This window comes from Sphaerodactylus townsendi, linkage group LG07 (genome assembly GCF_021028975.2).
Source record: "Sphaerodactylus townsendi isolate TG3544 linkage group LG07, MPM_Stown_v2.3, whole genome shotgun sequence".
Lineage (NCBI taxonomy): Eukaryota > Metazoa > Chordata > Lepidosauria > Squamata > Sphaerodactylidae > Sphaerodactylus > Sphaerodactylus townsendi.
The window spans coordinates 66,681,858-66,826,036 of record NC_059431.1 but is presented as its reverse complement, the minus strand read 5'-3'; the positions used below and the strand labels follow the sequence as shown (position 1 = coordinate 66,826,036).

At 40.4% G+C, this 144,179-nt stretch overlaps 1 protein-coding gene across 1 annotated transcript; it reads right to left on the bottom strand.

Moving 5' to 3' along the window:
- Positions 1-38,472: 38,472 nt before the first annotated feature.
- On the bottom strand, positions 38,473-141,292 carry CNTNAP4 (contactin associated protein family member 4). Its single transcript, XM_048503965.1, has 15 exons — positions 141,125-141,292; positions 140,307-140,413; positions 136,659-136,778; positions 125,606-125,803; positions 114,356-114,512; positions 109,004-109,131; positions 93,279-93,449; positions 83,744-83,962; positions 68,066-68,305; positions 66,191-66,415; positions 62,121-62,254; positions 58,734-58,821; positions 53,640-53,861; positions 52,927-52,998; positions 38,473-38,600 (listed from the first exon to the last, which is right to left on the bottom strand). Exons 1-15 carry the CDS (start codon positions 141,271-141,273, stop codon positions 38,488-38,490), a joined length of 2,343 nt encoding a protein of 780 aa, XP_048359922.1. The 5' UTR covers positions 141,274-141,292; the 3' UTR covers positions 38,473-38,487.
- Positions 141,293-144,179: the final 2,887 nt, after the last annotated feature.

Here is a 144,179-nt window from a genome sequence, read left to right as displayed (position 1 = left end):
CTCAGCTCCCCTCTCCCCACTAGCTATTTCCAACCTCATGAAAATTTGCTGTTGGGGTCACAGGGGCTATATGGGCAGCAATTTGGGTTGACTGCAAAGGGTGAGGAATGAAATTACCCCTTCCTCTTCTGTCATCCAAACTCCACTCACAAAAAGAAGCATGATGGAATCATTTTGGAATCATATCTCTGTTTCCTTATTCTGAAATGTATACATTTTAATGTTATTAATGTATAAATCAATCAGAATTAGACTTTGCTATCAAAGATATGCTGAGGTACTATTAAAAGCTTCTTCCCCTTACCATTTCACTAATAAAAATGTTGGTGAATGTTAGTTCTCAATTTTTGGAAATACATGGGTGAGTTCAAAGCTATCAGGGCTCATTTAATTCTTGCTACATATTGCAGAAACCATTGGCTTGTCCATTTAGTCAGTTTAATACAAATATATAGTTCAGATATTTAAAGTGTATTCGGTTAAAAAATGAGTTGTAATTTTCATAAACCAATTTTTCATTTGAGTAGAAGAGTATTCTCTGTTTCCTTACCAGCACCACAGACACAGAATGCTTGCTGAAATGTTAGGGAACCCTGCTGCACAGCAGAATAAATATTTGGAGAAGTCAACTGATGAATTGTTCAAGAAGGAGAATAAATAACTTATGTCCAGACCTCTGATGAAGGGAGCTTTGACCCTTGAAAGTTTATACTGTGAAAATCTTGTTTGTCTTTAAGGTAATACTGGGCTGGAATGTTACAAAAAATGATGGGTCTGTGATGATACTTATTAAGGATGAGTGGTCCTGGTCCTGGTACCTTGAGTGACAGTAAATTCAAACAGAATCAAACTCTGAGAAATCTACAGTGGGCAGTTGTGAGAGACCAGCAGAAACTGACAGTTGATAACTGAATGATAACGTGGACAGTGGTGACTATCAGCTGAAATGAAACACAGCTGCTTAGGATCAAGAAGAAGCCTGTGTATGAAGGAAGCGATTTGAGTGTGCTTCCCTAAGAGAAAACACTCCTAAGTGCAGGGAGTGATCCCTGATCAGTTTTAAAGAAGAAAACGAGATATGTGGGTATTTGTTCCTGACTCTGCAAACAGTAGACTTATTTATTCAAGAAGCTTAAGGATGTTCAACTTAGCAGTGATTGCCAAGGGTTTCCTATGTCAGTCTATATCAAAGGTATCAAGACCTGTCTGTGACAAACATTAGATATATCTTGATTACTAAATAGCTACTGTTTACAAATAGCCTGTTTCCTAATTCCTAATTCCCGTTGTTATTGTTTTGTTACTGAGTTTGTTTGCTGACTTTGTTTGGTCAAACCTTCCTGCAAACCTAAATTACCCTTTCACCCAAAAAAGAGACACAATTCTGAGTATCATTCAATTTGCTGCCCCATTCCAAGGGGTGGAGGATTGACTCTTGGGAGTAGCACATGGCTGAAACAGCAGACTCACCCTCCCCAGGCACTTGCCCTGGCAGAGGGATGATGATACCATCAGCACTTAGCCACTACGGCACTCCCTGGCCCTGGAACACAGTGCTGAATGACATGCCAACATCCCAAGGTTCCTGTTGCCACCAGCATAGTGGGAGCAGGTTGGGGGCATGGGTAGGGGAGGAGTCAACATGTTGGCTCCCTCCTGGCCTTTGTTGATGTTTCACCAGCAGCCTGAGCCTAGGCAGCATAAGTCCATTCAGTCCAATTGAGGCTTCTGGGAGATGGGAAACTGTTCAGGTCTCCCCATGCTTCTGGGAAGCCTCCATGGGAGCAGTGGAGTGGTACAGCATTGGCATTGCAGCCCACTGCCACCAACTTTGGATGGGGCTGCCCGCCTTTCATGTGCCATATTCTGACTTACAGAAAGAGTTTTTGGGGTGAGCTCCCAACCATCTTAAATGTGAAACAAGAAAGCAACAAGAGACAAGTTATAAATCTCAGGAGTGAAAGTGGTGGTTGGCAGAAAAGAATAAAACAGGAAGAGTTCTGTCATATGTCTTATCACCTTACCACTATACACTGGACATGCCTCTGTAGTTGTTCACAGAAAAGCATGAACACACATATGGATATTTTAGGGATGGGGTTTTTTTTGAAACCTGCCTAAAAGGCTAACACCTGGGCAAGCTAGGCAGACATTCAGAAAACACAGATCTCCATGGCTGTTCTTTAACCAACAATCTCAGCAACAGGATCACCAGTAGGATTTTCTAGACCTGCCAGTGTGCATTGTTAGTCACTAAAGGGTAGGATATATGTGTTTGTGTTAAGTGCCATCAAGTCAGGTCTGACTTATGGCAACCCTGTGAATTGACGTACTGAAATTTGGTAATACTTCTAGGTCAGAACAAGTGCATTATTCTTCTGATCTGCTTGGACCTGAACAAAAATGAGATTATGCTCTGGCCTCCTGTTGTCCCTATTGGTAGTTCTGTTCAGCATTAGAAGCATATTTGACTGGATCATAAGCAGCCATAAACACTGAGTACATTAAGGATGGAGTTGTGGGATCCAATGATGATATCTTGCCTGAAAACCTAGGAAAAATTGAAATGTTTTGTCTGAGCAGGGACTCGTAGCATCTAGTAGAAACTATGGATTTCAGCCACAAGTGAAAACCCACAGAACAGAGTTACAACTTAACAGAGTTACAACTAAAGGACTTACAGCCCAATTCAGTAGCCCTAGGTCAGTGGTGGCGAACCTTTGGCACTCCAGATGTTATGGACTACAATTCCCACCAGCCCCTGCCAGCAATTGGCCATGCTGGCAATTGGCCATGCTGGCAGGGGCTGATGGGAATTGTAGTCCATAACATCTGGAGTGCCAAAGGTTTGCCACCACAGCCTTAGGTGATTGAAGACGGCACTGCTGTCATTCTGCCACACCACCTCCAAAGGGCTTTCAGGCAGCACAGGGAGACAGAAAAAAGCAAGAAACCTCCCTGGCCACCTGAGAGCCCTTCATGGGGCTAAATAGACTTACACCACCCTTTTGAGTGGCATAAGCCCAGGGTGTGTCACTGCCCAAATAAGGAGCTCCATCTGCCTCTCGGCTGGCTGGGGTTTGAGGAAGCCCAGCCGGGAGGCAGAGGGAGCTCCTTATTTGGGCAGTGACATCAGGGGGTATCACTGCCCAAATAAGGAACTCCCTCTGCCTCCCGGCTGGGCTTCCTCAAACCTCAGCCGGTTTTGGTTTTCGTGGACTTTTCCTAGGTTTAGGTTTTCGTGGACTTTTTCTGGGCAAACTTTTTCTGGGTTTGAGGACGAAAACCGAGGCAATTGATGAAAACCGAGACAAATTTTGCCCAGAAAAAGTTGACGAAAACCGAAACCGATGAAAACTGAAGTCAATGATAACCGAGGTACCACTGTATATATAAGTTCATGTATTGTTTTTCTATGTTTTATTTAAAAAATCTTACATTTGTATGTGTTGTTTTAAAAAGATAAAAAATACAAAAAGAAAAGAAAAGAAAAGTAAATTTAAAGACTATTAAATGATTACATTAACTTAAAAGAAAAATATCTTATACTCTATGCGCTTGCCATAGGTGGGTTGTTTTTTCCCTTGGGTTTTTGTTATATACCTGTAGAAAAAAAAGTTTTTCATTATAAAGTCAATGTACATTTGTAAATTACATTAACAATTTATTGAAAGAAAAGTGGGCATCTCATAAGAGATTAACAGCACTGTGATTCTTCTAAATATATTAGATTAAGCTAAAATATCCCTTTTGCTGTCTCGTCCTAATCTTTATTCATGTCCTGTGAAGGCAATGAAAGGTTTATCAAGCACCATTTTTAAAACAAATTAATGTCTTTGTAGATATGTAAATCCTCCATTAAGTAGCTGGGCCATACATCAAGGAAATTTCAAATGTTTCTGTCAACTTGAGCAGCACTTTACAACTTATTAGCATACCAGTGATCTCTAGAAATAACACACTGTATCACAGGAGACATGTTATTAATGATAGAGGCCTTTTGACTACAGTTTTTCTGTGTTTAGAATCCCAGGATTCCTAGCAAATGCAGGATTAATTGCTATAATTCAAGGTATACATATCTCAAGAATTGTATGTCAAGGTCCTGGCTACATTGTTATCACAAAATCTGTAGCACTGGCATCTCCAAACCTCAACACATTCTACAGTTCCGAGCACAATGACATTAATTCTACTGTTTGGGAATCATTGTGTCCATAAGCCCACAGGTTCCCAATAGCATTATCCTGAAAGTGAAGAGAGCAGAGGCATAGGGAGGGGGGAGAAATGGTGCCCAGGGCAAAATGGCACCTGGGTGCTGCCCCTTGTGGACCTCCATCTCCTGTGCCCCCCTGTGGTGCCCCCATGGCACCCTTCTGGCAGTGGGTAGGGCCAGGCCTGCAGTGGCCCCTTCAGGCTGCTTGTTCATCCAGCCAGTGTTGGGATTCACCATAAAACAACCAGTTCAGCCGAACCAGTCCAGTTTGGAATCCCAGTTTGGAATCCCACCTCTGGCTACAGCCTGCTGGTGCAACAGGGTAAAAGACCTGTGTGTGGGGGTGTGGAAATGCAGAGATACTGTTGCAGTGTCCTGCTCAGTGTCCCAGTACTGAGGGTGGGCAGTGGTGGCCACATGCCAGTGGTTTCACTGCTGCACCAGGGTAAGTGTCCCAGGGAAGGCAAATCCACCTGCACAGACAATACACCACTCCCTCAGTGGATGAGGTTTTTTGTCCTTCCTCATAGGAAAGGTACTCCGAAAGGTACATCTCAATCATCTTGGTTGGCCTTTTCTGAACTTATTCTAGCTCTTTCATATCTGTCTGTCTGTCTAACCTCATTCATCAATATTTAAAGTCTGAATTTCTTTGTTCTAATGCAAATCATCTTGTACTTACTTGCAACATTGTTGCACACACAAATTTGTAGTAATTTTCCTAAAGTTCTTGATTTTCACCATCCTGAATGAAATGATCCCTGAGTATCACTTGCAAACTAGATCATTATACTGTTCACCTCCAACTCCTGATAATTTATGAACAAGCTAAATAGCACCAGTAATTGTACTGATCTTTGAAGGACACTACTGCTGTCTGTTGAGAGAACTATTCATTTATATGTATTTTCTGTTTACTTGTTGTTTAATCCATTTGTGATCCATAAGAGGATCTGTCCTACTCCATGACAACTAAACTTACACAGAGTACTTGGGGAGGTACCTTATCAGAAAGCCCTTTGGAAGTCTTTTGAAAGTATATGCCTGCTGTTTTTGAAAGTATATGTCTGCTGAATCACTCATCTACATACTATTAACATTCTCAAAAAATTCTTAAAAGTTGGTGAGGCAGGACTTCCCTCTGCAGATGCCATACCAATTTTTCTTCAGCAAGCTTTGCTTCTCTTTCCCCCCATAATTTGGTATTTAACAAGAGTTTCTACTTATTTATGTTGAATAAATATTGGTGTTACGGGCTAGCTGCTAAGGAAGGGCAGGAGACAGTATGCAGCTGGCAAATGTTTACAAACTTTATTAAGCAAGCTTGAACAGTCTCAAAGGCACCAGTCGAAGCACTGGTCAGAGTTCAGTCTAGGGTTTGCAAGAAAGCTCACCAGTCAACCAGATAATCAAAGTCCAAAGCACAAATCCAGAGAGTAAGTCCAAAGGGCAGAGTCCAGGGGTCGTTACCAAGAAGCAGGCTTTCCTAAGCAATTTGTAGGTCCAAAGCAGAGTAGCCGTCATAAGAACATAAGAGAGAACCTGCTGGATCAGACCAGAGTCCATCTAGTCCAGCACTCTGCTACTCACAGAGGCCCACCAGATGCCTTTCAGAGCTCACATGCAGGATGTGAAAGCAATGGCCTTCTGCTGCTGCTGCTCCCGAACACCTGGTCTGCTAAGGCATTTGCAATCTCAGATCAAGGAGGATCAAGATTGGAAGCCATAGATCGACTTCTCCTCCAGAAATCTGTCCAAGCCCTTTTTATTTTTATAAATTTTTTATTGTATAGAATATTCATACATTTGTTACAATCAATATCTTCATTTCATCTATACATTTTTCTATTTCCCCCCCTCCCCCCCTTTTCTATTGATTATTTTATGCAAGCAGCAGGAGATTCATTCTTCTTATTCTCTTATTCCATAGTTCTTTGTTAAATCCGGCTTCTTCCATCCATGTTTCATACACTGTCCATAATTTTATAATATCTTCTATCTTTTCTTCCCATAGTTTATTTTTTGTCAGTCTCTCAAAGATCTCTAACTGTATTTGTTCCCATATGTATTCCATCCATTTTGAAACTGTCCATTTTTTTTTATTATCTTTCCAGCCCAACTAACATCATGTGCTGCTCTAATCATTATTTTATACATTGGTTCAAAACTTCTATTCACTCTTTTATCGTCCATTATCCCCACAATTAATAAATCATTGTTTATATCAATTTTTACTTTTACTAACTGTTCTACATATTTCAATATATTTTCCCAAAACTTTTTCACCATTTTACATTCTGTCCACATATGAGTATAATATGCTCCTTTTTCTCCACAATGCCAACATTTGGGCTTAATCCTTTAATCATATAGGCTAGTTGTTTTGGGGTTCTGTACCATTTAAGTAAAATCTTTCTTTCTAGTTCCACATATTTTTCAAATCTTTAACTTCTTCATACTTTCCATGATTTTTTCTATTTTTTCTGCATCTAGAATATTTTCTTTCTCCCATTTTTGATTTAAAGTTCTTATCATAAATTCTTTATCTTCTACCATATACTTATATACAGATCCTATAATTTTCCCTTGTGATATTTCATGGAGTTTTAACCATTGAGTTATTATGCAATCCCCCTTTATTCTGAATTTCCTTAGTTTTTCCCATAAACCTCTTATCGCCAACCAATTTTCTCTCCCTCCCAGTTCTGTTAGATTTTGTAATGGTATAATTTCTCCTTCACTAACTAAATCAGACACTTTATGTATTCCCTTTTCTTTCAAGTTCTTTATTCCAAGCCCTTTTTAAAGCTATCCAGGTTAGTGGCCATCTCCACCTCCTGTGGCAGCATATTCCAAACATCAATCATGCATTGCGTGAATAAATGTTTCCTTTTATTAGTCCTAACTCTTCCCCCCAGCATTTTCAAAGTATGCCCCCCGGTTTTAGTATTGTGAGAGAGAAAAAAATTCTCTTTGTTAACATTTTCTACCCCATGCGCAATTTTATAGACTTCAATCATATCTCCCCTCAGATGTCTCCTCTCCAAACAAAACAGTCCCAAATGCTGCAGCCTCTCCTCATAAAGAAGGTGCTCCAATTCCTCAATCATCTTTGTTGCCCTTCTCTGCACTTTTTCTATCTCTTCGATATCCTTTTTAAGATATGGCAACCAGAACTAAACACAGTACTCCAAGTGCGATCTCACCACTGCTTTATATAAGGGCATGCAGTTTTATTATAAATTCCTTTCCTAATTAACCACAGCATACAGTTTGCCTTTTTCACAGCTGCCATGCATTGAGTTGACACTCCCATGGAACTATCAACTAAGACGCCCAAATCCCTTTCCTGGTCTGTGACTGATAGCACTGACCCCTGTAGCATGTATGTGAAGTTTGGATTTTCTTGCCCCTATGTGCATCACTTTACATTTTGCTACATTGAACTGCATTTGCCATTTCTTAGCCCATTCACGTGATTTATAAAGGTCCACTTGGAGCTCTTCGCAATCCTTTGCAGTTCTCACCACCCTGCATAATTTGGTATTGTCTGCAAACTTGGCCACCACGCTACCCACCCCTACTTCCAGGTCATTTATGAGGTGACGTATTGCCATCTGCAGAGAGCTCAGAGCTGTGATCTCCCCCCCCCACCCCACTGTGGGGTGGGAATTGTCTTAGCAGCCATGCTTCAGGGAACTGGTCCTGCTAGCTTCTCACAGATGGCAAGCAGCCAATCTAGCTGACTTTCTGCACTCAGCTAGGTCCAGGCGTAATCTTTGGGGACTGTTACGGCCTTAACAGGGGTAGGGGTTTTATTAAAGGGATTCTCCACCAGCTGCTAAACATATAACAGCACACATAGGATTTTAAAAAGTAGTGGGAATGAGCTCAATGCTATAGCCAGAGGGGCCAGGAGGAGATCTTTTAGACTGTATGATACGGGGAAGGAATTCTGGCAATGGATATCCCACAGAGAAGCAAGAGTCCAAATTGAATTTAAATGTTTTATATAAATTTGTTCAAAAATACAAACACACAGTAAGACATAAGGGCACATACATTCAAGTTCCTAAGATATAAAATGGTTTTAAAAGATAAATTGGATGATAGAAATGGAGGGGGGCGTTTCGGGGTAATACGTTACCTAAATTCAGCTGAAGAAGATCTTGTAGAAGGCAAGGATTCAAATGACCAGCATCTGAATCCAGGCGAAGGACGATATCGTGTCTCAAACTGACCAGAGACCAAGGGAAGCAGGCTAGGCTAGTAAGAGCACACATGTGTTGGGGTGAACTAAACTTTTATACCCTTTGCCCAGGTAAGGGGCGGAACAAGTGAGTTTTAAGTTTCATTTTTCTAAATTCTCTGAACTTCCTATGCTGTGTTTGGGGTGCTGAGGTAATTAGTCAGCTCGTCTACTGCTAAACCCATAGTGGGGCCAAAATTGCTTTGTTAAGCTAAACGAGGAAATGCTGAAAGACTCTTACGCAGATTAACTCTTGAGAGTCACTGCCCAGGATATACAGATTTAGCTGAGACATTTAGATCAGGATAAGGTGAATGGTTTAGGAGTCATAACAATGGGAAGAGGAGATGCAGAGAAGCAACCATCTGTTGATGACTTGGTTTCCAGAAGAGATAGGGAAATGACAGTATCTGATGCTAAAGTGGCTTTCCATATTCTTTGTCTTTAACAGTCTCTATAGCAAGGTGAGGTAATCAAGCACTCTCGTGACTCAAATGAGACCTCCAGGTTATGCTGGAGTAACTCATTATCTTAGCTTTTGTTAAAGTAGTTTTGACCTTTTGGCTGTGGTCAGGTGATCATGCGGCTACCTACACCCATAGGAGTGCTTTTGGCAACTGGCTTTTGCCAATATGATTTTAAAGCAGAAATATATATAAATAATATTCTGGGGGTCCTTTGGGTTGTTACAGGACACTGCTCTAAAAGGGGAGGTGAGCTGAGGGGGCTGCTTACTTGGGCTACTGGGGATGGACTCTGAGAATGTCCTGGATCATCAGAGGGCGAAGCAGATGGTTCTGGCACTGGACTGTCAGTGTAACATGATGTTTCCAGGTTGGGCAGCTGTTCCATCTCTGCCTCTTGTTCTTCAGGGCAGTCTGATGCTGACCTGCTGACAGCTGGTTCATCCTCCTCAGAAGTATAGCTGCTGTCATTCCTCGAGCCTCAGAACATTCCTTCACTGCTAGTGGAGAGATTGAGAGGGGTGTGTGGTGGGCTGCTTTCATCTTTGCACTCTGACAAGGATAGAGGGCTAGCCATTACAATTGGTCTGATTGGCCTGTAATTCCCTGGAACCTTTCTGGATTATTATTTTTTAAAAAAATCAGAATAATATTTTTTAAATCAGAATAAATATTTTCCAGTCTGGTATAAAGGCTTTTCTAGATATAGGCTCAGAGACCAACAGTTCCACACTTGCATCTCTTAGGAATTATCAGGTGTATGCCACCAGGACTTTGAGACTTATTAATTTTTAATTTGCCTAATAGTCTTAGAAATTTATCTCTCATAACCACCATTTGACGCCCTTCATACTCCATTCCTGAAAACAGACTTTTGTAGGTGTGTGCTCAAATCTACCACAGAGAAAACAGGCACAAAAATTAATTCAGTTTTACCATCTTATTTAAGAATCCCTTAATTCTTTTATTACTCAAATGCCTGAAGAACTGCTCATTTTTCAAGCATTTTAGCCATATGCCCTTCAGATTTTCTTGTCCTTCAGATTTGACCCTTTTGGTCAAAATATCTTTGCCAGATCCTGTCCTATTCTCTGTTCACCTAATTTGGACTAAACTTCCAGGATTCTTTTTAAAATCCTTTTTGGCTTTTATTTTGGATTTGGTCATTAACCATGTGGGCACCTTCTGGAGGTGATGGTATCTTTCCTAACTTCTATCTATCTTTAGCTCTAAATCACGGAATTTCATAAATATGACAGTACTAGTCACAAAGACCCTTGAAGGGAGAATCAAAAGACCTTCATCATGCTTGGAACCTGTTTAAAATCACCCCCCCACTGGATTGGATCCAGTCATTTTTTTTGTTCAGTTTTCCCAAGTTCAGTTTTGTTCAGCTTATCCAAGTTCTTATCTTTATTCTTTACAGGCACACCCATGCAGGTCCCATAATTCCCAGCATATCATTCCAGAAATCAAAAGAGTCTCTTCCACCCTTTACACCAGCGAAAATGCCTGATTCCAACACAGTTATTTCAATCAGTGAGGAAAAGGCAAATCCTGTGGACTTCTCCCCTTACACACACTAAATTTTCTACATCACAACAAATATGGAAGCCAGCAACTTTTTCAAGAAGGGAAATCAGAAGAATCTGATTTTCAGTTGTGAGACATTTCATGGTTTTTCTCTCCTTAGACAAACTGAGTAAAGAGCAAAATTTTGCCAACAGAAAATCTGAGGCCAACTCCCAGCTGATCCTTCATCAAGTGGAAGTCAGTCAGTGATGGCTGTAAGTAGTCTGTTCCTATAAACATGAACCAACAAGTTGCGAGCAGTCAAACAGTCCCTCGATCAGTTACTTGATCACCATTGGGAAAAGGACATTGGGAGGTATTTGAGCATCCCTAATTACTATTAAAACTAATTTAATGCCTTTGATAGAGTGGGGGTGCTTAATTTTTACTCTCTCGGCTCACAGTGTTCTGTTTCTGTAATGTTTATTGTTCCATCCTTGTCAACTTCACAAACAATTTTTCCTTACTTCTCTGCATTAAACAGACACACACAAACACACATACTTATCTGAAATAACTACAGAGTGCATATGTCAATTATGTGGCACACAAATAATTTTCAGGATTCTGGAAGGTCTAGTCAGAATCTCACCTATTCAGATCTATTCAGAATCTGTTTAATGGTGTGTACTCTCATGAATGCATACTCAGACTTGCACTGTATCATTTTTCTGTGCTTAGCACTTGCCTACCCCAGATCCCACACGTACCATCTTATGAGTAATTAAAGAAAAAAAAATCTGTTTTGACATAACTCAATAAAAATATTGAATATTCTGTATCATAATAGATGCTTCCTCGCAGGCCCCAGTAAAGTATACCTATTTTGCCCCCAACTTGAGGCGTAATTAGTGTGTATTTTCTCTTACTTTAATGAAATAGTGAACTTTACTGGGCTTACGTTTAGAAGTGAAAATCCATATCATGTCATGCATTAAAATCATTAATGTGCTCTTTCTTTTTCCTATGGGCCTTTTTAATCAGATTGATTCTTTCATAATGTAATCAGACCAAGCTGTGACTTAAAGCAACCTGAAAGATGCTGCAAAATGCTGCACACATAATTATGTAACATATTGTCTTCTGAAATGAAAAATGCAGTGTTGACATAAAGAACCAGTGTGTAATGTAGTGATATAACAATGATTATAGGCCTGTTTCTCTTCTCAGTAGTGATAATAAAATATTCTCTGCAGTGTTGGCTGGAAAATTGAAATATATGTCTCCATCTCTTATGCATGCTAATCATTCAGAATTTATTGTCGAAGGCTTTCAGGGCCGGAATCACTGGGGTGCTGTGTAGTTTCCGGGCTGTATGGCCGTGTTCTAGCAGCATTCTCTCCTGACATTTCGCCTGCATCTGTGGCTGGCATCTTCAGATCCTCTGAAGATGCCAGACACAGATGCAGGCGAAGCGTCAGGAGAGAATGCTGCTAGAACACGGCCATACAGCCTGGAAACCACACAGCACCCCATTCAGAATTTGTTTCTCACAGGCAAACAGGACTCTGAAACTCCTTGTGGGTCTAATAAAATGGTTTGGAAAGAAGGCAATACTAGAAGTAGCACTATCACTGAACACAGAGTAGGCCATAAACAGTGTCATCTGACTATTTTGCTCTCTACACTATTGGTATCTTACTAGCTTTTCTGAACAAAATGAAAAAAAAACTGCATTCTTCACTATTAATCTAATTCTTTGTGGACCTTCAGTAATTACTTGGCACATGACAGGTATGTCCCATTTTATTGTACCTTAAGGCCAATTTTGTATGCTGTCTAAAAGTTTCTAGAGATCAAAGATTTAAGAATGAAAAGAGGGAAATTATGTTAGAAATAAGTAACATTCCTTTGGCTTTGATCATTATTTAGCCTTCAGTTCCAGTTTGTTATGGTTGATGGATCAGTTTGGTAGCTCCTCAGTTATACCATATATTGAAGTAAGTCAGATGATTTGCTTATACAGCATTTGTAGCTGAGAGGAGCAGCATTCATTGAGTAGTTCATTGGTAAATACAACATCATTGCCACTGTAGTCAATTGCAGGGGAAAAACAAAACCAAAATCCTTATTTTATCCATTATTCTTTAATTGTCTTCCAGTTTCCTACCTATGAGCTTCACAACCCTTGTCAAATCTGTCCTAGACTGTCTTACCTTTGGCAGGTATGTTGACTTCTCCAGCTTTAGCTGCTGTACTGGTGGCAGTTGACAACTTAATAGTGACAGTGAGCATCTTCACTCATAGTGTCCAGACCAGTAGTAAGATACTCTATTAAAACCTTGGTCTGTGTTTCTACCTGAAGAGGACAGATGCATAGTGACCAGATACAGGTTTTTTCCAGGAAGATGCATAGTGACCAGATACAGGTTTTTTCCAATAGCATCGCACATTTGGAATACCTTCCCTATTTAGGCTCACCTGATGCCTACCCTTACTTTACTGTAGGTGCCAGGTCAATACATTATTTTTTAAGGAACAAAAAAGGGATTTCAAGGCAAAAGATAAGCACAAGTGGTTATTGTCTTTCTCTGCATAGCAGTTCCAGTCTGTCTTCATGGTCTATCCCTGATTACCTGTTGAGGTTTGATGCTATTGGCATAGTCAAGACTATTTCAACTGCAACATGCTACATTTTACTCATGATTTTAATGAAAGCATTTTATTCAACCCTTTTATTTTATGTTATAAGACTGACAACATTTTTAGCAGTATCATTATAAGTTGCTACGTGTTTGTTTCATTTATTGTTTATAGTGGCTTACTTTTAATAAATTATACTTTATTTGTAATGACAGGTTGAAATTGCTTTGTTCTATTGTTTTAGTTGTAAGTTGCCTTGAGCAGGTCTCTGGAGAAGTGGCATAAATATTTTCCAAATAAACAATCACACAAACAGACAAATGGAGAGCTGAAATTCTCACATTTGGAATACCTCTCTCTCTTTCTCTGAAGGGCTGCTGGGTAGCATGCTATGGAGGGATTGTGGTCTCCTTTGCTCCTCTTCTTCTTTGAGTAGTTGTGGTTGGGGACTCCTTGCTGAGGGGAAAAGAAGCAACGATTTGCAGACCTGATAGGATGTCATGAGAGGTATGCTGTCTCCCTGGGGCAAAAATCCATGATGTCACTGAGAGGCTGACAAGACTTGTTAAGTCCACAGACCATTACCTCTTTTGATCCACGTGGGGACAAATGACACAGCAAGATGTAGCTTTTGAGACACCAGAAAAGATTTTGAGGCTCTGAAGCTGAAGGATCTGGATGTACAAGTTGTCATTTCAACTCTACTCCCAGTTGAAAAACATGGCCCATGGAGAGAAAGAAGAATAGTGGAGGTGAACAACTAGCTTTGCAAGTAGTGCCGCCAGGAACAATTTGGGTTCCTGGACCATGGTCTGTGGTTGCATGAAGAGGGACTGCTGGCAAGGGATGGGTTGCACCTCATGCCTGTAGGTAGAAACATCTTTGCCAGGAGGCTCACAAACCTGATTAGGAGGGCTTTAAACTGAGTTACGTGGAGGAGGGAGGCAGCATTCAAACAAATAAGAGTTCAACAAATAATAGTGATAGCAGTCCAAAGGTTATAGAGAGAACTGAGTGAATAGGGCAAGAAGGCAGCAGCAGGAGGGAAAAACCTTAAAGAAGCAACCAGAAGAAATACAGCATAGGCTTTGATGTCTCTACACCAATGCACAGAGCATGGGAAATAAGATGAACTCAAACTCTTAACACAGCAAAACAAATATGATATTGTAGGCATCACTGAAACCTGGTGGGATGAGTCTCATGACTGGAACATAAGAATTGAAGGGTATAACCTATTTCAGAGAAACAGATCAAATAGCAAAGGAGGAGGAGTAGCATTATATGTAAAAGATTACTACAGCTGTGAACAGGTCCATGACTTAAATCCTGCAAGCCAGGCAGAGAGTATTTGGGTAAAAATTAATGGGGAGAAAAACAACACTGATCTCATTGTGGTAGTCTATTATAGACCTGGAACGAGCTGCATGGTGTAGTGGTTAAGTGCTTGCACTGCCACTCACACGGTCAGGAGTTTGAGCCCCCTGTGGGTCAGATATCCTGGCAGCTGGCTCATAGTCAACTCAGCCATCCATCCATTTCTTGGTCGATAAATGAGTACCTAGCTCATAGCTAGGGATTAAAGAATAACCGGGGAAAGCAATGGCAAACTACCCCACAAAAGCAGCTTGCCTATAAAATCACTGCTTGTGGTGGTACCTCAGTGTCGGATACGACTGAAGGGGAAACTTTACCTTCTCCCTGGTGGTAGCAGGCCATCTGGTTGGGTTGTTCGCTGCCCTGTGGCGAGTAGGCAGGAAAAGGCTCTTTGGTGACTTCCTGTCAGGTGTCTGTGGTGGTGCCGCTCCAGTATCTTCCTGCCTCGGTCAGAGTAGGCAGCACTATCCACAGGCTCCTAGGCTGGATTTCACAAAGCTACCTTTTCTTCCTTGTGTTGTTGTTTTTGTGATTCCCTTTGTGTGCAGTGTGCGTTTGATCGCTTTTCCCACTGCGTGCTGACTCGAGCTCTCTCCTTCCTTTGTGTTCCCGCCTTTTTTCTATTTGAGGAAGGAAGAGCTATGGCGCCGGGCGCCCCATTTTCTCCAATCTTCAAGGGAGCCCTTCTACCATCGCGGTAGAAACCACTAGGTCCAGGTCATCTCGGGATCCGACAGTCTCCTACACACAGCCAGCTGGGCTGATAGTGAGGGAGACTCTTCAGGAGCTGCGCAACAGCCGTAAGGCTGGGCGGGTTCGCTGCGCACTTTCTCCAGGCCTGCGCTGCTGGAAGACGCTGCACTCCGAGGGGCCCTTCACAGACGGGAAGCGGGCGGATCGGACCGCGAACAGCGGACAGGGAGATGGATCGTCGCTGGCGCATCGTTCAGGCGGCTTCAGGGCATCGGGCCTTCCTCCGCCTCTTGATGTCTGCTGCTTCGCGAAGCCTTTTCCCACCCCGCTCTTGTTAGAGCGTCTGAGGGAACCGCTGCAGGTCAGTCATGCGGGTGCTGACGGGAGAGGCGGCCTTGGGAGTATCTCTGCCTTCAGACTGGAGCCTTCTCCCCGCAGCAACTGGTCTCCTTACTACAGGGTCTCCATAGACCAGTCGGGCTAGTAGACATTTAAATGCTCGTGCCTCCCCTCAGACAAGCAGACGCAGATCCCCTTCCAGGTCCCGCAGGAAGAATCAGATTGCTTGATTATGATGCAAGTACTTGAGTGAAGGGGAGGTAGACCTGGACTCAGACGCCTTTCTGAGGGAGAGTCTTCACCACCAGTTCAGGCAGACCAGAGCCACAGATTATTTAAGGTGAAACAATTATCCACTCTTTTAGCCAAAACAATGTCGGCTTTGGAACTGAGGGTCTCTGAGGAGGCGGGCGATCCCAATGCTCCTGCCACGTCCAAGCCCACTAAGGGCTGCCCTAAAGGGATCTCCTACATCTTTTCCTTAGAGGATCAGGCTACTTATTTTTCCCCGCTCCCAGAGTCTTTTGCCCACAGTTCAGAAAAGAATGGGTCACTCCCGCTTCAAACAGAGGGTTTCCTCCAGTCTACAAGAAGCTTTACCCAGCTCCGGACTAATTTTTGAGAATGATTAGAACCCCTCTAGTTGACGGTCCCATCTCCTCACTGCATTCAGGGGGTCTGGTTTCCCGGGACGGAGAGGGTGATGTTAAAGACCCCATGGATCGTAAGGTGGAACATGGTCTCCGCAGAGTTCATGATGGTGTGACCATGGCAGCAAAAAATCATGGTTCTGGCAGCCACCGTCCCCACAGCTCCCATTCTTTGGCTCCAACGCCTTCTGAGCATCATTCCACCCGGAAAGCCAAGGCACTACAGAGAGGGGTGGAGAGGGGTAGTCATGGCCACCTCCTTCCCAGCTGATGCCACCCTAGATGCACTCCTAATCTCCTCTAGACCCACGTCTTCGGCATCAGTCTCAATGATTGCTCTGGCTAAGCCCTGGCAGGCTGACACCCTATCTAAGACAGCGGTGGCTAGTTTTGATTTTGAGGGAGGGACCCTATTTCGGTCAGAGTTAAATAAGACCCTGGTGGAGACCAAGGACCATAAATAAGCTATGCCACGGTCCGTCAGAGACAGGCCCAGGTTTTCTGCAAAACCTGCCCTCAAATCATTTCGCGACCCCTTCCACCAATCATCATCGGAATATAAGCAGACTAGCTGGCAGCCTCAGTGCGTCCTTCTGTAAGACACACGCGATTTTCAAGCAGCTCCAACTAGAGCCGGCAACCCATTTCAGACCGGGACGCTTCTGACAATAACAACAAGGCATGCTGACTACGCCAGGGTTCCAGTCAGTGCTCGCTCCTTCAGCCCCGATTGGCAAGGAAGGCGAAGCCAACAGACTAAAGCTGGCTGTCAAACATCTACTTACCATCAGAGCCATAGTACCGGTACCAAAATATCAACAAGGGATGGGAGTGTGCTCCCACTTTTTCACTGTTCCCAAAAAGAATGGGACGCCAGGCTGCATCCTCAGCTAAGACATGTCAATGCGTCATCTGCACAAATTCAGGTTTCGCATGGAAACCATCAGATCCACGGTTGCGGCCATCAGGAGAGGGGACATGATCACCTCCTTGGTTCTGACGGAGGCATACCTCCATGCTGCACCCATACACCTGGCTCATCATCAGCTTCCCCTTGGTCCCATGATACCAGACCTCCATTTTCAGTACATAGCTCTGCCGGGTCGATTGGCAACATCTCCCTGAGTTTTCACGTGAAGTCTTGATTGCAATTCCATTTCCTGCTCCTCAACAGTCAAGGGATGCATATCTATTCGTATCTTGATGACCTTCTCATCAGATCTTGATCTGAAATACAGGCTGTCAGAGACATGGAAAGGGTCCAACTGGTCTTATCGGATTTGTCATCACGTGAGCAAGAGTTCCTTGGCCCCTTCCCAACAGATGGAACACTTAGGGGCATTGATAGACACGTCCATTTGTACTCCCTTTGTACCTCGGGTAAAAGTCCAGAAAATCCAAGAGACCAGTCTTCGCACCTTGCGGGCAAAATCTTCCAACTTACTACAACTTGCCAGCTTGCTGGGCCCTTTGCTGTCCACAATGGACCTCATACAGTGGGGTCGAGCCCACGCCAGGCCTCTACAAGCCGTTCTACAGCCTTATGCAAAGCAAATCATTCTGAAGATAGATCGATCATTGAGCCTCCCCCCAGCAGTCCGTCTCAGCTTAAAATGGTGGACCATCCACCACAACCTCCTACAAGGTAAGTTTTTCGCCCCTTCGCAACAGATCCATATCCTTGTGGATGCCAGTCTGTCCGGCTGGGGTGCCAAACTGAGCCACCACCTGGCTCAGGGCTCCTGATCCGAAGAGCAGGCGCAGCTTCCGATCAACATTCTAGTAGGTCAGAGCAATATGATGGGCCCTGTAATCATTCAAGCAACTTATTCTGCAGAAGCACGTAGGGCTCCACGCCGACAACATCTCGGCGAAGTGCCATGTCAATCATCAGGGAGGCTCCAGGTCGCCTGACCTACACAGAGAAGCATTGCGTGTGATCTCATGGGCGGAACAGAATCTTGCATCCCTGCGAGCCGAACACATTCGAGGCTCACTAAACACAGAAGCCGACTGGCTCAGCCGGACCACGCTCTCCAGCTCCAAGTGGAAGTTGAACCCAGCAGATATCCAGACCATCCAGGAACGACCCGGAAAGGCGAAAATCGACCTCTTTGAATCACTCCACAATGCAAAGATAAGCATAGTCTTCACCAGAAACCATCATAAACAGGCGACAGCTTAATCGATGCGCTCTCAGCTCCCTGGCCGCAGGGGTTCCTCTTCTATGTTTTTCCCCCCGATCCAAGTTTTTCATAGACTACTCCACCGCGTGCAGTCGGAACGGAGGGAAATCATACTGGGGGGTCCCAGGAGGTCCTGGTACTCAGTACTCAAACAGCTATCTGTCACACCACCGTTGGTTCTACCACAACTACCAGACCTGCTCTCCCAGGGCCCCCTACTACATCCCGGCCCAGGTTGGCTCAGACTAGCCGCCTGGTGCTTGAGCGGAGACCGTTAAGAAAACGGGGTTATCCTAAAAGGGTCATAAAGGCTATTTTAGCTGCTAGAAGAAAGTCCAATCAGAATTTATGACTCCTCCTGGAAGGCTTATGTGCGGTGGTGCCGTAGAAAAAGAAGGGTCCCTTAATTAGCTTTCCTGCCGTACATATTGGAATTCCTGCAGAACGGGTTTGAGTCAGGGTTGAGAAGTTCCACCCTAGGGCGTCAGGTAGCTGCCACTGCAACAGTTCTACCTGGGACGAAGGGGATGCCTATCACCAGGCACCCAGACACCTTAAAATTCTCAAAGGGGTTTCTCAGTCCCAACCGCCAGTACAGCATCGCTTCCCTACCTGGCATCTCCATGGGGTGCTAGATGCACCTACCAAACCCTCCTTTGAACCTGTTCGACACATACATTTAAAATGGCTTAGGATGAAGCTTTTGTTCCTGGTAGCCATAACCTCCGCTAGAAGGGTATTAGAGATTAGAGCCATGTCAACTAATCCAAATTTATGCTTTTTTCCCAGACAAACTAGTGTTAAAGCTTGATCCCTGCTTTAGACGTAAAGTGGCATCTAAATTCCATTTGCAGCAGGAGGTGGTTCTGACAAAAAAAAATATTTGTCCGAATCCCACACACCCCAGAGAACGCCGGTTGGCATCACCTGGGATGTGAGGCTCTCTCAAGATCCCTTTCTGATACTGCATTTCAACAAACTCCGCAAAATCGGAGGTACTGCTTGTTAACATCAGCCCGCTTCAGATTGGCTTAACCTACATGGCCGCGCCTATCAGCTCTACTATTAAGGCCTGCATCCTTGAGGCCCATAAGGCCAGGGGATTCCCCATGCCCGAGTTACAGCCCACTCCACCAGGAGCACGGCTGCCAATGCGGCTCTCCTTTAACGATTCCCTGAAACAGATTTGTAGGGCAGCCACTTGGGCTCTCTACCCTCTTCATTCGTTAAACATTATAGACTGGCATCCATTGATGCCGTCCAGGGCTTCCTTTGGGAGGCCCATTCTAGAAACATTATCGGAGTAACCGAACCCCCCCCTTTTCTCAGGGCACTGCTTGGAGTTCCCAACCAGATGGTCTGCTACCACCAGGAGAATCCATTGGATACTCACCGTGAAGGGGTCTTCTCCCTGGTGGTCGCAGGCCATCTGGGCCCACCCGGTTTTTTGCTGACCGATAATGTGTTCTCTAAATATCCAGCTTTACAGTTTTTTATCGTTTACAGCCTGTTCTTTGTTGGGCTCTTTGGTCCCCTTTTAAATAGGATTATTCGTTTCCTTCGTGGTATGTTGGGCCGTGGTGTTGTATATTGTACTTTTGTTACGTTTGCCGTGTACTGTTACTCTCGGCTAGTCAGATACTGGGGTGGCACCACCACAGACACCTGACAGGAAGTCACCAAAGAGCCTTTTCCTGCCTACTCGCCACAGGGCAGCGAACAACCCAACCAGATGGCCTGCGACCACCAAGGAGAAGACCCCTTCACGGTGAGTATCCAATGGGTCGTTTTATTATAGACCCCCCCATGCTAGTCTGAAGAGATGGATGATGCATTCTTGGAGCAGATGACCAAACTTGCACAAATAAGAGAAATAGTAGTAATGGGAGATTTCAATTATATGGATATTTTCTGTGAGTCAAACTCTTCCATGACAATCAGGTCCAACAAATTTCTCACTTGCCTTGAAGACAATTTCATGGTCCAGAAGGTGGAAGAAGCAACAAGGGGAACAGCTATTTTAGATCTGCTCCTAATTAATAATGATGACCTGATTAGTAAAGTGGAAGTGGTAGGATCCTTAGGAAGAAGTGATCATGCTCTCCTGGAGTTTGTCATACAGTGGAAAGAGGATGCTGAGCATAGTTATACAGGCATTCTAGATTTTAGGAAAGCAGATTCCAGTAAGCTTAGGAATCTACTGGGTGTGATTCCGTGATCACAGATACTAAAAGAGAATGGAGTGTATGATGACTGGGAGTTTCTTAAAAGTGAGATCTTGAGGGCACAATTTCAAACAGTTCCAATGAGGAGGAAAAATGTGAGATGTCTCAGGAAACCAGGATAGCTGTCTAAAGAACTTTCAATTGAGCTAAGATTTAAAAAGGACACGTACAAGAAGTGGAAAAGGGGAAAATTACCAAAGAGGAATTCAAACAAATAACGAGGATGTGTAGGGAGAAAGTCAGAATAGCTAAAGCTCACATTGAGCTGAGGTTTCTGCATAGGAGAGGTTAAAAAACAACAAAAAAGGCTTTTTTTTGGTTAAGTGTCTACAGTAACAAAGGAAGAGAAATGATAGGATAGAGTCACTGCATGGAGGAGATGGCAAAATACTAACAGGGGATGGAGAAAAGGCAGAACTACTCAATACCTTCTTTGCCTCAGTCTTTTACCATAAAGGAAACTCATCCAGGGGATGCTCATCCCCTGGTGCTCATCCAGGGGAAAATGAAACAGAAGATACAGTAGGAAAAATTCAGCACAAAATAAATAAAGAGGTAGTGCAGGAATACCTTGCAACTTTAAATGAATTCAAATCTGCAGGGTCTGATGAGCTACATCCCAGGATATTAAAAGAACTGGCAGAAGTAATCTCAGAACCACTTGCTATAATCTTTGAGAACTCCTGTAGAACAGGAGAAGTCCCAGTAGACTGGAGGAGGGCTAATGTTATCCCCATCTACAAAAAGGGGGAAAAGGAGGACCCTAATAATTACCATCCTGCAAAAAATAGGGATTGCAGAAAAACAGCAGTTTTAAATAGCAACAAGAAAAGAAAGAGTGAGCTGCACCCTAACAACAAAATGAAGGGAAGGGAAGGAAGGAAGGAGGAGGTTGAAGGAATTCCACACAGAAGAGTTGAAGGAAGGTGACTGTTTCAAACATCTTTTTACTGATTGCCATCTTTGCATTAAAAATTCATACAAATAATATAAAAATCAAAACCACTTTGAATCTGAGATGTTACATTTCACAGAGAATTTTTTGGCAGGAGTTACCCAAATCTATTATTATTTTTTGAAAGCAATTAGCAAAAAAGGCTTAACAAGGCCCTTTATTACCTTCTAGAAGTCACTTCTGACAGCAAAGCTTCATTTTACACTTTGTTCATTTCAGCCCTCATTTTCCTATGGTGAACCAATAGCTTCCATGTTCCATCTTGTGCAACTCCTTTTGAAAAAGCAGTAAGGGAAAGAAAGGCATTTTAAGGAAATCAATGGAAAATTGGTCTTTAATAAAGATTGTTGTGGGGACATAAGAGCAACTGGTAGCTACTCTTGAAATTGCCCAGGTTGTAATTTCATGATACTTTGGGTAATAGACTTTTCAAACATGATCACACAGACTCTTTCAAACATCTCTGCTCTCTAAAAATAGAATGGATGTTAGTTGGTACTTGTTTAGTTTCTTTGCTTAACAGAACCTTTATAGTTTAAGTCACAGTGTTAAATCCAAAGTGGTTAAGGAGTCTCTGTTTTAGAATAGGGAATTAGTGAGAGTACACTCTTGGCTTAGCACAGGTTGGGCAAGCTGGGGAGAAATATTACAGGAGAGAAAATAAATGTTGACAATTTTATTGAGGGATTATGGGGGTGGGAATACACAAGCACGCAATAATCAAAGCTGTAGAACACAATACAGTCCTAGAATATAGCCACTAGGACTGTTCCTGAAAAAGATCCCTGTATGGGCTTGAAGGAGAGAAGGCTGCAGTTGGAGAAAATTCAGTTTTTTTTGAAAAGCATCTGCGTCAACCACACCTGAAGGGGTGAGCTTCTGCTTTCAGTTTTCTGAGGTGGGGAACATGCCTCCTGAATCACCATCTGGGTGGCAAGCTTTAAGAGCAAGACTCTAGAAGTTGGCTATGGGGCTGTGCCCAAGGGTCCCCTGAGCCTGGTCCTCCCTTCATTTTCTGGCTCCCTCTCCCAGACCGAGTGGTTACCTGCAGTGGGGAGAGAGAAGCCCACCGTGCCTGCTCTGCCCACGCTGAGGTGACATCATGGCTGAAGATCCTGCTAGGGCACCTGCCTCTATGTGGAATCCACCATAGTAAAAATCAAAGTTGTTTTATTCCAAAAAAGGAAGAGAACTAGTAAGCAAAGGATATGCTGTGATCTGCAAACTTGCACTTGTTCCCTCTGCATAATCCTGAATTTCTTTGCTGACAACCATGGTAGCAATGGGGGGAGAAAGGGGAAGAAAATCAGTCACCACTAATAATATACACATACCTGTAAGACATGTGGTTAATTGTGACCTTCCAGTAGTATACATTCAGAAAAATTAAAGTCCCCTGTGTGAGCCTACATAACTTATCTGTTGTAGCTTTTCCTACTTAAAAGTGCTGGTAGACTATGACAAGAGAAGGGACCCTCACATACTCACTGTAACACATTGTGGTTTGCAGCATGCTATTGTAATACTTGTTTAGCAGTGATATGTAGGCTTTGAATTACAAAGTAGAAATAATTCCATTAAAACTTTCACAAATCAGAAGTATTATTCTTTGTGTCATTTAGAAAAGATCAGAAAGTATAAAGCTGAAAGGTAAGCACCAGTTCTATTAAGCCTGCAAAAGATTATATGGCGAAGATAAAACCCTCCAAAGTACAAAAGTGCACTTCAAATCCTATAAACAGCACAATAATTACTTAAAACACTCGGAAGCCATCAATGCTCAGACTGTCGTGAGCTTCTTATTCACAATTCTTTCTTCTTGGTTCAGTGAACAATAAGCTTTCAAGATGGTTTCTGCTTCACTTACTGTCAACTTTTAAAATGGATGTTTGGAACAGTGTACTATGGGATAGGAGAGGATTAAACACCATTAATACATTCAGTTCCTATCCTTATATTATCTTAACAAAGAAAAACATTCTACCAGGTTCTGATGATGTGTTTTCAGATCAGAAACTCTTTGGACTGTTATAAAATGGAACTACTAGGCATGCGATGCTATTAGAACATAAGAACATAAGAACAAGCCAGCTGGATCAGACCAGAGTCCATCTAGTCCAGCTCTCTGCTACTCGCAGTGGCCCACCACCAGGGTGCCTCCTTTGGGACCCTCATTAATGGTGGGATGTGAAAGCAAATGGCCTTCATGCGGTTGTTGCTCCTGAATAATTAGGAAACACAAAGATGTACAATAAAGTTGATGAGCGGTAGACTCAGAATGAACAAGGAAAAATACTTAATTACACAAGTGATTAAAATATTAAATTTGCTGCCAGAGAATGTAACCACAGTCATAGACAGCTTTAAATGGTGATTAGGCATGGAGGACAGATCTATTAGTATCTACTAGCCTTTGTGACTAAAAGGAATTTTCATATTCAATGACAATAAACCTCTGAATCCCAGTGCCAGGAGGCAACATAAAGAGGAAGGCCCGTCAGTTTCTTGGACCATGTTGTTGGCTCTCCAGAGGGAACGTAAGGGCCATTGTGTGAGACACAATGCTGGATTAATCCAAAAAAAGAGTCTTCTTTATGTTCTTGTGTGTTTGCACTTCTTTTCATTGTTCCAACTTATAAAGCAGCAACCGAATACTCCGGGGGCAGCCGCTAAGCCTGCGAGGGTGAGCCAAGGGAGCAAAATAGGCTTACCAGGCTATGGCCTCGGACGGGCATGCTAGCAACAGGGGCATTGATTGGTTCCTAGCCGGTAAAGTGCTGCGGGAGGAGCCTTGATACATAAGGAGCACCTCACCCAGAGTCCTCGCCCTCCCGGCTAAGTGAGACTCAGAAAGGCATGGCACCACCCACCCTTCCCATGTTTAAGGGTTTGGGGTTGGGCTGTGGTTACCACTAATGCAGCCCGCAGTTCCTGGTATTTTGGCAACGGGAGTCGCACATCTGGGGAGAGAAAAGCGAGCCTCCGGCAGGTTCTCCCAGGCTTGTGTCTGCCTGTGGAAGGGCCGGGGTGGGGAGGGCAGGCTGGCAGGCTGGGCAGGCCTGGGTCAGCTGGGTTCCCAACACTCCAGGGGAGTGGGGAGTGGTCGGGCCGGTGAAGCGGCCATGGGCTTGGCTAGCCGGTGCCCTCGACACCTCCAGCAAAGCATGGAGAGGGATGGTTGGCGGTAGGCGTGGCCATGGGCTTAGCAACGGGTGCCCGTGTCTCCTCAGCAAGTGCTCGCGGGGAAGGGGTGGAAGCTGGAGTGCTGCTATCTCTGGGGCCTCTTCCCACTAGTTCCCAATGGAGATTGGGAAATTTGATGTCGCAATCTGCTTCGTCGCCCGTAGCTTCCTTTGTATATAGTTGATGTTTAATCATGTTATTGATATATTAATAAATTGGGCTGCAGCCCAATCCTTTTCCAGCCTGTCGTTGTTGTGTCTTTATTTGAGCAGAGAAAGGTCTCACCATCTCCAGCAAAGCACAGAGAAACAGTCAATGTAGCCTGAACTTCACTAAGTAAAAGTGGCTTGGCGTAAGTACCCACTACTGCTATTACTCCAAACCATTTGCTGACTGTGACAATAATTACACCAGCTGTAAATCCAAATTATTTGTTTCAATTCCCTTATTTTAAATGGCTGAATGGAGGATTCTAGATTTGGATTCTGTTCCAAGACACTGATTTGTAGTCCCATTATAACAGAGGTGCCAGATCTACTGCTAGCAAGTGGGGAATTCCTCCACCTTTGGTGCCTTGCTCTAGTGCCATTCAGTCAGTCAGTGGGGAACTTATCAGCAGTAAACATAGGCCAAGATCTCCTGCATTAGACCTCCTGGTTATGTCATTTCCGGTAAGCATCCGAAGGAATGTCATTACATCATTGACAATGGCAAGGATGGTCTGCTATTTGGGCAAAGCACTACAGTAAACTGACTTTTACCATAGAATTTTATCCAAATACCAGAACATCCTTGTGGTTATCAGTGATTTGATGACATCACTTTTGGTGCATGGTGGAAATGATGTCACCAGGTTCTGATGCAGGAGGCCTAGGCCTTTGCTTACTGCAGATAATTCCTCCGGTCCTACCCCTTGCCAGTTGCCAAGGGATACCTGGCAACCCAACATCCTCACCGTTCTAATTATGTATACTTAGAAGTGCAATCAATTCTAGTAATTGATGTCAAAATAAACATAATAGAGCAAGTCATTGAAAAGATGACATATACATTTTCTAAACAAACGAGCAAACATTACAGTTAAGGGATTATTTTTAAAGAAGTAGCATAAATTCTTCAGAAATGCTGCTTTAATGGAATTTATCAGTTACCTTTATAGTTGCAAACCACACCGAAAAATGCTTATTCTATTTTACTTCATCTCACAAACAAATTCACACTGGCCTTAAGAATTTCAACAAGGGTTTTTAAACTAGTGATTTACTCCTCTTGACAGAGAGGTTTGGCAAGCAGAGTAGCAGTACGTGATGTACTGGTGGCAGCACTGCTGTAATGATAAAGCCTACGATAAGAAGCACAGACAATAAACAGGTAACACTTTTGCTAGAGCGGATTAATGCAGAAATGATGCATTCAAATCAACACTGCATGAGATCTACTATCATTGACTAGTAGTGCTTTTTTCTTGTGAGCTTGCAATATTATCCCTGAAAGGAACTTCAGACTTCATTTCTCCTTGATTTATGTGTTTCTTTGACTAATGCAGATCTGCAATTAGAAGTGGAAAGAAAAGGGCCCCTAAAATTGCCATGTGTCTTAAGAAATCTCATTTCTTTAAAAAAAATCATGCTTCATCCTCACCTTAACATAAATAGAAGCCTCACCTCTTCCAAGAGGATCTAGCAATCTTGCTCCAGTGTAACCTGGGCTCCAGCTCTCACTGATCTTGGTAAACCACCTGTGTCCAGGGTTGTAACATTTCAGGAAGGCGCTGCAGGGTGGGGGTTTACACATGATTGAATGCTCTTCCTTATAACCAGTTCCCAGCATAAAGGAAAGTAGATGCATGGTAGTATATTGTATCATGGATAATTGGAGCAGGAAGTGGAGAAGTACCTGATGATGTTATATTCCTGTCATCATCAGTATGAAATGACAGATCTAAAAAGCACAGGGCACTTTAGGTGGGGCCTTGTTCCTTAGCCACCTAATAGTAACATTGGGATGTTTCTATTACTTAGTCTCTCATGCTAGTCAACAAAACATATGCATGGCTCAAAACAAAAGAAACAGCACTTCTATTTATCTATACTCACGTCATAGGCGGAGCTACCAATGGGGTGGTGTGTGTGCAAGCATTAGGGGTCAAGTGGAAGGCATGGTACCCCCCCCCATACCCCTCCTCTTCTGCCCCAGCGCTGGCAGCCAGAAGCCTGGCCCACCCTCACCACATCCCAGCCCTCAGGGTCTATGAACAAGCCCAACCAGGCTGCTTTTCTACTTTACTATAGGTTGTAAGGGGCATGGACTCATGGGGGGCAGGGCCCAGGTGCCATTTTGCCCCACCAGCCCAGCCCCATGGGCCAGAACAGCCCAGCCAGGCTGCTTTTCAGTCAGCTGCTCTTTGCAGTTGGCTGAGCTGAGGTAAGTGGGTGGCGTGGCCTCACGGGGGCAGGATCTTATGGAGGCAGGGCCTTGCAGGGGGCAAAGGGATGGGGCCCAAGCACCATTTTTCTCCGAGCACCATTTCCCCCCCATTCCACTAACTTAGTAAGCACAGAAAATGAATTTATGAATAGCCCGTGACTAAGATATGTGACTGCACCATTACTCCATCTTCCTTTGTAATATTTCATCATCTAGTAAGGAAATAACATTTGTTCCATGAATAGCCACAATGATAGAAGTATTTTCTGCTTGTGACACATTGGTTATGATAGCCATTTATGAAAAGGAAATACATTGATTAAAACAAATTACTCTGCTTAGGGGACAAGTGAACAAGAATTTAATTGACCCTATTCTCTCTACCTCTTTCTGCACTCTGTATTGGTTCTTATTAAATCATGTGTGTATAAAATGCCAAAGAAAATGGCAGGGGAGGGGGGGGATCTCTGAGAATTCTGCATAGGCATACCATTTATCCTTTTATTTAATACCAATTTTGATGATATTCAACTTTTTTCGATCTTGTGCCTGATAATGCTCAATCTCATTAAGTGATCAGAAACACCAGGGATTCATTTGTGCTTGTTTCTGCAAAATTAAGACTTCTTTAATGAAATTTTGAATAGTTCAATTAAATGGGACTTTGCCTGCATGCTGAAGTACTGTAGAGAGGATGTTTTATGTTTTAAAAAGAAAGACTTTTTTCAGAGAATATCCTTTGTTTGCAGTTCTCACAATAGTGTAAAAATACTTTCTGACAGCAACACAGTGTATGGGTAAAATGCGGGATCATCAGTATTTAGTACAACAGGCTTCTGCAGTTCCATTTATTGGTATCCAGGTATCGTCCTCTAATCACCAAATTGCAGGGCTTCCACAGCTTCATCTGTGCTCCAGTGAATTAATATTTAGATCTATGTGACCAATGTGCAACTTCATATACTTTTCACTATATTTTGGTTTTGAACGTAGAAGAAGAAGCTATTAGCATGAGATGGAGAAGGAGAAGGAGGAAGAAGAAGAAGAAGAAGAAGTAGAAAAAGAAGAAGAAGAAGAATGAAGAAGAAGAAGAAGAGGGGAGGGAGGAGGAGGAGGAGGAGTTTGGATTTATATCCCCCTTTCTCTCCCAGGAGACTTCCGAAAGGGCTTGACTACGATCTCCTTGCCCTCCCCCCCCCCCACAACAAAACACCCCTGTGAGGTGTGAAGTGGTGGGCTGAGAGACTAAAGCTTTGACAAGGTCACCCAGCTGAGCGCAGTGGGAGTGGACAGGCTAATCTGAATATCCCAGATAAGCCTCCACAGCTCAAGCGGCAGAGCTGGGAATCAAACCCAGTTCCTCTAGATCAGAGTGCACCTGCTCTTAGCCACTACGCCACTGCTGCTCCACCACCCTCCACAACCTCTTTCCCACATATCACAAGTCTCTGAGACTATGCTCTTACACTCTAATTCAGTTATCCGTGCATGGAAGTTTCATTGCATGTAGGACCATGGCAGCCTTTCTCACTCACACAGAATCCCTCTACCACCTCCACACAACCTCCCCTCCCACAGATTCATTGTGGGGTTTCAGGCAGATCTGGCGGGTCACACATCACTATTTGCTGCTTTAAAAAATCCCAGTTCCTCTCTCTACTCACTGAGACGCATCACCAGACAGGGTAGTTCAGTATCCTTCAGTAATCACTCCTCATTCAGACACTGCACAGTATGATTGGAATTGGGAACTCAAATACTGCTAAAGATAAGGGATTCATGCTGTACACACAATGTGGTGTAGTGGATAGTATCAGGTTTGGAGTCCCAAGTCTGAATCTCCACTCTTCCATGGAAGCTTCCTAACTAACTTTGGGCCAGTCACATATTCTCAGCCTAACCTATATCACAGAATTGTTATGAAGATACAAAAGAGCATGATGTAAAGCTCCTTTTGAGTCCCCTGTTAGAAAAAGTAAAAGTAGGGATCTGGCTGTCCACTGGGGAGAAAATGAAGTACATATGGTTTTGTGATATTTACACATCACATCTTAATCTACCTGTGAACTTTGGTGATCTTCTATGCCTTTGAAAGGCTCCTTCCTTTGAGGGCTCACCTGGCACCTATTTTTTACTTTCTTTCAGATGCCATCATGCCAGACTAAAACAATCTTTTAACCCAAGCTTTTGATTAGATTTCTGAAACATGCTCTATGCAGGGCTACTCTTGGGCCAGCTTTGGAAACTCCAGTTGGTCCAGAATGCAGCAGTGAGTGTCCTGATAGGGACCTGTGGCAGGTACACATCCATCCAGTGGTCTGCCAGCTGCACTGGCTCCAGGTGGAGTACAGGATCAGGTTCAAAGTGCTTGTACTTAATACAAAGCCCTTAATGGTCTGGGACCTTACTATACCTCAGCCTATCTCTCTTGATACATTCCCCAGAGAGCACTTAGATCAAGATTTTTTTTTACTGCTAGTATCTAGTACCAGAAATGTTTGGCTAGGCCTCATTGTGATCACGGCTTCTCTTTGGCTCCCTGGCTCCCAGTCTGGAGTGTAGAACATTCTTGCCAAATGAGATAAGGGTCCTGCAAGATTGTATGTCACAATGTTCAAGTCTGCATAAGCCCGTGGAGTTGTTCTACCAGGCATATGGTTGACACAACCAAAATAACATCTGGCCTCCCCTCCCTCCCTCCCTTCCTTTCTCCTCCTTGTTTTGTTTCTCCTTTCTTTCCCTTTCCTTGCTTCTATTCCATTTTCCTTTCCTTCCTTTTTTTATTCCCTTGCTTTCCCCCTCCCCTTTTTTTGTCTTCCCTTTGGTCTTCTGTTCAGCTATATATCATGATGACACACCCCTATAGGATAGTTACTGCTTCTTCGACCAAATTGATTAGATTATTGGAATGTTTCAAATTTTAAATGCATATTATTTATTTGTATTTTATATGCAATTTATTAACCTGCTATTAGTCACTCCAAGCCTGGAAGTGAGGGAGTTGCGGCTTATTCGAGAAGTCGCATTAAATTGAAACTGAGTTAGGGAGTTTATCTTATCTGCTTTTCCCAATGGCCTTTGTTTTATGGGACAGTTTTTATGCCACATAATGCCTGATACCCTTGAGTTTTTAATGACTTGCACTTTATACTATGGTTTTTAATTGTAAACCATGTAACCCTGCCCTTCATCCCCTGCCTTATTAAATATTGGATTTTCATATTATTTCTTACACTGTGTGCTATAAAATGCCAGTTTCCATGTTTGTATGTGTAGGTAGCAGAATGTCCATCTAAAAACAGGCCAAAGACAAAAGGTCTGTTTGGTAAAAATTAAATCAGTGCATGGAGTTACTCCAGGCAATAGAATCTGGAAGCCTCATTGACCATGAGCATATCTTGATTACCACACTCACCAAAGATGTTGTGACTCCTAGAGAACTCCTGGATACTGGATGTTATATTTAATCTCAAGTCTTTTGGAGAAACCATTTCCTTAACAATTTAGCTTCTTCCATGCATTTCCTCAACCTTCTAAATAATGCATCTCCCTAACAATCAATCTTTTCCCTGATTCACTCAAGACTCCTCAGCCAAATTTGAATACTCCTAGGCAGAGACTTTTAGGGAAGCATCTCTGCATAAACCATTCAAGGTTTCACTGATATAATCTAGGGACCAATTGACCCCATTGTCCTGGGAAGTAGAAACAACAGATAGAAGCTGTTAATTAAGCTCCAACCCTGCAAGTCCAGCAAGAAAACTCCAAGCAGTTGCAGAGAAACAAAACCTAAGTTTTACTTTCCGCCTTTACCTGCTAAGTAAGGTATAAAAATACTGCACATCAGGAGCCTCAGTGCTCAATACTGGCCTCGAACCCTCTCTTGGTCATGTTGGTTTTGAGACGTCGATATATAGATCGCCCTTCGCTCAAATTCCTATGCTGGCATAGAGATCCCTTGCAACTTCTTCTGGAACTTCTCTGCAGATTTTTAGGTAATGTATAAGTCCCCTGTTTCCTCATCTATTCTATCATCCAAAACCTATCTTTTTTTCCCTCCCTGCTTATATACTTTTAGGAACTATGTGTATGGAGTCTTAACATCTCTTAAATTGTATGAGACTGCTTTGCAACCAAAATTTATAGTAAAAAATATTTAAACTACAAATTTGGATGCTCTTTTGCATTCTCTTGTAGAACATTTCACAAAGCCAATTTCTGGGTATATATGTCTAAAAAGATCCACACACATAGCCTGCTCTTTGCACTGCCAAGCCAAGTGATTCCCCATTGCTACTTTGGAAAATATATTCATAACTGTTGGGTTAGGGTAACAACCATCACCTCAAGTAAGGCTCTGAAGAGACTCATTGTATAAAATATACTAATTAAATATTATTATAATGTATCTGGAATCAAATCTAATAACCTCATATATACATCGTCTCTCACAGTAAAAGAAAATCCTTCAGGAAGATTGATTCAGTTGTGCCCTGGGACTTGCAATGAGTGCATACTTCTATTACCTTGTTTTAATGTTTTAATTCTGATTTTATTACTATAAGTTGCTTTGAGCTTTTTTGGAACACAAAGCCAATAACCTTCTGAACAAACAAGCAAACTTTTATTATTTGATGAACTATTTATTAGAATGAAAGTAATGTTGAACATGTGAATCTGCTTCCACCAGGGACTGCTTAACCTGATGTTGTTCACTCATATGGCCAGCCAATGTCTCACAGTGAGAAAGCCTTTCCTAACACTTCTGCAACCATGCCCTTTCATTGGTAATGCCAGAGACAGAACTCAGGATCTTCTACAGACAAAGCATCCATCACTGAGTCTTGATTTCTTCCATTAGCTAACATGCTTGTATTAGTGATGCATGAATCAGTATAATTCTTTTGAAGCCTGACTGAACCAAATCTGAGAGTACAATCCAACCAAGAGTTATTTCACCCTAAACAATTTTGCTGCATAGGGTTTAATAAATACATTTGAGCTTATATCATCAATGTATATGATTGTCTCCTGTCTTCACTTTATCAATCACAGTTCTTGTTGAAATGTACATTCTTGCTTTGTTGTAATATAGAGATTATTTCTTTTAGTTGAGCACATTTGTTTGACTGCATTTTATGATGTAAGTAATGAGATTGCTGAAGTGTGTTAATTTCCTGTGCATAGTACAACTTAGTGAACTTGCATGGCTGGCCTCCATTGTGTAGCAAGCATCATAACTCCAGCATTGGGTTGTTATACATGCTAGCTTTACTGCCAGTTATATTGTGGTCAATTTTGAAAGTTTGCGTCCAGCTTTTGACTTGAATGCTCCACACCTCCAATCTGTTCCCATATTTCCCAGCAACGCTAAAAGTTTATATTTTTCTATTCCACATATGATCCAACATTCAGTTGCTTACTCCATGGGCAAGAAACATAATCAATGGTTTCATTCTGCTTTTAGGCAGCCCTCCCTTTTTTTCTGTTATGCATGCACTCCAGTGATAGTACATTGGATCTAGAGAGACCCATCTGGCCATTTAACATTTTCAAAATGGCCATATGGGAAGATTCTTTGTTTTGGTAATCTTTGGTTGAGATATTTTGAGAATCACCATTGAGAATCACCATTGGTACAGAACTTCTGGAATAGAAAAATCCAATTGCCATGAAATTGGAACAATTTCTGCTGTCAGCATGCTTTTCCCCTGTGCTTCAGAGTCTGAGTTCTGCACTATTCCCTGCAACACCTAGTACACATTAATAGGACACAAACAGGAAAACTGATTCTAGCCCCCCCCAAGAAGCTTAGCCCCATTGCACCCCATTCATTGGCCCATTTGTCCCCCAGCATGCATACAGTTGTAGGCAGAGCTTACTCAGGAGTAAAGTAAGTCCCACTGAGGGCAAGAATATTCACTCCTGAGACCTTACATCATTAGGATGGTGGACTTATGCATATTTCCAAACCTGGGGGCGGTATTCCACTTTCAAGAAAACATGTTTTGGATCAATCTGCATGTCTTGAACTGCCAAGAAAAACGAGTAAGTGGTTCCAGTCTCCCAAATAGAGGATCCCCCAAGCAATTTATCTTCTCAAGAGCAGAGACCAGCAGCCCCCACCAAAAAATCCATCTGAAACTGTCATTTATTTAAGTTGCCAAGAGGTTCCAGAGCTCAGATTTGTCCAATAAATCAACCTCTTGTTTCAAAGTACTAATGTTTCCCTGATCCCAAGTAATTCGCATCCACACATCCTTAATTCATTAGCACAAATGTTCATCAACATTAAAAAAAGTTTTCAAGAGTACTGGGTCAGGGAAAAGAATGGAAAAGTGGGAGGGAAGGGGTGGAATATGTGATAGAATTTAAACGGGGCAGGTGATTTAGTTGATGAAAAAATTCAGGATTCTACATGTAAAGTGAAGTGGAGTCTCAAACAGATTTTAAACAACTTTGATGTTGGAGAAAACATGAAGAAACTACTAACAAACATCAAACTTAGTCTTGCCAAATGAACATCTGTTGCAGAATGGAAAAGAAAACTGACATTAGACTGCAGCATAACCAGCAGAGATTACATGTATGTAATTGTTTTCCAGTTCAGATTGTAATTCATGCTAAAGAAGAACTCATCACCCCTCCCATCACTATCCCTGGCATTCAAGACATCTGAACCTGACAGCATACAAAATAGGAGGAATCCTGGTAAATAGAATTTTCCCATTCTTAAAAGTTCACATTTTCCCAAACCACTTATAAATTGATTGTTTTCCTTGGTTTCCACTTTGTTTGGGAAATAATTTTGATTATGTAAAGCCATACTAATTCAGCTTAAACTAGCTTAAGTTTAGAAAAGAAAACACTTAGCAGTATAACATGTAGTAATCTACATTTTTTTTTACTGTTAAAAGGAAGAAATCATATTTTCCCTCACATTTTAATACAAGGTTTTTTTAAAAAAACATTTTCCTACTTTGTTTTACAAATTGATTGTTTATTAACAGGGAGGTGACAAGTTACAAACTGGAGCAAAAGGATTCAGGGAAGAACAGCAATGGCATATGATGGGTCAGTACAATTCAAAACTACCATATCATGGCACCAGTTCCCAGAGGTGGTAAACCTGTATGTGATCTGTGCTATTTCTGGAGATGTTTCTGAACTTCTTATCCAAATATATAACTGGATTTTGAATATCTAAATTACCAGGCCTTGTTTCCAAATTGGAACTATTTCAAATCCTTATTTGAGATTTTATTTTTGAATTGTGTATGCATGCTGTGCATGTGTGCTTTGCTGTATATCTCCCATTCCTCTACATTACCAATGTGTATACGCACTTTGATAAAATCCTACATCAAAGCAATCCTAATGTGCTCAGGTATAAAAGTGTATTGAGTTTCTTTTTGTAACTATATATATATAACTGAATGCATATAACTGAACTTATATAACTGAATACATATCCTTACAAAACAGTTCTCTCCACCTGTAGAATTAGCATGGTAAAGAAGGGGCTAAGATAGAATCCTGATTTTGTGACATTCCAGTTTTATTTGCACAGTGGAGCTTTCAATCATGTAGCGGCACCTCTCCATTCCAACTGCAATATGAAGTAGAATGGCCCAGATACAGGTTTACTAGCTGAGAACTTGGCTGCAAAGAAACCAGCAAACTGGAACAATTGCTCCTTTGCCACTTTTGCATTTGAATGTGTCTTACAGAAAAACTTATAATAAATTGAGCTCATCTTACAAATGGACACATGTGGGATTACCCCTTTCCAATAAAAACAAAAACTAAGACCAGTGATAAGACAAACTGATGTTTGTGACAGATGTCACCATTTGACAGGATACTTATAGAAGGGCCCTGTCAGGCATGTCTGAGTTTCCCTGGGTCAATGGAGAACAACAATATTTACAGTCTTTGCATTAATATATTCCCAAAGAAACAGGCACTTCTAGATTTGCCTGGGCCCATCTAAATATGTCCATATTTTAGGACTGTTCTCTCACATTTGCATACATGTGTATGTTTATGTGTTTATGGACACTTGTTGCAAATTAAAAATGGGCATCAGCTCCCTGTAAGAAATTATCTTACACTATACATCTATAGACAAATAATCTTTCAACCAAACAATATCTTCCAAATTCCTTCCAGCAAAATATAAAGGCCTCCCCCCAGATGTGTGATGTAATTATCAATTATTCCTTTTTTCACATATATAATGTAAAATGAATGAAGAACCTTTCTGAATTACTATATCCCTTTAGATAGTTTGAAAAGCACTCAGAAGACACTTCATCATTCCTCAGGACATACAAAATCAAATAAAAAAATAAATAAAACAAAAATTGGCATGAATTTCACAAACTTGAGTAAATAGAAAAATGTAACAAATTAACGACAGATGTCCAGCTTGCCCCAGTTCTTAGTTGTATTGACTGGGTATGATTTGATAACAATTTTATGGAAAAGATCATCAGTCAGCTTCCTAATGAGCATCAATGTCCACTGTTCTTTTTAATGATAGAGGCATCCTCCCCCAAGAGGTGTTACTGATTTAGCACAATACAATAAAGTAAAAGTAAATGATTATGCTTTAGTGATGATGAGAAGAAACAAATCATTTAAATGAATGGAACTGGCACAGTGCTTTCAGTGTTCATTAGTTTGTTAGCATATGGAAAAAGAATTAGATCAGATACAAAGTGCTTTACATGATCAAATGCAACTGAAAGACGTGCAGCAGGTTCTTAATAAAAATATCAGATTTCACAACTAAAACATTCTAAAAATTAACTCAGCTATTGGTTATGATTTTACAGTTGATAATTCTTGACAATACTATTTGATTCTTCTGAAGCCAATCAATTTTAGCAGGAATTCCATCTTCCATATGTAGAGTGCTACCTATGTTAAGTCTTATAGAGCATGAACAATAAAGGTCTTGAACAATGAAGGCTGCAGTCCTATGTACATTTATCTGATCATACGTCCTATTGAATAAAGAGGGGCTTCTGAAGAAACATGCATAGGAAAGCACTGTAACACATTTACTGCAGTATAAACTGGCTGTTAGAAGTCTGTTGGCTATGGTCTCCCTGCCCCCACCCCACTCCACTCAGCTGAGTTGCTGTGATATCAAAATATTACAGATGTTGTCAGTGATATATCACTGGGAATCGGAGAAGCCTCTGTAAAGGTAGTAAAAAAATTAGTTAGGTTGGGAGATAAATCCTTATGTAAGATATAGTGGCTAGAGGAGCATTATACACCTCAGAAAAGGTAGATGTGGGCAGGAGCATTGATCAAGCAGAACTGTGTATCAGGAACAGAGTGATGGAAAGGCCCTGAAGGAATGAAAGTGCAGAAGAAAGGAAGGTAGGAGTTGGAGACAGAAAAACACAGAAGGCTGAGAAGCACGGAGGGCCTATAAAGACAGCAGCGGCGGGGGGGGGGGTGGCTAACAATCTGAAGGGGGAAACAGAGCTGAAAAAAACTAAAAAAAGGGGGAAAAGGGGAATACACCACACACAGGAAAAAGAGAAAGAAGGTTCTATTAGGAATAATGCACTGGATAATCACAAGAGCTCAGGAATATGGGAATGTCAACCAAGGAAGTAGCATCAAGGGACTGTAGTTCATGTATTTATTTCAACTAAATAGACAAAGCTTTAGATGCAGGATTCAAGATATTATGTGAAGATGGGGAAAACAGCACACAAGAAAAAGATATACTTACCCAACCCAAATCCAAAGTGATTGCTTAATGTTGAAAAATGCTGCTTATGGTAATGCTGCTTATGGTAAATACTCCCAAATACTCACACCATATGTGAGCAACCAACTGCTTAATCCCCTCCCACCAAGTTGTCCTAGTTGGGAGGAATAATGGAAAAGACTACAGGATGGTATTGATATCCAGGCAGACACTGCAGCAGTGTGGGAATCTTGTCCCAGGGAGGAGTTCCAACAGTGCCAATGCATTGTGTGACTAAGTGTCCAAACAGCCTGATATCCTTTCTACATGGTGATCAGATAGTGGGGGATTTCAGTCATATTGAAATCTTTGCCTTTTGTGATTTTGGTTTTCATGTATAAAAACATACATGCAACTTTCATATCAGCTACTATCAATATGCCGGCAATATTATGAAGATGGTACATACAATTTAGCTACTGCACCATCACTTAACATAGCAAAACTATAATTTAGATCTAATCTGCCAGGGATTGAGTCTATAGAACAATTTATGTGTTGTGCATCAGCTTAAAAAAGAAGACTTCAGGATTATCCTCCATCTTTCTCTTCCCTGTAAGAAGAGTCAAACTGGCTTAAAACTCCTTACCTTCCTCTCCCCACAATGGACCCCTTGTGAGGCAGGTGGGAGTTGAGAGTTCCAAAGACTAGATCAAGGTCACCCAGCAGGAATGTAAGAGTGGGGAAATCCAGTGCACCAGATAAGAGTTTGCCACTCATGTGGAGGACTGGGGAATCAAACCCAATACTCCAGATTAGAGTCCATCACTGTTAACCACTCCACCATGCTAGACATCACAGAGAAATACAGGTGGGTTATCTTGTAGGGTAAAGGTAAAAAAATTGTTAAAATGAGGCTGATTTTTTTTTAAAAAGCTCTAAACATTTAAACTAGCCAACAGTAAGTGAGAAAAATAACATTTTCAGCAAATAATTATTGAATGGATTACCTAGGAGCATCACAGAGCTCCAGTTCAGCATAAGTAAGCATTCCAAAATCTCTTGATTCCAAAAAATTTTAGAGCATGCTTAATGGTGTATTGAATCATGGTTCAAGTGTTCAGCACACAGCATTACAACCTGCCATTTGTCTTGAACAAAATTCCTGGATAGATTTCTGAAGAGAACAACTGAAAAGGGAATTGGCCAGAGCAACTTCACTGTGTTATTATTCCCTCCGCCATCAAAACTCACGTTCAGTTTGCACATTAAACTTCCACCTAAGAAAGTCACAGCAGAACAGTCGGAAACTACCAACAATGAAATTGGTTACAATATCTAAGTCACTGATACATAAAATGCATTTATGTTATAATAGGTAAGAAATGCATGTCATTTAAAGAGGCCTCCTATAGCAGTCAACATATGCAATTTTAACAGGTTTAAAATCCATTTTTTTTATGTTCTTCAAGTGCAACAGCTTTTATTGGTTCATTTTTTTGTCCATCAAGAGACCCAGGCTTAGCAAGTGAGTCAGTCCATCACATTATTATTAAACAAAGCCAAAAAAGCAAATCAGAAGAAGTACTTTGATTTTCATTGACTGTATGTTGCACGCTGAGCTCACTTTTCAGAGCTGTCTCAGCACAACTCTCATTTTCTGATCCTTTTCACCTCCTTTTTTTTATAGACACTTTTCTTTCTATAAATCCGTACAGCTATGGCAGCAATGCAAAGCAGAATGAATATCACAACGGCTATGACACCTGAGGAAGAGAAAAGATTAAAAAGTGAACAGTTCTGTGACACCAATAATAACAGCATACAACATGCTTCAGAATGTTTTCAGTCACATAACCCTGTGAACTAAAATGAAAAAGTAAACTTGTCCAAGACCATATAGTGAAATTCATGGCTCTAGCATGAGTTTAAATCAGGGTTTCTCATCTACTAATTTAACTATGTCACCTGAGTAATATTTGCCTTATAATAACTGGACGATTCCTTCAGAGAAGTTAATGGGTTCCAGACTCACCTGGGAACTGTTCTATGGTCTCTGTGGAGGGGATGAAGGACATGATGCTGGGTGGCCTTTCTGGACCTGGCAGCATAGCTGAATAACAGATGGGAAAACCTCCCCAAATGCATGGATTTGCCTCCCTGCCTGACCTCTTTCTGGACTCCTGGCCATTCAGGCTCATTCTGGCTGTGCCAGGGGATGGGGTCCTGCCCAGAGAACCTCACTAGAGGGGCTGTCCATCCAGCTCACCTGGTCAGAATACTGTCTCTTGCTACACAACAATTGGCCTAACTGTTTTTCAAGAGGCAGGAACTCATCCCCGAGGGAAGAGATCCATGGCTTGGGGCCACAAACATACTTGGTGCAAGAGACAAAGGGAACCAGCATCAAGACAAGGACCAAGTACCAGCAGAGATATCAAGGCAGTGCAGTGCAGGATGACAGGCAGCCCAGGTGGCGACAACCAAAAGCCCCTGTTTGGTAGGGCTTAGGTCAGGGCTGTGGACTTCAGCATCTCATGCAGCCTTTACAGTTTTAGAGCTGTTCCTCATATTGATTGTATACTTCAGGTGTGAGCACTTTTGCAATAGAAGGGTCTAGTTCTGGGTGACAAGTAAGCCATGTTATGGGTCATCAATAAGCATATGTCCTGATCTGAAGGGGATCATGCTTCATGTGTAGATTGCTCCTGGTTTTTTTTGGCAGTTAATACTATGTTCTCAGTACAGCATGTTAACAGGTGTTGATAACAGCATCGTGGATGCCTTCCAATTGCTTTCAAGAGGAGAAGTTCTGAAGTTTGGTGACCGAGGTGAACTACTACTCAAACTCCTTTCCCAGATGAGCTCTGGGTCTTGGGAGCTCCTCCATAATGCCTGAGTATTTAACTCCATTGCTTCATTCACCTTCCATTTCTATTCCCTCAGCAGCAGTGAGCTTTTGGTCCTTTACATAACAAATGGAAGATCCCAGCACTTGGCTCTGTATTGGAGACTATGCTCCTTAGTACCTGACCTCAATATGAGAGCAGGGCATCACTTCCAGGACCACGATGGGGCATATGATTTTTTTAAAAATTCAGTAGTGGCCTATTGCAGAGGAAGAGATAACTTCTCTCCTCTGGTGTGGGTCAGGGACCTTGAGAATACTCACAACTAGGAGACAGAAAACCCTCTTAAAATATCTTTTGATGGGTTTATCAACTACAAAGTTCCTTTTAATAAAACCAAAAAATACTGGCAAACAATCAGTCCATGAAGGGTCAACAATTAAAACCAAGACATAAAACACATCCCAAAATACATACATTGGAGTCCATAAGCAAGCAATAAATCTTATAAAAGTTCTAAACACCAAACAGCATAGTTGCAATTAACAGCTACAATTAGAAAAGAAGGAAGTGAAATTGAAGTCATCCTGAAGAGGCAGTTATAGAAGACCATTACCCCAGGTGATCTATATGTCACCCATTAACGCAAGTAGGTAGTATGACTCATCATTCTTATTGGGTGCAAAACATTCCAATGTAAGAGAAACCTCATGCAGCTGGTCCGTGGACCTTCACTTAACTGTTAGTGCCAAGTGGGAAGCACGGGGAAAACTAAGACAGGGAATTTTTTTGAGAACTGCTGCACCAAACTCTCACAAACTTCATAGCTTTGACTGAGCAAATAATGGCAATTCCTCCACACCTATGGTTTTTTCCAACTCCATGCATTTTCTTTCATTACCCAGCAGGCCATTTGGAAGAGGCTGTCCTGTGGGCACCTGATCTCCACAGACCTATCACATTTGATGTCTAGGACTGGTTCTATAATGGGTGGCTAACCCAAATATCTGGGTCACCATTTGAGGCCTTGCTGATGGAAACTGCTTTTACTTTGGCCTTCTTTGGAGTGTTCAGAATTGGGAAGCTGGTAGTTGGCTCAAAAGAGGGAGTGTTCAGTCAGGCCCTAGGCCTACAGGTCTTGTTTGTCCAGGGCTTTTCGGGTTTTGCCTGTTCACCAGAAAATCCAAAACAGATCAGAGGGGCTGAGGGACATGTTTGCACCTCTTGTATGGTTTTGGGCTGCTTTGACTTTTCTGGAAATTTCACTATCCTACCTTGGAGTTTTTCTGATCCATGCTTATGGTTTTCCAGTCACCAGACACCAATTCACTGGGGTTCTCAGGTCTGCCTTGGCCTTGCTAATGATCCCCCTGGAGGACTTTTGGGCCCACTTTTTTCAGACTGGGCATCTACCACTGACACCAACCTGGGGCTTCAGCCATTGCACATACATATCAACATTTGAAAGTCAACCATGTACAAAGCCTATATTCATCCATAGCAAAGCTTGGCTGCTATGTCTCACTCTAGTTTCAGTACCTGTTGGAAGTTGGTTTGGATTTGTATGCATAGTATCATCCACTGGGCAGGAATCCACACTGTGTCATTTAGCTGAGGACAGCACTTGGGATTAGAGAGCTCACTGCAGCTTATGTGGACTGGTTTATGGGAATGTGATGGAAGATACCAGTGCCTATGGTTTTTTGCTTTATTTATCAAGAAGGACCAAAAAATACAATTGGGTGAGAACAATCTTGGATCCACCACAGGCCTTGATTAAACTTGGCAGCTTGTGATTGACTTTCAAGCCAGGTTCCCTCACCACAGTTTCCCCTAGGTTCAACTGGCTTGAAAGGAATTCATGGCATAGGGCAGCCAGCCCAGAGAAAGTCGTCAGGAAGAAGATTACTTGCATGGTGGGAAAGGTGGTTGAGGCTCTGGGTGGCCATCAGTCACCTGGATGTTTCTTTCTGACATGATGCATCATTCCAATCAGATGGGGTACACTTTTGGAGTGGAATCAAGGTATCCGATGCATAGTATTCAGCATGGACTCTAGCTGTAGGGAAAAGTGGAGAAGCTAGGTGGGTGCCTCTTTGACAGTATTAGCATGGGGTCAGATCCATTTTGGGGTTGGAAGCAGTCTGTGCCCATTTTTCCCATCTTTGGGGGATCACCTTAGAGATTTTGGAATGAGGGCTTACATGAGATGTGCTTAGCTCAGGAACTGTCAAGGTACCCTCATTTTCATATGGCAGATATGAGAATTATGACATAGGAGGCTAGTGCACAGTTGCTTGCACATTACAAAAGAACTGGTTCCACCTGAACAGCACTGTAAACCGATGGACTGCAGCAACTTAATAGTAGAAGACTGAAATGCATCTTTTAAATTGACATGTAGAAGAAAGCACAGAAAGCTAGGGAAACATTTTATTTGCAGTGACCTCTCCCCTTACATTGTACAATGGTGCAAATGTTTCAGATTCTAAAAGTGGGTATAGGGCAAACTTTTCAATGAACATTCAAAACAAACCGAGGGATGCTGAAGGGATCACAGAGTCCTAGGAAGAACTGAATTTGTAGTAGGGATTCTATGTGTCTCCATGATATAGCAGAAACACTAATGACAAAATGATGGAACTATGACATCAAGTGAAAATGACACCAAGATGAAAGGTGTAGAAAGAGTAGGACAGGATTGACTATGTTGGAGTTTTCAGTATATAACATACAAAGCAGAGAGCCCAAAGAATAGAATATTTGAAACTAGTGATTTGTGTTCTGTTCATATTGTAATTTGCTTGCAAACTGCTACTGATACAATGGAAATCTTAATAAAAGTTCAGAATTTAGCAAATGTTTTAACTGAGATTGCAAAGAATTTGTAACACATTTGTAATACACATTCCTGCACTCCTGTTTGGGAACTGTTGTTCGTGTGTGTGTGTGTGTGTGTGTGAGAGAGAGTGAGAGAGAGAGAGAGAGAGAGAGAGAGAGAGAGAGAGAGAGAGAGAGAGAGAGAGAGCGCTTGTGTCAGGGTACAATGCACCATGACAGGCTACATTCCCACACTAATATTATAGATCATTTATCACCCAGTAGCATAGCTTTTGTCATAGGTGAGGAGGCAATTACATCAGCTCTAATGGATGAAGCATTTAATTTTTAAAGTGGTTAGTAAAGAATTATACCTGCTGCTAAAGTACTACAGTTTCCTTCCAGACTTCCTCCCAAAAGCAAAAACAACAACCTGATTTTACCAGCTCCTTGCAAAGTAAGGGTCATGGAAACTGGGCAGAACTAGAATGAAAATAGTTCGAAGGGCTGTTAAATAGTTGATTGTTTTGAAATTGAAATTTTCAATTGGTTGACAGATATTGTTGAGGAAGGATTTAAAACATAAACAAGGACATCACTTTAAGTTTTGTAAATGTTGCATATTTACATGATGCATGTGCTGCCCCTACATGTACTACCCGAAATACATGAATTCACCCTGTTGATATTAATCACTCATGCTTTTCAGCAAAACCAAGATAATATATTGTTCAGTAAATTAATGAAGCCCTCCAATTAAAGGTGCAATAATTAACAGAATTTCACATGTCTGACTTCTGATATTGATGGAAATTATATTCCCATTTACCAGATGCTTTAGTCAGCTAAAATAAACAGGAATTCAGAAAGGGATCACTTAATTCTTAAGGTAGTCTTGTGTTAAATAATTTCAGATAGTGCCAACGGTCAGTTATGGTCAGCTGCCCATTGTGATGAATACATAGAAATACGAACTATATTCCTTTCTAAAAGTAATAATTTAAGAATTAGGAGAATCCCTAAAATATCTGGGCATTATGAGCAGTGGAAATTTGTATTACTTGTGTATTATTAGTGATGCTTATAGCATATTCATAGAATCACTCTGGTTTGAAATTCAAGGCTCTTAAAACAATTTAGGATATGGAATCTATCACCTTTCTGCCCCGTATATGATGAGCTTGACAAAGCAAGAAATCAGAGAAAGCCAAAGCATAGCATTGTAATGGTGACTCCACAATTTGCACATTAACTGAGTGAATGAACATTCAAATTGTATTAAAGAAACAAAATATCCAGAGTTAGTGTCTTAGAGCAGTAATTAAAGGAGGCAATTAGAGTGGAGGTGATCCTTAATTTAATCCTAAGTGATACTACCCATGATCTGATGTGAAATAAAACTGATGTTGAACTGAGTAGGATCAGTGAGCATGGTGCAATCAATTTAAATGCTACTTAAGTAGAAAATTTCCCAAGAAGTCAACATAATTCTAGAGAGGAAACTTCTTAAATGTTAGGGGAATACTTAATAAGAAATTATCACCCCACCTTGTTTCAACTTTCTTTGGTGACTCTTAATTCAAAACCACTGGAAGAGAAGTGCAGAGAAAATATATATCATATATTTAACAAATGTAGAAGTCTAAGAGGAGAGAAGCATGGCCAATAAGCAGAATTTGATGAAGACTTAAAATCTACACACACACAGAGCTGCCCAAATTAAAAAAAAAAGCACTAATGCAGGCAAATGTAAATTGATTGTAAAGAAAGTGAATGAGAAATTCAAAGGCAATATTGTTAAAGATATTAAACAAAATATCTTAAACTATAAAAACATATATCAGAACTTGGAAGATACATGGGCTATCAGATTACAAAGATGTGGAAGAAGTACTGTAGAAAATAACCTCAATGAATTCAGTGTTGGCCTTTACATTGGTTTTCACTGCAAGGTGAAGTTGTAAAATAATTCAGTTTTAATGGCTCAAAACTGAATTAACTGAATAGCTAATTCGATTTAGGCTTCAATCCTATGAATACTTCTCTGGAAGTAAGCCCCACTGAATACAATGGGACTTGGTTCCAAGTAGGCCTGCTTAGGATTTCTCTCCAAGCCTAAATGCACATACACAGTCATACACACACATGACTGATGATCTTGGAATCAAGCTGATAGGTCAGTGCAAACCTCAATGATGCTTGACAGGGATGAAAAAGCAAATTCATTGTGGATACAATAAAAGAGCCACTACAATGTCTTCATAGAATTCAATTCCACAGCAATATTTTGGATGCTGGATTGGATTCTATGGAGCATCAGAAAAAGTCTGTTAGAAGTAGATTTTCCCATCTTCCCTCATCAGCTTTCAGAGAGCCATGACAGAGTGATGCAAATGGTTGGTGAATGCAAAGGGTCTCTTCCACATGATCTGCCAGTGGTATTATGAGGGCTCCACTTATGGAAGTGGTGAGAGGGTGCTGTGAGAACAGTAACCCAAGAAAAATCCACTTCCACCAGCATCTTCTATTTGTTTCACAAAATCCAACCCAGTCTTCAGCATTTTGGTCATAAAAAATAACACCATAGAGATGAAAATGTGGCAGAAATGGATAGTCAAAATGATCAATATTTGGAAAATACTTCTTACAAGACTAAAAGGTTATGGTCATTTTTCATGAACAATCTCATTGGGAAAATGATAATAAATTAATAAATTGGGGTGGACAAGGTAAGTTGCTAGAAAGAACATTTTTTCTTCCTCTATTTATACTGGATCTTGGGATCACTTTGAAGTTGTTAGGTGTGATAGCAGATTAAAAAAATATTTTCATAATACATAACCTTACAGATTTCATAATACATTACCATAGAGTTGCAAGAAGTAATGTGGTAGATCGCTGTGAAAAGTGAGATTGCTCTATCAACAACTACATATTATAGGGTAGTGGAATCTGCTACTGCACTTCTGAATACCCCAACTGTAGGGTGGAAGGCTGAGGTTCTCATGCACTTCACCAGGGTTTTTAGCATTTGATCACTGCTGGAAACAGGTTGCTGTACTAAACAGAGTTTTGAACTCATCTAGCAAGGCTCTCTCTTGTGATAACAATTTTATCCACGTTTTTACAGAGCGTTTATATAAGCAGCATTTAATTAAATATTCAATTATTAAAAGATATCTAATTAAATATTAAATGTTTCTCCAGTCAAATGAGAAACAAACTTTTCAGTTTTCAGTGCACTATTTCTGTTAACCTATTCTTTTCTTCAGTCTCAAGAACTTTTAATAGGGATCCCATCCTCCTGCGATATACAGCAGCTTTTCAATGTCTTGTTAAAAAAATTTTCCAGTGCAGAAAAAAGATTTTTGCAACAAGCCTGTCAACATTATTGTCAAAGCAATTTAAAACTAATGTTAATGTATCAAGTTCACCGTGAACTCCTGTCATTGGATATACTCACTTAAGGGATCTGAGTTCAATATGTTTGTCCCAAGTGGTATCTGTACCCATACAGAGCAAAAGTTGGCAAGCTGACTAAGATCTGAAGTAGTTGAAAGTGTTTGTTCCAAAAATGTTACACACAATATGACAGGTGTCATATTATATACCATCTAAGTCGTGATAATATTTTATTCTCTGAAAGAGAAGTTTGCTGAAAGTTATATAATTAATCAATAAGCCCCTTGCCTTGCATCATATGGAACAGGAGGCTTGATAGAATAATTCTTTTATCCCTGTTTTGAAGGCTTTTTCAGCTTTCTCATTACTATTTTATAAGAAAGTATTTGAGATGGACAGTGCAATTCCAATTTTCCATTTCTAAAGGGGTTAGGATGGTAACTAGAACTCAATGCTGGTAGATTTCATACACACTTAGATGGAAAGATTTTGGAAAGAACAAATACTTAGCAGCTCATTACTAATAGCGTTTTGTTTAGAACCTTTGCTCCATTTCAAGACACTATCAGAAGTCTCATCTGGGGTTGAAAGGACAATTCACCACATAGAGGAAGTTTTAGAGGAGGATCTCCTGTCTCAGGATGTCTACAGCTTCAGTTGTTTACCCTGTCCCTCCAAGCAGCTTTGCTTTAGCAATCCTTCCCCCCTCAACAGTTTTTAGCTGTAAATTGGTTCCGTGTAGAAAATGGTGGGGACTTGCAGATATTCCAGCAGCATATTACTGCACTGTCCAAACTGTTACACAAAGAAGACTGTGCTAACATGGGGGGGGGGGGAGGGGACATGGCTGCAGAAATGTGCACAGGATGGCTGATTCCATCTTTGCCTTGTACAGAGACATTGTTGAAATACTGCAGCATGGTTACTGAGCTATAATGGGAATGTCATGGGCTTCAGAACAATTGCTATGATCCTTGTAATTTGGCATGAGATCATTTACATACTTTTCTTGTCTCCACAGAGTGAGCATAGGATGCTGCCTAACAGCCCTGGGGTTGGGTTGTCAGGAGAGGCAAAGTGAGATGAAACCAAGCCCGGGGTGCACATGCATTCTGCGCCCCTGCTGTGGCGTCACCTGCCCCCACCCAAATGCCCCCAGAATGCCACACCACCTTGACAGCCCAGCTACGCCTCCACCACTGCTCTGCCTGGGGCATCACATGCCCCCCATCCCGTGGATGCTACGCCACTGGTTATCAGTCATGTAAAGTCAAGGAATGACCCACCAATTAAACACTCCACAGTTTTGATCAAATATTGCTCAGGTTACTTTAAGATAGTGATTAATGAAGATAATAAACCCTTAATGAAGTGCCTAATGAATGGAAGATACTACTATTTCAGCAGCAACAGAAGTTGTGTAGGTGTCAACAAGTTCCTATTTTAACACAACATGCTTTTAATTTTCTTCCAGTTCCAAAAACTGAGCCCACAGTGGGAATTTGTAGTTTTGTTGCCCTAAATGTCATTGTATGTTGTAATGGACTTGCCCCACCCTGAGGGGCTGGTGTGAAGCAGGCCTGCTTAAAGAGGCCTGTGTGACAGTAAAAGTAGGCAGCAGGCACTAATTTAAATAAAAGCAAGGTGATTGGTCGATGGAAGGCACTGTTGCCCCTGGCCAAGGTAAGGGGGTGCTAAAACGCTGCTAGATAAACAAAAAGACAGAAAAAGCCTGTCAGACAGTTCTTTGTGGAGAGTTCTGAAGAGAACAGCTCGTGTTCAGTTGAGAGCAGAGTCTATGGAGTGAAGTCTAATCGCTCTGTCTCTGGTGTAAAGGAATTCTGGTCCAGCTCAGATAGCTGGCAGGATTCTAGTGACTCTCCTTAAGCGAAGGAAGCTTGTGAGAGGAAGGAAGGCACTGGCTTTTTGGTGCAGAGCGAAGTGCCAGCCAGAGGCTTGTCAGTAGACACTGACCAGACCTAGGAGTCTGTCCTGCCCCTGTACAACACCAGTCTGGGAAAAGCCCATTCCAGAGGCAGTTTGGGAGTAGTGTGTGAGAGGGAGGCTTTGTATGCCAGAATCTCACAGGGCATAAACTGAGTGTGTGTGTATTCAGTGGGTTGTGGATCAGTGTCTGTCTGTGAGGAAAAGCAAAGTGTATAAAAGCCAAGTCGTTTCTGAAGAGACACCTGCGTGTGTCTGTGTATGTGTGTGAAACCTAAATAACAACTGAAGCTCTGTAACTTTTAAGTGAAAAGAACCTCTCTGAAACCATCAAATGTTAGTACCTCTCTGAGCCAGTTAAAGAAGCCTTTCTTTTGTTTTCAAAATAAATTTCAGTCATTGTGTTCAAGTTACCCTCGTGCCAGCCTGCGTTTGTGTGAGAGGTGGAAGAGTGCCTGTCTGAGAGACTAGAATCCCAGCCAATTTTGAGTTCCCTCCATTTTTGTACATGGGACTCTGAAGGACATTCCCCTCAGATCAAGAGTGAATGTGAGGTGGGATCCTCTATTATATTTGGCAGCCACAGGCCAGTTTTGGGACTCCTAGTTCCTTCTCTTTTGTGGTGGCAGCAGAGTAAAAAGAAGATCCCTGAACACAAGCTGGGATATTTTGGGTGGCAAAGGAAACCCCACTGGTCAGTTTAGAGGATTCTTTGATCATAGGCCACCCGTCCCGTTACAGTTGGTGGCTAGTGGTGGGTTAATATCTCTCTCCCTCACCTTGAATATAAGCGACCCCATTACATATGTCAATTACATGTGCCGTTTTTAGTGGCCTTATGAAGGAAACTTATTCACAAGTAAACTGGAGGTTATCAAGGATACATCTGGTTTCTGTTCTTTCTTCTTCTTAAAAGAAAATCAATGGAAATTAGATGGATGAGTTATACTGTAGAGAAAAAGTACTTTCTACTTTTGCAGTAGAAAAAGAATGCTTTTTCTCCACCCTTATTCCCAAGGGAAAATAATGACATCAGAAAAATCTGGGCCTCTTGGAGTAACTCTTTAAAATAATCACTGAAGTGTACAGACTTATACTGCCTTGTATGCTAGTCACAGAAACAACAATCCTCTTGTGAACTCTGAGTCCCCAAACACATACTATTCAGGTATACTTGACTTCTCATCATTTTTTCTGAATTGACTTAAAATAATATGGTTCCTAAAAGTGGGAAATAAATGGAATCTGACCAGGCTTCCCAATCTTGTTCATGGATCTCAGATTCATGACTATACTTCTAGTTTATCACATCGTAGTATTCATCAGTGTTGATAAAACACTGAAGCATAAGTATTTGTATTTAAATAATCTGTCAGAACTTTGGCTGCTTCAGATACTATGTAGAAATAATAATAAAAAATATTTGTATATCTTCTTTCCATGCTTTTGACACTGTATCCCTTTATGCACGTACCACCTACTGCATGTACCACCTATGCCTTTCTGTTTATCCAGGCTAATCTGCCATTCCCCCTTTCCTTCTTTTTTACCTGGACTGAGCACTCTGGTGCCATAGGACTGAGCCAAGAAAGCCCCATATCTGGGGTGGGGTAAACACAGTAATCCCCTGAAAAATCTGAACCCCAATTCCACCCACATGATTGGAAGAAGCAGGAAAGGTGTGAGATGTCCTGCACTACCATTCCATTACTAAACATGTCATTCCAACTGAAAGCAAATTTCAACTGTTTCTTAGAAAGTTCATTACACATGGAACACTTACCTCGGGGCTCTGAGCTGCACAGTGGGGCTGTAGTGTTGTCTCCTCGCATTTCTCTGTTTACACATGAGGAGCCATTCTTTTCTCTGATACCCCATAGCTGCTTGCTGAAGTCTCAACGGACCTCTGCTTTTCCTGGTTCTCTTACCTCTGGCCATTAACTCCTTAAAAGTACAGATTTCATCACACCCATAGTTGCAAGATAAAGGCCTTTGTTAAAGTCCCTTAAATTGCAGTCATATCAATATACCTGTGATTGTAGTTATGTTGTATTCTAACCCATCCCAAAATGACACCACATAAATGGAAGAGGCAAAGGAATTTGCTGCTGCTGAAAAAGGGGGTCTTGTGCTAGATTCCCTTCCCCTTCTCTCTCTCTCTCTCTCTCTCTTTTTCCTCCTGCCACTGCTGCTGCCACAGGAGAAAACAGAGGCTTGTTTTAAAATAGTTGCTTGTTTAAAAAATGTTTTAAGGAGTCTCCGTGATCATCAGGGAGGGTGGAACTACAGTGTGGGAGGAGTAGTGGAGTTAAAAAGAGACCCTGCACATACTGTTCCTTGCAAAAGCCAACACTTTGTTACTATTATATTGAAATGTTTATATCTTTATATTAGTATTTAGAGAAGCAGGAAGGAAACAACAACATGGAAGTGGGTAAGGAGAAAGGCATGGACAGCAATGTGAAGGAGTGGGAAGGGCAGGCTGGCTTGCTGTGGGTGAAAAGAACATGTCCAGTGTGAAAAGAACATGTTCGCTGTGGGCAAAGGGAACATCTCCCTCCCCCACTCTCTCTCCTGCTGCTACTGCTGCCACTGCTGCTTCCACAGGAGAAAACAGAGGCTTGTTTTAAAATAGAGGGTTTTTTGAATAAAGTTTTAGGAAGCCCTGCTGATCATCGGGGAGGACGGCGGTAGAGTGGGAGAGGTGTGGGGAAGCCAAATAGAGCACCTGCTTGTACTGTTCCTTGCAAAAACCAACTCTTGACATAGTGATATCACAATATTAGCATTTTGAGAAGCAAGAAGAAGCTGACAACATGGAAAGGAATTGACAGCAATATGAGGGAGTCAAGGGTAGAGTTAGGTAGACATTTACTCTCATTGTGAAGCAGACACGTGCATCAGCAAGAGGGGAAAAATTAAGGGCACTTTGACTTTTTTGATGGATTTGCAAATCAAATAATTACACTGAAAATGTCTGAAGTAGAAACAGAAAACAAAAGATTTGCAGAAGACAAGTTGGGAAGATTTATTGTGTTTTATCATGCAGTACAATGCAGGGAAGCCAACCTGCTGTTGTCCCTTGACAACATTCCGGTGATGTGTAGTCGGTAAGAGTGGTAGACTCTTATCCCACTCCTAACACATGAAACCTGCTAGATGGCCTGGGCCAGTCACAGTTCTTTGGAACTCTCTCAGCCTCACCTACCTCACAAGGTGTCTGTTGTGGTGAGAGGAAGGGGAATGAGTTTGTATGCTGCTCTAAGACTCCTTACAGGAGAGAAAGGTGAAATATAAATCCAAACTCCTTCTCCTTCTTTTTCTTCTTCCACACAATGAAGACCACAAGTGTGTAAATGACTTGTATTTAACAGAAAGTTATTCCCAGTATGGAAAAATAATTCAGTGCTTTACTTTCCATCCCTTCTGCCAGCGTAGTACCTTGTAAAAAGCCTTCGGGGATAGGGCGGTATATAAAACCAAATAATATAAATAATATAAATAAATAAATAAATAAATAGATAGATAGATAGATAAATAGATAGATAAATAAATAAATAAATAAATAAATAAATAAATAAATAAATGAATGTCTTTATTAAAAAAATATCGGGGTATTCAGTCAACCTAAATATCCCCCGGTTCAAAAAAGTTGAACACGATTCACCTTTCCCAGCTGGAACTTGTCCCCACTCCACCACCCCACAGCCATTTCCCAGGTTCACATGGTCTTGGGAAATAGTGATGGACTTAAGAAACAGTGTCTCCAGGAATACACTTTTCCAGATGAGAAAAAATGACTGGAAAAAGACAAACACTTGGAAAATCTGTGATCATCTCACTGGATCCAGTCCAATACTTTGAAGAACACAAAATCTTCCTGGGATTACTAATACATCCTTACTTCCTTGTATAGTATACAACAGTCCTGGATCTTTCTCAGATATGCTCCATGTTATAACAAAGTTTTAGGGTCAATGAGCCAAAAAAAATTCTTCAAGACACTCTACATTCTTTAAAAAATCTGTTTTTCAAATCTTCTTGCAATTGAAAATTGCTTAAACATTTTAGCAGTTTCATTTTCATTTTTTGCAAAAAGAAGGCAGGATTTTTTTTAAAAAAAATTGGCACACCTTCCTCAAAATCTAAGTTATTATTGGCTTGGGGTTTTTTTGGTGGGTATAGTCAGAGATTCCCTCAAATAGTTAGCTGAAGAAGGAAGTAAAAAATAAAATCCTCAGCAATTCTCGGTTTTACTTTTTAACCCCATGCAATGTCTTCTGTTTTAACTCTGAGGTTAAAACAAATTGTGTCAATATAAATATTTTACCCAGACCAATTAATTTGTGGAATAAGAATAATTTCTTGATCCTGTTCCTGCCATTGTTTTCCCTATATGCTGTGCTCTGGCAATATTTTTTCTAACTGTTAGTTACTGCTTTTAGATTAGTCACATAGACTATCTGGTGCTCCAGGGGATCACATCTTGAAATGTGTTCTGAAGTGATGTCAATCTGATTTGAGAACTTTGCTTTAAACACAGAGCATTAGGAAGTTTCTTGGAAGAATTCAGACTTGTCAATTGTGCAAGGTTGTTGTGAGGATGTATTTAAAACACCTTTTATGCTTTGCTACACAAACAATAAACAACAATACAATTCAGTGATAAAATACATGTTTCCTAAAAACACTGAAGGGCATTCAGTGTAAGAAAGATGGCTTCTGAGTTTTTATAACATGCTGACCCAGTCTTTTCTGAAAATTTGTGGCAACACTATCATGCCTGAATATATATTAGGTATGGGTCTGGCAGGTATGGCCAGTAATCCTCTACAGGACATAAGTTTTCAAATGTGTGAATCAACTTAAGTGTTACTGAAAATTTGTGGCCAAGTGTACTACATATAAAAAGGCAAAAAGATAAGACAAAAATACAGGTGGCAATGATTATTGAAATAATTGCATTTGTTCGTAAAGCATAGTTATGTATACTGGTGCTTATACACCCATTCACTTTGATTCAGGATTAAAATCAATTTTAAAATGGTTCCAGCAGGGCTGTTATAATCCCAATTACCTCCAATAATTGCAGAGTCATTCGTTAGTGCATTAGCTAAAGGTCTCCCCTCATCTATTGGTCCTGAATGATCTGTAACAGAAACAAAAAAGGAAAATGACTGAGACAAGCAGACACAAGAGTTCCCCTAAAATTCACATATTGTATGTAATTACAGTATAAGATTTGTTATAGGGCACTATAGGGCACGGGCGGAATATGGCGGCCTGGGAACGGCAAAAACGCCGTCCCCAGGCCGCCATTCGCACAGGGGGCGCAGCTGCAGCCGCGCCGCCCGACCGGCGCCAAGCTGGCGTTTCCAGAGTGTGCTTGGAAGCGCACTTTTCTGGAAACGCCGGCTGGGAGCCGCTGCCGTGCGAACGGCAGCAGCTTCCAGGTGCTTCCCCCCCCCACTCCCTCCCTTCACTTACCTTGTCCCTGGCCCTCTGGCGCATCGCTGAGGCCTGGGGACACGCCCCCCTGCCCTGCGACACTCTCGGCGATGTGCCGGAGGGCCGCGGGACTGGTGAGTCGCTGTGACGACGGCGCAGCTCTGCGCTGTCATCCCAGCCGGTTCCCGGACCGTCCATGCGGACAGTCCCAGCGTCGTTGGGTCAGCATGGCTTACACCGATCCGACCGCTTCCGCCTCTGTGCGGAAGCGGCCTCACATTGTGAGCCTTTAGTGCATTCTGTCACAGAGAGTAGAACAAACGACAGCCATGTGGTTGTTACCTGCAAATGAATGGGTTGTTTCACTTGATGTTGAGTCAAGGCTTGTTAAAGTGCCACATTTGGATTCAGTGAAATGTCCCTTTATAGTAACTGGAGCCGAGCTGGAATCATACAGTGCAGACTTCAAAGGAGCAATATGGTTGAATTGCACTGAAGAAAGACATCCAATAAATCCCTGGGAGCTAGCCTTCAGAGTATCTGTGTCTACATCGCTATTCTCCACTAATCAAAAGAAGCAGAACACAATTAATCATACAGCAAATGTACAAAACAAAGAGACAGAAGAATAATTGAATAATTAACCTGTATTCCTCAGAGACTATGAACTATGGCAATGTGCAAATTTACTATATTCCATTTTTATCTGCCTTTAGTGAAAATTCAGTCAAACTATTCTATATTTTTTCTTTTAAAATATTATGAATGATAGCTTTTAGCCTACTGAGGGATGTAGCTTTTCTAGCTACAGCAAGTTTCAAAGCAAAAATATAAGCCAGGGATGTTTAATCTGGAGAAGCGTAGGTTAAAGGGGAACATGATAGCTATGTTTAAATATTTTAAGGGATGCCATGTCAAAGAGGGAGCAAGCTTGTTTTCTGCTGCCTTAGAGACTAGGACATGGAGTAATGGATTCAAGGTTCAGGAAAAGAGATTCCACCTAAACATTAGGAAGAACTTCCTGACCGTCAGGGCTGTTCAACAGTGGAATTCATTGCTGTGGAGAGTTGTGGAGTCTCCTTCTTTGGAAGTTTTTATACAGAGGCTGGACATATGTCATGGGTGCTTTGATTCTGTGTTCTGCATTGCAGGATGTTGGACTTGATGTTGGATGTTGGACTTTGTGAGCTCCCAAAAGCACCTGGTGGGCCACTACGAGTAGCAGAGAGCTGGACTAGATGGACTTTGGTCTGATCCAGCTTGCTTGTTCTTATGTTCTTATGATGGCCGTTGGGGTCTCTTCCAACTATGATTGTATGATAAAACTCAACTCAGGTAGTTCAAATTACTACATATCCTATTTGTCATAATGATCAGTTTTTCATGGGAAATAATTCTAATCATACATCTATATAAAGGCTATCAATATTATCTCCATCAATCACAAATCTCTTCTGATTTCACACTGAAAAAATGATTTTGCTTGCATAGACTGCTAGTTCTATTCTTTTTTTGTCAATCAAATGTACACTGTTCCCATGAAACCATTTAACAAGAGGGGCATTTTTCTCATTTTGAACTATGGGAAAATTGTACCTAAAGTTATTGTAGCTTGTGAAGTATGAAGCATGTATGAGGCACTGTACAAAAGATAAGCCTGCAGGAGGCACATTTTCTTGTAAGATAATAAAAAGCATAATTTCATAAAGTCAAATCAATTTCTTATCATATTATTATTATTTCAGGTATAGCAAATATTCTAGAATATTTTTGAGCCAATGCCTTCCTGGTAATGATAATCCTAGCTATTATTTTAGTAAACAGCTGTATGCTAATTTATTCATATCTACAGGATAATGACACTCAGAGTTCTATTCTAACTTGTCTAGTGAGGATTATGCTAGGTTATGGCTAAATGTGAGACGCATTTTTTTTTTATCAGTAAGTCTTTGCATGATTCCAAACTAACACATGCATTATGCTGAAAGCTGGATAGACAGTTTTAGTTCTACATAATTACATGCTCTTTGGAATACCAATCAGTAAAAAGAAAATGGAATGATATTAAAAAATAAATACTACAGGTACTTTCTCAGTAATATACTAATTTTGTTTAGATGCAATTTTTATAGAGTCGTTAGTAGACGTTGTAACTTTACGAAAAGATACAGCAAAGAATAGGTACAATTTCTGTCATTACAAATAGTTTTTGTTTTGTTTTTCAAATTTTGAGATGATTGTGCCTAAATGATTTCACTAATGCGTGTATCCCACTGTCAGAATATTTAATACACCAATAGCTTTCACAGGGTTCAGAATTCAAGTATTTGACAGACTTCAGCAAATTTCTGGCATTACAGCTGTCATAGGTGACACCTGTGTGCCATATGTTTACTATGCAAAGGGACTGTTCAGTTGTGGAACATGTAACTATTGATGGTTCTTTTTTATAGGTGCTGGCAACCATCACACTAACCCAAAGATCTCTGGTCTATTATAATGCTCATGCCAATCTTGTTTTTCAGTTTAAAAAAAGCATTTAATGCTATGAAATGGTGTGTGGGACACAACACATTAGTTACATACTAAGGATTACAAGTAGTGTTCTTGTAAATGTCTCAGTGCTACAATAAAACATTCTTCTTCTACTTAGGATGAATACTGTCAGAAGAAATCTTCATTTTCATCATGGGACTTGAAAAGTACATAAATAAAAGGACTTCTAACAGTCAAACTAATGGGATATGGAAAATCCAGGATTGGATCTCCCATTGTCTTTAATTTCATTTAATAATAATTATGGGGTAGCTGAAGATGATCAAATATAAATTGTTAACACTGTCCTTAGCATTTATCTGAAGCTGCTATTATCTAATACATGTGTATAATACTTATTCATTTTACCTCTGTGGAACAAAGACCAGTTTGGAAGGTGGATATTCAGATTGCAGAAATGGCAAGGAGGAAAAAACTTTCCTTCCTCAGCTCTGTTGCCCTAAGTCATGGAGTTTTTTTTAAAAATGCAGACCCTGCATGTGTGGTCTGCACAGATGGTAAAGGAGCACTGCACTGCATCTGCTAGTTGCTGAATGATCCCGCAGAAGCTGGTAGTTGGAAACAGGGGAGAAGGGGAATTAGGGAGCCTGTATCCCAGAGGAACTGCAACTGCCAATTCCATCCCAGGGGAAGGGAACTCTGCCGTAGAAGAGATGAGAACAATCTGTACAAATACTAGCAGGGGTTCTAAAAAACGGAACCCAAATCTGCCTTAATTTTTTGCTTGCATGAGTAAAGCTTATGCATGTGTTATAGTTCTTGGATTTCTGAAAACTATTATGTATAGCTCAGATGAATGACTTCTGCAGTCGCAAAACTGTTTTTATATTGATCTATTTTGTTTGCATGCTGTTTCCAGTTTTGCTGAAATTATGTACTAATAACACTAACAAGTTCAAACTCATTCAATAATAATACTGAATTAATATACTGAGACTTAGGTTCTCTGTCACCTGATCCATTATAAAAATGAACAATACATGCATTGCTTTTATTTTTGTTTCAGTAGAGTGATCAGCAGAGTTGAACCTTTGAAAAACATTGAGGTTAGACTTAAAAGAATATGACCCTGCTCATGATTGCACTATTTGTTTTCTAATATTTTGTGTTTCACAAAGGGCAAAACAATTTATGTATCATATATTAAAAGTGAAAATTTGGCAATGAATTTTTTTAAAACGTTAATGATATAACTTCAACTTTCAGTAAATATCAGAATTTAAGATTTGCAAATTCTTTAGCCATCAAATGCATTTATTCAATGCATTACTTCCATTCAAATTCAACACAATTATCTGTAAATCCATCAGGCATACAATACCATAGAGCTTCTTCCACTGAAAGAGCAGTAGGGTATGCTAATTATCTAAGTGGAACAAACATTTTACACAGAGATTAAAGCAATGTTATTTATTAATGCTCAGTATCTGTGTGCAAACAATCCCATTCAAATATGCTACCTTACATAATCACCTGTGAGTTATATATTTCCAGTAGATAAATATATCTTTTATATATATATATATCTACCATAGAATGAAGTAAGAGTAAGACGGAAAAACTGCTGGAAGGGGACTCATTTTGTCAAGTGCAGAATGATTTTTCAATGTGCCAGAGTTTGTATGAATGTGTGTGAGTGTGTGTATGTGTGGGGACATCTGTCATAGCACTACAAAACATTAAATATTATGTGAAATTTAGATGACTAGAATAAATGTATTGTTTGATTTTATCCATTCTTGTTTAAAAAGCTCAGAGTGTTTTACATAGGGTAGTTATTGTGTCCACATTTAAAACTTCTCTATCTCTGTAAGTCAATGTCAGTGATAGTAATGAATTTAACTGTGCATGTGTAAGTGCCATCAAGTCACTTTGGACCTATAATGACTCTATGAATCCATAATCTCTAAAACATCCTATCATTAATAGCCTTTCTCAAATCTATATCTTGGTTCAATCTAGCATATTCCATTCCATGGAAATTAATATTATTTCCATCAAATAGTCTGTTAAGATTATATGTTTAGTGTAGCATTAACAATGTAATCTATTCTATTATCATAATTTTATTTGTTTTTTTCAAAAATTACTTTCCCCTACCCAGCTGTAGCTCCCACCTTGCATCTTGTGTGAGTAGTGCAGTTCTCCTCCATACAAAAATTTAGAATTTTTACTAACGTTAAAGTGGTCGTATCTTTAAACATTAAAGCTATTAACATTAACATTAAAGCTGCTCCACAGTTTATAAACTTAGTAGAAACTAATTTGTACTTATGGTCTAGCATGTACATTTTGAAGATAAATCCATCTTTTTCCAATATATATGTACTAGGAAAAGCCATGATATATTCTGATTGTTCTTATTGCAAGAGAACATCATGCTAATGTGATGTGATTGTGATTTTCTGGGACTTGCAGAATCAAATCTTTGATCACCATTAATAGATTAAGTCATTTGAACATAGACCTTCTGTGATGACATTCTCAGTTATGCATTGTTTTTTTTTCAAAGGAGCATTTGCAGTTTAGGCAACTGATTAATGACTAATTCATTGTCTTCACCTATGATTTGAGTGTGATTTAGCCTTTTCTTTGTTAGACTGTATTGAAAATGCCATGTTTCATTATGTGTGATTGCAAAATGGAAAAGATAAGTATGAAATTATTTTTAATGGAATCCACTTGCTCATCTTCCTAGAAGCACTTACCAGTGATTATCAATGCACTTTGACAAAAATGAAGCTTACACCTTGATTGACATTCACTGCCTAATCACATGCTAAAAAGAAATGTTTTTCAACAAGATTAGAATGATTTTTTACATGGTGTGATGACATTTATGATTCAAATTTTGAGGGGGGAGTGCAGAAATGTACTTACGTAAGATCTTGCCAAGTACAAGGGATTTGATTGCATTGAACTGTATATCTGAAGACATTCTGAATCTCATCCTTTCGTTCTGGTTAACCTTCACAATTGTTCAACAAGACATAAAAATAGTATAATGGGAGACAGTTCAATGGGAATAAGTAGCATAAGGATAGAGTCAAAATGAGGCAAGGGAACAAGAAGAAAATACTTAATAGCATCATTTTACTTAAGAAAACAACATTCAAAAAATGAGACTGTTTTATAAACGTAGGTATACCCCTCTTTTTGAACACAGTTATTGTGTTCGATTTGATGTTTAAACAATAAATAGTTCTTATAATCTGTGCAGATAGTTCCTTCTTATTCATTTGCTAGTACAGTATAATTGTAAGCCTCATGAAGGTTTTATAAAAAATCTCATTTCTCAGAAAAAAACCTTCAAAATTAAATACTATGATACAATAGTCCCGTGTTATTACATACATTGCTTGCCTTCAAGTGCTGATACCATGTTCATGTTCAACCAGCTCATAGCTCCATATATTTTTCGATTGTGGCATTTGCATAATATGATCTATTCAATGCTACAGCATTTAGATATGGTTAATGCAAGCTAGTTTTCCAGTCCCTTCAGAAAACTGTGTATTAAGGTAGGCATCCAAGCATTTTATAGTATCTTTTTATTAATCTTAGTAGAAGTGCAAATTCCTCTCAAGTAAGTAGTAATTCATTTAAATTCATTTTAAAATGTATACAATTAACCTATATTTTCTTGTACAATAAATGCCAAAAATAATAAATGTCATAAAATGTGTGCACCTTCCATAATAGGTTTCAGTGCACATGTGAAACTTTTCAGAGATGTGGAGGTAGCTTTGCAGAATTATCTCTGGCTAAGGTAGTATACATATTCATTATTTCTGTCCCATTATGGTAACTTGTCTGACTAGTTTGGCAAGCTTTTAAGCAAAGCCGGGGGGGGGGGTGTTTGTGTGCTAGAACAAAAATTCGCTAAGATTTCATGTCCTAAACTGTGGCCCTTTCCGCATGGGCCAAATACACTGTCCCAGGGATGGCAAAAATGCCATCCCTGGGAGACCGTTCGCACAGGACGCATTACGGCTGGCTTTCCCCGGGCAGCATGAAAACGCACCGCCGGGAAGCCGCTGTTTTCCCCGTTCACTCCACTCACCGTCTTGTGCAGCATCCCTCTAGAGGGCTGCAGAGTCCCTGCAGCCCTCCAGAGGGATGCTGCACAAGACAGTGAGTGGAGCGAACGGAGAAAACAGTGGCTTCCCGGCGGTGTGGGCAGGTCTCTGCAGTCCTCCAGAGGGACGCTGCACAAGGCAGTGAGTGGAGAGGGACCACCGAGAGGCGGCTCCGCCTCCGGCTGCAGGAGATGTCAGGACTGTACGCATGCAAGCATGCGAACAGTCCCTGAGTCTCCACCGGCATACTTCATGCCAGTGGAGGTGTGTTTCCACACATGTGCGGAAAAGGCCTATGTGTCAAAACATGCTAAATGCCAAAAGGAAAAGTTAGTGAGTTTCAATTTACTTTCTGGGGCAGATAATTCTTCTCTACACCTGAATGAAGAATTGGGATGCCACTAAAAGTAACAATTAAATATATACATACATTTAATGCACAAATTTAGCCAGTTTAAAATTGTCTTCAGGTCATAATGTAAACTGATAACATTACAAAATTATATGTTGATATCGCATCTGCATATTTTTAATTCCTCAGTATAAATGACAAAGCATGTAGCTGCTCGTTTGGCACATATCCATTAATTGGTAAATTAAATTCAATATTTAAAAATCAGAATATCTTATTTTTTTGATGCTCAATTAATTTGGCCAAGAATTGCTAAGCCCGAGAAAAGAATAAGTAACAGGTATGCACAGCCATATGCATAATTTATAAAACATAACTTGTAACCTTTGGAAAGTACCAAGAAAAAGTATGGGAGCATCATATTGGTGCCAATAAAATGTTGCTTTCCCTAATTGGCCTCTTCATTACAATCCTGAAACGTTTTGCAGCATGTATGTACTTATACACAAGCAGAGATGCATGCATGTGCACACACCCATATACAGAAAATGTTAGTGAATTTGGGACTCAGAAAGAAGTGAAGATTTGCTTGTTGGTTGCCAATTGTGATTAGAACCAAGAGATATCTACCAATCAGTAATGCAGAGAATTATCCTCCATCCGAGAAAGATGTCTGCCTGTGGCATCCTTTGATGAGTCAGAGCTGGCACTCTGTGCATGTCCTCAAAGAATTGCATTGCTAAAATTCATGTAAAAATATAGAGGAAATCTCCTTTGAAAGTGAATAATTTTTCCACAATCAAAATATAATATTTTGAGCTATAGCAGTGAAATGTGTCTCCCATTTTATGTCAGGAAAAATATTCCCCTTGATTATAAAAGGAAATGCAACATTACACTGTTCTTCTTTAGTCACACACTGCCACAAATTATTCATATCCATATATACCTTCACCTCCAAAGTGATCCTTTCCCCGTCTTCAATTTTAAGTTCTTAAGAGAGGAAACTAACTCATGTTGCTGCATACCCCACCGTTCTGCTTAAACTATTACCTATTTAGTTTGGAGAGGAGACGTCTGAGGGGGGATATGATTGAAGTCTATAAAATTATGCATGGGGTAGAAAATGTTGACAGAGAGAAATTTTTCTCTCTTTCTCACAATACTAGAACCAGGGGGCATCCATTGAAAATGCTGGGGGGAAGAATTAGGACTAATAAAAGGAAATATTTTTTCATGCAATGTGTGATTGGTGTTTGGCATATGCTGCCACAGGAGGTGGTGATGGCCACTAACCTGGATAGCTTTAAAAGGGGCTTGGACAGATTTATGGAGGAGAAGTCGATTTATGGCTACCAATCTTGATCCTCTTTGATCTGAGATTGCAAATGCCTTAACAGTCCAGGTGCTCGGGAGCAACAGCCGCAGAAGGCCATTGCTTTCACATCCTGCATGTGAGCTCCCAATGGCACCTGGTGGGCCACTGCGAGTAGCAGAGAGCTGGACTAGATAGACTTTGGTCTGATCCAGCTGGCTTGTTCTTATGTTCTTATGTTCTTATGAACAGTTATAGATATTTGTTAGTAGATTGAAAGAAACTGGAATTACTTTGTTTTTTTGTTTTATAAAGAAATATGAAAGAGAATTTGACCTGTTTAAATTGGAAAAGATAAACTTCAAAGACTCCACTTAAACAAGATTCTCCTTGCACACTAGGATATTGATGCATTTTGCTCTTTGTTTGTTTTTATTGCATGAGCACACAGAATATTGTATTTATTTTAGTTTGCTTTGAGGCTTGTCCTCTTTGTTGGCAATTTACATTTTTTGCATTACCTCCACAAATAGCATTTCTTCCTGTCTGTTGATCTTCACACGGTGAAGCTGCCCATTGGCCATGCTTTTGAAATTGATGGTAAAGACATAAGGATCTTGATGATTATCTAGTTTGTACCTGATCTGTAAACTTCCTGAAGGAATTGAGAAAGTGATACTTTTGTTTCAACACAATTGCACATACAATAGCTGTATAACATTTTATTTTTCTGAAATACCTTGAAAATATATTTGGAGAATGGCATTTCGTTTTTCTAAAACAGTGGTTCTCAACCTGTGGGTCGTGTCCCCTTTGGGGGTCGAACGACCCTTTCACAGGGGTCACCTAAGACTCTCTGCATCAGTGTTCTCCATCTGTAAAATGGATAAATATTAGGGTTGGGGGTCACCACAACATGAGGAACTGTATTAAAGGGTCGTGGTATTAGGAAGGTTGAGAACCACTGTTCTAAAAGAACATCTTAATAACAGATACATTAATGAGATGGATACATTATCATGAAATAAAAGAACTGATGAAAAATATTACAACTATTATTAGATTTTAAAAATTAAACTACCAGAGAGCAAAATAACATGCAGTTGTACCAGGCAGAAATCCAATTTTCAAAGTACTTCAAACTATCTACGCTTAGTCCCAACACTGGCCAGTCTACTAAGTACTGTTAGTTTAGGTCTATCAAATCAGAATCCGAAATCAGGTTTGATGTTGGTTTATTAACCACAGTTAGTCTTAACTATGGTGTTATATCCTGGCTACTGTCCCAACGCCATCCTCCCAGCTACAGAGCAAATTCAATGAAACTAGCATGTGTAGAACCAAATTGGTATTTGAGTAATCATTTGCAAACTGAATCCTGGTTTCACACACAATCCAGCATTGAACTACACAACTACACTACACCCCTACTCACAGACCCCACCCTTCTTCACAATCACTATCACACAGGTTCAGGTCTCCAGATGAGTTAGGCAGTCATAGTTCACCCCCCCCCCATCTTGTCTCATTTAAATATATAGAGAACCCAGACCCTTTCACACATCAGGTCCGCTCTCTCATTTATATAGATACCACCAGACAGAGTAGCTCAGTTCTCTCTAACAATCATTCTTCACTCAGACACTTCATAGAGACCCAATGTTGGGACTCAAATGCTTCTTCAGTCACACACTGCCATAATTTATTCATATCCATATATGCAAAATCTTACATATGTGTGAGTGTGTTTCTTTCCCTGAGATCATACACAGTCCACACGGTTAAACAAGAACTTAACTTTAATATTTAAATAAAATATTAGATTGAGTCAGATAGCTGATTACAAAGTTTCTCTATTTGGATTTTTGAACCATTTCTCTAGTCAGGCATTCAGGATTCTTTGTTACAAGTTGACTTCTCTCAGCCAACATCAAGCTGCTATTGGGTCACATGCTGGATTAAGCTTTTAGCTCCTTAGTTAACCAGCTCTAACTATCTGCTCACTGAACTAATGACTGTCAGCCTCTCATAAATATTGCATCAACTCCCATTGGCTGCTGTTAGGTAGAGGTGGAACTTAACATGTCTGTCATATGTGGATTCACATTAAGCCTGTATTAAGCCATATTGCTGTTCTCTTGATAGATCTCCATTACATTTTATTGTAGATCTATAGGTTAAAAATCATTTAAATAAGCTTTAAAATTAATTCTAAGGCAGTCATATGATTAATGTATGTTCTAGGGAGACACTCTAAAAAAACAGTGAATTTCAAGTTTCAGAATAAGCCAACTGTGTTTTTTTGGCAAACAAGGTTGTCTGATGTATTGTCGAAGGCTTTCACAGCCAGATTCAACTGGTTGTAGTGGGTTTTCCAAACTGTGTGACTGTGGTCTTGTAGATCTTGTCCCTAAAGTTTTGCCTGTTATCTGTGGCTGGCATCTTCAGAGGTGTATCACAGAGAGAAGTGTGTTACACACTGTGTCCAGTGAGAAGGGAATGTTTAGCAATATATTGTCCATGTTCCAGTCAGTAAGTGTTTGGGGTGGAATTTGCTATGCAAAGGTGTGGTTGACTGCATGGTATTGTGAGTGGGGTTTTCAGTCCATTTACATTCATATTCACATTTGCATTCCCTGCAGTAGCAACAGTATTAGTAAATGCAAATCCTGTGTCTGGGTGGAGTTCATTTTCCATGAACCTAGCATGCCCTTGGCCTTTGATTCTGGTGTTTTTAAGTACTGTTAGCCAAGTTTTATTAATTCTCAGAGTCTCTTCCTTCTGGTTAAAGTTGTCTTGGTGGTTGTGGATTTCAATAGACTCCCTGTGTGGTCTAACATAGTAACTGTCCAAGTTGTCCAGAATTTCAGTGTTTTCAAATAAAATGTTATGTTTGTTTAGAACATGTTCTGCTACTACAGATTTTTCCAGATGGTTAAGCCAACAGTGTCTTTTGTGCTCTTTAACACAAGTCTGAATGCTGCATTTTGTAGTTCCCATGTAGACCTTTCTACAGCTGCAGGCTATGCAATAGGCTCCTGCAGAAGTGAAGGGGTCTCTTTTGTCCTTTCCTGAGCGTAGCATGTGCTGTATTTTTCTGGTAGGTTTGAAGATTGCTTGTAGGTTATGTTTTTTCATCACTTTCCCTATTTGATCTGTGATTCCCTTGATGTATGGCAGCCTGGAAAACCCACAACCACCACAAGTTTGTCTTAAATCATGTTCTATACAGATATGCATCAACTACCAAACAGCTCCTTGTCAAAACTGATTTTTTTTTAGCATGGATTTACATCTGAAAATCATAACAGTTTAATGAATGCCAAATTTCCTATGCACAAATGTTCTTGAGTTAACTGATATCCATTTCACAAGTAATCATTAACATTCTATATATCCAAAACTGAAAATATCCTAAAAATTTTGGAGGGTCAAACTGCACATGTTAGAGCCACTGTCAGTAGACAAAGTATTAGGCATGGTTCTGAAAAGTTCACAGTCATTGTCATGCTCAGGCAACTGTGAACAATTTCATTATCTCTTGTGGCTATGGTCCACACTAGCACTATATCTACTTGTCTTCATATATGTATGTTTGATTAGGCATGTAGATAGAACCTTTTCTAGAAAAGCCACCATTCTTTGTTGTTGTTGTTAAAGAAAATCATAAGTTCTTAGCAACACTGAAAATTATTAGTGAGAATATGATGGATATAATAAAGCCATATAGATAAAATTGCATCTTATATAGAGCCAGCATGGTTAAGAGCAATGGACTTTAATCTGGAAAAATGGGTTTGATTCCCTACTTCTTCCTATCAGTGATGAACTCTGGTGAACTAGGTTTGTTTCCCCATTCCTACACATGAAGCATTCTGGGTGACATTGGGCTAGTCACAGTTCTCCCTGAATTTTCTCAGCCCTACCTACATCTCATGTCTGTTAGGGGAAGAAGAAAAGGAGTTTGTAAGCTGCTTCGAAACTTCTTATGATTGAGAAAAACAAGGTATAAATCAAAACTCTTCTTCTTACTTAAAATGCCCAATTATTATTATTTTTAAATCAGCTTGTTGCTTTTGAAATCATCAAGTTATAGCAGTCTTCTCTGGAAGAGAATACCTTAATATCGTGATCATAATAATAAAGGGTTTTCCCCCCACATTGGCTTCTATTTAATAAAATAAATGAAGAGGCATGAAGCAGACTTCATAGACATGAAGCTGACTACTCAGACTGAAACAAGTTAGAGGTACCACTTTGTAATATTTGATAATTTCTAGATATGAAGATAATTATTCTTCAGTATTTCTTGTTCACCAAGATACATAGCATTCTCCTGCCTTAAAAAATAAAAGTAACAAGCCGATTTTCATGCTATGGATATACATGTTCATACACTCTGCAGACCTAAATGTATGAAGCTGTACTGTAGGAAGTAATCCTTAGCCTAGTTTCTCTTTTGATAATAAGGGAATTTAACAATAAAATAAATAAGGATTGGAAAGTAGTTTGCTAATTGAGAGTATTATAAACATTGGCATTGATCATAATGATACCTTCGATAGATAAATCCTTAAAATTATATACTCACCATTTTTTGCAAGAATAATTGAAAGATACTCCTTATAGAAGGAGCTTATAAAAAGAAGTAAACTTGGACTCCATGTGGTTCGAAAAGTAAATGTGATAGCTTCTCTAGTTAGTGGCATATCAGGATGGAATGAAGCTGCATGAGAACTTGAGTTCTTAGCCAAGGTAAATGACTCTTGAAAATTGTATGTTACTGAAGAGCCAGCTCTAAAATATGCAGAGATCTCTGAAACAATTTCAGATTTGTTTTGTTAATACAGTCTTGAAATAAAACTATTTAAAAAAATTAGACAGCACGAAATGTTTAGAATCCTCTTTTAGTAGTTCTGACCAGAACAATAATTGATAACTTAATGACTGTAGGGTGCAATACAAACTGTTTTGAGGGGGGCACTTCACACAGGTCCTGGCCCCAAAATGAGTTTGCTCCATTTTATTTTCCTCATCCCTAGATTTTCGCTGCCCACCTGCCATTTTTTGCAGGTTCCCCAGCAGGTTGTGGGCAGATTCTCTGAGCGCCCCACAGGGTGCAAAGCTCCCCATGCACGTTTGCTCCCCATGCACGTTTTCTCCCCATGGCAGTGAGTATGACTGATGTATAGCAACCATTTCATTATTGCCCTCCCATTGCAAGAAGGTCTTTTTTACTTTTTTAAAGTTTGCATGTTGCACATACGCAACTATACAGGTGGGGATTCATTTCTGCATGACTGCACAGCTACACGAGTCGCAAGACATTTTTTTTTTTAAAAAAAGTGTCTCCATGTGAAGGCATGAAAGCAACCCGCATTGTTTCCATAGTTTCCAGTTGATGCCTAAACGGCACATATGTGAACGGGAAAAGGAAAATGGGTTCCTTTTTAACAATTGCAACCCATTATATATTTGTTGTGTGGAATCCACCGTTGTCTTGCTCATGTTTAGATTAATCTTTTTTTCCTCATCACCATTACTTCAAACTTGGCTATCCATTTATCAGACTGCTTTTCTGGAAAAGACCTCATTTGGTTTCTTCATAGCCATCTCATCCCAAAATGAAGCACTTCAGCATGATCCCTGCTTTGCCTCTTCTGTTGACTGAGCTCGGCAACAGATGCTGGGATCTTCACAGTTTGCATAGTGGTAGGCAGTTCAATTGACTATTCACTATTGAGCTTTACATATTTTATCAGCTTTAAGTTTAGTGCACAGTTTCATTTATAATTCATTAAACAAAAGTAAAATGAAAATCTCAATAAAAACAAATACAACCATTTCTCCACACTTAATCTCTTCAAACCAAAATTATATCATGAAAATTTCTACTTGCTAAACAAAATTAGGGTTAGAGCAAAAGTTGTAAATGTTGTTTAAAAGTGCTCCTAAAAGAAGTGAATCACTGATACCTAAGAATGGAATAAGAGTTGGAAAAAGTCTAGATAGGTAAGATGGTGACAGTTTTAAAATAATCAGATAGTTCAGACAGCTCTGAAGTTACTTAGATTCAGTAGGACTACTCACATACACCAACTTGAAGCAGTTTTAGAAACATGGCCTAAATAGTAGTAGAGCTTCAGGAAACTCTGCTGCTACAGATTACTGTAGCTGTCAGCATTTAAAAGCACTATCCTGTGGAAGACCCGTATAAGAAGTTCATTCCCGTATGTAACAAGATAGTTACTACCTCCAGAGTTACTGATGTTAGATATAGATGGAGAAAAAAAATCTTCAGCAAACTATTATTCAGCATTAGGGCAAAAAATTTGAAACCAGAAAAACAGTATTTATTATAAATTAGTAGCAATATAAGAAAATTAAAATTTGAACTAAATAAGGAAAAGCAATTGATATTATTAGATTGACATTTTCACTATATTAATGTACAGTTTATGCTTGCCTTTCTTACAGAATGGCCCCGCATAGGCAGACAATGTGCAGTCACAAGAGAATCCACTGTATCTTTCTTTGCATTTTCCTCCATTGTGGCATAAGCTACCATAGGTGCTACAATGTCCAGGACAACCTGGTTCTACACCTGGGGTTATCTTTGCTCTCTCTTCCAAGTCAAGTGCTCCTCCATTTAGCTGCAAAGAACGAATACAGCCCAGAAATCCTTTCTGTCTGGATGCTGTCCCACCTGGAATGGAAATAAATTCATGTACAATTTGAGAAAGTGATGCATAAAAATCTCCAGACATTTTGAATCTTTATCCATTTCTATGATTCTGTGAGAAGATATTAAAAGTATGTCAAAATAACAGCTGTTCAAATGCATAACTTACAAGTCAAGACCAACTATGCAAAATGATTCTGGAATACAGATCCATCCAGCATTCAGGTGAAACTCTTTCTGTAAGTGGCTAATTATTATATTATACAAGACTCAGATATTAATGAAGATAACAGAAATAGTAATATCTGATTCACACTGAACAAAGTTCATACTGTGCCATATTTCTTGGATATACATGAATTACTGGGGAAAAAGCAAGGCAAGTGACTCAAATACTGATCCCCAGATGGGTGTGAAAGTTATTACATGTCTACTTGGGGAAATAAAAAGGTTTAAAACAATATTCTAAAAATGTTGTCAATGTGGATTATAAGATATGAACATATAAACAGGGAACATATAAACACCAATATAATATTAGGAATTTTGATTTTATTGTTATTAATTTTTCTTTTTCTAGAAAAAAAAATGGTGTGTTTCAGCCAGGGGGAGGCTCAGGCTCACCTTCCTATGCCTGTAACACTATAAAAACTACTGCTTATGTCTTTGACCTCCCCACTTTAGCTCAGACACTTGTTTTTTAGGAAGTTTTTTTTTAGTTGTGGGTGGACCAACAAAGGGCTTCTGTTTTTACCTTTTGGACTGATATGAGGCGTATGAGCCTTTTTTTCTGTCTCTTCTCCCCCACTCCTTGTTGAACCCATGGAGCACAACCAGAGAAGTTAAGACTGCAGCTAGAGAGGTGAGAGATGCGAGGCTGCTGCTGCTGCCCACCCCTGCCCCAAACTTGTTCAGGAGAGAGAAGTGGAGCTGAGTTGGCTGAGCCAGCAGCACCAGCTTATGCAGCACTGAACTGAGCAGCTATGACAGGCTTGTCACGGAGGAGCCAGTGGCAGCAGCCCCCAACTGTGAGCCTTTGGAGTGGGCTCGGAGCCATCTCTACAGGTGCCCTGCCAGTGGTGAGAATGCTGAGTTTGGGCATGTGCTGCACAGAGCAGTTTCTATATCAACCAGTTTTTACATCGTCGTTGGAGGCGGAGAAGACACATGGTTCACCTAAGATCCAGACCGAACGGGGAGAGTAGGTGAGAGAGACTCCTGCCCCTCTCCCTGCCTTTGACCAACAGCCTCTGTCAAGAGGATCAGTGAGAGTGGACCCCGAGCAGAGACTTCAGGAAGTGTCAGAATGCTCTTGTTGGGAGGGGGTAAATGTCAGAACGTGTAAATATTTAGATGAGCAAAATCTAAATGACAGCTGGACCCTCCTTCTAACAGGTGCCATGTGCAGATTAGTACCGAGTGCACAGCATGTACCATGTGCAAACCTGATAAAGTGAGAGCACCTGATTGGTACCACAAATGTATATAGATAGCTCAGACAGCAGAGTGAGGTGTGCCTGAAAACACCTGTGGTCTGGCGAAGCACTTTGTTAGTTGATAGCAATAAATAGAACTGCACTGGTGACTGTTTGTCTGTCAGTTCTTTACATCCTACAAGGTGGTCTACTCTGAGTAACCACTGATTCAACAGTAAATGTCTGGGAGTGCTTTTGTTTTTGCAGGTGCCTTGCTATTAACAGTGCTGGCCTTGGAGTTCCCCGGATGGGAAGGGCCTCCAGGCTGGTCATTTCTAATTCTTTCTGTTTCTATGTAGGGGTGGGGATTATGCTATTCATATTATCAACTGCTTGGCACCTTTTTGCCAGAACTGTCTTCTTCTGTCTCTCATATGTCTTTCAATAAAATCCTTGAAAACCTACCAGTGTTTTATTGTCTGAGCAGGGGGTTGACATTAAGACAGTTCTACATTGTTCATGTTTTCAGCTTCATGTTGCAATCTCCAGCTGAATGCTTTATCAACAATTATGGCTTTCGACCAAGGGGGACCTGTCAACCACCTGTCTGGGGCAGGATCTGCCCCTACACTTTTGTATTATATAGCAGAATTAGTATGAAAACCTCCTGACATGGAAACTGTTGCAGCAGTTGCATATCAGTGAAACCCAGATGCAGGCGGGTAGCAGGGACAGTCATGGTTCCGAGGTTGGATCAATGACCATCACTGAATCACACACACACACACACAAAGCCTTTATTGGCATCATACAGTAAAACAATTTGTAACCAGAAACGTTTTACAACCAGAATAACATAGTTACAACTCAAATAACCATCATTTAATATAAAAATCTCCCTTAGCAGATGTGCCAATTATATCCAACAGAAACTTGGCAACTAATTCAGAAAAATCCTGATTTGATCCATCAAGGAAATACTTTATCCTTTGATCATCTGTCATATCTACATTAAAAGATGTAAACAATGGTCGATACTTATACCTTAAGCATTCCCTATTTGGACAGTGAAACATGATATGCTCTAGTGTTTCTACTTGTATGCTGTTGCAAGGGCATAATCTTTCGGTCTTTGGTATTTTTTGGAATCGACCCTCGAGTAGAGCAGATGGCAAAATATTGAATCTTGCTAAAGAGAATGCACGTCTCAATCTAAAATTAATCATATAAAGTAAATAATGAGACATACAACCCTTTGCTTCAACTAGTGATTGATTTAGAGGTGAGCAAGTTGAATTTGCTGCTATTAAAGATCTTTGATAATCCCATTCAAGGAATTTTTCTTTTAACAATTTTTTTGCCTCTAAATAAGATAACATTGATATTTCATCCATAGATATGCCAATTTCTGTAATCTTATCAACTATTTTATCATGCCAGTTTGAAGTGTTAAGTTCAGAGAGCAATAAGCATGTGAAACTGCCTGGCTTGGAATGATGGTGGATTTTTAACCAGTATATAGTTGCTCTAATCCAAGCCAAGGTAGTTAAGGAACATAGGCCTAGTTCAATGCGTAAGGCTGCATAAGACACGCAATTGGGGAAACCCATAATCCTATGCAGAAATTTAGAGTGTAGAGTGTTTAGACTGGTGTTTTGGGCTAAGAAGAGGACTGGAAAGCCATAGAGTAGCTGCGGAACTACTTTTGCATTAAATGCCTTGATTACTGCTGGAATGTATTGGTGTCCTTTGGTGTAAAAGAAATTCACTAAAGCGTTTACAGTTGGAGTAGCTTTTACTGATGCCATTTTGACATGGGCTGTCCAAGAAAGATTATAAGTGAACAAAATACCTAAGTATTTGTATTTCTTGACTTGTTCAATTTCTTTTGTCGCTACTTTCCAGGGTTGTTTTTTCCATGATCTAGCAAACACCATAACTTTTGATTTATCAAAGTTAAGTTCCAGCTTGTTTAATTTACAGTAACTGTAGCATCTGTTCATTGAACGTAGCAGGCCTACCCTAGTGTATGACATTATAATAGTATCATCTGCATAAAGAAGCGCCGGTAAATGTGTATTTCCCAGTTTGGGCCTGTGTCCATCAATATCCCCAAGTTCCAGTGGTAAGTCCCTTAAGTATATGTTAAACAAGGTCGGAGCAATTATACACCCCTGTTTCACCCCTTTGTTGCTTAAGATATTATTGGTCAATGCCCCCTCCTGAGTGCATTTTACCCGGCAAGAGGTGTTAGTGTGTAATTGCCTGATTAAAAAAAGCAGTCTGGGGTCGATGTTCAAATCCTCCATTTTCTTCCATAACAAGTCTCTAGATAGTGAATCAAAGGCTTTTTTTTAAAGTCTAAAAAAGCAACATAGAGCTTGCCATCACTGAGTGGGATAAGAAGTTGAACATCGCCAGTTTTAAAGATTACTTGAAAGGATTTGCAGTTATTTTAATTCAGGAGTCTTGGTGTTCACAGATGATTCATTTTCCAGGATACAAGGCCTTTTGCCTTCCAGCCACAAGGGACAAAAACTTTGGCCGCTTTTCAGGAGGCTTACTTACCCTGATCTCCCAATCTGTTAAATCTAAAGCTCTTAATAGCTGTCCCCCATTAGCTCAGGCAACTTGGGTTAAATTGGGCCTCCATCCTTATGTGATAGTGAATATATATCTACCTTCCTACCAACAAAAAACAACCTTGGACAAAAACTGGGGTAGATTGATTGACTATTTACAGAATCTTGAAAGAAACTTCCCAGATACTAATATAATTATTGCAGGGGATGCAAATGCAAGAGTGGGCATCAATTTTCCCCAACAGTTATTAATGGAAGGATTTGATCAAGAACTTATCCAAACGTTACTTACTCCCCATCTGAGAAACCTGAGGGATAAGATTACAAACCTAGCAGGTCTCCATCTAGCAAAAATGGCCCTTGTAACAAATAAAATATGGTTAAATGGACTAAACAAATTTAAAAATGCCACGGACTTTACATTTGTCTCTAAACAAGGGTGCAGTGTAATTGATTATTTTTTGATCCCCCCAGGTTTACTCCAGCATATTGAGGATTTTGAAGTTGGGAATTATTTCTTAAGTGACCATCTCCCTATTATCCTTACTCTTAACTATTCTCCCTTGCCGGAGATAAATTTGAATACAAGTCAAGGATTGCATAGGAAAATAACTTGGTCAAGTATTATTAATCATGAAATGACAATTTTTCTGCACTCCCCTACAATACAAGCAAATAAACAGATGATTATGAATGCTAAATCACCCTCTGACGGGGGTAAACTTATATAACCAAATACAACAGGGAAATTACTAATCATTTTGCACATTTATCAGTAGTAGTAACATCTCCTCAAAACAGACCAAGAACCTGGTTTGATAAAGAATCTATAGAAATAAATAAACAAATAAGGCTACTTTATAACCTATTCCGTCAGAATAGGGACCCCAGGTTATACAATCATTTAACATCCTTGAAAAAACATTCTAAATAACTTGATAAAGATAAAATCACAACAAAATCTAGAGTATGAATGGGAGCGTCTATTTCGGGCCTTGAATTCCAAAGACCCTAAACAATTTTGGAGATGTGTTAATAAATCCCTCTTGTTGAAACAGGCCCCTCAATATTGTATCTCTCCGGAAACATGGTTTGCCTACTTTAACCAAGTATTTAATGATAGCAGCATACCAATGAGTGCAGACATCAATCTAGAAAACATCCCACACTGGCCGCCTGTATCTCCTCAAGAGATAAATTTTCTAATAAAAGATCTGAAATATGGCAAATCTCCAGGCCCTGATTTAATTACTTCTGAACTGATTAAATCCAACATAAGCTGGTGGTCACAACTCCTGTCTTCTGTTTTTACCCAGGTAAATTCAACAGGAAAAATACCAAAAACATGGCTCGAAGCGATAATAGTTCCAATCTATAAACAAGGTGACTATCAGGACCCTGTTAACTATCGCCCCATCAGCCTGCTGTCTGTAGTGGGCAAATTATATGCTAGGTTTCTCCACCTTAAACTAAACAGGTGGATTCAAGAGCAAGAGGTCATAGGACACGAACAAATAGGTTTTTCCAAAGGAAAATCTACTTATGACCACGCAATAGTCCTGGCCCACCTTGCCCAAAAACAGTTAAAACAACGATCAGGCAAGCTCACTGAATCGCCACTGGTGGACCATTGGAGAAAAGCTGGTGGATTCCACATCTGGAGTCTCACCCTGGGCACCCAGTCAGAGGACTCTTACAATCTTGACAGGCAGTCCTTAGAATATCCTACCAAGACTTGGACTTTCCTGCTGGGCTGAGTGTGCCCTCAGGTCTTGTTGGAAACACACACTGAGCGCAGGAGAAATGTGGCGTGACTAACCAAACCTGTGGAACTAACTTGTGACTATGACTCAGACTTGGACTCTGAACCCTTAAGGGCACTGGGTGCTTCGCAGCAGGAGGCTGACAGGTGGAGACAGGAGAGAGAGGAATACAAGGCCGAGATACACCAGTTGCAATGTGAAATGGAGTTGCTTCAGGCCCGGGCAGAAGCAGTGGAATCTGCCCGGCCACCAACTCTGGGGGAAACCTGATAGTTCCTGCACAATTTCAGTTTGGTAGTCAAATGAGTGGGGGCACAATACCTCCACTTGTAGCATCACGTCCCCCACTCCAATTCGTTGAATCAAGGGTGTCTGGTGCTCCTGGGGGGTCTCCCTGTTCCCCCTGTTCCGCCTGCTCCAATACAACTGATAGTAGTAGCACCTCTGATGCCCTACAGACAATTGAAAGTGTGCTTTGATGGCACCCCTGATCACTTGCCTTACTTCTTGGTGCAAGTGGACGCTTACATGCAGGATCATGGGGGCAGTTATGCCAGTGATGTTGAGTGGGTGAATGAGGTGGGCACCCTACTTGAGGGACCAGCAGCATACTGGTATGTGGGGCTGTCTCACAGAAAAGCCCCAGAACTCCGCTCACTTTATGATGACTTTACGGAGACAGTTCGGAAACCCATTTTTGGGGGAGAAAGCCCAGCGGGACATACTACGAAATTGCCAAGGTAATAAGTCTTTGGTAGAATTCTCAGAGGGATTTAGAGCTTTGGCCAGCAAAATCCCCGATTGGCCAGAGCAAATCTTTGTTCATACATTCAAGGACGATCTGCACCCTGAACTCCACTGCTGGTCCTTGATGAGTAGCAACCCTGATACACTTATGGAATGGATGGTGTTGGCTGGGGAGTCTGAAGCTTGGATGATGTATGCACACATCTATGAGAGCAAACCCATCACCAGTTGCAGTCAGGGGCAGGTGGCCCCGATGGGGCTTCGGCGGAACACTGGAAGATCAACCACTGAGCCCAAAGAAACTCCCTATGCCCGCCGACGCTGTCTGGGTCTCTGCCTTTGCTGTGGAGATAGTTCGGCTGCCACTTGTCCTGCCAAACCAGCAGTAAAAGGACCGCCTTAGACATGGACAACCATGCCTAGTACCCCAAAATATCACAAGCCAAAGAAGAGAGCTTCCAAAGTGATTCCATCCTCCCCTGAGTCTGGTGAAGAAGCAACAGGGGTTGGGTGTCTAGCAGATGTCGGTGGCCCGGATCCACCTGCAGGAGCAACCAAGCAGGTGAGTGAAGACAAAGGACCCCTGGTCTTACCCATTACTGTCACCAATTCTCCTAAGGGAACCAGAATGATGGTTCAGGCTCTGGTTGACTCAGGATGTTCCCATTGCCTAATGCATCCCAGGATGGTGGAGGGTTTAGGTCTTACCCCAACCCCCCTTTGCAGACTCATCCAGTTTACCCAGATGGATGGACGTCCCATGGAAGGACCTCCTGCTGCCTTCAAAATGGAAAAAAGTATTCATTCACTGCGCTCAACACTGGCAGCGGCATAGTTTCATAATTGCCAATGTTGCCAAATGCCAGGTAATTCTAGGGATGCCATGGCTGGTGGAATACGATCCAACCATTAAAAGGGTGGATTGGATTGTGAGGTTCACTGACCCGCCTTGTGGAAGCCATGTATACTCCAGTCTCCCGCACTTGATACTCTGTTAAGGGAAGGGGGGGTCGCTTCTATGGAATCCCAATTGGGACTATCACTCAGCATTGCCTTGGCTTACTGAGATCTAAACTGGGTAATTGAAGAAAAAGAATGTGATTCCTTGACTCTACATCACAGAACAGACTTTAAAATTGAGCTGGTTCCTGGAGCTAAGCTTCTCAAGGGGCGACCCTACCACATGAGCCCGGCAGACGACTCCACCTTTCGAGAATTCCTGGATAAAAATTTAGCTCAAAAGTTTATCCGGCAAGCTACTAGCAGTTATGCTGCTCCAGTATTATTTAAGAAAAAGGATGAATCTCTCTTCTTGTGTACTGACTATCATGGTCTCAATGCGATTTCCACTTGTAACAAATACCCCCTTCCTCTGATCAAGGACTTGTTAGCCAGTCTGGGAAAGGGGCGCATTTTCACCAAACTGGACCTGAGGGAAGCATATTACCATGTCAGGATAGCAGAAGACTTTGAACATTTAATACCTGCTATAGTAAATTTGAATATCAAGTAATGCCCTTCGGGTTAAGCAGAGCCCCCGGGGTATTCATGAGCATCATCAATGATGTGCTTCAGGATTTGTTGTTTAAAGGAGTTGTGGTGTATTTAGATGATGTTCTCATTTACACCCAGGATGAGGAATCCCATGTACAATTGGTGCGGGAAGTGTTGAAAAAACTTTTAAAGAACTCTTTATTCGTTATATTATCTAAATATGCATTTCATAAAAACAAATTGGATTTTTTGCGCTATAGAATCTTAGCAGATGGTTTAGAAATAGATCCTTCTTAGGTTCAGGATGCTACCCAGAAGCAACTGCAATATTTTCTCGGATTTGCCAACTTCTACTGAGACTTTATTCCTAACTTTGTTGAACTCGCTCTGCCCCTCACAGACTTACTTCACACCAAAGGGAGGGGTTGCAGCAGTCACTCAACCCAAAGCACCCCTTGGGTGGACTCCGTCTTGCCAAACAGCTTTTGAAGCTCTCAAATGGGCATTCACCTCTGAACCCATTCTCAAACATGCTGATCCCTCCCTGCCCTTCGTTGTACCTGTAGATGTCTTGGACAAAGTTTTAGGGGCAGCCCTACTGCAGCGGGGGGTGGATGGTAAATTGCATCCATGTGCCTACCTGTCTAAAAAATGTGAAGGCTCTGAAGTAAATTGGACTGTGGGAGATAAAGAGATGGGTGCAATCAAACAGGCTCTGTCTACTTGGAGGGACTGGTTAGAAGATAGGACCATTTGTGCAACCATGCTTTTCCTGGTGCCCAAAGGACCTTAAGAACTTCTTGCTAGCAAAAAGAGTGGGACATTAATATTATTGCTATTATTATTGTCATGTCTGTTTTACTGACTTATTATAAGTCACCAAACCTTAACATGTACTGAGATAATTTGTTATTTATTTAATGTGGGTTAAAATGTCCTTTATTATATTTGTAAATTACAGGGATATATAATACAAAGAATACTAGTAGTTTTCTGAATCTGCTTGTAAAGTTGTAATTTACATCTGCATCTCAATATTTCAAAATAATTTTGGTTGTTATCTTTTCCTCTGAACATTTTCACACTTCTCTACCAACTGCAAAATATTTGGAACATGCCATTCATGATCAATAATTAATAATACAATGCATATTGAATCCTTTGGACTTCCAACACCCTGATTGTTTGTTTATTTAAGCCAGAGGCTTGTTAGAATTGCAATATTGTCTGATTTCCTTGCCATGATAAGGAAATACAAGTGACCTACTTACACACCTCATTGTTCCTCTATATCTCTGGCATTTGTATGTTCCTTTTGTATAATCTTCTATACAATCCTGCGATGGTCTTAGTTAGCCATTGAATTGCTACTGTCAACACTTTGTCTGGCACCAACAATGAATTCTAGTGCTCTCATGTTGTCAAGTAGAGAAGAATCATTATGCGACTGGTACTTAACAATCAAACTATTGTGCTGGACAAAACACAATGCCTTGTCTACTGCAGGGATAGAATAAAAGACTTGAGAAATGGAACAAAAGGAATATATCCAGCAGCAGGGGAGAAGTTGGTGGTGGAACCAACTGTCACTCAGCAGCCCTGAATGTTCTGGCCATTGCTTTCAAATAGTTTTCTGACAAACACACCTTCATGATGTCTTTGAAAACTTTTATTTAAAAATAACTTCCATAAGTTTCTCTGGCAGTGTACTTAGTGTACTTAACTATACACTTATTATGGTAAGTATACTTAGAACCACAACCTCTGATGAGTTAAAAACAGGCAAGCAATTAAAGAAATGATTAACATATAACAAGATTCCATGTAAAGCTACAATAATTCTATTGTTACCATAAGCCTCTAGCAATATTTAGATAATTTAAAAAACTGATCAGTGAGAAAAATATTGCAGAACCTCCTCACTAGTAAACTAGTAAACTTTTTTCAAAAAACTAGTTAAATTCAGCTGCATGCTGTGAGTTATAAAAAGTCACACACAAAATGTTTCTCAATTAATAGGATAACAAGTAGTCAGGATACATGACCATCATTGGACTCTCCAGAAGCTCTAATGATAGAATGCATACATTAAAAGAAATGCTCAAAGAAGAGATTTTCATGTAGAAAAATGATTATACCTTCACATATTTTCTGTAATAAATACATCAAAACAGTCCTGATCTTACTACCACACCTCCAAAAAAACTTCACTGTAACACAAACTAAATCCCTAGATTTTCTGTTCACCACCATGCAGCTACAGGACCATAAGTAAGCAGGAATGCTAAGGTTGAGTGAATGGCAGCATTATCTCACCTAAAGCACTGATCTGACACAGCTAGGAATGACAAGCATGAAGTTTTGACCCTCTAATGGGCCGCATATATGACTGGTCAGTCATGTTCAGCTTTGTGGGTCGAAAGTTGTGTAGATGTGGTTAAAGGAGAAACTTTCCATTTTGTACTTCTGAACTGTAACCAACAAGGCAAAGAGGGATAGACTAGGATCTGGGAAATTCAGATTTGAATTTGCCCGCTGCAATAGGAGCTCGATGTATAATCTTGGTTCAGTCACAAAATCTCATAATCTACCTAATAGGATTGTTTAGAGGATAAAATAGAGGAGATAATGATGTAAGTCACTTTGGGTACTCATTGGAGAGAAATGCAGGGTATAAATGAAATAAATAAGTAAAACAAACACCCTCTTAGGTAATAATTTATTTCATTTTCTCATTAAATTCTCTTTCCATACAGCAGTGACTGATTCTAGCAAGCCCTTTTTGTACAGCAACACTTGAACTTGTCAGTAATTTATTATTCTGATAATGGTTATGGAATTACAAAAAGCTGTGAGCAAAGAATTAAAACATAAATATCTTGGCTAGAAAAAGGCAGCCTAACCTTTAAAAGAATTACAAAAGCATATCTCATTTAACAATTTCAAAAGATGGTTGATTTTTATGACAAACATGTAAATATTTATGTGTCTTAATAACTGTTGAAGAAGCAAATATTCTTCCAAAGTAGAATTATTTTAGTACTAAATTGAAAAAAAGATACCCATTTATTAATGGATCAGCAGTAATATACTGTTTTGTCAAAATCTTAAGGCATCATTTGTAATTTAAACATTCAAAAAAAGCCATTTGCTGTCAGAGAGAAGTAACTAAAAGCCCTCTCACCTGTTTAACCTTACATTAATACAACAGCCTGATTTTAAGTGGTAAAAAAGGTTGACCATAGCCTTTTATTAACATATTGGTTCATGGCAAACTGAGGGAAAGCGAGGCCGGGCCTAGATGATATGGACCACCCGGCCCGCCTCCTTGTGACGTCAGGGTGACCCCCTGATGTCATCTGCCCTGCACCTGTCTGCCAAATACGCTTGTGTGGCCGGCAGCTAGGGCCTCGCGAGGTGTCACAAAGCCTCGTGAGGCAGGGGGAAGAGGCAGCTGCCAGATCGGGCTGTCCTTTCCCCTGAAGCAATGGTGACTGCGTTAATTCATGGTTGCTCCTTTAGCACCAGTCCTTCTCCAAACTATTTGAAAGAATAATGACACAGATCTTTGAGGGATTGTAGCTGCTGTTATAATGAGTCAATTTATTCCAAGGATTCTAAAGAATAGGACAAAGACACTGCTATATATCTACAGCAAAAGTGAAGTGCATAGTAGAAAAGTGAAGTGCAAGCATGGACGTAGGTAAGGGGGGGTTCTCGGGTTTGAACCCCCCATTCATGTCCGAAGCTCCGCCCCTCCGTTAGTGGGTTTTTAAAACATTTTAGTGGTTTTTTGGTTTTTGGCCTGCAGGGGGCACATTGGTTGGACTAGCAGCACCAAACTTTCAGGGATTATTTGGAGGACACTCCTGATGATACTACCCGGGGTTGGTGAGGTTTGGTTCAAGGAATCCAAAGTTATGGACTCCCAAAGGGGGTGCCCCATTCTCCATTGTTTCCAAATGGAGCTAATGGAAGATGGGGCTACAACTTTGAGGGTCCATAACTTTGGACCCCCTGAACCAAACTTCACCAAACCTGGAATGTATTATCAGGAGAGTCTCTTATTGATACCACCCAGGTTTTGTGACGTTTGGTCCAGGGGGTCCAAACCTATGGACTCCCAAAAGGGGTGTCCCATCTCCCATTGTTTCCAATGGGAGCTAATAGGAGATGGGGGCTACACCTTTGAGGGTCCAGAACTTTGGACCCCCTGAACCAAACTTCACCAAACCTGGGTGGTATCGTTAGGAGAGACTCCTAAAGTACCTGAAAGTTTGGTGCTTCTAGCTTAACAATTGCACCCCTGACAGCAGGCACCCCCCCCAAACTTCCCCAGATTCTCCTTTTAAACACCCCCCCTTCGGCATGGATTTAAAGGGAGAATCTGAGGTCCTCAGTTTAGAAGAAGAAGAAGAGTTTGGATTTATATCCCCCCTTTCTCTCCTGTAGGAGACTCAAAGGGGCTTACAATCTCCTTGCCCATGCTCCCTCACAACAAACACCCTGTGAGGTGGGTGGGGCTGAGAGAGCTCCGAAAAGCTGTGACTAGCCCAAGGTCACCCAGCTGGCGTGTGTGGGAGTGCACAGGCTAATCTGAATTCCCCAGATAAGCCTCCACAACTCAAGTGTCAGAGCAGGGAATCAAACCCGGTTCCTCCAGATTAGAATGCACCTGCTCTTAACCACTACGCCACATTGAAAGTGATGCTGTTTCAGGGTGGGGGATAATCCACCCCAAAACAGCATAATTTTCAATGTTTAACTAGGGACCCCAGATTCTACCTTTAAGGTGGATTTAAAAGGAGAATTTGGGCTCTCTAGTTTAAACACCATTGAAAGTGATGCTGTTTGGGGGTGGATTCCAGCATCACAGCGGCTGCCCGGGAGGGGGGGGGTGCAAAACTCAGATTTTGCACCAGGCTCCATTTTCCCTCTATGCCTCTGCCCAGAGGGGCGGGGCAGGGCAGGGGAGTCTGCCATCCCCGGCCTCGGGGAGCTGCTTTTATAAGCACTAGGCCAGGGGCGGGGCTTGGGGAGGCGTGGCCATGCCCTAGGGTGGGAGTGGGTGTGGCCCCACCCCCAAACCCCCCGATAAAAATCTATACCTACGTCCCTGAGTGCAAGTGAAGTAAAAGTAAAAGTGAAGTGCATAGCAAAAAAGTAAAGTGCATAGGAAAAAGGGGCAGAGTTGTCATATCAAGGGATAGCTATTTATATGTTTCTTTATATACATATGTGTATACATTAAAGGATGTGTATACAAAGCTATTTAAAAGACTGTGTTGAAATAAAATTCAAATAGGCACCAATATACTGTTGAAATATATAGTCCACAGTGTGGCATGGGTATGAGGGATCATTAAATATGAAGAGGCTTCACATAAAATCATAGGGGAATTACTTAAAACAACACCGACTCGCTATAACAAAGGTAATGTTCAAATGTATACTTCTTAGTGGTGGGGATAGTAATAAACATCTGCATGTTATGTCTGCTTCCATGGCAAAATTTGTTCCCCTTCTTTGAATGGGGGTCTTGGAATTTAAAAAATTGATCTCATGGGCCATGCTAGCTCATTAAGCAAATTAAACAGAAGCAGTAGAAAAATGCCCAATTAATTAGAACTAAAAGTCACAACTAGATTTTGAATTCTATCTTCAAAATTAATCTCCTCAGATTTTGATCATAGATTTGCAATTTAAAGTTACTTTAGAATATAATCTCAGGTTTTGGTAATCCTAAAAAGCACAAAACACCAGGACACATACATACAAATGCAAATTTGCAACTGCAGCTGCAAATAAATTTCATTCACACACATGGAAATGCACCTAACCCTCCCAGCTCAGAGGCAGACAAAACAAATACACAACTACATAAAACACTCCACACTGTGCCACAGAACAAAACACATTATACCATGACATGCCTCTGAAGATGTCAGCCATAGATGTGGGTGCAACATTAGGAGCAAAAACAACCAGACCATGGTCACAAAGCCTGGAAAATAGCCAGTTGATTATGGACATGAAAGCCTTCAAAAATACTATTCATCAACACTCCATCAGCTCTCACTGATTGTTCACTGAGTGGTGGAACCTATTGGTGCTTATTTGAATTTTATTTAAGCACAGTCTTTTAAATAGCTTTTGTCTGTCACAAAAAGCCTACTTTTTTGAGAACACTGATCCCTAAGCTGAAACCTACCAGAAATTTCCTTCTGAACCTGCTCCAACTATTAAGTATTCAAAAACCAACAGGAACACCCCAAAATGTCATGAAAGCACCCCTGAAACACACAACACAAAAAGATCTTTAAAACAACTACAAAACCCAGAACTAAAAGGATGCCAAATAATAAATTGCCTAAAATGGTAATACTCTAACCTCCCTAAAGAGCAATCCTTTAAAAAATAAAATGCAAAGGTGCTAAAAATTCCAAGACAAGGCAAGAGGAGAGAAGCCAACAGAACAGCACAAGCCTTCCAACCACTTTTAAAAACAATGCAAAATAAAACCAAACAAAACTATTTTAAAGTACCAAAAAGAAAACAGGTTTCACCACTTTATCTTTAAGTAAAAAATAAAAAACAGAAAAACTTGAAATATTTTAATTAATATTTTAACCCAAAGTCCACTGTAACAATTGCCACAATTATCTTGTATTATGTCTATGTCAAAACTTAACAGAACATATCTAAAGTAACAGCAGAAAACAAAGTAAAAATTGTCCTTTTGGACAATATTAAGAGAGGGTACTGTAACAAGAAAATTGTCTGAAGAAAATAGATTTGAGTCCCGCAGCACCTTAGAGACTAGCAAGATCTTTGGGATGTAAGTTTTTGAGAGTCAAATATCAGATAGATGAAGTAGGGTTTATAGTTTTGGGTTGGGAAATGCTTGGAGATTTTGAAGGTGGAGCCTGGGGAGGGCAAGGTTTGTGGAGTGAAGGGACCTCAGCAGGGTATGATGTCATAGACTCTATCCTCCAAAGCAGCTATTTTATCCAGGGACACTGCTCTAGGTCACCTGGAGTAGCAGAAGATCTACTACAGTATCAGAAGATCTTCAGGTGCCACCTTGAGGTTGGTAACTCTAATGAAGAACATAACAGGTATATGGAAGTACCGATATATCAGAAGATGAAACCTGATACTACAGATTTCCACTTTGTGTTTATTTCTGCTAGTTGTTTTTTTAACCCCACACTGTGGCTAATGAGATTTCATCAATTTTTTGTAGCTTATACCTGAATTTAAAAAAACAACAACAACCCCACTCTAGTGGGAAGGACTGAATAATTTCATTTGTTTGCTACTACAAAAACCTTAAAATTTCAGGTTTTTTTAAAAATCAGAAAATGTGCAAATTGTATCTTCCATTATTTTACTGCTATGTGAAAGTGCTACTAGTGTTCAGATTTCTAATGATCAGGAAACAGATAAAAGGGGGCTTACCTACAAAGAGTTGACTGTTGAGCTGCAAACGGATATGTCCATCAGATGGAGCTATATGAGTCCTTTGAGGAAGGTGATCCACTTGTAGTGATGCCTCTTTGATGTTTCTTTCAACCTTCACATAATGCCACTGGTTGTCATTTAAGGGACTGGGTGATTGCACTATGATTTCATTTGGCCCATTTCCCACATCAAATGTAAATGCCACTTTAGTTGGAGCTAGAAAGAGAGATAGAGAAAAAAAGAAACCCTAATGCAGTTTAGTATTTAAAGTCACCAAAATGCTTCTAAAAACTGCATAGACCAATATTTTATCAGAAAAGTGGTAAGTTTCATTTTGTAAAAAAAATTGGAAAGATCCATTAGGCTTAATTTTTAAAAATGCAGTGGTTTGTAGTATGTATATGCAAATATAAACACTTAATTTACGGCTTTAATAAGTTTTCAGATAAGTAAAAGACAATACCTATTGATTTAATTGGCTGCCAAAAACAGAATAAACTTATTTAAAATATTGTTACTTAAATTAAGCAAGTAAATAAAACTGAATGTGTCACACAGCTTCTATACCAAGTCCAATCTATTGAGCATAATACTAATTATTCACAGCACTTGAAAATAAACATTAATGTTGCATTCAATTGTAATGCAGAATATTTAATTTCTATTTCTAAATACTTTTTAAAATGTGAAAGCTTTGATGTGAAAGATGGTTTAAAAAAGGAAAAAGTTTAGTTTCCTTCGAACCATTGTTACTCACTGCACAATCAAACAACAATTCACTATGGTGAGGTAGAGGTGAAGGGGGATTATGCTGCAGAGAAGCAGGAAAAGCACCTGCTTCATAACAGCATTAAATCCAGGGCAATTAACATGGGTGGAAGTTATCTAATAGTCCCGTTCAAATGGGGGGTGGCAGCAAAAGGGCTTATGGGAGTGGCACGGCCTTGCATTGGCACATTTGCCCTTCTTGAGAAAGTTACCCCAATGGAGGTGACAGGTGCACTGCTAGGTGCCTGTCCCACAGCTTCACTGCTGCCAGTATGTGCGGGGGAGCAATGTTGGTCATCTCACACCTGGGATTGAGGGCCAGAAGCGTGGTGCCCTGGCCTGCGGTCTTACACAACCCTTTTGGTGATGTAAATCTTTTACATCCTATGGAACCTTTTGGCAGTGGGGGGTTTCAGGGCTTTTCCCTGCTCCCCACAGGACAGCATTGTATTGATGTAGTGTCCCACCACCTTCAGGTTTGGATGGGGCGGTTGCTAATTTTTTTTGCTGATATGCCAGGGTGGAGGTCTTAGGGTTCTCTCCTAGGGGTCAAGGGAACAATTTTGTACTTGTCTTTCACTTTGTTCCTCTTTATTAAAAACTAGCGGGGCCCGGCCACACATTGCTGTGGCAATTGTCCTTCTCATCACAGTCCGCAACCCACACAGATGTCCATGCAGGTCCAATGATCCGCAGCATAGCCTTTTGGGGTGGTCAAATGGAATCCCTCCTTCCCTTTTCAATTCACATTGTTATATGGTGGTGTCTTGTTTTTTTAGTATAAAGTAACCCTTTCCATTCCACAACGGAACTGTCCAGATTGCGAATCCCGCAGTCCTTGAGGCTGGTTGGCCCGCACAGTCCTGGCTTGGGTAAGGCACAACTGGGGCAAGGAGGCTATCCCAGTCAGGCAGCAGAGGCAGAGTGGTGAGGCGTTCAGATTGAGGCCAGTTCCCTGGGTTCTTAAAGGGCCATGTGCAAAAGAAGCAGAGCCAGTAGTGTTGGTTCGTCCCCACCCTGTGGATTTTCTTAGAAGAAAAAGGCAAAGTCCAGCTCACTTTTAGTAAAAGAGAGCTGTGGAGAATATGGGTGAGGAAGTGGGTAAGTGGTGGTTGGATGTGAGGGAGGGCAGAGTGAGGTGTGTGAGGATGAGCTGGATGTGGATGAGAGTATATGTGTTGTGTGGTAGTAGTGGGTGAGGCATAGAGAGTGAAAGTTACCTGCATGAGTGTGTGGGGGGGAAACCCCACCTGACGTCTCACACGGCAAAGTATGTATGTGTTTCACTTCCACTCATATTACCTAACAGTATTACCTATTTACTGTTTTAACTGCTCATCTCTGGCCATCTGCGCGAACATTCTAAGCCCTCATACCAAGCCCTCAGGCCACAGACAGACAGGCTGCACGAACATTCTAACGGTGACAGCTAAACACAGCCAGCTTCATGGCCTGGTGCGCCAGGAAAAAGACATTTTACCTGGCTAAGGTATGGACTTTCGGCTATTTGAAGGTCCGATTACCTCCCCAGAACAGGGAGGAACATCATGTGAAAATCTGGGGGCGATCCATCCAGCCATTTCTGCGTTAGGGCATGACTAACAAAGTAACTGTTAGCTTTTTATATATATAGATGAATATTTTATTAACTTTCAATAAAAATACATATAATAGACTACAATGACAACAGAAAATAAAAAATACAATCAGCATCAGTTCCAACCATCATCCCCACATTCATCTGAGAAATAACTATCTTATATTCCATCTCTGACTAATATATGCCATTACAATGATAAATTCATATCCTATACAAAATGGAGCCAGAAGCAAACTGAACTAATACATCCTCTAGAATCAATATCATCATCATTCTAAAACTTCAGCCTCGCCGAGAGTAAATCTGAATTGTATTGCTCTTTCATAAATTCTAACAGGAAGACCATATTTTCTCAGTCTTTTCTAATGTTAGTTTTTCAACATTTCAGTTAACTTATCTAATTCTTCAAATTCCCAGATTTTATTTAGCCACTCTTCCTCAGTTGGAATCTTCAACAATTTCAGCTCTCTACACCTCTGATGGGTTGCAACCTTTTCCCTTGCCCCATAGTTAAATAGCAGCATTAATGGCAGCATAGAGCCAAAATATCTATGTAGAGTGAATAGTGAAGGAACAATGTTTTATCTTGCACTTGCATTCTAGACTGGGATGAAGTTCTGTTTCACAGCTGCTATAGGCAAAGATGTTCCATGTTGAGCTTTGAAGTTTTTAAAAATAATTGTTATAATTAGTAAACCATAATTCAGAGATTGCGAACACTAATAATTTATATTTTAATGTAAAACTAAATTATTGTTTTAATTTAAATTATTGTTTTAACTAAGTTACTGTTTTAACTGCATGTATTTCTATATTGTTATAGCCAATGGCTCAAACAATAAATACTTGACTTGACTTGACATGTCATTAAAAAAACCTAGGAAATGAATAAAATATGCAGGATTAATTAAGTCAATCTAGTTGACATTGATCATGATAACAGAATTAAAATCCAGCTTTTAATTTTGTAAAATTAAAGGTATAATATAAGAGATCAAACTTAATGTAAAGTCAAATTTACATTACAGAGCCCTTCGGGGGTTGGGCGGTCTTTAAGACTGAGAAATAAATAAAATAAATAAATAAAAAATAAATCTTTTGTACTTTTATTTCTCATCTAAATTATGTGTGATAAAGTATTGGTTGTTTAGTAGAAACTATTTTTAGTAGAAACTGTTTTTATCCACTCATTTACTACTATAGCATAGTGTTTGAGCACTGAGTCATTGTACTGAAGACAGTTTCCAGGAGATGTTGTCAAGAAATTTTTTCCAAAGTTTCCAAACAAAAATACAAAAAAGATGAAAAATCATGAGAGATTATGCTTTATAAGATTTTAAGTTGCACCTTTCAGATATGGTCTGTAACATGTTTACTTGATTAATAGGTAAAAACCAATGATGCGGCATGCAGTATAAATGCCATTTATGAACCATGTTGAGCTCACTTGGATTTCCTAGTTTCTAGCTTGATTCCTTAACCACTACACTATGCTGATTTTCTGTTGAGCTCACAACATAGGCCTAAATAATTTAGACATGACAGTGTCCCCATGTCCAACATGGGCACACCACTCTTTTTTAAGGTTGGGATTTTCTTCTCTCAAAAATGTCACAGCGGCCTTAGGCTATCACATTTTGTGGAGTCCTAATTTTCTGAGTAAATTTAACTACATTGCCTGCAGCACAGTTAAGGAAAATAATTTTCCAATAATATTGAAATAAAAGTCTCCTCTTTAAAACAAACTACTGATTTAATATATATAAAATTAGTTGTACATAAGAGTGCTTTGAAAAAAATGCAAATAGAAGCTCTGAGAACAAAATACACAATTTAAATCTATTTGCGGGGCTCAACGGTTTCTTTACAGTGAAGGAGAATCCTTCTGGGGAATAAAATCAAGCTAAACTTCTAAAGATTAGAGCACAGGGCTTTGATAAATGTGATCAGTCTAACATATATGGTTCTAAAAATTCCTGCAATAACATATTTTTATGTGAGCAAATGAATTCTGTTTGCTGGATAAGGAAATCCAGTAATATCTTTTAATTAGTATGCCTTCTACAATGGTGCCCTTAAGCAGAGATCTGATTCTTTAAAAATATCAAACTAATCATAACATTTTTTAAAAAAAACCAAGAAAATATAATATTAACTACTCATAAAATATAAGCTCAAGGCTAGTTCCAATGTAGTTGCAGAGACTAAACTCCAAAAGAAAAGAAAATATGTCATTGGGACAGGTTAAAAAAGGTGAATTAGTAATCTAGTTTCAGATTGTCTCTTTTCAGCACAGTCTCCCCAACCAACAAGGCTATTAATGAACAGTGTGAATGATTGGGTAAATCAACTTTCTGATGGGCAGATTTGATTTGGATCTGAAGTCCAAGGGATTCAGATAAGGTTGTGTCTTGGTCCCTACTCTGTTTGTCTCATTTATCAGCAACATTGAAACAACCCTTCTAGAATCTAGATGATAATGGTCACCTTCCCCATCTAGGCAATAGAAAGATTCCAATCTACTATATGCAGATGACACAGTCATACTTTCCTGTTCCAGATTAGGGCTGCTGTATTTTCTGAGGAAATTATTTGACTATTGCAATCAAAATGATTTATGGGCAAATTATTCAAAGTCTAAAGTCATGGTTTTTGAGAAAACATTTTTACAATGTAGGTGGTTGATAGTCACTCCTTAGAGCAGATTAGGAACTTCGAGTACCTGGGCTTAAACTTTCACCACTCTGGCTCCTGGACTACCCACAGACAATTATTCCTGAAGAAAGCAAACATCAGTCAAGGTACCCAATTGTGTTTCGAGTGCAGTTCGAACAGGTCCTTTAATTTATAAAGCTTGGTCCATAGAATTAAGCCTTTGGCTCAAAATAAAGATCTTCTCACAGGGTGAAGGTTTACTTCCTAGCTCAGGATGATTATTACAGTAACTGGATGCAACTGGAAGCAAGAGAAGCTGCTTCAATAGGTCTTGCTTCCTCCTTTTTAGAGCTTTTCAAGTACAACACCACACATCTCTAGTGCAGAGATTACAGGATATTGCTACATCTTATCTCTGTTTCCAGGTCCTATTGTTTGTTCCCAGACCTGTATTCATATAAATGATGTGGTCTCATTCTGTTGTGCTAATTACTTGGAAACACTGACAGTTTTTCACTATTGATGGCGAAATGTATTTCCATCTGAAAACCTTCGCGGTAGGCTCACAGGTATTCCTTATCCTCTCAGACTGTGCCCTTGTAACTTTTGGAATGTTGAAACCTTACCACATATTCTTCTTTGTTGTAAGTTTTATCATTGTGAGCATCAACAGAGGATTTTTCCTCTATTGTCAAAATTTAGAGACAGTACAGAACAATCCCATGCACATTTTTTGTTAGAAGACAAAAAATTTAGAATCACATTAGAAATTGCAAAATTTCTGGGAGAGGTTTTCAGAATAAAGAACAGATCTCAAGCAGCTGTTCCCCTGCTGTAATATTTTGTTCCTAAGTCTATGTAACCTTATCCCTTTTGTTCTTTTAATCTATGGACCTGTTTGTTATTGTTGACCGGATAGTGTTTTCTAATGTATACATGTTTTATGGGTCAATTGACCACAACAGTAAATCTTATCTTATTTTATCAATCCTAGAGTTCAGGACTTATCCTATGGAGTTCCATAGGATTTGATGTTTTGCCAGAGTAAATATTAGATATTTATTAGATATTTATTAGATATTTAATTAAAGCTTTGTGAAATACGTTGAGTGAAGTTTAAGTTTTGCTGCATGAAATCCAACTGAATCTATGAAATCCAGGATTCCATGGGTTAGAAAGGTCTAGGAAGGGTTAAATAGGGAGCCCTGAATCCAGGTGGGAAGATCTCTTTTAGAAGCTTGGGGAAGAAGAGACAATTTAAAAAATGACAGCTGAACAAGGCTAGCTGGGGAAAATGATAAGAGTGTTCAGTGCATTGGATAATACTAAAAACAATGTGTTCTGAAGTCTAAGGAATTGGAAGAAAACACACCCCAGGAATCAGCCTGGGGTGCCATTGTGGCAGGAGAGGAGGGAGCAGCTTCCCTCCTCCCTGTTGGGCCAATTGGGAACCTGTCACATGGCCGGGAACCATTATGTGACAGGGCCAGGTGAGCCTATAAAGGCAATGTCCGGCTGGGGATAAGCCTCTTTCGAGGCTGCAGTTTGCAAGGAATACTCACTTGTTATATCGCGGGCTGCGGCTGGCCTCAGAGGAGTGCAGGAGTTGGGCCTGCGGGTTTTTGGGGGGGCGTGGGGCGCTCACGGGGGGGAGCTGATTCCCGCATCCTTGGAAGAACAGTTTAGGATAGTCAGTGTATTGGAATATGATACTACTTAATTTGAATTACTGAGAAATATTATGATGAAACTTGCCTATCTACTCACGATTACAGAACTAGTTTTAACAGTACTAAATGTTTGAATAGTTTGAGTTTTTTCTTTTTAGTACACTGGGTCAGATCCAGACTAAACTGCCAACCCACTGTTTCTTTTTACAGAAACTAGTTATGAGTATTTTATTAACTTCTCTAGTCCTATCAGTCATGTACCAGGGAATTGTACAGAAAGTGACTGATCCCTAAATGAATCTCCCAAAATGCATATAATAAAATAAAAAAAGTTTAAAGGAGCCCAAAGTAAAAAAAAATAAACAAAGAAATAGGCAAATAAATATTTTCTGTGTTAACAATTTATGTTAATAATTAATGACATAATGAGTTTTAAATCATTTCTACTATATTAACAAATTGAATGGTGTCCTGAACTTGACATATTAATCATTATTCATTATTACCATTTCAAATTTTCACTCACATTACATTAAATGGCTTTGAGCAATTAATAAGCCATCAAAAACAAATTGACAATTAAAATTAATTATAAATGAATGTGTGGCCCATCTAAAGGTTTCACACAATAACATCAATATATTTTTAAAACCAGATATATTAAACAAGTTAAATATTAGTTTCACTCATGAAAAAATTGAAAAATGCAGAATTAATGCAAAATCAATGAGTTTTACATGTCAGAGAATATTTAAATCCTCTATTGTATCAAATCTATATAATATTTTGTGTCACTTTATAGTACAACTGGTCAAAATAGTGCTGCAGAAAAAAACCCAGTCTCATAATGTATCCAGCAGACTTGTACAGGATAAAAAAAAATTATGACAACTCATACTTCTATCAGAATTTACAAACTCATTACCATTGTGCCCTTTCAAGTATGGTCCTTTCAAGCCTTTCCTTTGATGTACCTTTCTAGTTTGAAAGTGGGGATACATAAATTATGCCTTTTATTGGCTGACAGATGAAAAGTTAGCATTCTTGCTGATTTTGCTTTTCCCCCATCTCTTTTGGTAGTGCAACAACAAAATGTTGTTGGTTTTGGTGCCTTCTTGTTGAGAAAAAGTAAGTAACATGAATTAATAGCACCCCAATGGAAGTAGTCAGGATTGGCTGGATTTCCACATTAACATATTCTAATTGGATGTTCAGAAGCCATTAGGCTTTATTACTGCAAATAGGATCACAGCTTAAAAAAAGCAGATAACACAGCAACAACCTGGGGTGGGGCGGGGCAGTGCAAACATTACAACTTTGTAATAGGCAAGTTGTTGCCTGAAATATTAGAGTGAATACCTTGTATAGTGTGAGCAATTACAGAATAATTCTAAAATGAGAGCCCAACTGAATAGACCTGAATAAGCTTCAGAGTAGATCTGCTTAGGCTAGCACTGTCAGTATTTTACTGCAGCAGACTGAATAATTAAAGTTGCATTTCACTAATGATGCAAGGATTATTTCTCCTGCTCAAAGCTAACTGGAGGGTTCTTTGCCACAGAGTAAGACTCATAATTAATTTCCAAGTATCTATCCTTATTCAGCATTTAATAATCCACAAGTTACCACCATGGGAAACTGTCAGAGATTAGGTACAACTTGGACATGATCAATAAATTGTTTGGATTTTCTCTCTCCTGTTTTAAAATAGTCAAATAGCTTACTTAGATACCATTTCCAGTTCTTGTTACTATTGTTTTGCAGAGGCTTTCATAATAATGACCACAGACTCAGCTTTCTTGGGAATTAACTTTGGCCGCAGCCTGTTTTATTAAACCACCGTAGAAAGCTAGGCGAACATAAGAGGCACATCCTAGCCACCGGGCAGTAAGCCTGCTGAATCTGGCACCCTCCCCAATCCCTATTGGGGAATTAGAAAAGAAAGTTACTAGATGCCAACGCGTGTGCCCATTACATGACACCCCTACTGCTGGGGGTAGCAGGCTCCCTAGCAGAGCCTCTGCAGCTTGTGTTATTGAGCCCACCCCACCCCAGATCTCTTATTGAGACCCAAATGCAGGGAGGTACAGCGTGCAAGCTCGGCCTCCCCAGAAAGGATGTACTCCTATGCACAAACTTGACAAGGCTGCGAAAAAACAACTACTTAACAATCAACAATAAGTTCAACTAATTCAGCCCAGAATAAAGGGGGTGGAGGGTGGGTCTGCTCGCCTCGTGGCCTCAAAAGAGGGCAAGGCCTCCCAGGTGCTGCCTTTTAAAGGCTCGCCCAGGCAACCTTGTCACATGATGAGGCCCCCGTCACGTGACTCCAGTCTAGGTGTGGCCAAACCCACCGCAGCCAGTCCTTTTTGCTTGTCCCTCCCCAGCTGCAACGGCAGCCCCGGTTAACTGCATTTGCTTGTTGTGTTAGCCTTAAATTTTGAACACTGTAAAGCTATTTTTGTTTCTTGTGAGTTTCCATGAGAAGTATTGGAGTACATCAAGGTATTTATGTTCATACCAGAAGGCAGTGCAATTATACTGTCGGTTAATATGACACAATTTTAGGAGAAGATTCCTGTTAGAACTGAGGTCAGCCATGCAGACATTAGAGTTCAGGCAACATTCATCTCACCTGGATCATTCATACATTTGTAGCCAGACAGGAATGAGTTACCTGGGCTAGGTAACAAAAGGAACGTTTATGACTAATCAGTTCTAGATCCATCTCTTTAATGCTATGCTATTTCAGAAATGCTGCCACTGTAAAATTATACAGAATGAATAATCCAAACACTTAATCAAAAATACAAAAATATCTTAAGCAAATAGGACTTACAGAGCAGTTCTATTCTGATGAAGTCTTTAATTCCCAGATTTTCTAAAAACACACCAGAGGAAGCTGTTGTCTTGAAAAAAAGTGATACATCTGCACTAAGTTCTTCATGAAAAGTAGGGAAATGGAGATATGACGCCTCAGTGTTGAAGGAAGCTGCATTCCAAAATTCTCCTAATTATAGACAAGAAAAAAATTCACATTTGCTATAAAGTGATAAAAATAATTACCAACAAGATTATTAGTTCCTGTGCCCCTCTATTCTATATAGCTCTTCTGATATCTATTAGTACTGCAACATATACATGAGGATAATGTGTGTATGTGTCAAGGCAGTGTGGTGTAGTGGTTAAGAGCATGTGCACTCTAATCTGGAGAACCGGGTTTGATTCCTTGCTCTGCCACTTGAGCCATGGAGGCTGATCTGGTGAATCAGATTAACTTGTGCACTCCAAAACATGCCATCTGGGTGACCTTGGGCTAGTCACAAGTCTTCAGAGCTCTCTCAGCCCCACCCATCTCACAGAGTGATTGTTGTGGGGGGGAAGTAAAAGGAGATTGTAAGCCCCTTTGAGTCTCCTTTCCGGAGAGAAAAGGGGGATATAAATCCAAACTCCTTCTGTTCTTTTTCATTCCTTTCAAATTTGATGGAGAAGATAGCTTCAATGGGCATTCCTGCAAGATTATTGTGGTTTTATTTATACAACTGTGAATACCCTACTTCCATCCTGTACACAAGGATCAGTCCATCAGACTGCTTCAGTGATAACTGCTTAGCTATATTAAAGGAAAGAGACTCTTTTTCTAATTTGTAGGCATCCAATATTAGTGAGCATTGATTGTCTTCATACATTTTTACAGAATTCAGGCCCAAGGAGGATATGTTTGAAATCCCATGTACATTTAAGTATACCTTATTATTTCTGCTAAATCCTTACAGTTGTATCTGTCATTTTCATAAACTTCACTGCTTCCTAAATCAAATTAGTCACAATACCTTCCAGTGAATGTCAAATGCATTTTCTCTAGCTACTTCCATGCTTGTCTTTAAAAAATGCAGTTTTTAGCATGGAATAGTACTTAAATTAGTAGTTGAAACTGTCAATATCAGGTATACGCTATATAAATTGAGCAACATTTAATAAGAAGCAATCGTAACAAATGAAAAATGAAAATATAGTGCCAAGCATGGTTATATGCCCCCCTATATATTTAAACCTATATTTTTCTCAAAGTATTTAGACAAAAAAAATTATCTGTACCTTCAAACTAGTGCCAAAATGGTTCTATGCATTATGGTTCTATGCAATATGGTTCTATGCATCTAGTGTTGGATATTCCATCACTACACTATTGTTTCTCATAGATGTCATACCTACATATACATGCTTCTTTAAACACCTGTGCAGCAAACAAATGTTGCTCTAACAACTGTGTATATGTATTTAGTAGGGCAAAGCCAAAACAACAGTTTACAGAAAGATGTTTTTATCCAAACTATGAACATGTTCTCATGCTCCCAGTGAGACATATTTTCTTATGTGTTTAGCAATAGATAATGTTTGTTTTCCTTAGTATCCCTTTAACAGTTCACATATTGGTGTGTTACTTCTTGCTTCTGAAGCTGCTGTTGTAGTTTTAACTATGCGGTTGTATAACATTGCAACTAGGCCATACTGGTGATAGCTCAGCAGCTGCTGAAGTCACTAGGATAAATCTGGGCACAAAAATCTCTTCACCTACAAAAGATCTCTTCACCTACAAAAGGATATATGAAAACTAGGCACGGGTTAAAATAGTACAGGGTTATTCTGAGATTGTGTGTGTAAATTACTGTCATGTCAAAGCTGGTTTATGGCAACTCAGTAGGGTTTTCAAGGCAAGAGATTAACAGAAATGGTTTGCCATTGCCTTCCTTAGCTCAGTGACTCTGATATTCATTGGTGATTTCCCATCCAAATACTGATCATGGCCAATGCTTCTTAGCTTTTGAGATCTGACAAGATCAGGCTATTGTGGGACAACCAGGTCAGGTCTGAGATTACAATATAGAATATTCTAACAAAACTGTATTTTTAAAAATACTTTTTTATAGGCAGACAAGACAGATGAGATGGATTAGTGGTTCCTTCGTGCTAAACAAGAAATAGGAATGTATTGTCGAAGGTTTTCATGGCCAGATTCAACTGGTTGTGGTGGGCTTTCCGGGCTGTGTGGCCGTGGTCTGGTGGATCTTGTTTCTAACGCTTCACGTGCAAAGATGTGGTTGATAGTATTGTATTGCAGGTGGGGTTTTTGAGTCCAGGGAATGATTCACATTTTCATGCCCTGCAGCAAAGGACAAGAGAGACCCCCTCACTTTTGCAGGAGTATCGCATATCCTGTAGCTGTGGAAAGATCTATATAGGAACCACAAAATGCATTCAGACTTGTATTAAGGAGCACGAAAGACACTGTTGGCTTAACCATCCTGAAAAATCTGCAGTAGCAGAACATATATTAAACAAAACTGGACATAACATTTTATTTGAAAATACTTAAATTCTGGACAATTCAGAAGGTTACTATGTCAGACTGCACAGGGAGGCCATTGAAATTCACAAACACCAACACAACTTCAACAGGAAAGAAGAGACTCTGAGAATTAGCAAAGCTTGGCTACCAATACTTAAAAACACCAAAAGCAAACCCCAAGGGCATGCTAAGTTCATGAACAATGGACTCCACCCAAACACAGGTTTTGAATTCACCAATACTGCGGCAAGGCATGAAAAGGTGAATCACTCCCTGGACCAAAAAACTCCACCCGCAATACAATACTATCAACCACATCTTTGAATAGCTAGTTCCACCCAAACACTTACTGATTGGTTCCCCACCCTGGGACATGGACAATATATACTCCACTAAACATTCCCTTCTCACTGGACACAGTGTGTAACAGACTTCCCTCTGTGATACACCTCTGAAGATGCCAGCCACAGATGCAGGTGAAATGTTAGGAACAAGATCCACCAGACCATGGCCACACTGCCCGGAAAACTCAACACAACAAGAAATAGGAATCTTACTCGAATGGGAAGAATTGTTATACAATAGAAGATTGTTCCCTCAGCAAAAGGGATTCTTCACATTGAGGACCTATGTTTAAAATGACACACTTCCAAACTTCTAAAGATGTCCAGAATTTTTGTCTGTGTTAGTTTGAAACATCTTATTTAAGGTAGTTGGACTTTGGAAAATATGCAAGCAAGGAAGTTTAATTTACTATTAATAGCATCACACACACATTTAAACCAATAAGAAATAATTTGCCATTTATATGCAACAAGACCATTTGCTTTCATGATTTCAAAGGCTCAGTAAAAAAGAACATTAATTAACTCATATTTTTCTTAACAATTTGGATATAAAATGAAACAGAAAAGGATACAAAGGAAAATGAGTCAGAAAAATTAGTACTTCTGAATGCTGTCCAATTCTTTACAAAGAAAACTTTCATTACAATGTCATATCTGTAAAAAGGCATTATGGTGCTCCAGTATTTGAATCACAACACAAATTTATTTGTTTCACATTTGCAAAAGTGCTATTATAAATACCGTTATGCAATTAATCATAAATTCTCTATGTGTAAAACTCCAGAGAGGCTAAAAATAATGGTGGCAGTGAAAAATTGGAACAACACAGCTTGTTCCGGATTGCAGATCAACTGGTAAATTATTACCATTTAGCCAAAAGAGTGAAAACAAAGCAAAAGCACATCTATGCTGTCAAGAAACATGAAAGGATCAGAATTTCTATTTTCAAGGACCCCACAGTTGTCATCTATGATAGTAAAGAAGTTCTTCTATTCTACACCTTGTCCATTTTCCTTCAACTAAATTGAATATTACTTATTATTTAATCTTCCAATCTACACTAGCACACATGGAATCCCAAATACTGGGTTTGTTTGTTTATTAAGTTCAATGTGATTTTGCTGTGGTCCAAGGACACATTGCTTAAATGCTGCAAAATTTATCAGAGATTACTGAAACTTGCCTAAAGAATTTCAATTGTGCTTTGATTTTTCCTAAACTGCTATAATAGCGTAAGTTCTGACCTTCTGTTCTGAATTTTTTCCCCACTAACAAATTTAGGATGGCAAGTAACACTAAAAAAAATTAGACAACAGCATCAATTTGAATAAAAAGCAAAAAGGGAAGGGCAAAATAAGCTTACTAACGGTATATTTTTCCCTACGTGGCATGGTGTAGCTCCATGGTGGCGAACCTGCCAGCATGGCCAAGGGCTGATGGGAACTGTAGTTCATGAACATCTGGAGTGCCATAGGTTCGGCACCACTGGAGCATGATCTCATCAGATGTCAGAAGCTAAGAAGGGTTGGGACTTGGAAGGGATTTTACCAAAGAAGTCTCTGCAGAGAAAGGGAATGGTAAACCACCCCTGTTATTCATTTGCCCAGAAAGTCCCTTGCTAGGATTGCCATGTCAGCTGTGACTTGATACACACATACATATACACAAGATGTAAAATGTGTACAAAGATTGGCTATTTAATTATTCTGCACTTTGGTGATAACAGGTAAAACACAAAAGCAACTAGAATTCAGTGGAAGTAAGAAATATTTCTAACTAGTAATGAGAAGCTTTAGGATTATTTTTGATCAGTGTATTCAACTTTTAAAAAATTAAGTGTTATGTAAGTTTTATTTCAGTTTCAAATCATTTAATGGAGCTACAGTACACATGTTTTTACTTAGCTTTCTTTACAATGTTCCAATGAATAAGTATGAGAATAAGGATTTATGTATTTTAAAATATCAATAAAGAATATGGATCGTATGAGGATGTATTATTAGTAGCAATATCAGAAAGTATTATCTGCAGACAGAAGAAAAGATTTCCGATGTGCAATCAAATCGGGATCTTTCTTTTTTGACAATACTTCTGGGTAATACACCTTGCTTATTCGCATCCACCCAAATAAGACTGAAACAAATACTAATAGATTTTCCACAGTCAGTAAATGCTTGCCAGGAAACAGTTCAGTAATACCCTGATCTTAAAAGGAAAAAAGTCAATATTTTAAGAAACCTGGAAGCTATGCATAAGGTAGTATTTTCTGAAAAGGATAGATAGATAGATAGATAGATAGATAGATAGATAGATAGATAGATAGATAGATAGATAGATAGATAGATAGATAGATAGATAGATAGATAGATAGATAGATAGATAGATAGATAGATAGATAGATAGATAGATAGATAGATAGATAGATAGATAGATAGATAGATAGATAGATAGATAGATAGATAGATAAATAGATAGATAGATAGATAGGTAGAGAGAGAGAGAGAGAGAGAGAGAGAGGTTTATTATCTAACATCTCAACCAGAATATCATATCTAGGGGAACAGAGGTTTCTAGCCATAAACGTTAAATCATCTGAGGCTATATCTGGGCTCCAAGCTACCCGAACCCAAGGGAATGGAGTTTGTGCAAGTCCATTTCCTCATGTCATGCATTTATATACAATCCCAGGTTTCTTACCATAAGTGTTGCTAGCCATAAATAGATCTCATATATTAGAATGTTTGCGATCTAACCCGGAAGTTGGCAGTGGGCTGACTGCAGGAAGCTCTTTTCAAGGACACTTGAAAAGAAAGGGGGTCTTAAAGACTTGTTTGTTTTTATGCATTGATAAATAACTCTCTGTATGTTGGAAAATGTATGATGTTTAATTGTGATGATAAAAGCAGGATTGTAACTCAGAATTTGAACCTATGTGCTCCAGAGTGGAGCAAGATTGAGAAAGAGGTTGAGGTGGGGGGAAAAGGGTGTCCAGCCCCCCCATGCCATCCCAAAAATTCATAATCCCTTGCCTAAATCTGACTCTGTGATATTGACACCAATAATGTCTTCGTCTGTGGCAGCTGAGATGGATGAGGGACTAAAAGCTCAAACAGCTTTGATTGGAGAGCCTGAAATGCATCTGAGGAAGGTAAATTTTTTAAACCCAGCTACTATGTTGCCTGAAGAAGAAATTCTGGAACATGAATGCCTAGAAGTCTCATATGAAGTGTATTCTAGCAGGCCTGGCCTAAGAGATACCCCTTTGCTAAACCCTGACGGTGAATTCTTTACAGATGGAAGCAGCTTTGTGGAACAAGGGGTGAGAAAGGCTGGCTATGCTGTTGTGCAAACTGTTGAAGCAGGTGTCCTGTCTGCAGACACTTCAGCCCCAAAAGCAGAGCTAATAGCTCTATGCAGAGCACTGCATTTGGAATAATCGTGGCATGATGGACCAAGAATGCAATCCTGTGAAGAATGGGAAAAAGATTCTTCTCCTCCTGGAAGAAGAATGGAAGCCAGAAGAGGTGATCCATTGCAGAGCACCAGAAAGGCAATATGCCTGAGGTAAGAAGAAATTCCTTGACATATCTTGCAGTCAAACCAGCAACCAGGATGGCACCAATGTCAGAAATTGCTTTGTTACCCTATGGCTTACCTAACATAACACCCTATTGCTTTGAAATAGAGACTTTAGGAATCAAATGGATGCTACACACTCCTGGAAAACTGCAAGTGAATGGACTGATCAGCAGCCGATGAAACATTGGAGCAAATTTTGCCAGGAGGCACATCTGAAATGGCCAGATGTTCTTCCTACAGCTTTGTCTCACATCAAACTTCATAGGAAATTGGGGTTTAGTCCTTTTGAGTTGATCTATGGTAGGCCTTGGAGCATAAGACAGAATTCAGATTCTGAGAATATAGATGTGTATGTAAACAGGAATCAGTCTTTATCAGAATATTTGCTATTGTTGCTGTGTTGTGTCTTATTATTTCTTTAAAGTATGTGCAGGAAAATCAACCTCAAAAAGTGAACATCAGAACCACTCCAGGAGAAGTGGATGGGTCCTCACCAGGTTCTGCTAACCACAGATGCAGCATTGAAGCTGGGGAAAGTCAAAAAATGGATTCATCTCTCCAGATGCAAGGCTGCCTGTATGCCAGCAACTGAAGAAGAGAAAACAGCATCATAGACAGGTGATCAGTGGAAAAAGAAGATCAAGTACCACAGACTGTCTCTAAGTAGACTGTGGAACCACTGGGAAATCTGAGTTTCTTGTTTAAATAGAACTCTGATTCTAGCTAAAGCGTGAATTTTGTTTCCTATATTTGGAAGTGGTAAATCTGAATTGTGAACAAAAATCCCCAATAGTTATTTTTCCAAATTAGGGTTCTGTATTATGTGGGTCTTGTTTTTAGTGTCATATTTTGAGGGGCTAAACCTATGAGTTAAGCATGCTCAAGCTTTGTGTGACAAATATGGAAATGATTCAGTATTGTATTATGAACACCCACTATCTGTAGCAGAATATGCTTTTGTGCCAGGATTGATTAATGACACACATTTGGTTATAGTTGCTCTGAACAGCATTCAGACAACTTCTACATTGTTCTGGCCCTCATATATAGCTCCTAATGTTACTAAAATTAGATGGTTCAAGTATAAAAAGTACACACCAGGATTATGTTTTTGCTGTTCCCACACAGAAGCATGATCCAGCCATATTCCAGGCTATACCAGAGCTCAAGGTTGTTGTCAAAGTTTAGCAAATTATACTGGCTATATTGGTAAGTTTGGTTATGGGAAAGAGTATAATCAAAGCTAGTTATGCCAGGGGTAGGAACCTCTGACTCTCAGATGTTCAGGAACTATCAATTCCTTCATCAGCCCCTTTCCAGCATGGCCAATTGGCCATTCTGAGAAAGGGGCTGATGGGAATTGTAGTTCCTGAACATCTGAGAGCCGCAGGTTCCCTACCCCTGTATTATGCAAACTCTCAAAGGTTCCTTGGAATTTGACAACTTTATATGTGTTGTATCTTGATATGCCAAATATTGCTTATGTAAAGGATGTTTCTGTAATAGGACTGCTACTAATTTGTATAAAAATCATGGATTGTTGTGTTCTTTATTTGTTACCTATATGTATGACTAGTGTAATGGGGACACTTATATTCATAGGGTGAGGGAGAGATATGACCCCACCACTAGCCACCAATTGTAACAGAATGGGTGGCCTTCAATCAAGGTTCCCACTAAACTGACCAGTGGGGTCTCCTTTGCCACCCAAAATATCTCAGGCTAGTGTTCAGGGATCTTCTTTTTATTCTGCTGCCACCATTAAAAGAGAAGGAACTAGGAATCCCAAAAACTGCTTCTGGCTGCCAAATATGATAAAGGATCCCACCCTCACATTCACTCTGAGGGAGAATGTCCTTCAGGGATCCCCATATACAAAATGAGGAACTCAAAATTGGCGGGGATTCTAGTCTCACTGACAGGCACTTCCCCACTCTTACACACACAAACGCAGGCTGGCTCAAATGGTAGCTTGAACACAAGAATTAAATTTATTTTTAAAAGAAAGGCTTCTTAAACTGGCTCATAGAGGTACTAACGCAGTGATGGTTTCCAGAGAGGTTCTTTTCACTTGAGTTTTCAGACGCTTGTTGGCACTTTTAGTTTCACACACACAGACACTGCAGGTGTCTCTTCCAGAGAAAAGGTTTTCTTTAAAAATATCAGAAACTCCTTTGCAGGCCAGACACTGGTCTTTTTGCTGTACCTCACCCACTGAATCCAACACACACCCAGTCCCCATGCTCCTGGCAGAGGATTCTGGCATACAAAGCCTTCCTCTCCCACTGTCCCAAACTGGCCAGAAACTTCGCCACTGGACTGGCCCTCCCAAGACTGGTGTTGAACTGGCAGGACAGACTCCTGGGTCTGGCTCACTGACAAGCCTCTCTGGCCGGGCGCTTCACTCTGCACCAAAAGCCAGTGCCTTCCTTCCTCTCACAAGTGCTGGCTTCCTTAGCTTGAGGAGAAGTCACTAGGAGCCTACCAGCTATCTGAGCTGGACCAGGAGTCTCCTTACAACAGAGACAGAGTTGAGAGACTTCCACTCCACAGTGACTCTGCTCTCAACTGAACACAAGCTGTTCCTCTTAGAACTCCCAACCAAGGGCAACCGTCTGGCCAGGCTCTCTGTCTTTCTGTTTTCTCTAGCAGCTGTTTTAGGCCACCCCTTCATTGTGCATTGCTGTATTGTGCGCCTTCCATCGAATTCCCTCACCTTACTTTTTTTATTTAAGAGTAGGACCTGCTGCCTACTCTTTACTGTCACCCAGGCCTGCTAAAGCAGGCCTGCTTCTACTCCAACCCTTCCAGGGTGGGGAAAATCTAATACACTCAGCTTTATAGGGATCTTATAGGAGCCAACCAGCATCTGTTCTCACAGTCATACAACTTCAATTTAACGTGATGTAGCATTACCATAAATAATTTACAGGAACTCAATTAGATGCATAATCTCCTTTGTCATTTTGGCAACATGAATTCCATTTGCTATTCATTGTTGCAAAATTAGGGGGGATTGTGAGAATGGAAAATAGGCCTAAAATTGTATTTGATATTAAAGAATAAGGGATTTATATAACCCAGAGATTCAAGAGGGTTTTCTCTCTCTAGGCCAACTGGTCATGCAGGCAAGAAAAGATTATATCACTAAGAAAGATCTTGTCACTAAGGGCTAAGACATGACAAAAGACATATCTTATAGACCTGTTCGGCATAACTAGCTATATATGATGGGCTGCATGAATAAACACAGAAATGAAAAGATCAAAGGTTAAGAGAGATGAATCTGATCAGATAATTGAAAATTTGGTATATATATTCTACTAAAATCACATATAATTGTCAAAATCATTTTTAACTTTTTAAAATGATCTCTGTAATGTATGTGAAATCTTTCACCCTGTGAGTGGGAGCTTTCTGATTCTAACCCACCCTTAGGAATGTTGGGATCTGGTTATTTTGATTGAAAACCAGAAAGACAGAATTCAGTTTATTGCTGCCCCTTGAATATGGGCAGAGAGAAGGGAAATTTCCAGCTTGTGTGTAAAGAAACAGTGAGACAAGCCAATTTGATTTTAAGGAAGAAAGTATATGTGGGAGAAATATGATTATACGGGGTATGTATGTAATGGGATAAGGGTATGATTATGAAATATAATGTATGTATTCTTTGTGTCTGTAAAAGATGAAGGTCTTTGTCTGGTGGGTGTGACTCTTAGAGAGCACCCTGTGTGTGAAATATCTAATTCTGCACAGTAAAAACATTTCTTTCTGTTTAAAGCCTGCTTCTTTGCTTTCTTTCGCATTACCAGTCTTTATAAGCTTAACTCACTTGGAGACCGAATCTGAGGTCTTCGGCCTGACAAAGGAAATGTGAAAACTGTGCAGGACAACAAAACAATGAAGTAGGTATTTTAAATAGCCTTCTAAATTCAGGTGCAGTAGCCACACTGATCCATACTTAAAGTTGCAATAATGTGTTGGGCTACCCTTGAAAACAACTTGGAAACTTCAATTAGTAAAAAGTGAGCAGGGTACTGATAGGTGCTAACAGTTAAATGCTGGCAATATTGCTACTGAGGCAGCATTCATTTCTTAAAGGTACACATGCTCTTTCTATTATTGACAGATGTTTAACCCCAATGCAAATTTTTTTGCTTTAGATTTCAGACTTTTTTTTTTTGCAAACCTGGGCTTTTTCCAATGTGTACAAATATCTTCTCTATTCATGTTTCAAATCTCTGGATTTAAAATGGGGCTGTCAAGAATTAGATAGATAGATGTGGCAGCCCATCATTTAGAATTGATCTTAACACAGTTTTATTGTTTGCTTATTCAGATCAGGCCCACAACCATGGTAAGGCAAAGGGAGGTGCCCCATCAATCATTTGTCATGCCCCTCCAATCAGCACTAGGGGTTGGTGTGAAATCTGTCACAAATCTTTCAAGGGCAAATTCTCTATGCAATTGGCTAAAATGGAATGACTAGTTAGCAAGACTGAAGAGTTCTGATTTTAAAAGCCTGCAAGCAATGAAGTAAACCTATGTTGGAATAAAAAGAGAGAGAGATTAAGAAATGAAGGGGTAAAAATCATGTTGTACTTGACTGTGAACAAAGCAAAGAAAAACAAACAAAGAGAACAGGACACTGTTGCACAATAGTCCTGAAAAACTCTTATTGCTGGGGAAATTATTTTTGACAGGACAGGAGACAAATAATAAGGCATTTAGGCCCAAAGATAAGTGAGCACAAGTATTTTGCTAGTTTATATGACCCCATAGAAATCTTATTCACAGGGGAGGGTTGTGGTTTTTTTCTTTGAAGATGTAAAGTGGGCAGCTCAAGGGTCATGCCACTGTTGCTTTATGTGTATGTGTTCACTTACAAAAAACATCCTACTCACAGCTTGTTATTATGCATTTTATTTTTTCATTTTATTTATAGTCCACCTTTCTCAACGAGACTCAAAACAGATTACAGAGTGTAAGAAATGCAATCACTCGGATGAGATACAATAAACCTAGGATTAGAGCAATTTGGAACAGAGCAAAAATCATTCCCCATAATATCTCAAACAAGGCAGAAAATGGCATTACAAAGGTAGAAAGCAATGCAGTAAGAGCAGGATAATACATACAGCAAACAGATTATACATAACATACAATGACGTAATTCACAGTCATGTTTCTTTTATAAAAGCCCCTTCCTAAATTATGCCATTATCATATAACTCTATTGTCTTTATAAATATGCTATCTTAAACCATTCTGATGTACATAGTTTGCAGAATTACTAACATGTAGGAGATTTCCTGACATCCTCAGAAAGGCCATTCCACAGAAAATAAATGCCTATGTGCAGTTGTTGGTAAGGTGGCACCATTAGATGCCTTGAGCTAACGATTTAGTTTTGTCTTCAATTTTGTTGCCCTACCCTTTTTACCCCGCTTTATTAAATAATGGATTTAATATGATTTTTCTTGTTCATACAATATGTACTGGCAAATGTCAGCAGCTGTGTGTGTGTGACAAAGTGTCCATGCAACCAAAACAAACAGGCCAAGCTTAAAAGGAGCCTGTTAGTAAAATTAAACCACTGAAAGGGTTAATCCAGTCAGCAGAGGCTGGAAGCCTCATGGACATATCTTTGATTGCCACATCCTGCCAAGGTTGCTACAATACAAAGGATCTAGGAAACTCCCTGCCATAAGATGGAAAGAGGGAGATTCCCGGGGCTGCGGGTGGTGAGGGAGGCCGGGGAACGAGAGAGGGTGGACGAGCAGAGAAGGGAGTTGGTGGCAGAGAAGAGAAGAACAGTGGTGGAGGGGAAGCAAAGGGGAAAAGATGTGGAGGAATGCTAAGAAGAGGAGCAGGAGGGAGATGGGAGAGGGGAGCCAGGGTAAAACCCACAGGAGGCGGGGGGTTAGGCAGGCCAGAGAGGACAACACTGGGCACCACCAGGTGGCTTTAGCAAGGGGGCAGAGGCTGAGGAAGTGGCTTGGTGGGAGGCACCCTGGGGCAGCCAGAGTAACCCCTGTGAACACAGGGGGAATGGGAAGCTCCAACTCTGACTAGGAAGTGGCATGTATAGCCGACCTGTGGGTTAAAAAAAAAGTTACTTTGGCCCACTTGGGAATAGAGTGAGGTGCAAAGACTGACCGGGCTGATAAACCACCCAAGTTAGGGAAGGAGGGACAGAATCACAGCCCACAGCCAGCAGGGAGGAGGCGGAATGCCACAGTTTTTATAACTGTGAATCTCATTTGGCATTAGTTTAATAACTTAATCCTGTAAGAAAATGGACAGGCTCCTAACTATAACCAACAATAGCTAGGTTTCAAGCATATAACTGCAGTGCAGATCAAGAGATTTTAGAGAACTCAATTTATTCTTCAGACTTAGGTACAAAAAATCACAACCTCAGCTTTACCCCAAAACACAATAAGGATGCTGAACAATTAGCCACAGATGGCATCATAAGTATTCTTAGGTTCAAAACTCAGTTTTGAGTGAAAGAGCTTTCTGTTTCCTTTGCAAAAAAATTATGGAAAAAGGAGGTTGTATTTGCAGTTTCGGGTGTCAATAACTGGAAGAAATACTCCTGCATATTTTAAGTCTGCAAACTATGTAAAATAATTGTTTGGGAGAGCATTTTTATAAAGCTTACAGAGAATAGGAGTGTAGTCTATGCCACAATGTATACTATTCCATCAGGATCTTACAGCATTGCTTTCATTTTTGTGTGTGTGATTCCATTATCTGCATTGCTTGACATAGCGTGTCTGATACATTTTTGCATTTTTTATTTTTTATAACCCTAGTCCTGTTGTTTTGCTTTAGAGATCTCATGTTATTTGATTATATTATTCTATACCATGTAATCCACATTGAGTCTCAAGCAGAAAATGGGTCTATAAATATAGTGAGTAGTGTTGGATGCCCCCCGATATACTCACTTGGCTTTCCCCCTAAACATTTTTCTGGCTATGGGCTTGGGTTAGACTCATTTAAAGGTGTTCTTACTTTAAAAACTTTTTATAACATGAGACCAACATGACTAAATAATTGTCTCTTCTGATGTAAAGCCCTATACCAGTTTTACTTCTCCAGCAATACATTTGTTCATTCAATGTATCATCCTATTTTCAAACTGATCATGGACATTTATTTATTTATTTATTTATTTATTTATTTATTTATTTAGTTAGTTAGTTAGTTAGTTAGTTAGTTAGTTAGTTAGTTAGTTAGTTAGTTTTCTATACCGCCCTATCCCCGAGGGGCTCTGGGCGGTGTACAACATAAAATCTACCACAATAAAACCAAAGGGAGCAAAATTAACTACATAAAGTAAGCTACAATTTGCACAGGCTCCATCAGTTTTTAAGGCCATTGCTCCAGCAATCGGCACTAAGGCTAATTTCGCATGCTGAAATTGCCCCTCTGTTGGCATGGGGAATGCCCCGATGCAATCGGGAGTTTTGCACAGACCCCGGTGCTGCAGCGTGGCTGCCATGTTTCTGCCTTGGAGCCACCCTGCAGCAATGGCTTTGCTCCATGAATTTCCTGAACTGCAAAGTTGAGGTCCTTTTGAAAAGTTCCTTTGTTGCTCTGGAGATTTCCATCAGCATGCAAAACTCCTCCATAGCATAAATGGGGCCAGTTTTCCTGCCTCACCACTCTGGCCAACTGCACCAATGGACAGGAGCTGAGAAGTGTGCCCTCCCCACCCTTGCAGTGAAAAAAATGGAGGTAGAAACCTTGGTTTTTATAATAGATGCATAAACCTTGGTAGAAAAGTGTAATGTACAGGTGCCCAAATGGGAGGGCTGTGATTTGCTCGCACACACAAAGATTTTAGATTTACATTTTAGACAGAGGGGGATGGAGGACAGCAATCCTGTCACACACACAAGGATTTTGGATTTATATTTTACACAGAGGGGGTGTGGAGGATGGCGATCCTATTATACATGCTAGGATTTCAGATGGGAGGAGGGCGAGTGCACCAATTCTCACTGCCTGTTTAGTGAAAGTGAATGGGGGGAATGGGTCAAGATCCAGCCAATTTGAATGCAGGAAATGAAGGCTGCCCACGCATACGTGAAAGAGACTATGGAAGAGCTCATGATGCATAAGCGGTGCTTATGGGAAAGTCCCGAGCTTGTGGGGAACCATTTGGGGCTTCCCGCACCAGCCCTGATTCAGGCAATGGAAAGAGCCTGGCAGCAGTGGGGAACTACAAGCAGGGTGAGAAGCCCCACAGCATGTAGACTTTCTGGCTCAGCCATGGAGCATTTGGAAAGTGCAAAATCAGCCTCAGTTACTGAAAAATTGTAAGAACACTTTTTTTACCCAGTGCCATAAAAAGCACTGTTTCAAAGAGATTTTTTTTTAAAAAAACCTTTGCTGTAGTTGTAGAATAGGGGACAGATTTCTTTTAATAGGATGATGGCATATCAAATGTAGTTATTTTCTTGATTTTTAAATATGCATACGTTTTCACAACTGATATGATTTTGCCACATTTTGTATGCCCCTTTCTTTGTTTTGCTAAAAAGGAAAGACACTGTATGCATATTTTCGTTAAATAATAAATACAGCAAATATGTTTTCTTGTGCTCTTCACACTACAGATGAGAGAAATACAGGAAAAAGGCACTTTTTCCGTGTAGTCCAGATCCCAGAAGTGGCCAGGTATAGCACCACTGCCACTCCAGAGGACTTCAGGTGGCATACGTAGGCAGAAGAAACAAAAAGTCTCCCCAATTGCCCAAAAGCCCTCTGTAGGGGAAAACAGAGTTATGCCACCCAAAAGGGTTGTGCAAGTCTGTCCTCACTGTTGGCCTTCCTGAGGTGAGCTGACTAATGTTGACTCTGCTTCTGGGAATGTCCCAGGATGCTCCCAGTTTTACTAGCCTACAAGTTAGGCTGACACAACTCTAAAAGCAGTGGCCAGAGGCAAGTCTGGTGCAGTAGAGCACCAACCTCCTTGTTTGCCTTCCTGTCCAAAGTAAGTGCCACTTATGCTGGCTGGAAGGGCAAATGCACTTATACTGCTTTGGCTGTTTCCGCACGGCCAAATAACAGTGCCCTAGGGACAGAAAAAATGCCGTCCCTAGGGTGCTGTTCGCACAGGAGGCTCAATCGTTGAGCAAGGTTTTTGAAAAGCGGCGTCTTCCTTTGCCTGACATAGTCTGGCTTACATTAAGTTCTGAAGGTCCCATATTAACCATACTTCCATAGGCAGCATATGATAGATAACACAGTTGATAAAAGTGAATTTCTTACTGTCACCCCGGCAAAGCAAAGGTCCAAGTTTGTATTCTGCTTCAGAATTTGGCCGGTGAGTATCTGTGATGACAAGCTCTGTAACTGGAAGGTGGTCCTTATATGAAAGGAGTCCTGTGTCATTAGTCCTAAAATGTGCAAACAAAGACATTTTCAACTAATGCTCCATATGCTTCATTTTTCTTCATCAGAAACAGGAACAAGCTGCATTTTGAACAGCAGTATACACACATATTTGCCTAAGCTGCAACACATTTACAACATTGAAACCCTTCCTCTTACCAGCATGAAAATAAATTGTGTGCTACAATAAAATTGCAGCAGCTAGGTTTAAAATTGCACTCAGCTTTATTGAAGTATGACATTTTCAGCACTATTCAAAAACTAACTGGCCTCTTAAAATGGATTAGAGTATTTGTCCATATGAAATTATGATTTGCTAAAAACCTGTCAATTCCTAATAAGAAGGTTTGGTGTTTAATTGAGGGTTCCATGTCCTCAATCCATGTCCAAAGTTCCCAGTGATTTTTTAAATACCAGGTACCAGATGTGTGTGAATCTGATATATATTACAGCTGCAGAAAGGGCATTGAGGTTTCAGCCGATAAACTATCTGATGATATTGAGTTGGACAGCACACACTGGAATTTGGGAGCGGTCTCCAGTTTGACAAGTGGATGGCATGCAGTGCATTACTTGTATTAAATGGAGAAGCATATATTAGGCTTAGCCAGTGCTTATTTTCTAGCAGAATATAGTGTTCAAAACATTTGATATGAGCTATTCGAGAGGATTCCTGAAAGGTTGACCCAGATACCAGATACAGAGGATACAGAAGTTGAACAAAGCAATGAAGGATTTTATGAATTCTTACTGAATACCCTTATATTTTTCACATCTCATGGCACTAAAGGGATAATGACAGGTACCATTTGGTCAAAGGCTGAGCTGTCTGATAGAAAGTCTAAGTTGGAGAATCATTGCATATTTGAAAGACAGAATAAAGAAAACTCTTGCTGGTTCTTTCAGGTGCAGGAACAATAGTATCAGGTAAAGAAAAGAGGTGCTTATTTTGATGCTCCAATATTTTGGTTCCTAGACAACTCACCACAGGGATTGGCAAATAACTACACTTTGAAAGCTAAGTTAGACAAGATAGGCATTTCCATGTTTGCCTTAGAGATGCACTACCATTTAAAATAGTGAGTTCTCACCTAGGAACTCCTTTAAACTGTGCCATAGGGACCCAATTCTGGTTGAGACTGTTGTAGCATGGGGGTAGGAGGGTACCATTTTTCTGACTATAAATACCACTAGGGACGCATTAGTTGTCCAGGTGGGAGCTCTGTCTTTAAAATGGTAGTGCATACTTAGTACAAACTCTGGGATAAAACTATGACACCTTTTCTCCACTCACACTGAATACTTAGCACATCTCTCTGTCTGTCAGATTCTGTCTGTCAGATTCAGGGCATCATTATCACATTTACCATTCTTCTAGTGTCTTCTAAAATATGTAGACAGCCTTGACCATGTATCTCTCAAGTTCTCACTCTCAAGACAGAGACATCAGCAGACAGGATAGCCCAGCTGCCTTAAACTGTAACCTGAACTGGGTGCTGAGAAGGGGAAATTAACATGTTTCAAAAGAAAAAGCAGCAGATACTGATTCAAACTGAATGGGATATTTTATTTATCAACACTCAGATACACAACTACAGGAAGAATAAACCGGCTCTAACCTTAAAGACCCAAAATAAAACCACTCTCGCCTTCCCAATAAACACATGCACACACATCAAACTGGGAATGGAGAAAAGGAATGAGGAAGAACAGGCAAAGACAGAGATGGAAAGAGGTCAATACTACCAGATCTGAAAAAATAAGGAGTTGAGAATTGCAGGGTGTCAATATGGCAGATGTCCAATTGGGAGAGAGAGGAGCCCACAAAGCTGCTGCAGGGAGTCTATGGCCCTTTCCGCACGGGCCTTTAACAGCGCCCTGGGGAAGGCAAAAGCATCATCCCAGGAGCTGTTTGCATGGGAGTGTGTGCAGCTGCATAGCAGCCGCGCCCTCGCGCCTCAACTGACGCAGGCAGCTGTTCCCAACCTCGCTTCCCCAAGCCGAGGTTTTGCAGAAAAAAGGGTTTCCAATCGCTGCCCGTCTGACGTAGCGGCTGGAAAGATTGCCAATCCCCTTCCCCTTTCCCAGATGCGCCCACCATGTCCTCCGCCCTCGGCGTCGCACAGGCCAGGACCGCCCCCCCTGCCCTCGACTTCGAGCTGTCGCCTGGGGCAGGGGCATGTTCCTAACCTGTGCGGCCAGCGCCAGAGCCGGAGGGACCTGATAAGGCATCTGGGGATGCGCAACCTATTACGAATGCTGCGTTGTCCTCCCGTTACAGCAGGGACCATTCGTCGCGAGCGGTCCGGGGGGGATTCAGGTGACATTATATGCGCCAGCCAGCCCCATCGCCAACCCGATGTGAGCGACCTAAGTAATGGTAGAAAAATCTTGCACTCTTCACAGTCTTGGGCTAGTTATTCTGGGGGGGGGGGGATTCCATAGCTTGGAGTAGGATCCAACTTTCTCAGGATTGGTCCAAGAAATTGTTGAAGCAGCGGTTACTCGGAGTAGACCACCTTGTAGGAAGCAATGTAGACAAGATCTGACAGACACACAGTCACCAGTGCAGTTCTATTTGTACTATCCACTAACAAAGTGCTTAGCCAACCACAGGGTGTTTTCAGGCCCCACCTCACTCTGCTGTCTATTGCTATCTATATACATTTGTGGTACCAATCAGGAATTACCCTCACCACATCGGAGTTTGCACGAGATTTTATGCGTACTTTCGATTTAATCTGCACGGCACCTGTTTGAAGGAGGGTCCAGCTGTCATTTAGATTTTGCTCATCTAAACATTTACACATGTTCTGACAGAAATAGTTTGAATTTGACTGAGTTCTTTTAAGACAATTGTCATCAAAATACAGTGGGAAGTCCAGGAAATATCACCTGATGTTTCAAGGGGAGGTCACTGATGGGGGTTTAAGCATACTGACAAAGAACCAGGAGGCTGAAATGAACGAACAATGTTGAACAATAGTTGCATCCTAACAATGGCAAATAGCCCCATTTTGATGAAATGCCTCATCTTGCTTCCATGCTGGAATGTGCTATGGACATGGCAAGTGAGATGTGTTCTTTAAACTTATTCCAATGATCCCAGCTGCACTTTAGTCTTTTAATGGGATGCTCTTCCAAACAATTAAGAGGAGACTGAACATCAAATTGGGATAAAAAGCTGTCAAGAAAGGTTTTAGGGTTTGGGCTCAAACATACAGCCTATAGGGTTAAACAAAACAAGAAATTAATTTTTATTTATGTATTAATATAACTGAGGAAAGTAACAGAAGAAAGTAGAAACTACAAGATTTCTCTTTCACTGAACCTTTGGACTGTGCTCCTATTCCTATTCATTTGGTTACAATTTGACTATTTTTAGCCCACTATATAAAGCGATTGTCCAGTTTCACACAGTCAGACATCCTCCTTTCCCCTTACAACTCCCTAGCTCCCAACTTCCAACTGTTATTCTCAGGTCTCTTTCCAACATTCCATCAGCTCTCATTCATTGCTGTTATGGAGAGATGGAAGCTAGCCTATCACACCCATCTCGTCCAGTTCGGCTTTGAGGATGGTAGCTAAGGCAGCATGAATGCCTCATGATCCTTTCCACCCTGAACAGGGGCGTAACAAGGCAAACTGTAGCCCTGGGCAAAACCTGAGTTGGATGCCCCCCCATGGGCAGCCACTCCACCATGACCAATGGGACCCCCCCAAGTTTGGGGGGCAGTTTGGTAGGGGTCCAAAGTTATGGACCCTCAAAGGGGTACCCATCCCACATTCTTTGCCCTAAGGATAGGGGCACCTTTGAGGGTCCCATAACTGGACCTAACAAACTGTACCAAACAGAGTGCCATCATGACAGTCTCCACATGATACCCTGAAATTTTGGTGCTGACCACGTCCAAGATACCCCTCCTGCAGAACATCCACAAATTTGCCCAATAATCTTTGTTCTGAATTGAGTTTTCTGCATTGCTGTCAATGGGGGGTTGCAGGCTGGGGGGGCACCTTTCTGAAGGCAAAATCTCAAAACTTTCAGGGTCTCATCAGGAGACTGCCCTAATTATATCCCCCAGGTTTGGTGCAGTTTGGTTCACGGGGGCCAAAGTTATGGACCCTCAAAACTGCCAGCCCCATCTCCTATTGGAGGGATAGGGGCACCCAGGGGAGTCCCTTAACTTTGGACTCCCTAGACAAACCTCACCAAATTTGGGGGTAGCATGGGACAGTCTCCCTGATGATACGTTGAAATTCTGAGTTGCTGCTAGCCTAAAACTGTGCTCCCTGCAGACCAAAATGGAAAACCACTAAAAATGCAAAGCGAACCCAACAATTTTGATTACCCCCCACAAGGTGATGCCTAGACAGCTGCTGCTGCCCAATGGGCATTACACCAGTGACCCTGAACCATTCTTCTCTCTGGATCATCCAGCAGGAAGTCTTGTATTGTCAGAACCCGGGCTGAGAGCAATTATTAGAATGCCCATGCTTATAGTTTCCTAATTCATGACTTTACGTGGCCTAAAAGTTGTAGTCAGTTTCAATGTTGCCGTCTGCATTTCTGTGTCCTTCTCTTCTCCCAGCTAGGGACATGATTGGAGGGACATGATTTTAAAGATAATGGGACTGATGAAAGAGGATATGAATGTCAATTTCTCTCTGCAGTATATTCTTTATCCAACTGCCAGAAACTCATCACAAGTGTTGGATGCTTTCAGTGCTTTTTGCTTTCCAGTATTTTGGAAGAATATTGCTTTGCTATAGAATATATGTATAGTTCAGAGCAACTCTATTATTGGTACTAAGCATATTTGTGTATCTAACCAATTTTTTTGACATAACTGCACATGATTTTCCACTACTATAGGGAACAATCTGAAACTAAATTATGACTTGACAACCAGGGTGCCCTTAACTAACAATATAAGACAAATTTTAAAGATATGTTAATAGAGTTGAATTGCCAAATTCATATAAAATAAAGCATCTTGCTGTAACTGCAACAGCATATGAAGTTTAACTCTTAAAATGACTGTTTTAATAAGGTTTAAATAAGGATTGAGAAGCTTAACTTTAAAGAATTTACCCTAAAGTAGTTACATTTTAGAAAGAAAGAATTGTGATATTCAGATGAATAGTAACTAACAGAAAACATGGAAACATATTTTAACATTTAACCTGCAATGTTTTATGGTATAGGAAAAAAATGAAAAAGATCACCATTCATTTCTATCAGCATCACAGTTGCAGTCATGTTGAGAATCAATGCAGCTTCCTTGTATTCCACAAGCACATTTTTGAACATCTGGCATGGAACCTCCCCAGTATGTCTGTGTTTCATTAATTTTTCCAATCCACCAGCTGAATGGAATCCCTTCTAGAAAGACATTAGAAAATATTGATGCTCTTTGAAATGTCCTGTTCCACCTGTTTCTCTTCAGCTCAAGAAAAGGTATTATAAACAACTTGAAAAGGATTATTTTAAATTTTAAAGAAAATTATTTATATATAAAATAATTTTAAATAACATTAATATTTCATTATTATGAGGCAAGTGACTGTCAAGGAAATGCTGGAAACAGAGAATCAGCAGTCTCAAAGTCAGCCAGGCATGGTACTAGAAGTATTTATTTTAAGCAGACTATTTGTAAGATAGCATATGCATCTATGTATGTATGTGTGTGTATATATACATACATGCATACATACATACACAGAGAGAGAGACAGAAAGAGAAAGAGAGACAGAAAGATGCCCTCAACCTCTGGTAATTTAAAATGTGAAGAAAACTCAGTAGAAGTTCATGGATCTACTAGGGAGAAAATCAGAACAGTAAAGGTGTGTATTGAAATAAAACATATTTCTTCCATATGCCAAACATCTGAAATAATGTTGTGCTCATAATTGTGTGTTAGCAACAAATATCATAGAAGAAATTACATGCAGTCCCTTGGTGAGAGGAACCATGTTAATTACTGCACTCCTTAAGAGGTCTGTTGTACCCAGTGAGTTCACCCAGCTAACCTTCTTCTCAATACTATTTACAGCAAGATGGGAGATCTGGATATCTCCTTAATACCACAAGACTGTACAGTAAGGCAAAAGATGCTGCCAGCTAAGCAGAGCGGTAAACGCACAAAATATACAGAACAGGGTAATTACTAAAGGATCTGAAGCATGAAGATAATCCATCTTAAAGGAGGAAGGAAATTAGAAATTTGCAAAGAATGCAAAAGTCAAGGCACCAAAGAAAAATAATGTACTGTTAAACTGTACAGGAAGACATAGGTGGATTCTGCTTTTATTTGCTAGGAACATTCAAGCTTTCAGAAATACCGCTCCCTCAAGAATCTGAAACTTATGCCACATGTCTCTGGGCGGCAACTTCTGGTGCTTAATGCAGCCCACTGCTATCCTGGCAATCTCTCAGTTTGCAATATATTGACTCAGACATAATACAACAGACAGCCCAGAAGGCTTTCAAAACAAAGTACCACAACTCCAATTTAAAAAACAAAAAGTTGATCCATGATGACATCAGTACTGTCTTTGGTTTTTGGTGTTGTAATTCATCATAGGGGGAGATGAAAGGCTATGAATATGCATACATAATTCATGAAAGATCATTTTAATATCCCTCATACACTACAAACTGCACCATAATCCAAGCTGACTTTGGCATTATTACACTAAATACAGTGAATGGGCACAAAAAGTGTAAAAGTGAATAGGAGATATTTTAGGGGTGAAAATAAATACATTCCTTATATATCATGCTAAGTCTGGATCTCTCTCTGAAATCAAGAGTGTGCCAAGGGCAAAAAACAAAACAAGGTTTCCACCTAAACTTTTGCCTACCAGACAAAGCTAAAAGAAAAAAGAAAATACTTAGGCATCCTCACCTATTTGTGTTCTTCTAAATCAGGGGTAGGGAACCTGCGGCTCTCCAGATGTTCAGGAACTACAATTCCCATCAGCCCCTACCAGCATGGCCAATTGGCCATGCTGACAGAGGCTGATGGGAATTGTAGTTCCTGAACATCTGGAGAGCCGCAGGTTCCCTGTTCTAAATATATAGCTCTAGATAAGGTCTCTTGACCCTGTACCCTGAGTCAATATATTGCAAACTGAGAGATTTGACCCTGTACCTAATTGTGTCTACTGGTTAAAAATCAAAGACAAGTAAACAGAATATTAAATTGTGAATAGTACTTCTCTTCGTTGTGCATAAAAATGAAAATTAATTATTTGACCAAATAATCACCATAATTGAGCAAACTCTTTCAGACATTTCTTTCTACAAAAGAAGTATGTCAATATTGGCTTTAATTTTTCTAACTGGGCACAGGGGAAAATGCAGATTGGTTACCAGTGAATTAATTTAAATGAACAGTAAATGAATTTGCAGTAGAGGTTGGTATAATTTTATTGCTCTGCACTATGGATTTTAACAGTTAATTATTTTTAAATGGTGTTAGCTGCCACGAGCTTGTGAAGGGATGGGTGGGATACAAATGTAATAAAGAAAAATAAATAAATGTATGAATATCTAGATTTGAGTCAAGTAGTACCAGTGTAGTTTAGGGGCTTCCAGACTAGGATCTTTCAGGTTTGAGGTCTGAAACTCCACTCTGCTGTGAAAACTTGCAGGGTGACCTTGGGTCAGTTTCACAATAAACCAAAAATATTTTCAAAGTATAAACTTTTGAAAGTCAAAGCTCCCTTTGTCTGTTGAAAGGAACATTGCATTTTAAAAGCTTATATTCTGAAAATTTTCTACTCTTCTACTACAAACGAACAGAGTTACCTTCTAAAACTATCTTCATGAATTTATGACATCATCCTCAGATGACTAGTGAGTTCTTATACAAAAAAAGGATCCCAGAACAGGGATGAGTCATATCTTTGAAATGTAATCCAATTTGCATTTTTGCAGACCAAGGTTGTAAATTGTCCTCTTGTGTGGAGAAAGCCAACCAAGATGATTTCTCTATCTGAAAATCTAGCCTAGCTGTTCTGTATGATAACATGGATCTGTAATAAAACTTCAAAAAATCTATATTACATTCATTTTAATGTCACGTTGATCTAAAGCAATGTAGAGTCAAAATTGTCCATCTCTTTTTCATTATTTCCTATAATTAATGCAATCACTTTCTGCTTTTAATTTTACTTGTAACATTCCTGCTATGAAACTGGTTAATAGTTTTGTGTATATTTTTGATGATAAATAAATTTTTAGATCATTTGTTCAGATGCCTTGATCAAGATTTAAACATCAACATACAGTGGCAGTTCAGCAGTTTCAATACCCAATGCTTTGTTTTCTCTGTTTTAATAGCACAGAAAATGTTAACAAAATACATTAGCTGCAAGTAAATTCTATGGACTTTAATATGCATTCTCCTAGTTAACAGAAAACCTGGAGCATTGTTTATATATTGATGTGAGGTCAGTAATACCATTTAAGGATTATGACTAAACTGTGATTAGCCAGGGCTGTGTTTCAGTTCTGAATGCCAACAATTAGATGGAAGGCGAATGATAGATCTGATACAATCCTGAAAAAGGAAACCAAATAAACACCCGATTGCAAAAAATATCAGTCTATGACATGTTCTGTTTTTATAAAAAAATAATGTTCTCCATATAAACCAGAAACAATCCCAAACAGCTTTTGTTCATACATTCTATTTTATTAAATGGGTCTTGCTTCCAGGAAAGTATCCTTAAGACTGTAAAAACAGATTAAAAACAACAGTGAATCTTGGTGCTGTTGTCAAAGAACTTACCCCGTATGAGCATTGGGCTCAGGCATTGCTTCTCATGGGCATTACACCCACATTCCTATTGGTCAATATTTACATTCTTCCGTGTTTACAGACCTCAAAAGGAAACCAATTGTGGTTCGATCTTCACAACTATCTTTCTAACCTTTGTCAGACCCATCAGCCTGACATGTTGATTCTAGCTGGTGACTTTAATCAGCAAGGATGAGTATAACTTTCACTCCTCGACAGGCTTAGACCTTGAGCTGTTGACATTGCATTTTGCTTTAACCAGGCAATCCAAAGACACGTCCCTTAACTCTGCAAGTATGAATCTTGTTTAATTCAGTCTTCAATCCAATTTAATTATTAATTATTAATTATTTTAAATGGCCTGACAGAGTTTCAGTCCTCGGGTGACTACACACACACCTCACCTCGTGACAATAGTGTCCTAGATTATGTCTTAGTTTTCCAGCTCTGACTAGACATTATTCAGTCCTTAACAATCTCACTCCATGTTGGAGTGATCATATGCCCCTTGTGGTTCAGTTGTCTTAATGTGACTTCATCCTGTGCCCACCTCACACTGCACAAAATCAGGTGGAATGAGCATTCTAGACAGGCCACTCCCTTCTTCATAGTTCTTTACTGATGCAATGCAGATCTTCTCTGATGTCGTCTACATTGCTGGACAACTGCATTGCGGGTAAATGAGTGGCCTTTCATGTTTGGTTAATCTTCCCCAATAAAACACAAACACAATCTTTTGAGTGGATAAGAAAACTGGCCATAGCCAAAGAATTTTATTAACAGAAAGCATAGGAAACTAGATGGGGAGGGCGGTATAAAAATGCAACAATAAATAAAAAATAAAAAATGGTGCAGCATGGGGGGATCCAATCATCTGGGCAGCATGAGTGCTGTCCCCCAGAGCAAATCTATTCTTCAGCCCAGCTGCTGAAGGAATGTACCAAAGCGAAAGATTGGAGTGAGACAAATTCCAGACCGGCAAAGTGCCTATGACTGGAGGCCCCCTCCAACCTACGCTAGGGGCGTAAGTTTCTTAGGGGCATCCCTACCATGAGCTTGCTCCACCCCCACCTCTTAAGGAGGTGTACTAAACAGGGAAGCTCCCCCAGCTACCCTTTCCAGTGGACCATCCCTCATGCACAACCCGCCAATGGCTATGACAAAAACAACATTTAACATCCATAAAATAACAGGCATCGGGTGAGCGGGAAAAGCCTCGTTTTCCTGGCGCTGAATGGGGCCTGAGCCATGAGGCAAGGCCTTATATAGGCCCTGTCCCCAGCCCCATTCAAACGGTGGCCAATTGCTGCCCGTCCCCGCCCCGCAGGCTCAGCCTGAGCCAGCCATCACCCAGCCCAGTGTGCACACACCAACACATGTGCATGGCTGGGCTCTGACGCCAGCCACCAGCTCCTGGCTGGGCAAACGGCCCTCTTCAGGCCTTTCCCTCCTGTAATGGCGGCCGTGCATCAGGCACGGCTGCGCTTTGCCAAATTTGATAATCTGACCCAATCAATGGTTAGGGCCTTTGCAACCCCAATCAAAGCTTACGCTTCCTATAAGGTCTGTGCAGAAGAAGTGCGTGAAATTGTGCTTAAATTAAAGGACCACAAGGCTCCAGGACCCGACGGGTTCCCCCCAGAGTTATTTAAGAACTTTGTTGACTGGTGGTCCCCGGTACTAGCAGCTCTTTTTACATCCGTTAATCAAACAGCTCTTGTACCATCAGATTGGACCCATGCGATTATAATTCCTGTCTTCAAAAAGGGAGATTTTTTGCTCCCTTCCAATTACCGTCCGATTAGTTTATTGTCCATCACTGGCAAGGTATATGCAAAATATTTGCACAATAAACTCTCTTCATGGATTACAGAAAACAAAATCATTGGCCCAGAACAAATAGGATTTCAACATGGGAAATCTACTTTAGATCGATGTTTGATCCTGGGACTCTCGTCACAAAATACACCAGCGGAAGCAAATCATCCCTGTTTGTGGCCTTTTTGGACTTAAAGGGGGGGCATTTGACTCTGTCTCCAGAGATCTACTGTGGAGAAAACGTGTTAATCTAGGAATTGACAGAGGGCTGACTTACACTAGTAATGTGCTTACATCATGACACTACCTGTCAAGTCAAATGCTCTCCTGATGGTATACTTAGTCCTTATATACCAATTAACAGGGGTGTCAAACAGGGGTGTGTTTTGGCCCCAACCCTATTTAATCTTTTTTTAAGTGATCTGGCTTCCTTTTTGATGGAGGTTCCCTCGCACTGCCCTGCTTTTGAATCATATGACCATACCTTTACTTTTGTATGCTGGTGACGCTATAATATTACTCTCCCGTTACAAAAGCTGTGGCAGAAGCAGCTTACTGTACGCTGTGTTGAATATTGTAGTCATAATAACCTGGCAGCTTAATTTTACCAAAGTCAAAAATAATGGTTTTGCCTTGTTCTTGGGAGATACATTTAGTTATTGCCAATAAATAATGAACAGCTTGAACAGGTCAAACATTTTAAATATGGGGTCTCCATTTTAATTATAACTCCCTCTTGGAGTTTACCCAAAGGAAATTGGCCATTGAATCAAACAAACTTAGATTTACCAAGACCATTAGCCGCTATTACTTTCGCACCAAAGGTCATGAATTTGTACCTGCAGCCATTAAGACATTTAATGCTAAAATCACCATGCAATTACTATCACAGAATCCCACTGTGGATACAAACGTGGAGCTCGCGATATGGAAAAGAGTTCAGTCATGCTTTCTCTATGGTATACTCGGCTTACCTCACTCAGTCCCATATGCTGCGGGGTCTGTTTGGAGGTGGGCCAGCTTATCCCTACTCCATACAAAGGAGCATGGTGCATGACCTTCCAATTCTGGGATCTGATTGTTGCTTTAACAACTGTCTACAAAGAAGTTTTACCTACCAGGCTCTTTCTTTCATAGCCAAAACCGAGTGGTGGTCCTTTGTTGAGGCGAAAATCCATGAAATGGGTCTATCCTTAGATACATTGGTTTTAATGAATGCCAATGAGCTAAAGCTGACTATCAAAAAGAGATTGTATGATCTCGAGTATGGTCACCCTGATGCAATGAGCTAATAAGCAGCTGCTCTCCCTTGCACTTGGGTATACCATTAAAGAGCCTATACCATGGCCAAATTATTTCCATTTGGTCTTAGAACCCAAATTGCGGCCATAACCCCTGACCCTTGCCAGGTGCAATATTCTCCCTTCAGCTACCACTCAGGGCAGAATACAGAAAGTGCCTTTTAATGAAAGATTTTGTCCCTGCAGTTCAGCTTACGAAGAATCAATCCAACACGTGATATTACACTGCCCGTTACACAGTTTAGCCAGGAATAAATATCTAAACCCGTGGTTAAAACCCCCCATTGATAATATTAATCTATCAATTGTGGTAACGATGTTGGGTTGTGGTTCTGCAAGTGTATTGGAAGCGTTGGCTAACTTTTTGTGCTCTGTCATCAGCAAACGGTTATAACTGTACTGGAGATTGTATCATTACACTGAGGTCGCCATTTTTCTGGTATATTGCTGCTGTTTTAATTATGCCATTAAAGGTTTATATATATATATCCTATAAGGTAACATCATATCTTACAGATGAGCAGAGATGTATTCTGAATGGCACAATAACAATAAAAAAATTGTTGAAGGCTGTAAAAAAATAAACCAGGAAAGGTTCCTGATTCAGATGGACTTTCAGGTTTATACTACAGTGTTTTGAAGGTGAGATTTCTATCCTTTGCAAAAGCCTCCATTTTACAGGGAGGGAGGATGCCTGAGATGTGGAAATAATATAACTTTAATACCTAAAGAGAATCAAGATGTTTCTCTGGCAAAGAGAAACTGAATAATAAGTATAAGATTATCACTACAATTTTAGCAGATAGCTCGAAAACAGTGTTACAGGAAATTTTTCACAAGGATCAGTGTGGCTCCTGACAATTGAGGGACAATGTTAAAAATATACTAGACATATTGAAATACTGCTTTGATGTTTTTGGATGCAGGGAAAGCATTTGACAGTCTGAACTGGGCTTTTTTATTGAAGGTACTAGAAAATACTTTAGTGAAAATTTTGTAAAATGCATGAAATAGATATATACATCATAAACTGCAAAAATAATTGTTTCCATCCATCCCATAAAGGTAAAATGTTGTCATGCATTTAAGAGAGTAGAAGCAGCAATTTACAGATTCAATGAATATTAAATATACTTTTAGCAATTTTTCAGTTTTGTAATTTTACATACTGTACTTGACAAAGAAGTCCAGTTTTCCAGGAAGTGCTTTTATGGATATTTTAATACCGCACTTAACAATAGAAAGCAAAACCCATTTAATAAAATAGAATGTATAAACAAAAGCTGTTTGGGATTGTTTCTTGTTCTATACCTGCATCTTGAGAAATTTTCCAACCCAGAGGTATGAATTTGGGGAAAGGGTAATATAAAAATACCTTGGTCGAATTCCTGATCTGTCAACTCAAGGGAAGTTTAATTATTGAATACTAGATTTTATTTAAAGACTACTAGAATTTATTTAATGAATACTCTTTGTTAGTATTTATTAGTGGGACTGAGAGTCTATGGTGTTTGCTTGCCGTTAGTTATGTACCAAAATACATTTACACATCTTGCACACCTTTTCTATTCCCAAAATATATGTGCATACACCTTCCTAGTATTTCTTGGTTGGAAAATTTCTCAAGATGCAGGTATAGAACCCAGGGAGAGCAGAGTTTAGGGAGAGAAGGGACCTCAGCTGCATATTGTGCCAGCCTCTAAAGCAGCCATTTTCTCCAGAGAAATCAATCTTTTTTCGTCTGGAGATTAGATATCTATCTCCTACATAGGACTGGGGGGGGGGGGAGCCAGAGAAAGGAAGCCAGCTGAATTATCGTTGTGACTAACTCCAAACTTAGCTTACACCAGTACGCCAAACATGGGGGAGGGGGAGGAGCAACATGGGGTTGCTTTGTCTGAGTCTTAAGAAGTAGGAAAGGAAAACAAACTCTCTTCATGCCTGTTTAAGTGCAGGAAGAGTGAGCTTTTCCAAAGTGTTTCTCTCCAGTCAGAAGTATTAGGAAAGGAGAATGAGAAAAAACCACATTACCCCAGAGCAGCTGAGCTGCTCCCTGCACTTTTTTCTTTTGCCAGGTGAAGGTGGAGAGTGCTGGGGACAAGGAGGCAGGAGGGAAGCACCAAAAAGGACAATCTGTCACTGTGTCCACACCTCAGTCTTGCCCATTGTTCTTTGATGCTTGATCTTGATACTTTACTTAGACACAAACAAGTTCTTGGGGGGAGGAGAGGAGACGTAACAATGTAAAACACACAAGATAAGCTGTCCAAGAGGCATGTGGGACTAGGATAAACTTTTAAAAGTTACAAAAACACTTGCTTTGAAACAACTGCCCCTGAAGCAGCCAGTGGCTCAGCTCTGGCCCTTTCTGCATGGGCCAGGGGAGCAGCTGCACAAAGTGTGGGTTGGCCTGGAGCTGCTCTGTGCCTCCATTTCATTTTAAAACTTATCTTCTCTTCCCTGTGCAGCTCTGCAGGGATGAGGGAACACGCCCCTGTGGCCATGGCAACAGCTCAGCAGGCAGAAAACAGGAGGCATGTCCCTACGTCCCTGCAGAGCTGCACAGGGAAAAGAAGGTAAATTTTTTGGGGGGGAAAGAACTTGCCTAAAAGCGGTGCCTCCTACCGGGTGCTGTTTGCTCAGCACTGGGTAGAAATGCTGTTTTTGAAAAAACTCACTCATTGTGCAAGATTAAAAAACAGCGTTTCCCTGCTGGTTTGGGTTGGGGGGAAGCATGGTGCTGCCTCATTGCAGAGGTGACAGTTGTGTGAAACGCTCCCCCAGAATGGTGTTTTTTACCGTGACTGGCCTGTGTGAAACGGGCCTTTGTCTGTCCCTCTTCCTGTGCAAGATTGCTTCAGTGTGTGGCTGGGAGGCCTCTGCTCCTGCCTTCTCCCTGGCATGCCACAGATATGTGTCTTCCTCCCTTTTCCTTCCCTACTCATCCCTGGGCTCACAGAACAAAGAGTCACTGTCCCTAGCCAACTCTTTGCATGCTGCTTCAGTCAGCCTGGCCACTTGAAAGCTCTGTTACTCAGCTTGACTTCAACTCTTCACACACATACCCCTTCTCCCTTGTTCTTCTGTGCACCTTAAAGGAAACTCTAGTGTGAGACACACAGCCTCTGCCACTTACCACCTTCACAGACAGCTGGCTTCTGCCTGCCACAAGGATTCCCCCTCACTTACCTACATGCTTGCCTTCCTGGTAGGTTGTCAGATCAAAGAATGGGGCCAGGCACCCTGGAATGGAAGGCCTGTTACCCCACTGTCCCTGCAGTGTGGCTTCTTGGGGTGGGCAGGTGCTGGGCTTGGGCTGGCTCCTTTGCAAAGGGGCAGCCCACCCAGTTGCCTGGGGACACTCTACCACATCTGCCTTTTGATCTGGGGCAAGCCACAGCCAGGCAATGGCTGTGTCAACTCCTTGCTAGGGAGGAAGGGAGGAGCAGGCAACCAAACATGCCCTCCCACATGACCCATGTGAGTTATGACTGGAACTTCCATCCCTTCCCACCCCATCAGTTAGGCATCATGTCAAACTTGAGATACTACAAGATGTAAAAGAAAGGAGGGGATTAGGCCTGCCTGAATTTAAAATATATTTTGCATCCTATCGTTAGATTAACATGACTTGAAATTTGGATGGCATGCCTATTTATGGTATGATAAGGTTAAAGGAAATAAAGGTTTTAAAAACCATTATACTAACCATTCCAAATTGAGAATATGGACTAAATTTTAACCTAGATTATGTCCCAGAATTTAGATGTGGCTGTTGCCACATGTTGCACTATTTAGATGTGAAATGATTTTTGAAAAGAAATGGATAGAGATATTCTTGACATGACTGAAATTCTGTTAACTTACCTTAGAGACCTGCATGTCATTCTTTTAAATATTTTGTTCTTTTAAAATAATGGGTTTGGTCATATTATTCCCTTCAACTAAATGAAGATTTTTACTGAAAAAGAAGAGACGTTCATTGGAGGAAGGCTTCCTGCATAAATTATTATTATTATTATTTATTGGATTTAATATACCGCCCTATCCCCGAAGGGAAGACAGCTGGAAGACAGCTGTAGTATCCAAGCCCTTCTGTAACACCAATATTTTCAGCTGTCTCTGCATTATATCAGCAAAGCAGAGTGGAATTATAATCACAAGGAGTTTTTTTAAAGGTGTAATGGGATTGTCTTATCTAAGATTCAGTCTATATTTACTTTTGTTCTTAGTAAAAACTTTCAAATCCTTTACATTCAGGCTAGGAAGGAGCTTTGTTATAATTTCTGCTAAACTGTAAGATTAAGCAAGGAACTGAGTTTGAAAGTAGTTAATGATCTGAATGAAGCTCATTATAAATTGACCTTGGTGCTTTTCTCATTCAGAAGCTATTCATCAACTTGCAGGGTTGGGATTTGTCTGCTAAATCTTTTTTTAAAAGACAAACTATAATGGAAAGGTGCCACAACCTTGGCAGAATTAAACATCCACAGGCAATTGTTTGGTATCACACATTCCACAGCATAATAAGATTAGTCTGAATTACTTACCTCGCTTATTTGAAAGGCGTGACTTTTTGCAGTGGTAAGCAAGCTCTTGCTCACAGTGTTCTGCATGGTTAATTGTAGCCTGAAGCTGTTCTAGGTTGGCAGCATATTTGAAAAACACAGTATGTGGGTTCTCTCGATTTGCACTTTTGACTCTGGTTAACTCTGTATTGTTGTGCTGTATAATTGTCCAGGTGGTTTCTTGCAATAACAAAAAATACAAAAAACACAGACACAATGAGAGTCAAATGTGTGCACAGCAATGCTTAGTAAAACACCTGTCAATAACAGTGTCCTTTTGCAATCTTCTGAGATGAAAAGGGACCAAAACCTGAAGCTAATGAGTATTGCCCACTCTTCCTCTGTGGAGCCCCAGGTCATATCACAAGATATTGTTGTAGGGCTTTTATAAAAAAAATATCAAAAATCATGCTGGGTATTGGAACTATTTATTTACACAGTTCTTTGGATTATAGGATAAAATAATCTGACAAAATTAGTCATCATTAGCCTAAAGCAGTGGTGGTGAACCTTTGGCACTCCAGAGGTTATGGACTACAATTCCCATCAGCCCCTGCCAATTGGCCATACTGGGGGCTGATGGGAATTGTAGTCCATAACATCTGGAGTGCCAAAGGTTCACCACCACGGCCCTAAAGCAATCACTCTATTCTATATTGCCTGTGGTGTTTCCCCTCCCCCCTTGGACCCAGGTACCTTCCCTCCTTCCCTGACCTGGGGACTGTTCTCCCCAGTCGTTTGTTCTACCCTTTGGCCCAAGGGCGGCTTTGTCCACAAGGTGGCTGCAGCAAGTGGCTCCCTGTCCTTTTGCAGCCTACTCCTCTCCCTGCCTCGTCCTCCCCTGTTTCTTCACAGGATGATGCAGGTGGTAATCTGGGTGCAGATCTGGTCCTGTTACTTCACAGCCACCGAGACTCTTCCATCCCTTTCCCTCTTTACCACCCTGCATTGGCAACCCCTTCCCTTCCGCTTCTCTCCACACCCTCCTTCTAGCTTTCCTCCACACCCTCCCCAGTCCCTGCTGCAGCAGCAACTCCAGAGGCCCATTTCCCTTCTCCTTTTATCCTCTTCTCTTCCCTCCCACCTCCTTGGCCCAGCTGCTGCTCATCAATCTCTCTCACAGCCGGTTCAGCTGTGAGAGGCCTCTCCCTGTCGGCTCTCACTCTACTGGCTTTTACTCTGCTGGCTCTCACTTTGCCAGCTCTTGCCCTGCCTGCCCTGCTGAGTCTGGGCGCCGGGCCTGGGGACATGGCTGCGCCCGGACATTACCATAACTCAGTGTGGCACACTGGAAAGAATATGGAAATCGAAGGTACATTTTGACATGGTAGCTTATGATGTGGCAAGCAATTCATTTATGAAATGGCTAGCCCCATTTCTAATTAGTGAGGCATGACAATTGCATGAGTGCTGTTGTTGGCTTTGAGGTATTCCTTCATCACATTAGATCTATTGTATTTCCCTGTATGTTGCATATTTGTTAACTTCTGAAGGCTTTTTTTAAAAAAAATGTTTTTTAAAAATCACAGTAAGATTTCTCCATACTATTTTCACTGGGTAAATTAGTTTTGTGAGCATAGATTTTTTAAAAAATCAATTTTGCTAATAGTGGAGTATTCCTTTGGTATTAGGAAACTTTGCTGTAGCAGAACTTTGCTGTAGCAGAACACACTCCTTTCACCCGAGAAAGACTCTATGTACTGAAGAAAGTTCCTACAATGTGTGGGGCTTATTCTTAGGGCCCTATTCAAGGAAAACAATATCAAGCAAGTCTATGCCTAAATTTGTCCAATGTTATTCAATGATACTTCCTGCCAAAAAAGTGTGCATAGGAATACAATCAAGGTCCTCATCTGGTTATACTGCTATGTGCTAACAAATTGAAAGCATTTTTTTCTCAAGGTATTGTAAACAACATGATAGGATGAATCTTATGCCAAGTTCAGGATTGATAATTATGAATTCATCCAAATCAATATATTTTTGTCAGTACATCATAACTTCCTGGCACAATACTCTAGAATGAAAAAATGAGCAAAGATGTGGTAAAAGAAATAATCTATGAGTATGATACACCAGTTTGAATGTGTGAACATGCACTGTAGTTGAACTCTTCCATTTAAATTATCCATGCCCCTTAAAGACATGAAAATAAGATAAAGACTCTATTCCAATAGCAAAATATCTCCTTTTTCTGTCTTCTTCAAAAAGGCAGTTCAATGGTAGCCTAAATAATATAATTACAAGTTTTTATCAATCTCCCAAGACTTTCCTGCACAAAAAGGCAACTATTATTGTGACTGTATGACTAATTAAAACATGCTGCTTTTATTGTACAGTTTTAATCTGATTTAAATTAATTAATTGACTTAAATGTTTTTATGGGGTTTACTATGTATAATTGTGGTTATTTGCCACCCTAAGCCCTTATGGGGAGGGTGGGGTATGAATACGAAAAAAAATCTGCCTAGATTAATGTATTAAAGCATTGTTTCTGTCTTTTTAAGAGTTTGAGGACTTTAAAAAAATCAAATTTACATACAAAACCTAAATTGAAATGCATGCTTTGATATTCTTTATACAGTTTCAGGATAACCAACATAAAATTATTTAATAGAGTCCATTTCTAAATTACGGTAAACACTTGCAAAAGAGCAGAGTATGGATTTTGGCATGTATACAAATGAAGACAAAATTGCAGCTAAAAATAACAGCAAATCTTCCCACTAAGTACTGTAATTGAAAACTGTATGACAAAATGTTAGGGAAAAAGCTAAATACACTACATTCTGAGAAGCACAGATTTTTTTTTTAAAAAACCATATATTGATTTCATGTTTGGTGCTGTTGTGATAAACTTATTTCAGAGTATTTTTTTTAAAGATTCAACACCCCTTTCCCTCCAATAAGTGGCTATACCATAAATAACGGCACTAGAATCAACTAGGCCGTAATTGCGACAGGGGCCAGGGCACATGGTGAGCTCCGGAGCAGTGAGCATGCATGCCCTGGTCTGGCTGGGCGACCGAGCCGTACCTGGCCTGATCGCATGTGACAAACAATGCAAGGGGTGGAGCATGCTCCCTATATATTAGGCAGCACATGGCTGCTCCGGCCTTCTTCAACGCCTGGAGCAAACTGAACCAGGGCTTGCTGTTTTGGGAGGGATCCTTAGGGCTTGAAGCGTGCTAGGTGAAGCTTTGGTAATAGGCGATGCTTCCCTTCCTTCCTCCTTGGTTACTGGTGGTTGGTCAGCAGATGGCACAGAAGAAATGCACCAGCGGGCATTTGGGCACCCAAACTGTGCGGTCTTTAGCGGGGGGAACGGAGTGGCACCCTGGGCATTCAGTCCAGGGGGGTATCCAGGCACCAGACTAGGTGGTACATGGCGGGGCTGGGAATTAGGCCAACGGTGGACCCTTCCCCCATTGTCTGAAGGGCTGGGTCCCAAGAGTTGGGGGCTCAACAGCAGGATGGTGGGACCTCCACCACGGCTCCAGTGGCTTCCTCATCGGATAAACGGACATTAAATACATGGCTACCCAGGACAACTTCTGTCTCATATTATAGTGGTGTTGCACTGATAGTTTCCCTTTATATTGCAATAATGTTGATTGTCCTCTCCGTTTTGTCAGGCAAAAGGATGTCTTTCCATGTGCTGGAAGAAACTGACCCTCCATGCCCTCCAAATAATACAAATTGACCCTCCTTGTCCTGCAAATAACAGAGTAATTACAATTATCCTATTTGTTTGCAGCAGTGACAGAAAACTGGTGGCTTTCTAGGCAGGACATTCAAATTTAGAACCAGCTACAGAATATTTTTGGATACATTTTGTCCAACTTTATTTTATTACTTAATAATTCTTTGCCCTTGCTAGATTCCTACCTTATGTAAGGACTCACTGGTATAATATTGGCCAATCCATTCAGTGAATTTATTTATAGACCTAGACTCTCCTGAGAAACTGAATCAATATTTTACAGTTAAGTGTTTTAGCTGTGCTGCAGAACAGGACACCTTGCCTTCAACTTCCTTTATTTATGGCAGTCTGGGAATGACTGGCAGCAAAAAGAACATTTTTAATGAAAGGTAAATCAGTTACAGCAGGAGTATGAAATATAGAGATTCATGACTTTGATAATCAAATACAGCACTAAAGTTTATCCATTCGTACATAGGTCTGGGTCAATATTTTAAAAGTGCATTCAGCAGATTTCCTGACAGTGGCCTTTTCCACGTGCACAGCTTACCACAGATTTTCCCTGTGGTTAAATCTTGTTTCTTGGAAACATTTTCTGTGAAATCATCCCATATACCTTCATTCAGCCTGTTTCCCCTTTTGTCTCTTCAGTTGCATTTATTCCATGTACTAGTACTGAAAACATATTGCCGTCCGAGGGTGGGAACCTCTTGTGTGAAGCCCTCTCCCAATAACCACACCACTCCTTTTGCTGGGGTAAATCAATTGGCCATAGCCATTTTATTAATCAAGCAGAAGCATGAGGCATACCAAGGGTCTTGATCTGGTCACATCTTCATCATGGTGAAGCACCCACGGGTGGATGGCCTGTACTGGAGCTTCGCTCCACAGTGGGGCTCTGCTGGGCAGACGCTCCTGGCAAGAGGTATTCCCCATCTACCCTGATCAGCAGGGCAGTTGCCTCTTGCCACCATCGGCTACTCCCAAGGGGAAGAGATAGCTCCCTAGCTCCCTTCCCCTGGCCCTTCCAGATCAATACCCATGCGCCAAACCGTTCATGGCTATGACAGAGATAACATGCATTAACAAACTTGTAAAGATGGGGAGAGGTGGACGGGCAAATCGTCAGCTGGTCGAAGAACATGGCCAGCACAAAGAAGGGCTTGGTCCTTTAAAGGCTCAGGCCAGCCCTCCCACTTCCAGTGATGTCTGCCCTGGCTTAACATGGCCAGGGCGATGTTTCCGCCCTTACTTGGGCAGAAACATCCAGCTTAGCTTCATCTACCTACCCCAAGCGGCAACTGCAGCCCATGGTGATTCACAGCTGTCGCTATTCCTGATTTCAACATGATCACATGCTCAAGCTAAGCTGGCTTGGAAATGGATAGGGGGGGAAAAAGTAAAAGTGCCTGGAAAAATTAAGGAAAAACATTTCTGAAACTAAATGGCAGGACACAATATGTGGAATTCAAAGAAAAAAGAGAAAAAAATATAGCCTTTGGCAGAAAAAATCATTGCAGGAACCAAGGAGGGTACTTAGCAGCATGCAAGGGTGGCACAAACCAGACATGATAACCTTTTGGCATTAAAACAGGCCACAGTTATTTTATTGAATACAGGCAAAAGGAGCTAAGGTATAGCATGGAGGCAGATCCCAGCATTGGATAAGCCACTGTTAAACAAATGGACAGCCCCCAGCTCGCCTGGCTGGCAAGAATATGGGAGTCATGGCAGCGTCTGCCTCTACTAGGACCACCTTGCCATCTAGAAGTGTAGTGTAGCCTAAATTCCCTTGTCTGGGCCTGCAGCTACTACCTACACCTCTTAGGACCCTTATGTGAGCATTTTGTGATGGGAAGGCCAGCACACAGGCTCACCTTCCCCCAAAATTGGATCCTCCACCCATGCCCCAACCACCTGACTGTGACAATCAAACAAAACTATAACAATAAAACCCCACACAATGCCAAACACCAGGAAAGGGTGGGTGAGTCACTTCCAGGTCCTACAAGAGAAAAAGAGGCCAACTCAGCTGACCAATGGTCCTGCCTCCCCATCCCATCCCCTCATAAGAACAAGCCTGCTGGATCAGACCAGAGTCCAGCTAGACCAGCACTCAGCTACTTGCAGTGGCCCACCAGGTGCCTTTGGGAGCTCACATGAAGGATGTGAAAGCAATGGCCTTCTGCTGCTGCTGCTCCTGAACACCTGGTCTGCTACTGCATTTGCAATCTCAGATCAAGGAGGATCAAGATTGGTAGCCATAGATCAACTTCTGCTCCATAAATCTGTCCAAGCCCCTTTTAAAGCTATCCAGGTTAGTGGCCATCACCACCTCCTGTGGCAGCATATGCCAAACACCAATCACACGTTGCATGAAAAAATGTTTCCTTTTATTAGTCCTAATTCTTCCCCCCAGCATTTTCAATGTATGCCCCCTGGTTCTAGTATTGTGAGAAAGAGAGAAAAATTTCTCTCTGTCAGCATTTTCTACCCCATGCATAATTGTATAGACTTCAATCATATCCCCCCTCAGACGTCTCCTTTCTAAACTAAAGGGTCCCAAACGCTGCAGCCTCTCCTTATAAGGAAGGTGCTCCAATCCCTCAATCATCCTCGTTGCCCTTCTCTGCACTTTTTTTATCTCTTTGTTATCCTTTTTAAGATGTGGCGACCAGAACTGAACACAGTACTCCAAGTGCAGTCACACCACTGCTTCATATAAGGGCATAAAAATCTTTGAAATTTTATTATCAATTCTTTTCCTAATTATCTCCAGCATAGAGTTTGCCTTTTTCCACAGCTGCCATGCATTGAGTTGAAATTCCCATGGAACTATCAACTAAGACGCCCAAATCCCTTTCCTGATCTGTGACTGATAACACTGACCCTTGTTGTATGTATGTGAAGTTTGGATTTTCTTGCCCCTATGTGCATCACTTTACATTTTGCTACATTGAACTGCATTTGCTTAGCCCACTCACCTAATTTATCATGTTCCGCTTGGAGCTTTTCGCAATCCTTTGCAGTTCTCACCACCCTACATAATTTGGTATCACCCTTAAACTTGGCCACCACTCTACCCACCCCTACTTCCAGGTCATTTATGAATAGGTTAAAGAGCACTGGTCCCAAAACAAATCCTTGGGGGACACCACTCCCTACATCTCTCCATTGTGAGAACTTCCCATTTATACCCACCCTTTTTTTCCTGTTACTCAACCAGTTTTTAATCCATAGGAGGACTTCCCTTCTTATTCTTTCATTGCTGAGTTTTCTCAATTGTCTCTGGTGAGGAACTTTGTCAAAAGCCTTTTAGAAATCCAAGTAGACCTGCGGCTACTGCAACCTGCAGCTCTCTGCAACCTGCGGCTCTCCAGATGTTCATAGACTACAATTCACATCAGCCCCTGCCAGCATGGCCAATTGGTCATGCTGGCAGGGGCTGATGGGATTTGTAGTCCATGAATATCTGGAGAGCCACAGGTTGCGGACCCTTGAAGTAGACAATGTCCACTGGTTCCCCCTTATCCACATGCCTGTTTACACCCTCAAAGAACTCTAGTAAGTTTGTAAGACAGGACTTGCCTCTGCAAAAGCCATGCTGACTTCCTCAGCAGGTCTTGCTTTTCGACATGTTTTATAATTTTATCTGTAATGATAGATTCTAATAATTTACCAGGAACAGATGTCAAACTGACTGGCCTGTAATTTCCTGGGTCCCCCCTAAATCCTTTCTTAAAGATTGGTGTGACATTAGCCATCTTCCAGTCTTCAGGGCTGGAGGCAGATTTCAGGGATATGTTGCATATTAAAATGAGAAGATCAGCAATTTCATGCTTGACCTCTTTAAGGACTCTTGGGTGAATGCAATCTGGGCCAGGAAATTTGGTAGTATTTAGTTTATCAATGGCTTCCAGAACTTCTTCCTTGTCTACCACTATCTTCTCTAGTTCCTCGGATTCACCTCCTAAGAAGCTTGGTTGAGGTGCAGGCATTTTCCTCACCTCCTCTTGGGTGAAGACAGATGCAAAGAATTCATTCAGCTTCTCTGCAAGCTCCCTGTCATCTTTTAGCACACCTTTCATTCCTTTGTCAACTAATGGGCCTACTGCTTCCCTAGCTAGCTTCCTATTTTTGATGTGCTTGAAGAACGTTGCTGGTCTTGATGTTCACAGCCATGCATTCCTCATAATCCTTTTTTGCCTCTCTTACAGCTAACTTGCTTCTTTTTTGCCACCATTTGTGTTCCCTCTGGTATTCTTAGTCAAGTTGGACTTCCATTTTCTAAAAGGCACCTTCTTTTTTCTGATAATTTCCTCAACCTCCCTTGTTAACCATGATGGCTTTCTTTTGGACTGGGTGCTGCCTTTCCTAACCTGTGGAACACATTCCAGCTGAGATTTTATGACTGTGTTTTTAAATAACCTCCAAGCATCTTGGACAGTTTTGACTCTCTTGATTTTCCCTTTCAGCTTCCTGCGCACTACCCCCCTCATCTTTGAGAAATTTCCCTTTCTGAATGCGAATGTAACTACTTTAGTAGTTGTCACTTGCTCGCATGCAGAGATATTAAATCTGACAGCATTGTGGTTGCTGTTCCCTATCGGCTCAACAACACTGACTTCCCTGCAGCACTCAGGTCCTGGGTCCGCATTGCTAGAATTAGATCTAGGACCACCTCTCCCCTGGTTGGTTCCACAACCATCTGCTCTAAGGCACAGTCATTTAACATATCCAGGAATGCTTTCTCTTTAATATGACCTGAACATGTATTTTTCCAGTTTATGTGGGGATAATTTTTGTTTTTGCTTTTGTTGGCCTCTCTAATTTCTTTTTCCAACTCAAAATCCTTTTGTGCATTTTGGTCAGGGGGACGATAATATACGCCTAGTATTAAACTATCCTTCACTCCTGGTATTGATATCCACAGTGCTTCTGTAGGGGAATCAGCTCCCCTTGCATTCTCTATTTTATGTGACACTATGCTCTCTTTGACATAGAGGGCAACCCCTCTCCCAATATGCCCTGTCCTATCTTTCCTGTAGAGCCTGTAACCTGGGATAACAACATCCCACTGGTTCTCCTCACTCCACCATGTCTCTGTGATGCCCACTATATCAATGTCCTCCTTCAAAACTCTGTACTCCAGCTCCCCCATTCTAGGTCAAAGGCTTCTTCTATTAGCATAGAGACACCTGTATACTCTGTCTCTGTCCCTAACCTGGGATTTATGTGCTTTGCCCTCTAGCCTTTTGTAGACACTATCACTTATTACATTGCATGCCACCCCTCACTCCCTCCCCTCCCTCACTCTCCTTTCCTTGCATGCCTCTTCTCCCCCTCCCTCTTCTCCCCCTCCCTCCGCTAGGGTTGGTGGGCTATGTCCAAATGCCAGGCCACCTCCCCTCCCTTGCATGTCACCCCTTCCTCACTCCCCTCCCTCTCTCCCCTTCTCTTTCATGCCACCCTTCCCCTTTCCCTCCCCTCCCTCTTCCTCTGCTAGGGTGGGTGGGCCATGTTCAGACGCTGGGCACCTTTCCTCCCTTGCATGCCACACCTCCCTCCCCTTCCTCTCCCTCACCTTGGGTGCATGGGCCATGTCCAGATGCCGGGACCCTCCCCCTCCCTTCCATGCTGGACAGCTGCTCCCCACCTTCCTCCCACACCACAACCTGTGACTCAGGTAAGTCTCAGATATGATGGTAAACAATTAATGCAGAAAAGGCCTGTATATTTTTTTATTTAAACTGTAAAATATGTATATTTTAGTTCCATGTTAGGCCACTATAAATGTTATTCCTATTCATATTTGATGGTGGGTTTTTTATTTTAAGTAGTTTGTATGGCAACACATTTCTACAAAAGAATTAAGTAAAAATTGCAATGTCAGTATGATAATTCTCCATGTGCACATGGCAGATATATATAGAATGATCCCTGGGAAGCAACCAGATTCTTCTTTCTCTTCCTTCATGTCCTTGTGCTCAGGAAACATTCCTGGGAAGTCCAGGGAACAGATGACCTGTGTGCATCTACAACCCTCCTCTTCTACTCCCTCCCTTATAGGCACACTATCAAATTTACAAGATTTCATGTGTGCCCAGGGGGAATAGGAAAAATAGCAAAATAATTCTACTTGGATTCTATTGTACACAGTTCTCATGCCTGTAGCAGAAATATAGATAAGTTTTTTTGTTTCAGAAGAACTTGTATTATATAAAAATGTATATATAAAAATTGTATTATATAAAAATAGGTTGCAGGAAATGTGTGTTCAAATAATGAATTAATCACATTTTCGTTACATATTTTGCAGTTGTTTAGTTAAAATCTAATCAAAGCTCTACAGAAAGGCACTAAGCAAAATATTATTCACTATACAAGCAAAATGGTGAGATTATTCAGGTACACCAGATTGTTTGCATAGAATAATCCTAGAATGAAAGTATAAACAGCGGCTTGTATAGAACTTGCATATAAAGTACAAAAAAAACCCAGCTCGCATATTTCACAATGAAATATTCCAATAAAAAGATAATGATTATTATTTTATTTATATCTGTCTAGGCACAATTCATTCAGTTCAATAGAAATATGTCTGATGGAATTAAATGTCAGTGACATACAGCTTGATGCCAATTTTAGCCAGGTCTACTCAGAGGCAAAACCTGTTTTGTTGTATGATACTAACTTCCAAGCAAACCCACATAGAACTGCTGCCTTAAGCATGCATTTAGCTCTCCACAGAATTTAAAAGTGCTTAATTTTGACTAGATGATTTCCTGAAACTATAGTTTCAAACAAAGCCATAATTTAAAAATACAGTTATAGAAATGCAATTATAATAATTTTATTTTAAAATTTTAAAATGCAATTATAAAATTGTAATTTTAAAATGCAATTATAAAAAGCAAAGTGAAAAATTCTCTTTCAATAACTTTACTGAAACAGTAAGAAAAAATATTCACTTCAAAGTTGAAAGTCCTAATAAATTAAAATATTTCATGATTAGCTCACTTTTTTCAGATAAACAGTTTGCATAGTTGTAGAGAAATAAAAGAAATGTGAATAATTTGAAAACAAACCACACATAACCTACTTATGCTCAACAGGAAAATAATCTTAGCTTCACAGTCTAAGTCTTATTGTAATTTTCCATTCTAATCAGTTCCTATTTTTTTCAGCAAAGAAGTCACCTTCATCTGCTTGTACGTTAAATTGACAATATCTTGAACAGGAACATTTCCTACTTGATGGATTGTGTTTCAATATAATATAATGAACATGCACGCAGACAGAACCATGAGTTAAGGGAGTTTATCACCTTACCTGTCATATTGCAGTATACAAGAAATGGCCCCAAGGGACCACTCCCATCTGAATCAATATAGTAAAAGCCTGAAGTGTTCCCTCTGTGCTTATAGGCTTCACACGATTGCTCATAAATGGCTGTAAAAGAACATCTTCCATCACAAGCATAATGGCATCATTTTTCATTTTATTTGGGGCATGAACAATGGGGGTGTGTGTTAAAATATACAACACATCCATTCAAAGCTTAGGGAAACAGAAGAAAATTGCACAATAAAAACTGCACTCCTCCTGTACAAGTAAACAACATTTACTTCTACCATAAGAAAATGACTGAGTGGATGTATTTCTTTGTTTTTACAATGATAGAGTTCATGGCTACATTAATCAATCATGCCTGGTCAGAGATAATAATATTAAGAAACTTGCTTTAACACAGAATTGGGGACAACTGGTATTCTAACCATTTCAGTTGGTCTTGGTTTTAAGATTGGTCATCACAACATCTATTTTCTTCCAATTCTTTACTCCAGAACTGCACATTAAACATGGGTGGCCCTGTCTAGCTTCTGAACTATGACAAGGTCAGGCTATGGTGGACTATTAGGGCTGATCAAGATGGAGTTATGCAGAACTTTTAAAATCTATTTGCCTCAGTCATTTCAGTGCAGCAGCAGCTTCTGTAACTGTGAAAACAAGAATCATTTCGACGTGCTCAACTGACTAATGTGATCCAGTGTCTGGCAGTGACTGAGTTTCACGTATTAAAAAATATTTAAAATGATTCCCCAACTCAAAAAGATCTGAGAGGTACTGGGTTGCTGTATTTGGTAACAAAAACATATACCTGCATTAAGAGATAGGACCATTCTAATATCTATGAAATTTAGCATCTTATTCAGAACAATGAAAATGCTTCTTAAGGAACAACTCTGCTGAGCAGTGATTCAGAAAAGTGTTAGCACAATAATCACTGATGATTGATACTTTGTTCCATAGCTTTGTTTCGTAGGGGACAGTGCCACCTTCCAGCACCAGTTCAGTGAGATAGATTGTTTTCTTGTGCCAGTGCAGAGGCCCTAATGCCCATCTTCTCATCTGCTTTACCTGTGCAGTGAATCATTTGATCAAGCCAATAAGATGGAAGATATGGAAATGCTTCTAACTTAAAATGAAGTACACAATTACCTGACATTTTCTGCTCATGTTCCTAGTTGATTAGAAGAATTTGTTTCTGTTTTCTGGGCAGCTGGACAGACTAACTGCTAAATCTCTCATTTCAAAGTTAAATAAACTCTAGCAATTTTGGCTTATCACTTCCATATCCATCCTCTATTGGGGCAGACAAGTTGAACAAGTTTGAAAATGTTTTTGATAGAAACTTTAGAAAAAAGGATTCGGCCAACCTTCAGTTAAACAACATTAAATACTTGCTTAAAATACAGCTAGGCAAAATTTCCATATCTAAAATGCATTAGTTCAACCTTCTGATAATCATGCTGTTCAAGATTACATTTTTTGTTCAAAAATGATTCCATATGCTTAGTGTTTATACTTCAGCTTTTTAAAAACAAAAGCTTGAATGAATTTTGTCAAGTGGAAACTTTTATTCAAAATAAATGAAAAATGTTTCCAAAAGGAGAAAACAGGAAAAAAGGTGGAAAACATAAAACAATGGCCAAGAACTCTCTCCCCCCCCCCCATGCATTTTCTTGAAATGCTTCATACCTAACAACAATGAAGCAGAGGTTTTGAACAATGAAGGAAGCTATTGTCTGGACTGCTGATCTATAGAAACACAGTTATTTTGATTTTCTTCTGCTAGGCTTTTATGCAATTAGTGCTTGTGATAAATATTGGTTCAGAGCAATAGTACTTAGCAAGGTCAGTAGTATAAAGCTGTAAGTCTGAGAGATGAGTCTGAACTGTGCTTCATCTGATATAAATAATTATGGAGATTTTTTTTACATAGAAAGTAGAAAACAGATCAGTGGCACTATTCATAATACAGGGACTACATTTCATCAGAGCCTAAATTTATTTAAGACAGATTCACTGGGTATTTGTTCTCATTATTCTAAAATAGAATAAGAGAATGCTTCATCAGATCAAAGGCTGGTTGTGACTGGTAGGCAACAGTTGCCCCAGGAATCTCACATCTACTGCCAGACATTGGCATCCATCCTGTAATCAAATATATAATACTTCTGATGATTCACTACTATTGGATGTTTTGGCCATTAGCCACCAAAGACAATTCTTCATTAATGTAGCCATTTTTGTAAAGCTTTCTAGGACACTGACTTCAGCAACATCATGCGGCAATACATTCTATTTGTATATTCATATTCCACATAGTAGTTCATGTTTCCAAGGTTTCCTCTGAATACTTCAATCAGCCTAACAGCAATGTCCACATTTGCCAGAAAGGACAGAACTTCATTTTCCATGCTGTGGACACCAACACAATATCCAGGTCTCACAATAAGGCTGTGGCGTCCACATTTGAGGTCTCCTTGTCTTTGGTGAGGTTGGGGAAATAGGATTTTTGGGAAGAACCTGCCATGGCGATTGGCTAAAACAGTAAATAAATTTAGGATAACTCCAGACTTTAGAAGAGATCTGTGTTCAAATGCAGTCCTAAACTTTACCAAAAAACTTTACCTAAACTTTACAAAAAACAGTCCTAAACTTTACCAAAAAAGATGATACTCACATACCTGACATTTATTTACTTTATTGACACACCATTTTTGTCTCAAATGGGGACCCAAAGTTATTTACATCATTCTCTACACTACACTGGCTCTCAATGTACTTTCTTTGAACATTGTGTCATATGTAATTTTTTTCCCATAATTCAATGACTGATTTGATGATTTCATGTTTAGTCTTTTTTCTCATATATTCCCTTCAAAGGATTCATTTTTGTAAACCTGCCCCACATTTCCCCGTTGAGTTATTAAGCCAGTCTTTTCCTATACAACTTCTTAAGTCTTTCTTCACATGGCCAATGATTACCTCCCTAATTAATATAGCATGAAAAATATGGGTTCATTAGAGATTGTTTTATTTCAGCTTCTTTCTTTGTCCTTGACTTTTTCAGTAAATACAGAAGCCCCACAATTTGTTCACTGAAGGGTTTTAGGTAAATTTAGCTGTTGTGAGCATTGCAGGGGAAGAGATGTCTCATATATATATTGTGCCACAAATACTCTCAATACACACAACATTTAAACATTCATAATCCTCAAGTTTCTCCGCATGCTTCAGTGAAATAACTGCAATCAATAAGATTTATTGATTTGAAACTAGAGGCAGAATTACATTAATGCCTCAATTAAGACACTTCTTTATGCACACAATGACTTCAGTTTGTAGGATGAAGCCCCCTCCCCTCCAGCCTTATGGGATTCTCTCATTCACTTATATTAACTGGCAGCTCTGCCTGTGTTTCTAATTAAGTGAATGGGAGAATTCATTCATGGGAGCACACACAAGACTGTGTATAGGAGCACATACAAGACTGTGAATGGGACCAGCCTCCTTCATTTTCATTTCAAACTAGAGGGCATTGTAACCAAATAAATAACAACAAATTATAGCCAACTGTCCTGTTTCTAAAATAATACTTTAAAAAAATATAAGAAATTGTCCAAGACTTACAGGAATGACAAGTAGCCCCCGTATAACCTGTGTTTGCACAACTGCAATAGAAACTATTCCAGGACTGTGAACATTCGCCACCATGTTCACAATAATTGGGCAGACATCTACATAAACAAAAGGAAACACATACTTATATTGATGTAATAGTAGTTGTGCTGGGTGAAGACTCTCAAATGAGCAGGTGGTTTAATTAAAGATTAAAAATAGTAAATCAAGAAATATATTCTAACCCATGAACATAACATACAAGAGCTGATTAGAGGAGAGAAAGTTGGATAGAGCTTCAGGGATGGTGATAGTTACTAGTTTTGAAGGGATGTACAGTGAAAGAAGCACTGAAGAGGTAAACAACCAGTCTTTGCAGAAATATTTGGATTTATATACTTTTCTTAACTGTAAGGAGTCTCAAAGAGGCTTACAAACCTCTTCCTTTTCCCACAATAAACACCTTGTGATGTAGGTGGGACTGAGAGAGTTCTGAGAGAACTGTGACTAGCCCAAGTTAACCAAGCAGGATTCATGCATAGAAGCAGGGAAACAAATCCACCTCACATGATGTCTGTTGCTCATGTGGAGGAGTGGGGAATGAAACCCAGTTCCCCACATTAGAGTTTACTGTTCTCAGTCACTATACCACATTGGCTCACTTTTGCTCCAGGACCAAAAGAAACAACGCAGTAGAGGTTGTTGCATGAATCCAAGACACACTCTCTCTCTCTCTGAATGGCCAAATGAGTCCTGAGGCAGTATTGGGTAAGCTTGAAGGAAAGCCAAACATAAAAAATTGCAATATTGGAAAAAAATTAAAATCTTACCTGTCCATAATGCCACACAAATCTATCTGTAGGTCACTGAAATTTCCCACTGAGTTTTGTTGAACGAAAATTAAATCTATTGCTTTGTTATCAATAAAAATCAGTTTCATACATCCAAGGAAGCCACTAAATGGATTTTTACATTCCATGCTGCTGGAATTGGCAGGACACCCTAGAAATATAATTTTAAAAAATGAATACTTTCTTTTTTTAAAAAAAAGGATGAATTGAAGAAGTGTATGTCATATTTTGTAAAATTAGGGATATCAAATGGCCATGCAATTTTCACTACTCCTATTGAAGCTTCTACTAGAGCAGTATCAGCAGATTTCAACCAGGAGATTGCAAGGATATTAATACCCCAGTGTAGAAGTGATGGGACAACAGACAATGGACTGTTCTGAATTATTCTACTGTTTATAGTAGTGTTCGTAAAACTATGCAGTTGTAGTTGTTGGTTACAGCATAGACCAGCAGTATGAAATATGTGTACAAGTGCTGACCATATCATAATCCAGAGCACAAATGTGCTGGAAATGGGGTAGGAAGAGTCTGTGCCCAAGCCTTCCTGCCAGTGATAATAAAGAGGCACCAGAGCAGGTAGATCCAGCAGTTTATGGGTGCAAGATCACATCTTTCCCATGTTTCATCCCCAAGCAGTTTCTGACACTGGGAGAGTTTATTCCTGTGATTATGGGAATCTGGGTGGACTAATAGTGATAAGGAAAAAGAGGTTGAATTTGGAAAGGGGCAAAATAATGTTTTCACCCCTCTTCTGTCTTTGTAGTTTCAATGATGGAAGAGGCAGAAAGGAGATTTTATCCCACCCCTCCACCACTGTAATGACTGTCATCATTGTTAATCCATGTGAGACCTATTATTCTAGAAAAAACTTTCCCAGGACAGAAAGAACTGGTGGAGGAAAAAGGGGAACAGAAATATTTGGTGACCAACAGTGACTTCAACTGACAAGTTGCTAGACTCAGCCCAGCAATTCTTTTCTCTAACAACCTTTCCCCTTAAAATTCAATAATTGTCTTACTGCATTAATATTATTTTAATCAGCTTGAACTATATTTGCTATTAGGTTATGAAACATAATATCTCACATCACATTTTTTTCCACTGACATTTTTATTACAGGGCAATATTACATCAATATCAAGACCTATTTTGATTTAATCAAAAAGTATTGCCTCCTGGGTCATACTGGTAAAGGGACCTGTTTGTAACTATGGATCCTACTCAGTCTTAAACTTTCATATTCATATCCATTAAAAATATTCAGCATCATTATTCAGATAAAGAATAAACAATTCACACATTATTAACAAAACTAATGGCAATAATAATAGCATATTTCTGGACATTCTAAATTCTAATAGCAAAGTTGAATACATGGTTCTACACACTTCAGTAAATTGGAGCATTTTCTTTTTCATTCATCTCCCTCCCTTTGTACTTTTCTAAAACACAGTACCCAATGTAACAAAATCTTCTCAAGAATATTGTTTGGCTTCAAAAAATGTAAGAATTCACCTACTAATAAGATCCATTTTCCCCACCATCGAACTACAAATCATATGCCTTTTTAGTATTCTACTTTCTAATTTACAAGCAATGAAATAAAGCTACATAAAATCTTGTGTTTTACAGGGCCAAACAGTGGATCAATTTCCGTGGAAATGTCTGTACAGGTTATGTTTTTTTATCACATTGTAAAGCTGCCATACTTTGGGCTGAACCAGAGTGCTGTGAGTTCTGAGTTTACAGTTCCCGATGTTTTATTACACTATCTCACTATAACCGAAAAATTTACCTCCCTGTTCCCCCTTATTTTTTCTGCATCAAAAAAGGCCATATTTTAATCCTGTTGTTTGTGCTTTCCAACAAGGGAATCTGCAGCTCCCTGGGCCTGTTTCAAATCAGGAAAATGGCAGCAAGGCTCAATGGCTTAGCTTCCCCCCTTTCCCATCATTCCACTATAAATTGGGCCTCTGCATACCTGGTAAATGTTTTTGTTGATGATGGTATAACTCAGTAACTGCTGGGCCAATTCCTCTGAAAATTCCCAGCCACTATAGTCAGCCAGGCGAGAGTGTTTTTAGATGTTCACATACCTGAAATTTCACACATGGCCCAGGTAAAATGCCTTTTTCCTGGTGCTCCATGGTGAAGGACATGCAGCTACCTGTGTGTAACTGTCACCCTTAGAATGTTCATGCTGCTTTGAATGTTCACTCAGATGGCCAGATATGAGCAGTGGAAACAGTACATAGGCAGTAACTCGAGTGGAAGTGAAACACATACACACACATACACACGAGGGAGAGGGAAGGGAGGGAGAGGGAGGGGTGGCATGCAAGGAAAGAGAGGGAGGGAGAGGAAAGGGACGGAGGGGGGGAGGCATGCAAGGGAGAGAGAAGTGAGAGAGAGGGAGGACAGGGAGGGTGGCAGCTGTATGGGAGGGAGGCAGGGGCCCAGCATCTGATATGACCCACCCACCCCAGGGCTAGCAGAGGGAAAGGAGTGGGAGGGGAGGGGGGAGGGTGGCATGCAAGGGAAGAGAAGTGAGGGAGGGAAGAGAGTGAGGGGTGGCATGCAAGGGAGGGGGAGGTGAAAGGGGGGCCCAGCATCTTGATATGACTCCACCCACCCCATGAAGAGGGAAATGGAAGGAGGGAGGGGAGGGGTGGCATGCAAGGGAAGAGAAGTGAGGGGAGGGAAGAGAGTGAGGGTGACATGCAAGGTGGACGGGAGTGGGATGGGCCAGGCACTCCTAGATTCCTCTGAATACCAAGTGCTGTTAAGCAGTTAAGAAAACCAGGCATAGCATTACTCAGGAGTAAGCTCGGGTACAGCAACCGCGGACATACTTTTGAATGGCTGCATCACAGCCTCCTGAGAGTGGTTTCAGATCGCTCAGACACCGGCCCATCTACAAGCCACCAACCAAACTTACTCCCAGGTAAAGGATCGTGACCAGCCAGCCAAGATATGTGGGAGGGGTGCCTTTCCATTCCCCCCCCCCAAGGAATGCGGGAGAGGGAAGGGA

Excerpts from the sequence above, each read along its gene's own strand:
- CNTNAP4 (XM_048503965.1), bottom strand. The coding sequence starts at position 141,273 with ATGGAATGTAAAAATCCATTTAGTGGCTTCCTTGGATGTATGAAACTG. Across the intron at positions 58,822-62,120 it reads AAGAAATGCTATTTGTGGAG|GTTAACCAGAACGAAAGGAT; the intron begins GTAATGCAAAAA and ends ACAATTGTGAAG. Across the intron at positions 52,999-53,639 it reads AACAACCCATTCATTTGCAG|ATCATTCAGGACCAATAGAT; the intron begins GTAACAACCACA and ends TTTCTGTTACAG.